Raw genomic sequence first — 144,179 nt, 5'->3', positions numbered from 1 at the left:
AATGGTAAGGTTCTCATGAGTACAGTGATGCCTCCGTTTTCGACCATAATCCGTTTCAGAAACCTGTTCGAAAACCGATTTTTTTCCAAAAACCGAAACAGCACTTTCCATTCAAATCAATGGAAAAAAATCTTAATCCGTTCAGTCTAGAAAACAACTTTTTAACTATTTCACAGCATAAACCGGATAAAAACTTAATAATAGAGCAGGGCATGTGTAAAATTCCCTAAAAATAAACTGTAATGTTTTATTTTGACCGATTTTTAACATCAACATAAAGATCTGCATAAAAAGCTCTCTATCTGCACCAATCCCAGCTGTCTTTGGGCAATCACAGGGCAAACTAACTTTTCAAACCATCCTCTGCTTGCTTTAAAATCATACTATTCAGGAGATCTTAACCAAATATGTCTGCATTTTTGCAAAAATATAACAACAACAATATTAATGCGTCGGTCAGGAAATGACGTGTAAGGAAGCGGAGGGTAGTCGAGTGATGCATTCAGATGCACTCAGTTTGGTTGAGAACCAATTGTATACCGGGGCATAAAAAATAGGACATTTTTGGTTGAAAACCGAATGGGATGAGACCCGAGACGTTCAAAAACCGAGGTTTGACTGTACTCCGTGAGACAGGGGCGAAGCCCCAAATATATCACTGCGAGGGTTATATATATACACTGAAGCACGGGCACCAATAATGACGCGCGCATGTACATTCATGGTGGTAATAATACTCAACAGTAATAATCCACAGTCAGTGTTTTAGGTCATCAAAATGCACACATTCAGACACTTACTCAACACACATAAAATATGCAGTCTATGTGAAAAGCAATGAACTTCATTTCTAGATACTCCACCTGATTGTGTATTTTGCTGTCATGCAATGATTTTCTGATTCAGAGCCAATCAAAGTGATCGAGACACATTTCACTCCTGGTTGAACCGGTGCACTAATGTATTGATATACATTTTCAGGGTGGAGTCAGACTGATGCAGTGAGAGCATCCAGACTTTACTACTGGCAACAGTGGACTCTGATCTCAGCCCCCGGAGACAATCAAAACATCAAGACAGTCCTCCCACCAGGACCATGTGTACCCTTGTCTGGAGAGTCAATGTATACAAACATATACACTATGAATGGATTGAATTATTTTGCAGAATTGTAGTGACTTGGTAGCTCACATATCTGCCTGATGAAGGCAGAGCAAGAAGTAGGTGGCAGAGAAGGACCCCCAGTTAACGGTAGTCATACTTGTCGTTCCCATGCGTACTCTTCTTTATGTGTTGCTGCTCCAAATATGTAAAATAAGCAGTGATGTGAACCCCCAAGGCGTTTAGTATATGTTATCATGTAGCTCTTGGAATTTGCTTAGAAGGTGAAAAACCTTTCCACATGAATGAAGAATGTGGATTTATCGCCTTGTTAGGTTGCTAAGTGCTCTTTCATCCATTGGTGGTTTGAGGGCTGCGATCCGAGACACGGGTAGTCACCAGCTGCTGGAGGTGAGTTGTTTACATGGTCCTCTCAGAGGATTTTGTTCATTGAACGAGGAATCTTTGAACGCTGTTTGCAATTTTGTAGATTTGGGACCATCACGGCCTGAGGAAATGCCTCAACCTGACTGCCCTCAACAAACATGGCAGCGTGTACGACGATGGTGAGACAAATGCTAACTACTGCTACAAATGCTAACTACTCCATCTAATTAGCTCTGGACCTTCAGTATCCTATAGCATGAACAGGGGTATCAAACCCATTTATTTTTGTCGCGGGCCACTTCTCTCGGTGGGCAGGGGCAAAATCTCAACGTTATTTATTACCCATGACAATTTGACATTTCGGTACAGATTTTAGCAAGAATTATTATACTTGCCGCATATGATTTGCTCCGAGGGCCATATAAAATGACATGGAGGGCCGGGTTTGGCCCCCGGGCCTTGACTTTGACACCGGTGACATTTCGTCAACTCGAATATGATCCCCCTTCCCTCGATTTTTTTCCTTTATTTGTGACTTGTCTTTCCACTCACGCTAGCGTAGCTGCTAATGAGAAGTAAAGAAAATAGATGGACATTTCTTGAAGCAATTTCTGTACAGTAAATCACATTAATATTGTTTCGTAAATCATTCCAATTTTAAGTCAGATCAAAGGGGGATTTACATTGAAAGTAAAACCAGTTTGAAATTAGTCTAGCGTCATGGAATGGTTTATATTCATACCTTTAGGGACTTGACTCTGGCGGCAACAAAACATCAAATGTGTTATTTTTCTTGTCTGTCCTAGCTCAGTTTGGTGCTCTGTCATGGTCAGAGTGTGAGAGCAAGATTCTCTACATAGCTGAAAAGATTAAAAACGCAGACGAGGAGTCTTCATGGGGCAAGGTCTCTGACATACAAAGATAGACCGTATACTGTAAAAATGAAACATTTCAATCCCACCTTCCTTGCGTGTTTACATATAGGACAGTAATGTATACTGTGAGGACTGGGGTGAAGCTCTAACCAGCAAAAGCACTCCAGTCATTTGTGTGGTTAGCCTACACAACGGATCCTTGGATGTCTTGCCGGGAATCCCAGTTGACATCTCACCAGGACAGGTGAACACAAAATAGTCTTTCCAGCTATCATGGCGCAGTTGTGCCTGCTTTTTTTTGTGTGTGTTGTGATGATATGTGTGTTTGTTTTTAATCTCCTCTAGGCTTGCTGGGCACCAGGAAGCCAGTCAGTGTTTTTTATCGGTTGGTACCATGAGCCCTTTAGATTGGGACTTAAATTCTGTTCGAATCGCAGGTTTGTGAAATGTTACATGTTAAAGGACAACCGACACCATTTTTTTTGTTTCCCAACTGACATCAGAAAAACGTTTTATAGCAACTATAATACCCAAAACTCGCAGGCTGATATTTTTATTCAAATGCAAAACACCAATAAAAATGACTTAAAGTGGGCTAAAACAGAAACAGTTAAAAAAACAGTTTAAAGAAACAGACTTTCTGTTTTAGCCCACTTAAAGTGGGCTAAAACAGAAAGTCCCGCCCCCAGTTCGTGACGTCACCCTTACCTTGCTCGAGAATCAAAACAATGGCTTCAGATTCGGAGAATATGCTTTCTTGTTACACATCCAGTTATGAATATGATTCAAATAGTTCTGAAGAGGAAAGCATACATGTTTGCAATCGATTAAAGAAGTTTTTCCGGGTCATTTTGAGGCATCAGGACTGATGTGTAGCGACCTAGAAAATGCAGAAGATGGCGCCCTAGCTCCGTTGGAAATGGGCTGATTTGTCTGCTGGGAATTTGTGTCAGCGAATATGAAATAGTTGTCTTGGTGCAACACACAACGATTCACCATTGCGTTATTTATGTGTTTTCCTTCTAATTTCGCCATCAACACGAAGTTTTCAGACCAAACAAAGTACCCCAAAATGCATTGTTTTTCGCTTTCTCGGTCAGGGGCGTTCCTGCCGTGACGTCACGTACGGAATCGTCACCAACTCAAAACAAGACTTCCTGAATATTCAGCGCGAGTCTTGAAAGGTAAAATATAACGATATGCGGTGGAATATTTGTAAAATACGCTCAGTAGAAGTCATTTGAAGTGATTTTACAAATTATGGACAGAACTTGTCCGGAGGCGTCGGTTGTCCTATAGGTTGTGTTCACATTCGTAATGACCAATAAACTGAAGATGGATGCATCCGTCAAATTTAAACTCTTGTAGGTCAGCTTTGTTCCAGCTCTACATGGATGGTCGTTGTGGTGAGTCACTTAAGTCGCCATTTTGTTCATATATTGCCAAACAAATATTGACAGAAGTCGACTCTTTCCATATTTGGTTGAGTTGACCGTCTTTCAAAATGTTGAAAGTGACTTTCTGTTATTGACACTATCGTTATGAATGGCTCAACAATTTGTTTTTAAAATGCGTATCTTCTAAAACAGAACGCTTGACGGGGGAAAACCTTTCAGTGTCCTGTCCCAGGTTGAGTCCAGATGGGTCCACGCTGATCTACCTGCAGGGCCAAGTTTTTGGGCCGCACAGTCAGTGCCTCAGTTTGCAGCAGGTACTTGTATCTGCGTATGTGCTGTACGTGCGTGCGTATCATATTGTATGTCTTTTCTAGTAGTTACCATGTATTTTATCTTCTATAGTTGGACCTAAAGAGTAGGACAACATCCACACTGTTGGATGTTGTCCATAGGCCTCAAAGTGGTATGTGGCTTTTTTTTCCCTGCATCACTGTATATTCTTTCCCGTTGATTCATTGAATTCTTCGGTATTTTGGCCTTTGAGATGTTCTCCGCATTCACATAAATTAGTGTATCAAACACATGTGGAAAATGTGCATTTGCTCCAGATGACTTTGCTGGTGTGTATGAAGCGTTGCCCTCCAGTTGTTGGTCTGCAGATGGTCAGAGAGTTGTGTTCAGTAGCGCCTGTCAAAATCGCAAGGTAAAGCTTTATTTTTAAGTTCGGACTGTAACATGAGCTTTTTTTCCCTTTGGTTTTAACCCTTGCTTATTTTCCGTATACTAGGAGTGTCACATTGTGTATATTGCATCTGAAAAAAATTGAGCTGCGAATTGGGCATTTTCAGAAAGTCCCGCCCCCAGTTCGTGACGTCACGGCAAGACGTCTTGCATTGCTGGAGAATCAAAACAATGGCTTCAGATTCGGAGAATATGCTTTCTTGTTACACCTCCAGTTATGAATATGATTCAAATAGTTCTGAAGAGGAAAGCATACATTTTTGCAATCGATTAAAGAATTTATTCCGTGTCATTTTGAGGCAACATTGAGGGGAAATGTCTCATCGAAAAAGAGGCACAAGATGGCGACCTCCTGTGGCCACCTCTGTTTCCACAGGCTGTTAAATTCCTTATATGGAGCTTGGACGTCCTCATCTGGCGGCTTTTGGGTGCAACACAAGGTCGCCAGATCAAACAAGTACAGCAAAATACTTTGATGTGATGGAAGGACCGCTACAATGCGTCTTTTTTTTTCGGTCAGGGGCGTTCCTTTCGTGACGTCATGTACGGACTCGTCACCAACTCAAAAACAAGACTTCCTGAATATTCAGCGCAAGTCTTAAAACGTAAAATATAGCTATATGCGGTGGAATCGCTCAGTAGAAGTCATTTGAAGCCATTTTACAAATTATAGGCACAACTTGTCCGGAGGCGTCGGTTGTCCTTTAAGTTTGGCTTTTAGATTTAGTGTCCTGACTGTTTTTGTCTTCTTGACATCTTTAAGGATCTCTTTGTGGTGGACAGAGAGTCAAAGAAAGTCGTCCCCCTCTCTCGTGGTAAAATACGTTCTTCTCGCCAAGGGTGAATAGACACTATTTGTTCACGTGGCATCTCGTCCCACAATCCTTTTTTTTCCCGATGCGTTTATTTTAGGCAAGTCTGATGCTATATATGGCAGCTGGAAGTTACTGACCATCCAGAATGACCTCATGGTGGTGTGTTGTTCCAGCCCTAACACCCCCCCAACTATGGTACGAATATGTGCGCACACTTGCATGTGCGTATACATTACATTTGACACATTATGAGTTCCAATAAAGTTGTTTGATCAATTCCGTGTGACTTGATGACGCTAACAATGTTTTGTTTTGCATGTGTCTGTGTAGCTGGTGGGTTTCCTCCCTTCTGTTGGTGACGTTGTCACCTGGCACAAACTTCAGGAGCCCATCCAGACTTTTGACTTCCTGTGGACTGTTCTGGAAGTTGAACCTCTTCCAGAAGAGGACAACAAAAATTATCGTGAGTTGACAAAAACACAAAAGTAACAAGTTTTGTTTTTTTAATGGGGCTGCTTAAAGTCAAATGCTTGTCCTGATCTTGTGTTTTTAGCTGGGTTAACGTTTGGGGCAGTCCTTGTAAAACCACATGTGCCTCCTTCTGGAACCAAGACACCGCTTGTAGTCTTCATCCATGGTAGGTCTCATCGGGATTCACTGAATTCCACCAATACTTGATTTTCTTGTGATTGATTTTGTTTGAAAAGCTGCTCCAAAAACGACTTTTGGCGGTTTTTGGCCCAATGTCTCCCGCAGGTGGGCCGCACTCCCAGTTTGCTGCAGAGTGGAACACCACCACTGCTGGTCTTGTCTCTCTTGGCTTTGCAGTGCTTATGGGTGGGACACACGTGTATCACCTTCACCATAGGAACTGTTCAAAACAATCTTTTTGTCTTGTAAATACGTATACTTTATATATATTTGAAAATGTTATCTTTTTGTATGAGAATTATTTAATCTAATGGATTGTCTGAAGGATGCCTCATCAATCATGATTGAAATCAAATGTAATAAAAAAAAGACGCTTTCCTGATATCTTCTGCTTCTTTATTTCAAGTAAACTACCGTGGCTCGACAGGCTTTGGACAGGATAGTATTCTGTCCCTCATTGGTCACATTGGAAGCCAAGATGTTCAAGATGTCCAGGTAGCTTCCTTCCTTCCTTGCTCCCTTGTTTCCTTCCTCCTTGGCGTACTTCCTTTCGTCCCTGCTTCCTCCCTACTTGCCTCCTCGCTCCTTCCCTCCCTCCCTCCCTCTCCCACTCACCGTATCTACTTGCCGTCTTTTTCCCAGAGGGCCGTGCTCACTGCGTTGCACAGCCACACGACTCTTGACGGCAGTCGCGTGGCTGCAATCGGGGGTTCCCACGGCGGTTTCCTGTCTTGTCACCTGGTAGCTCAGTACCCAGAGTTCTACAGGGTGTGTGCAGCCAGGAACCCCGTCATCAACGCTGCCACTTTGCTAGGCACCAGTGACATCGTAGACTGGTGAGATTGCTTGCTTACTTGACCTCCCTGACTTTCATCACTTGAACTGTTGAACCGTTCCCCCCACTTTCCGACCGCCCTCAGGCGTTACACCTCCGTAGGCTTACAGTACTCCTACAACCAGATACCCACTGCAGAAGCATTGGCTGCCATGTTGGAGAAGTCTCCTATCATGCATGCCGCACAGGTCAGATACACATTTATGTTATATAGAGATCAACAATTTGTTAAATGTGGAGTCGCCGCAACACCTCAATGCTAATGCCGCATGGGCTATATATCCTGTAAAGCTAACCTGGAAGCCCTGTACATTTATTTTATTGTAAACAACAAGCTACAGTGGGTTAGATGACCGACGACAAGTTAAAAACGACAGAATGTGTGGTGATTTGATGTAGATCAAGGCTCCGGTGCTTTTGATGCTGGGAGGCAAAGATAGACGAGTGTCTCCCTATCAAGGTCTGGAGCTCTATAAAGTACTCAAGAGTCGGGCGGCGCCTGTCAGGTACAACAATAAATGCATCCTATGTTCCCACATTGTGAACCATGTCACCCGGACTCATTCTTCAATGTTCTTTCAAGGCTTCAGTATCAACGGAGTGATCTTCAGTGGCAATCTTATTTGTCTTTGTAGGTTACTGTGGTTTGCAGAAGATGGACACTCCCTGTCCAGAGTGGACACGCAGGCCCAGTGTTTTATCAACGTCGCTCTATGGCTGCACCAATACCTCTAACAAGCAACCAGGGTCATGATCATCTTCAGTATTCTTCATATTATTTGAACTAAATAAATAATATAAATCGCACCAGTCACAAAAGTAGATCATGAAAAATATACAGAACTCGCTTCGGAGTATCAGTTGTGTCTTTGGGGAGTTTATTTTACAAAAAAACGACACTCCTTTTTGGGGGTCTTTGAAAAACAAAATGGTACATTTGAATGACGCAAACAGTTGGAGTGAAGCCGTGCTTGCTCGGAGTATATTTCCGAATGCATCCATGATTAGTCAACGGGGATTTTGTGCCCAAGGACAAGCTCTCATTTATATATACTGTACAAGTGGCACCTGACTATAAGTAGCAGGCAGGACAAGCAGCCAAACCATGAAAAATAAATGTGATTTATAGCCAAAATTATGGGAATTACTTTGTCAGCCATGATACCGCTGTTCCCCTCATTGTCACAATTTGTGGTGAGTTAGCTTATTGAAGAGGTTTTCATCAATGTCGAACAAATTTAAACGTGTTATTGAAATATATATTTTTTCCTTCTCGTCTTGACTTTTTTTTTTAATTCCGTTTACGGAGACTCAGGTTTGCCCACTTGAAATGTGAATTCCCTTTTTTTTTTCAATGCCACGAAAGTGTAGTTTCCCCAACGTCTAGCAGAGGGCAGCCTATCGCCATCTTGCTAGCTTTCCCCATCTCAGAGATCGTTAGCCATTCTTGACATTCTGGAATGTTATAAAATGAGATATTTACACCAATTCCCGTGAGTAGAAGTGGATATTCAGGTGACAAATCAGTACTTTGATGGCAAGACCTCAAATTCAATCGATTAACTGTTTCCTGAATTAAGAATTGGCGATAGTTGGTTAAAAAAAAGTAACGCGTAAAGCCCTCAATAAGGGACAACCGACACCATTTTTTTGTTTCCTGACATCAGAAAAACGTTTCATAGCATCTAAAATACACAAAAAAATGCAGGCTGAAATTGTTAGTCAAAGGCAAAACACCAATAAAAATGACTTAAAGTGGGCTAAAACTGCAAAAAAAATTGAGCTGTGAATTGGGCATTTTCAAAAAGTCCCGCCCCAGTTCGTAAGGTCACGCCGTTGGAAATGTGCTAATTTGTCTGCTGGGAATTTGTGCAAATGTTAAATAGTAGTTGTCTTGGTGCAACACACACCGATTCACCATCGCGTTATGTGTTTTCCTTCTAATTTCGCCATCAACACGAAGTTTTCAGACCAAACAAAGTACCCAAAATGCATTGTGTGTTGCTTTCTCGGTCAGGGGCGTTCCTTCCGTGACGTGACGTGACGTCAGGAATCGTCACCAACTCAAAAACAAGACTTCCTGAATATTCAGTGCGAGTCTTGAAAGGTAAAATATAGCTATATGCGGTAGAATCTTTGTCAAATACGCTCAGTATAAGTCATTTGAAGTAATTTTACAAATTATGGACGCAACTTGTCCGGAGGTGTCGGTTGTCCTTTAAGATTAAATCAATATTTAACCAATAGATGCTGGCTCTTGTTCTTTGACGACTACATTTAGGTGTCAAATAAGTAAGGTGATGACAATACGGGTCACACAATGCGGTCATGACTTTTGATTGTTAGTCTTGAACCATTCCCTTCAGCTTTCCATCCTCGGAGCTTCCTTTCCTGGAAACAAGAGAACTTGTCAACTGCTCAATGAAATTTGTTTTCCAGATATTCACTCTCGGACACACCGGCCGTGCTACTGACACCAAGTACAGTAATGCGGCCTGGACTGCAGCTGCGGCCTTATGAGGTCACCGTCACGTGGGTGTGGGTGATGTCACCGTTTTGAGAGACGCATAGGACGGGCGGGACGGAGACTGACGCAGAAGTCCGAGGAAAGGACAAGTGACTCAAGGGTGATTGGACTGAGGGAGACGTTTAGCACAGCCTTTCTGCGGTATTCCGATGTGTGGGTCGAGGCCCCAGAGGCCAAGCATTGCGCCCAACCCGAGACGAGGCGCACGTAGGAGGCGGACAAAGGCAGGAAAAACCGCATGTGTGATTTCGGGCATAAGGGGACAAAGGACCTCTTGGTGTCGGATTGTTTCTGCAGCTTCCTGTCTGTAAAGTGGCTGCGGAGGAAGACAAGTACAGAAGTAGTTCATATAATAGAGGGTGGAGGTGATGAGGTTTCCATTGTTTCAATAACATTGTGAATTAAAGGACAACCGACGTCTTCAGTCAAGTTGTGTCCATCATTTGTAAAATGGCTTCAAATGACTTCTACTGAGCGTATTTTACAAAGATTCCACCGCGTATAGCTATATTTGACCTTTTAAGACTCGCACTGAATATTCCGGAAGTCTTATTTTTGAGTTGGTGACGAGTCCTCACGTGACGTCACTGAAGGAACGCCCCTGACCGGAAAAAGGACACATTGTAGCAGTCCTTCCATCACGTCAATGCATTTTGCTGTACTTGTTTGGTCTGAAAACTTCGTGTTGCACCAAAAAGAGGCAGAAGAGGGCGACAAAGCTCCGTGTAAGGAATTAATCAGCCTGTGGAAACGGGCTGCTTAATTCCTCACACAGAGCTTCGTCTGAGTGGCAAACATGTATGCTTTCCTCTTCAGAACTATTTGAATCATATTCATAACTGGATGTGTAACAAGAAAGCATCTTCTCCGAATCTGAAGCCATTGTTTTGATTCTAGAGCAAGGCAAGGGTGACGTCACGAACTGGGGGCGGGACTTTCTGAAAATGCCCAATTCGCAGCTCAATTTTTTTGCAGACTTTGGACACTTAAAGTCATTTTTATTGGTGTTTTGCATTTGACTAAAAATATCATCCTGAGTGTTTTGGCTATTTTAGATGCTATAAAACGTTTTTCTGATGTCAGTTAGGAAAGGAAAAAGTGATGTCGGTTGTCCTTTAAAACGTTTTTTTTTTGCCTTTCATGGGAAATGTAACTGTTTCTTGGCCATTTTGCAGTCGGGAGACAGAATCCCAACGCGCGCGTCAGCAATTCAAACTACTGGGAGACACAAGTGTGCGGCTGTGATTTTTTTTTTTTTAATTTTTTTACTGGTCTGAGGTCATCATGATAAACGCTGTTTTGTAGAATTTAAATGGAATAAGCTTCCGTTTGAACTGAGGGTAGCACTTCACCATGAATATGTTTTTTTAAACCGGGTAACTTGTTTTGGTCATGCTACAGATGTCTTGAGATGATATTTTGTAATGTGCAATGTAATGCATCACTTTCAAATCCGTATCTGTTTTGCGCAATGTTTTGTCGGTCAAATTACATAAACATCAAAATGTATATGAGAAGATATTTCTGATGTCGTCGTGGCCACAATATCCTCACATCACTCCCACGTGGACCAAACATTGCTTACACGTTACATTAGGAAGAAAATTCACATTTTAGAGATGAAACAGGAAGCAAAATTATCATAGTATATTGAAGACAATTTCAATTTACACTCCAATATTGCCACCACATGCCCGTTTGCAGGTCCCGGTAGCTATTAAATGCTCATTTCTTGCACAGCCAATATAAAAAAAAGCAGTATTCACATAGTAGCTAAATAAAATTGTTAACCACAAAGTTCCAACATCTGGAACTTTCCAAGACTTACTTCCACCTGCCAAGCACTTTTTTCCTGAGTTGTTTAAGAAAAAAAAAATACACGAATAGGATTTTTAGGCCACAGGAAGTACAGTCTAAGAGAATCTGTTAAAATGAATGTTAAGCTTTACTGCCATGGTGTTTTTCCATGATCCACTTGAGACCCTTTTCCTGCCCCCAAGCATCGTTTCGTTGCAAGGCTAAGCTTTGTTAGTTTGCAATGGGATGGCTGTGATGAGAGGGTTGGGGGCTTGCTCTCTTCTATCATCTCCATTTTGATTTTTTGACTTTTGGTTTGGACACTGCGATGTCAACTCAGGATGGAACAGGGAGGTCCTAGTTACTTTGTTGTTGGATTCACCTTTTTTTCTCAATTTGGGAAAGGGAGAGGTTGTCATTCTCTCAGTGGAGTGATTCTTAACCGGCTGAGAGATCACCACAACTAGCAGTTACACATTCTACCACTAGATGGCAGAAGGTAAAAGTAGCCCATGTATTCACGTTAGCCTTCACACAACAGAACAAGTCATGAAACGCACAGACTTCATAGGTACGTTTGTGAATATATTAAGAAATGATCGTCACTATTTCACTACGTGTATATTTTTCTGTCACGATTGTTGATTACGGCATTTAACATGTTTTAAAGCTCGTAAGACAAATAGTCAAGGTTTGGTCGAGTGCACAATTTCCATCTGTGTTGTCAACCTTCCTCCAAAGTGTGAAGCACAGTGTTCAAAATGTGAAAATCATTCTTTTCTGCTTCTAGACCAGGTCGACTCTGTTTTTTTATTGATTTATTTTTAACGAGCCATAAATTACATTGCATAATTAAAAGTTAAAAAAATATTGTCTGGAATCTCCTGCCTCGAGTCACTGACTTGAAGCTGAGACAGAAAAGAATTATGCATCAAAACAATAAATCAAATCGTTTCAGTAAAACAACAAGGGAATAGGTTCAGAGACATAAGGCTTTATAATATTAAGCAGATTCTTTACTTACAGACTGTCTGTAAGTAAAGAATCTGCTTAATATTAGAAATCAAGTAGACAGGATGAACTTAGTACAGCGATAAGGCTTTATACTCTGGATTGGCACAATACTGTTCTTCCAACCAATTTTAAATATAGCAGAACTGAAGGAATTGGTTAAAAGTTGACCTCATTTGAACCACTTCACTGAGTTGTAAAATTGCAAGAAGGGGTTGAACAAAAATCCCCATCAAACGAAAGCAAGCGACTGGCTGCAAAAGGAGGTGTCACAAGTTACTAATCAAAGCAGTTTAGATGTGTAAAAGTGTCTGTTTGTGTGTGTGAGAGAGTGAAAGGAAATAAATAAACAAATAAAATAAGGAAAACAGGCTCTGATAATACAGTACATGGATTTTTTTTGTTTTTTTAAGGTGCCAAAGCTTAGCAGGAAAGTCACAAGGGCACACCCGAGTTTGTCTTGTCCCATTTATGAAGTTCAGTATTCAACCCTCATTTCCAGCCTGTGTCTAGTATCTTCTTAAAACCCCCAGAAGCAAGTCCTCCACTTCCATTTGTGTCAGCAGGAGAAACAAACTCAGGCTCAGGAGTTTAACTGGTTTATCATTCTTTGCTTGCAATTCCGTGCTCGGAGCTGAAAGTGTGAGTACATTCGCATCTCGTACCCTTGATTGGAATCTTGGCCTCAAACACATCGTGGGAATATGAACGTGACAACGACCGGATGGAGGCGAGCTAACTGGAGTGTATCGAGTGTGTGAACGGAGATGGTTCCCATTCTTGCTAAAGTCTTACGATCCTCGACATCTTCATACTGTTGTCTTAGGTGGTCACGATCCAGCATAAACATCACAGAGATTCAACTCGCCGATCTTATGCACTGAGAACTGCTTGGTCAAGGATTTGCTGATTTACGCCAGCATTGGGTGCGGCTGAGTGTTAGGATTAGAGTTGGGTTTAGGGTTATATGTTTTAATGACTCTTGTATGCTCTAATGCAAAATGGCTCCTTTTCAAATCACACCTAAACATTTTTTGACAGCTCTTACTCATAATAGGAAGAATATCCATCTTGTTGGCAAAATGTCTTCCCTTGAACCCAACCTGGTTTCATCACATGAAAATTGCTTCAAAAAGTTTCCCCTCGTCACTCATTAAACGAGTATCAACTGGTGTGCGTCGACCTTGCTGACGTAACGCTGCGTGCATCTTCACAGGGAACATTTGTCAACATGTCTTTCCCAAGACTTCAGACTTTCTTCAGAACTTTGTAGGAAACGTTCTGTTCTCAAATGAGTTTAAAACATTTTCTTTGATTTCATCAACAATATGTTTTTTTTTAATGCTGTACTTCACCTTCCAACTATTTTCCAGACCGCTTAAAGGACAACCGACGCCTCTGGACAAGTTGTGTCCATAATTGGTAAAATGTCTTCAAATGACTTCTACTGAGCGTAGTTTACAAAGATGCCACCGCATATAGCTATAGTTTACCTTTTAAGACTCGCGCTGAATATTCCGGAAGTCTTGTTTTTGAGATGGTGACGATTCCTGACGTCACGTGACGGAAGGAACGCCCCTGACCGAAAAAGGGACACATTGTTGCAATCCTTCCATCACGTCAATGCATTTTGCTGTACTTTGTTTGGTCTGAAAACTTCATGTTGCACCAAAAAGAGATAGAAGAGGGCGACAAAGCTCCGTGTAAGGAATTAATCAGTCTGTGGAAACGGGCTGATTAATTCCTTACACGGAGCTCTGTCGCCATTTTCAGCCTCTTTTTTTAGTGCTACATTTTCCCCCCAATGTTGCCTCAAAATGGCACGGAATAAATTCTTTAATCGATTGCAAACATGTATGCTTTCCTCTTCAGAAATATTTGAATCATATTCATAACTGTATGAGTAACAAGAAAGCATATTCTCCGAATCTGAAGCCATTGTTTTGATTCTCAAGCAAGGCAAGACGTCTTGGGGTGACGTCACGAAGTGGGGGCGGGACCTTATGAAACTGTCCACTTCCTGGTTCTTTTTTTTTTGCAGATTTTGGACACTTTATGTCATTTTTATTGGTGATTTGCATTTGACTAAAAATATCATTCTGCGTGTTTTGGGTATTTTAGATGCTATAAAACGTTTTTCTGATGTTAGTTAAGAAACAAAAAAAGTGACGTCGGTTGTCCTTCGGTCACTTCACCTTCCCTGGTAAACACAATCCATCCAATTTCCCCACATCAATCCCGTTACTGATTGCGTTTCTTCAACTGGAGTTTGGTGGAGTTTGTTTTTTAGTACTTTCCATAACATAAAGACACCCCTAATGGTAGCAAAATAAGAAAAATAATCCACAAAATTTAATGACTCAGTTTATGAGTATGCCGACTTGTCAGAGAAATGTGTCATATAAAAAGCAAAACAATCATACAATCTAATAAGTGCAAACAAGTTACACAATTTTTCCAAACGCTTCACTAGAGAGGAATTTATGAGCAATAAACCAACCCGCAGTGCTGAAATATGATTGACAAGTTAGTTTTCCGCCTCGGTGTGAAAGAGATGGTAAAACCGCCGCTGTAAAAATCGCCACTTAAATCTCAACGATCGAAATCTTTCAGTATTTCATGAGCGTTGGTTCCATAACTCATCGAAAAGTTGTCAGGTGAGCGACTGTCAATCAACTCGATAAATATGCTTCATAAAGCAAGCCTGGGCTAAGACTCCCGATACATGAAGTGAAATGTTCTTCTGAGCTCTTTTGTGATGTAACAAAACGTATAAATCTGTCACGGGCTTCATAAGCAACCATTTTTGAGTACCTACAAATTGCTGACGATGTGTTTTATACATGCATCGTTCTGTACTAGTACAAGAGCTCATCCCTGTGAACATCATATTTGAGATTTCACCTTTATTGCTTACTTTCAGGTTGTATCGACAGTATCCAAAACTGTCAACCTTTAGATTACACAAAACTACAATATGCTAATACATTAGCACATATACCTTATGGTCAAAGTTTCCGGCCAAATCTATCCTTGTGCGGCTATCCTTTTAATTAGGTCGCACCATTCCGTGTAGCGCACCCGACCTATTACGAGCTGATTTGAACTGAAAGTCAGAGTACACAGTTCAAAAACCGGAGGGAGTTGCAAGCCATGTTCCCTGTCGTTGTGTTGTTTGGCTTTGTCAGTATTTTGCTTCCATAGCACTTAATCCACATGGTGGAGTGTTTGGAAAACACTCTTCTTGGTTCGGGATGGGGGCGGGGGAGTAAAGAGCAAGAGGAGTGTGTGTGTGTTTTGTGTGTGTGTGTGTGTGTGTGTGTGTGTGTGTGTGGCTTAATTTTGGCTGGTGACATTGACCCATCCAGAGCATATATCAGACTGTGAAGCTGTGTTGTTTATAAAAGAATGTTTCTTTCTCAAAGACAAAACATAGATTGCTGCTACAGTGTGTGCACAAATGTGTCTATTGTGTTCTCGTAGGCAGATTGTATGATTTCCAGTGAAATGTCAAGGGTCAAACACAATCCTTACAAGGATGCTCAACTTTTGATTAATTTGATTCAGCTGGTTTTTTTCCTCCCAAAAGAATTAATGGAACTAGTTAGAATTTGTCACGTTGGTGCCATTTAAAAGTAACATGAAAGCGCTATGGATTGTATTTGTTGGGTTATAAGGCCCTTTTAAAATCCTTGATTTTTCTCAAAAACCGATAAAGTGCCTTCTAAGAAGCTAACAGATGCATATATGAAGCCTTTAGAATGATAAACTTGTGAGGACCGGCCAAAAGGTCCTCACTTGTCAAAAATGTCCTCTCTATGTATGGTATAAAATGTTAGTGGTCCTCGCAAGACTAGTCATACAAACACACACACACAAATATTAGAATGATTATGAATGAATATTAGAACAATTCAATGCGGTTGAGAAAATACTGCCAAGACCATACAATACGTAACTCATATGAATCGAATGCTATGGGGGACCAACCTGTGCAAAGGCAAGCTAGAACCTGCGTCCTGGCATGCAGCGCATAGTGACCACAAGTGGAGGGAGGGAGGGAGTGAGTGGGGAATTGGGGGCAGCAGTAGGAAACAGCGGAGTGATGGACAGAAAAAGAGCAGCTTCGGAATGAGACCCCTGGAGCTGTGATGGGATTGAATGATGGAGGGGCCACCACTTTTTTTTCCCCCCCACAAGAAGAGCGATTAACTCAGAAGTTAAGAGCTTCTTTTGCCCCCTAGCATTCTGCTGAAAAAGCCTTTTCAGATTTATGAGGCAGCAGCTCTGTTCACATATCCTTCTCACTCGAATTACCTGGACGTAAGTGTACCTTGACGTCCTTTTCGCATTGTCAACGTGTGGCTACCATTTCCTTTCAAGTACAATCCACGTGAGAGGAGATCATTCTTTAGATTTTAAATTGTAATTGGTAAGCGTTTTTTTTTTCTTCCAGGCTGGTGAAGTGAGCCATAACAACATGCGAATCAAACCTCTGAAGATGGAGGACACTGATTCGCTGTGGCGACCCCTTGAAGGGAAAAGCCCAAAGGAAAACAACAAGAAGAAGTGAAGTGAGCCATACTTGCGCCTTCTTTTTACAGGTATGAGACAATGACGTACGAAGAGAGACTCCTTCACTTAATTCTACAGTAAATAATAGTTTTAATAATAATACATTTCATTTATAAGCGCCTTTCAAAACTTTTATATACCGTATGTGACCTGCGGTTTGTAACCAGTTCAAGTTGTCCCCCACCTACTTGCCCAAAGACAACCAGGATGGGCTCCAGCACACCTTTGCCAAACTTGCAAGATCATAAGTTTGACATCACTGCTTTAAAGGACAACCGACGCCTCCGGACAAGTTGTGCCCATAATTTGTAAAATGGCTTCAAATGACTTCTACTGAGTGTATTTTACAAAGATTCCAGCGCATATAGCTGCTATATTTTACCTTTTAAGACTCGCGCTGAATATTCCGGAAGTCTTGTTTTTGAGTTGGTGACGATTCCTGACGTGACGTCACGGAAGGAACGCCCCTGACCAAGAAAGCGACACACAATGCATTTTGGGTACTTTGTTTGGTCTGAAAACTTCGTGTTGATCCGTATTGATGGCGAAATTAGAAGGAAAACACATAAATAACGCAATGGTGAATCGTTGTGTGTTGTACCAAGACTACTAGTAAAGTTGATATCGATAGATATTGACACAAATTCCCAGCAGACAAATCAGCCCATTTCCAATGGAGCTTGGGCGCCATCTTGTGCATTTTATGGGACGCTACATTAGAGTCCAGACGGCTCGAATTGATACAGAACTCGATTGCAAACATGTATGCTTTCCTCTTCAGAACTATTTGAATCCTATTCATAACTGGATGAGTAACAAAAAAGCATCTTCTCCGAATCTGAAGCCATTGTTTTGATTCTAGAGCAAGGCAAGGCGTCCTGACGTGATGTCACGAACAAGGGGGCGGGCCCTTCTGAAACTCGCCATCTCCGAGGTCATTTTGAAGTAGTTTTGGGACACTTACTGGTGTTTTGCATTTGACTAAAAATATCATCCTGCGTGTTTTGGCTATTTGAGATGCTATAAAACCTTTTTCTGATGTCAGTTAGGAAACAAAAAAATGGTGTCGGTTGTCCTTTAAAGGCTATATATACCCCCCCCCCCCCACACACACACACACAAAATAGGAAAACCCTCAATAGGAGGAAAACACATTGGGCCACCCCGAAGGGTAAAGACAAAGTGTCCAAAGGGTATGTGGCGAGCGAGATAAGGCAAACAGCTGTTGAAGTGAGTCATTACCTGTCCTTGGTGTGCGCTCACTCGCCCGAAGATATTCAGGTATAGAAACACCTGTCAGGTACTCATTCACATTGTGTGGATGCCTGTAGTGTCACGTCATTTTTTAGATGGATGTTCCAGGTAAAGTGATTGCAAGGGGAGAACAAGTCTTCGGCTGACAAATTGTCACCAGATCAAGTGTGTCCTTGGACGCCAGAGACGTTGAGATAAAGCACAAAGACACCTCTTTTAGCCATGTTGCATCCTATTATCAATCGTAGCGGGCGGGTCCAATCTGTTTGTCAGCCTTATGTTTTGCCGATAGAGTTTGAACTCATTCAACACAAACCCTATCGTCATCGTGAAGCTTTTTCCTTTCAGGTCAGCCACGTGTGACAAAATTGTGTTCTTTTTATAGTTGCTATCAGATTTAGAGTGCCTTGTGGTTTCGGTAATTATAAGGCAGTCTCATCATAGTCAAACAATGCAGTCGGCTGGCCCATAGAGTGTAATGTTTGGAAACCGCACGAAGCAAAAATGGCAAAGAAACAGTTTTATCAGTGGCAATGCAGAGTAAAAGAATAATCTCCTTCCTGCAGCTCAAAGATAACGGCATCCACCCAACAAAGAAATCATAATAACAAGACAATTTCCCAGCTCATTTGCTCGAAGCGCTTAAGAATCTGATTAGGCTACATTGCAGGAATTTGCAGATTCGGATTTTGTTTTTCCAAATTCGGAACAGGTTCCATTTCTCATTTCGTCTCTGATTGGATCAGACCACTCTGCTTAGATTACCACCGCATGTGCCATTGGTCCATTTCAGCACGTACGGTATGAAACCACCATGTGGGCTACATTAGGGCTCAGATCTACAGTAAGTACCTCTCCTTAAATATGTGGAGCCATACCAGACATTCCCCGGTCTTTTAAGAGGGTTTAGTAGACGTTTAAATAATTAGGATTAGTTGAGAAGGATTAATAACCAATAAATCCTTTTTCTGGCGTCGAGGGCTAATTACCAATCAGACTGTGAGGCAAAGGAGAAAGAGCCTGAAATATGAAGGACAGGGAAGGACAAGGATGTAAAAAATAAAACATAGAGGCATCAAAAACACACATTTTATTTTGTTTTGTTTTGCTATGCTATTTTATTTTATTTTATTTTATTTTATTTTATATTTTCACTGTGGCATATGTCACAGAATAAAGTCTGGTATTAATCGTAAAAATAGAAGGACCCCAAAATATGAAAGACAGGGAAAGACAAGGATGTCAAAAAAATAGAAGCATCAAAAACGCACATTTTATTTTTTATTTTATTCATGTTTTTATATTTCATTTTATTTTTTATTGAGTTTTATCGATGTATTTTTTAATTATGATTTTTTCATTTTCACTGTGCCTTATAATTTCTCCAAATAAAATGTGGTATTAATAAAAATGGGTGGCACCTTCCCCATTCAAAACCTGAAAATTCCAATTTTTTTGGGCAAAAAAAATGTTCAGTGACTACATTTTTTAGCGCATCCATCTATTTTAGTGTATGTAATTTCCAAATAAAGCCTTGCATGCTAAATTGTCTCGGCTCACTTAGCTTGTGCTTTTTGTTTACAAACATTGAGAAATATCTGCTTGTTTTTTTTAAAGTAGTCGGTCTATAATCCACCATGAAAATGACAGATGAAATAGCTTTGGAAAAAGCTTCACAAATTTATGTTGACCACCGTGCTCTAAAACAAATCCATATTTAATTAAGCGCGCCCTGATGTAGCTTTGTTTTCGGAAAATTGGAATCATGAGTATCCTGCAGGCTAATTATAAAAAAAAATACAAATAAACGTCAGAATTGTTGGCATCTTTGTGGACTACAATTGCTTCCAAATAAGAAGAAGTGCCCGTCTGAAAACCAGATCACATGAATTGCAGACAGAAATACAAATGACAGATTTCTGGGCTGTTTTTTTCCTGGATCCACTTTAATTGATTGTTATTTTATGCTCAGCCTGCCTAATTCCAATTACAGTCATAATACTGGTTTTCCTCTCTCAAGGGCGAATTCAACATCTGAATCAAATTCAAGGATACTGTGCAAAACAAAAACAAAAAAACGGTCACATGGTGAGCAACCAGGAGTCTGTTTTTCCTTGGTATCGTCCAATCTTGCCTTGGGGACCCGAAATGGCAAGAAAAGGCTAAAGAGAGTGTCAATGTATTTGAGGCGACCTGCTGCTCTCTTGTCCTTGTTTGCCTCGACTTCAAACAACTTACTTATGATCTCGCTGTCCTTTTTAAAGGCGAGATGCTGACCTGTGAGTGTTTCCACTGGGGATTTTCCCCTGTAGTCACATGATGAGCCGCAGTCTAAATTCTCAACTTGGCAGCGCTCAAGAGAAGTTCTCAGCTGGAGAACTCATCGTATACAGCATAAAACTTTAACACCGCCTTCAAATGAGAGCCGTCATATTCATGTTTTTTTTTTTTTTTTTTGTCGTCGTTTAAAGCGAATGAAAGACGAGACAAGGCAGGATGGGTCGAGGGCAGCGCGGCCAGTCAAATTCCAGCATCACGTCGGGCCCCTTGGGGTAGATAGAGGCCTATTTAGTTATTCCTTCCTCTCCGGCTCATCTGTCCGTGGCCTCTGACTTATGACCTTCGACATTTGGCCTCTCAACCGTAGATAAATATACATACATAAACTGAAAACCAACTAGCGGATCAAACCTGGGTGACTGGGCAGGTGAGTCAAAAAAAGACATATTTTCAGCATTCCTGTAACTGGGAAAATAAACTGCTCGATTTAAGTGCGGTTCGGCTTAGAGACAATCATTCCTATCCACGTGTCAAATGGAACCTTTATCTTTCACGTAGATACGTTTTCAACCTTTTTGTCAAAGTTGGACCCTTTATTTTTTTCTTTTCCTTGAATCTTGAGCACCCTGATCACAACCAAACACCCACACGATTTTCCTCTTGACACACACGAAATGAGTTTTGACCACAGCACGTCGGAAACGATGTAGCCACTTTTCCCTCCTCTGGCATCTTCCTACTTGTCCACTAGTCCATATTTCCATAATGGCTATTCTGGCTTTAAATGGATATACACATGGGCGTGGGGGTGTGGGATTCCTGAATAAACTAGTAACTCGTAATGTATGGAAGATGATCACATTAGACGTTCTCTGACTGTTTTACGATCTGCACAAGGTCATTTCATCATGGGGAAATATTGAAGCTGCAAAGAAATATGTTCCTGTCAAGGCAATGTAACAAAAAAATGACCCTACGCACCCTGCCCACCACCTTTTCCAGCTACTCTCCTCAGGCAGGCGCCACCGATCCATGCACACAAAATCCAGCAGACATTTAAACAGCTTCTTCCCCCGTCGTCATTAACTTCTTAAAGGACAACCGACGTCTCCGGACAAGTTGTGTCTATAATTTGAAAAATGTCTTCAAATGACTTCTACTGAGCGCATTTTACAAAGATTCCACCACAGATAGCTATATTTTACGTTTAAAGACTCGCGCTGAATATTCCGAAAGTCTTGTTTTTGAGTTGGTGACGAGTCCTCACCCTACGTCACTGAAGGAACGCCCCTGACCGAAAAAAGGACAGACTGTAGCAGTCCTTCCATCACGCCAATGGCCATTATTAATCAGAATTTAATCAGCCCGTTTCCACGGGCCTTTCCCATTTTATTTCTGTGTGAAATGGTGCCTTAGGAATATTTTAGATACAAAACCAAATATTCATGATCAATGTTTTTATGTGATGGCTCGCTGCCTCTACTGCAAAACATGACCTACCTCTAACCTGTAAAGAGACGTTTCTCTATGACACACACTCTTAATCCCATTGGGTAGTCAAATTTGAAAAATTAAATACATATGAAAGGATGATATTAAAATGGCCAGATTCCAAACCCAGGCTCTGAGGCTACCTCTGTAAACCCCCCCCCCCTGCTTTGTCATCCATGATCTGACCTCAGCAAGAGGTGCTTCAACAAAGAAAACACTGTTGTGCAATCAATTTATGCCTCTAACATAACTTTGCAAAATAAAATGAGGCGGCAATAGGTGGACCCAAATGCAGCAGATGCAAGGCAGGAAGGAGTGCAGGGTTTACTGAACAAAAAAAGACCAAAAACGCTTGCAAGGGTACTGGAAAAAAATCCAAGTACAAAAATCCCCAGGTAACACTCACCACGGCAAGTACCGTGACAAAACAACGGGTGTGTGACAGCAATAATAATCTGACAAATGCCGAAAAGAAAGCAGAGAACCAATGTTGCATTCAAGGAATGTGGGAAATACAAATATTTCCATACGGTTTGTCCCTATTCCAGCCACAATGTGAATAAAAACAACAAAAATGATTACGATGATATATTTTTTTTTGTTTTTCTGGTGGATCACAACACATTTTGAAGTAACCCCCCCAACAACCTGCTCACTTTTTTTTCCCCAGTGCATTTTTCCTTCCTCGGCTGTAGCATAACCACAAATAAATTAACGAAACAATAAGGTACACCTCTACATACCACGGGTAGTTGAAAGGAGCTGATTGATTAACATGAGGGACCTTACCCACTCTTGATGACTTGCACCAAGAAATCCTACTGAACCCCCCGCATCCTGCCCAATACCTTTTCCAGCAGACATTCAAAAAATGTCTTCTCGCTCGTCATCAACCCCAAATCTACTTGCATATTGGCTTGTTGCCATTTTTTCACGCCCGTGTGGAACAGAATTACTGCACACGTGAACCATTTCGATAAATACTGCGACGAGTCAGTTTAAAATGGTTTAATAGGAACTGCACAATTGTTATAGGATTGTATGCTACCACTGATCACGTTAGCTCTGCTTGATTCTTTGCACATCGTCTCATCGCTGCCATTGGGTGATACTACCGCACAACAGTACCCCGACATTATGAAATGTCTTTTCATACCTATTTGTTCTGTCCTTCTTCTTCTTCTTTTCCTTTTGGCTTTTCCCTTCGGGGGTCGCCACAGCGAATCAATGTCCTCCATCTAACCCTATTTGTTCTGTCCTTGATCATCTTAATTGCTTGATATTGATGTTACTAGGGTAGCGTGTACAACCGGAGACAAACTTTGTTTTCTACTAAAAGAAATAAATAATCTAAAAGTGTTAGTGCATACCGTGGTCAGCAAAAAGCACAACAATCATTAAATAAATAATTCCACAAAAGGGTGCGGTGCTTCTGTTAAAAAGAAAAACAACCAGAGTGGTTGTGTCACTTCGTTTTCCCCGCTGCCGTGTGACCCAAATGAATGCAGCAGGTGTCGACGGTCCGTCTTTTAATCGAACGCATTGTAAGCCACTTCAGGTTCACTGCTCTCCATCTATGTCGATCACGCAGACTGACTGAAAACAAGTTTTCTTTCAGAAAGTCAACAAAAAGAATTGTGGGGGAGGGTTTGGGTGGGGGGGACACACCGCTGTTTGCTTGGAAAGGAAACGAAGCAGAGCAGAATGCTCAGGCAAATAGCCGAGGAAAAAAAAGCAACAAAAAAAGGAAGAGCGTGGAGGTGAAAGCGCCACAGTAGGGAGACAATGAGTGATAAAGAGCAGGCAGGAGGTGTGCGATGTTAAGGTGAGATCTGGGGTCAAATAGTTCTTGAACAGAAGCGAGAAGACCACACAGGCGAAAAAAGGGGCACCTTGGAGCGTAGCTTACTATTTCAAGGACGGATGTATTGCTTCACTGTGTTTTTGGTGCACACCGTGCCAATAAAAACGTATATTTGGACAGTGTGGCTTGGGTCATGCCATTCTCTTTGCCCACACGGACATGTTGGGTCAGACAAGATATAATTGCTCTTGCATTCGGGACACCAAATGGGAAATGGCATGTACCATCGTGTTGAACATTTACATTACATTTAAAGGACAACCGACGCCTCCCGACAAGTTGTGTCCATAATTTGTAAAATGGCTTCAAATGACTTCTACTGAGCGTATTTTACAAAGATTCCACAACATATAGCTCTATTTTACATTTTAAGACTCGCGCTGAATATTCTGGAAGTCTTGTTTTTGAGTTGGTGATGATTCCTGACGTGACGTCACGGAAGGAACGCCCCTGACCAAGAAAGCGACACACACTGCATTTTGCGGTACTTAGTTTGGTCTGAAAACTTCGTGTTGATGGCGAAAGTAGAGGGAAAACACATAAATAACGCGATGGTGGATCGCTGTGTGTTGCACCAAGACTACTATTTGATATTCGCTGACACAAATTCCCATCAGACAAATCAGCCCATTTCCAACGGAGCTTGGGCGCCATCTTGTGCATTTTCTGGGTCGCTACATTGCTGTCATTGACGGCTCGATTTTGATACGGGAGGACTCCTTTAATCAATTGCAAACATTTATGTTTTCCTCTTCACAACTATTTGAATCATATTCATAACTGGATGAGTAACAAGAAAGCATCTTCTCCGAATCTGAAGTCATTGTTTTGATTCTCGAGCAAGGCAAGACGTCTTGGCGTGACGTCAATAACTGGGGGCGGGACTTTCTGAAAATGCCCAATTCGCAGCTCAATTTTTGGCAGATTCAGCACACTTTAAGTCATTTTTATTGGTGTTTTGCATTTGACTAAAAATATAATACTGCGTGTTTTGGGTATTTTAGATGCTATAAAACGTTTTTCTGATGTCAGTTAGGAAACCAAAAAAATGGCATCGGTTGTCCTTTAATGCTTTTGGGTGCGCCTTATACACTGTAAAATATGCTAATCGCTGTTCCCGAAAGGGTTAATAATGCGTCTTATAGTTTAAAGTGCATCGAGTGTGAAATTAATCTTGTGCAATGGCCACCAAGAGATAGCAGCGAGTAAATCAGAATGCGTTCCTTGATCACAAAGTTTTTTCGCTCCCTCTTTAGTACAATGTATTAATTTAAGGCTTTCGTTAAGATTCACAGCCTTTTTCTGTCTGCCTCTGCCTTACGTCTAATGCCAAGGTCACGGAAGGTATTGGCTGCTCAGGTGTGCTCAGCTGTGCTCCTTGGTGAAAAGTTCACTGAGGATGAAAAATGGCTGAGTTAGTGACTGTGTGGAGGGAAGGGGAGGAAATCCACAAAACCAATAAAACGTGCCAAAGCGTGTAACAGTGCAACAATGCGGTGGATTAGCTGGAGAGTTAAGGTCATCTCACACTGTCACGTACTTGACAGGAGCATCCCTTCCAATTTACTTCTTTTCACCGTTCATTTGTCTTTCACTACACATTTGAAGTGGCTACCAAATTGGGACCTAAAAACAAATCTGATGGATTTTCTCCAAAGTGATAGAAATATCTGTTTCTGTTATCGCTTTGTGTAAGAAAAGATGTACAGTGATATCTTGGCTTACGAACTTAATTGGTTCCCAGACATAGTGTGTAAGGCGAAAAATGTGTATCCCAAACATTAATTTCCCATAGGAAACAATTAAAACGAGAATAATCCATTCCCAGGTCCCCATTAAACATAATTTTCTAAGCCTAAAAACTACACAAAATATACCTTATTTTTTTGTATAATAAATGAGCTATGGTATTGTTATTAAAGAAATAAACTGTACTGTATAATAAAGTCGATTTAATTACCTTTCTGATGGTCATTGATAGCTTGATGGAATGGAGTGGCCATCTTGAGGAATGATTCCTTGTAAGCTTTGGCAGCTTTATCGTCAGAACTGGCTGCCTGACCATGACGAATGACACTATGAATCCCTGTACGACACTTAAAGTTCTCGAACCATCCATGGCTAGCCTTTGAATCATCAATGGATGACGAACTTCAAGGTTGCCTCTTGATGATATCCGAGTGAAGTTGCCGTGCTTTCTCTGCGATCATTTTACCTAGTTCCTCATCAATTGTGTTCTGTTTAGCTGGGTTGATAGCTTTTTGCCTTATATGTGAAGTAATATTGGCGGCTCGACAGGTCTCACAACTACTGTCAGCAGCCACCAACTCCATTTCCCGCCATAGAAGAAGTAGTGTGCGGTCCATGCTAGGATACATAAAATGGCGTTTCATATCAATAAACCCCAAAAATTTTTTGCAACGTACAATTTTTTTCTCGATTTCACAATAATTTTCAGTTTTTGGTATAATGATTACAAATTGATGGTTTTTTTTTAGCGTGTTTTTGTACTTAGTGTCCCAAGAAAACCACAATTGATTTATTTCTGAAAAATGTAAGGCCAAAATATTGCATGAAAACTTTGAAGCAACAGAAACGTTTTAAAGAAGGAAGACTGGTCTTCTCTGAAAATTATATTTATTATTGTATTATGATAAACTGTGATAAAACCCTGGAATATTTTTGAGTTACCTCATACCTCAGCCTTATAATGTGGTGTGCCATATACAGTACATTTGTATATGGAAAACGTTTTTAAACATGTCATTCATTGATGCTGCGCCTTATAACCCAGTGTGCCTTATGTGTATATGGAAAACGTTTGAAAATGAAATTGAAATTAGTATATTAGTCCTTATACACCGGACAATATGATATATTACAGTAAAGTCTCGTTATATCGATATCGGATATATCGATAGTCCCGGTTATATCGATACTATTTCTATGCACGCACGGAGAAAATTACATGCAAACAGGGTCGGATATATCGATAGTCCCGGTTATATCGATATTTTTGCGGACTCCCTTGAATATCGATATAACGAGACTTTACTGTATTTCAAAAATGATCTGAACAAACGGGGCAATATGGTCGACAGAGCATCCTCTCTCTCGCTTTTTGGCCTTTTTTTCACCTTTTCTCAACGTAAACGCACAAAATGCCTCAGTCAACTTTGGCAGCTGCTTGTCCCGCCTACTCGGCAGACCTGCGGCGATAAAATAAACCTTGACGAAAGCATATTTGATAATTGACGGGCTCTGACTTCAAATATCTTGATGAATTTAACATGTTGGGAGCGTAGTTTGCCTTAGTGTGACATTATTGTGAACTGGTGGTCTTTTGGTCGGGGCTCATTAAGTCGACGTAGCTGTGACTGGTTCTTGTTAAAGAGCACTATACCACAGCAATCGTATATTAGAATTAAATTGTTCTCGTGGCACCGTGGCATGGGTTTAATATGAGACACATGTATGAGAACGTGCACACTCTGGATTAGAAGCAGAACAGGAAACTTACATTCTGAACTGCGTCAAGAAATGACACTTCAATAAAAGGCAGGCTGAGAAGCGACATACAGCACTGTGCACTATGTACACTTATTTTTGTTTCTGGAATCATTTGGGGGGCGGACATTTAAACGTTCATGTATTTAGATCTGTTATCCTCAAACTTTTTACACACTTTAAGTCATTTTTATTGGTGTTTTGCATTTGAATAAAAATATCATACTGCGTGTTTTGGGTATTTTAGATGCTATAAAACGTTTTTCTGATGTCAGTTAGGAAACAAAAAAGTGACGTTGGTTGTCCTTTAATGCTAATTGTAAATCAATCCAGGGCACCACTAAAGTCCTAAAAGTGAGTGACGCTACATGTCCAGACTTGCTAAAGTGCAAAAACAATTGTCTCCTTCCAGCTATTGTCCCCGATCATCCCAAATGAACTTTAATGACACGTTTGAGGCCTAATTAAAACTTCCGCCTTCTTAATTTGACTTCCGCTCACTCAAACGTTCACTTATTCACAGTGTCATTTGTTTAGCGCAAGATGATATCAGCGGTGCAACGGCAGTTCACAGGAAAGATGAGCTCACTGACATGACAACACAAGTTCTGTTAGCCATTGTTGATATTCGTCTACTTCCCCTCCTCGGTGCATTTTTTTTCTCATTTCATTTTAAGGCAGCCCATGCAGTAATTCAGTGTGCGTGAGAGAGAACGACAGCGAAGTAAAGATAGAAAGTGAATGCGAATAAGAGTGATTGCTGCTTGCGGCGATCTCACTCAGATTATCATGAAAAGTCTTCTGCGTAGAATATGTAAAATGACATCATTCAGTTTGCTAAACGAGGCAATGGTACGGTGACCGCCAGCCTCCATAATTTATCACGCACGATTGCTGTTCATACAAGTTGCGACAGTAGCTACTATTTAAAACAGGACAACACGAACATCTGCCAAAGTTGAATCATTCTGAAAAGTCCAGTTGCATACTTGTTAAAGGACAACTGACGTCTCCGGACAACTTGTGTCCATAATTTGTAAAATGGCTTCTAATGGCTTCTACTGAGCGTATTTTAGAACGATTCCACTGCATATAGCTATATTTTACCTTTTAAGACTCGCGCTGAATATTCCGGAAGTCTTGTTCTTGAGTTGGTGACGAGTTCTCACCCTGCGACACTGAAGGAACGCTCCTAACCGAGAAAGGACATACCTTGCATCACCTCAATGCATCTTGCGGTACTTTGTTTGCTCTGAAAACTTCGTGTTGATGGCGAAATTAGAAGGAAAACACATAAATAACGCGATGGTGAATCCTTGTGTGTGGCACCGAGCATCTATTTGATATAAATTGTGAGGAATTAATCAGCCCGTTTCCACGGGGCTTTCCACGGAGCTTTGCGATGGTGAATCGTGTGTTGCGCCAAGACTTCTATTTGATAATCGCTGACAAAACTTCCCAAGAGACAATTTCCAATTTCTGTCTATTCTCGATCATTTTTTTAACATTTTATTTAGTTTCACCTTACAAACGAACTCTCTGTATTGTGTGAATAGTTGCTTTATAAAGTGAGGATTGTGAGTATTGTGGTCAAAATCGGGAGTCTCCCGACCAAACCGTGAGACTTAACATGTATGCATTTGGCGGAAAAAATGATGACCTAGAAAATCCTGAAAATATCAACACACTTTCAATGACAAAGATTTGAATCAATCCGTATTGAATCCATCCATGATGTGATACTGGCTCGTGGCATGAGCACACTTTGGTGACAACTTGAGGCTTTTTTGAGTAACTTTCACTCCCTTTCTAATGGCTTCGGTTTTCCCCTCTCATAATATATCAGCCTCTCGTCAGCAGGTGTGTTGGCTTTACGATAGAATTCAATGTTTTAACCCTCGTTCTTTTGCTTTCGGTACGTTGGTGTGAAACTGAGCAAGCTTGGTCAAGATCAAACAACCGCCTCTCGTAAACAGTCTGCCCAGGAAATGGCCACTTAATGGCCAATCGGCATTTATAGTCGCTTTAGTCCTAGAAAAATGATTATCAATGGTGGCCATAAAACCCAAATCTCTGTGTTTGATTGTGTGTGTGTGTGATTTCTGATATGAATTTATATAGACATGAAAGTATGACAGCATCTTGGGTTATGCATTTGGCGTATCTTCATCTAATTGTTCTTGTTTATTGCATGTTCACAAATGGGACATTGGCAAGAAAGCCCATTCAGCCCGTGTGTGTTTGTGTGTGTGTGTGTGTGTGTGTGTGTGTGTGTGTGTGTGTGTGTGTGTGTGTGTGTGTGTGTGTGTGTGTGTGTGTGTGTGTGTGTGTGTGTGTGTGTGTGTGTGTGTGTGTGTGTTTAGCCTCCCAAGGGGAATACTTACCTTCGTCTCCTCCATCATCCTTTGTGGCTCCTGAACCCCTTCCTTTCCCCACTGCCCTCAAGCCGCCCACTTGTCTATTTGGTGCACATGCTTTGGGGAGGGGTTCTCTGGATCCTATGTGGGCTTTTGGCAAAATTTCGGGAAGTATCTGGCACAAGTTCCCGGTCGTTAACAATTGCAATAAGCGGCGCTCACAATAGCAGAGCTTTCTTTGTGTTCGCCTCTTCTCCATCGCTTCAATCTCTCATCTGATTCTCTTGGCATCCGTTGTTGCCCCTTCAAGTTTTCTGTCTTATCCACTTAGCACACATTCACCCCCCCCACTCCCACCAATTCTCCACCAAGCATTCATCCTACCTTTGCCTCACTGCCTTCCTCCCACCCGTTATTCTCCCCCTCTTCTCACATTTTTTTTCGTCCAAATCTCACCATCCCTTTCTCCCCTGGGGGAACTCGCGAAGTTGCTCTCTTTCATGTTTTTTTTTGTCAACCCCCACAGCACACCCTAATATCTGCCAATCATCCCTCTGCCTTTAGGACGATTATACGGCTAAACACTCGCAAAACAAAGAAACAAAAAGAAAACAGTCAGGGATGTTTGGACCCTAAGTCAACTCCAACAGTGGATATTGTTTGAATGGGAAGAGACCAGAGCTGCGTAATATGACAGATTGTTCGAATTTTGTTATGGAAATGGCTAAATGTGAACTTTTATACCTGTAATGTTGAGTAGACCTGACATTTTAAAAATGTCTACGTACAACTTCAATATGCCCCCCTGTAGGATCACTAAATGTACGCAAGGTGGTGTTGGTGGTGGATCCCAAAAATCAGGCAGGAGGGAGCAGCAGGTTTTATTTGACAAATTGTATTAAAATAAAGTCAGCAGGAACATAATGTTCATGCTGCTACATAAAATAAGGTATATTTTGTGTAGTTTTAAGTCTTAGAAAATTATGTTTTATGGGGACCTGGGAACGGATTATTCTCATTTTAATTGTTTCCTATGGGAAATTATTTTTTGGGATAAACACTTTTCGCCTTACACACTCTGTCTGCGAACCAATTAAGTTTGTAAGCCAAGGTCCCACTGTATATGGAAAAAGTTTGAAAATACACCATTCATTGGGGGTGCGCCTTCTACGCCAGAAAATATGGCACCATTTCCACTGTCTCTTGACTTTTTTTGTTCTTATTTTCCTCACTTCCCCCACTAAATCATGTGACACATTCACATACTACCATCAGAGCCTCACATCCACTGCTTTTAGACCCTCAAATGACCACAAAGGTCTACCATTCCTGCCACGACGGACAAAAATGAAAACAGATGATAATGTGAGCAGACACAAAGGAGAGACAAAAGTCAAGGGCAGGATGCTGAGAGGAAAATAAAAAATGAGGACGGATAAGAGCGCCGGGAAAAGACGTACTTGGGAAAAACAAGAGAGGATCACTAAGGACAGGATAAAGAAAACGATGATGGCATGGAAGAATATAAAAGGCAAAGAATAACAGACAGATATCAGATAGCAGATATCGTTACCATATAGGCAACTTCTTCCACTATTCTTTTGTGCGTGCGTACAAAAGCCAGCGCTTATGCATGAGACATCTTCTCAGACTGCGCTCAAGTGTTTTTTTTTTTTGGAGGAGCTGGACTGTTGTGTCTGTACTTATCAACATTTAAGTGTCCTTGGTTCCCACTTGGGGGAAAAAAAAACACAACATCTGATGGAGATCACATGAGGAAATTTATTTCGGAGAAGAGAAATACATTTAGAAGTCAAATAACTGTTTTTTTTTTTGGGGGGGGATACATCCCTTACGTGCAGTATGACGACGCTTAGAAAAGAAAAGCACAACATCCTGCTGAAGTGAGCAAACATTGCTTTTTTTTTCACCAATTTTTAAATCAATTAATAATGTAAGCAAATCACTTTTTATGTTTGTTTGTGCGTATGATTTTATCAAGGTAAAAATATAATTATTTTTATTTCATTTTTTTCTTTCTCATATGGCACAGTGAACAGGACATTGTATTATGCGAAAGTGCAAGAATCGTAAAACGTCTTATCGTGATGGTTATCTGATGTATGTTCTGTTTTGATGTTCGGAAAAGATGATGTTCAATGTACTTAAACGTGTCCATGTTTTCCGTTTTCTAATACAGTAAAGTCTCGTTATATCGATATCGGATATATCGATAGTCCCGGTTATATCGATAGTCCCGGTTATATCGATATTTTTTCGGACTCCCTCGAATATCAATATAACGAGACTTTACTGTATTTTATAAAAAAATAATAATTGAAAAGTATAATAACAAAATAGATATACAGTGATGCATGCTTTAGCTCACAAATTTTTCGCCTCACGAACATTAAATTTGCAAGCATATAGTCTTGGCAGACGAACTAGTTTTCGGCGGACAAACCAAACCACACAGCGCCACGGTGGTTGGTGGCATAGTTTTCGTTACCCCCTTTCTTTGAGTGCAGACGCGGTTTGTTATCAAGTGGAGTACTTTTGCTATTATGGGACCGAAAAAGACCCTACCACAGGCTAGTGTTAAGCCGAAGAGGACACAAAAGAAAATTACGGTCGAGCAGAAGAAGGAGATCATCGAAAAACACGAACGAGGTGTGTGTTTGTGTGACTTGCGTCCCAGTACCAGTAAGAAGATCCTTAAGAACAAGGAAGCTATTAAGGGTGTGTGTGTGTGGCTAAGGGTATTTCCGTGTTGTCTCAGAAACGGTCTCAGGCAACAGAATAGGTTGAAAAGCTACCGAAAAGCGGGTAGCAAGGGACAATGTAAGTGAAGCTATTATCGCAGAGAAAGCACGGCAACTTCACTCGGATACGTCAACAAAACAACTTTATTATAAGTACAGGTTATTTCTTTCATTACAATACAATAGCTCATTTATTATACATAAGATAAGGTATATTTTGTTTCGTTTTAAGGGTTATTTCGTAAAGAATTTTGTTTTATGGGGACCCAGGAACGGATTATTCTCATTTTAATGGTTACTTCTGGGAAATAAATGTTTGGCAGACAAACTTTTCACCTTACACACACTTCGTGCGAACCAATTAAGTTTGTTAGCTGAGGTATCACGATATATATATATATATATATATATATATATATATATATATATATATATATATATATATATATATATATAAATTTGGGATCGACATGGAGGTTTCTGCCTCACGATGCTGATATGGAAATACGGTACGGCAAAGTAATGATGAAAAGTGAAACTGTAGAGATATTTTTATTGGAAAATGTGTCCTTTACTGACCTATTTTCCTTGATGGGAAGCAGGTTTTTCGTAGACCAAACAAATGAATAATGAAAATATACACTTTTGACCATGGAAATCCCGCAAAGTGTGCGAGGTCCCAAATTTAAATTGTATGGCTCAAAAAAAAAATCCTACTTGTCAGTAAACAATATAATCAGGAAAGATTTTTACCAATTTTCTCACTAAAACAAAACAATGAAATCCTGAACTTTATACATTGTATATCACATGTGTCAAAGTCAAGGCCCGGGGGCCAAATCTTGTACCATTTGTTGGCACCTCGTGTGAAATCATCCCATTGAGTGGCAAAAATAAAAAAAGCAAAAACACTCAAATTAAATCTTTGAATATTAGCTGGAATTTGGCCTTCTTATTTGCCTGACTTTGAACACAACAGCGCACTTAGCGTACCCACTGAAAAAAAAAAAAACACACAACACAAACTGCAACGTTGGTATCTCTGTTTTGCGATGTGACTCGCTCACAGTTGCGATGGTTTCCCACGGAGCGCTGCAAATGAATTTGGGCTGTAAATGCAGGGCTTATCTGCCTGTCATCTCAAAACAATCCCGAGCATGTGGAAATGCAAAAGCGGGATGTGTGGACAAGCCTGAAATCAACACACATTACATGTTGAACAATCTCAAACATGTTATACCCTATGTCAACATGCAGGTGTTATGGTCCCATAGCATCCTTTCATCCGCTTCCCGATGTGATTATACATGCCCCTGTGTTGAATTTGATTTATGTAGCGTGAGGTTAAGGTTATGCTTGGAATTTCTTTGTCTACGGTTCAGCATGATGACAACAACTACAAAATTGATTGCAGCCATTTATAAGGAACAGAAAATGTGATTTTTGCACTTATGTAATACAATTCCAGTAATACCCATTAGAGACAATATCAGAAAGATAAACAATTGAATAGTCCTACGATGGGGAAATTTGCAATCTAAAGCAGCAAAATTAGAGAGGAGGAGGGGGTGTCAAAGATAAAACAAAGTATTCTATGCACAATAAATTGTTCGGCGACTGAAATGACAACTTCACAAAAAACAAACTTTCATAAAAATAACTGTACATAGTGCAAAGTATAAAAATACAGTATTAAAAGCATATTTGATCGATGTAACACTATTGACTCGACATAAGATGGCTGTGCTATTTACAATGTGTGAGTCCAGGTTTATTTTTTTCACGTGTTTATTAAGCAGCCCGACAGCAGTCGGTAGGAACGAGCGGCGGTATATCTCCTTCTTGCAGTGCGGGTGTAACGGTCTCTGGCCAAAGGAGCTCCCCAGTGCTGTCAGGATGGGGTGGGAGGGGCTGTCCGTCATAGCTTTTTAGTTTAGCTAGCGTCTGTCTGTTGCCCACCTCCTCCAGAGTATGTACGTCAGCGCATGGAGCGAACAAGGTCATCTTTGCTTTTAACACGCTGCAGTTTCATTATCTGGAAGGTCGCAGTGGCAGACTCCGTGTCTTTGGGAGTACGTCTCAACATATGATTGTAACCACACATGAGAATAATCTTAATAGCGATGCAGACCACTTAATAGCAATGCCGACCGCTAATTTCACTGGCGCGTTCATCTAAACACAGACAATTGTTTTTATTAGACATCAGATTTTGGAGGTTAACCTCATCCGCAACAATTTGTGTCCAGTGACGGCTGATGGTAATACAAATTTTTGTCTAAGTATTTTGCGTTTTCTTCATTTTATGTCGTGATACATAAAGGGCTAGGTTTAAAAGCTTTATAACTCAAACCAAAAGTGCTGAAAAAGGTGGAATTATGTTTTTTTTTCATAGGGTGGCCTGTTGGTTGACTAGTTAGCACATCTACTGCACATTGCAGAGGTCACGTATTCAAATCCTGATTCTGATCTGCCTTTTGTGGAGTTTTCTCCCTGGAGGCCAGGTTTAAGGAACAATCCAAATTGTCCCTTGACGTGGCTCTGAGTGTAAGTCATTGTTCGTCTCGGTGTGCCCTGTGATTGGTTGGCAACCAGTTTGAGGTTTGCCTCGCCGGCTCCCCGATGACAACTGCTAATGGCTCCAGCGAGGATCAGCAGATTCGAAAATGGATGGATAAATACACATTAGGATATGATCATCACCTGAAAAGTAGATCCCGATAACGTTCAAACAGATTTATAGTCCTAATAATTCTGCATGCATTGCACTAAACTCATGGAAGTTGTTAGCTTATTTGTCTACTGTTCCGGCATCTTAAATTCCAGAGGGAAGAGGAGCTACGTGAAGTATTCCGCAGTCTCTTTCCCCTCACTGTTGATGATCATTCATCCCTGTGGTGTGGACCACTGGCTTGGTTCTGGTATCCAGTTGACCTCCAGGCCTGGGAGAGTGGCCCAGAACTGTCTGGCATTCATAGCTGAGCACAGGGAACACTTTGTCCTTCTCACTTCATTCTTTCCTTCTTTTGTTTCCATTTTCTGTCACTTTGTTTCTTGGCTTTTTGCGGATCACTGGCTCCTGTCTCAAGGAGAGTAACTGAAACCTTTGACATTTAACAAGCATTCCATAAGTTTCTTGTGAAAGTGATGCAAAAGTAGATGGCATTTCATAGAGCCCTCTGATTTTGGCACCTTCTCTCCTGCCCTGATACAATTTGGTCCAGAAATACCAACAATATTTGGACTGTGACTGGTAGTTTGTGGATTTTACTGCTGTACTCAAAATAGTTTAAAATTGCATCCGTAATATATGTCCAAAATTGTCCACAGTGGAAGTTGTATTATTGACAGTGATACAATAAAGTGATACATTATCATGCACCCAATATGTATATTACATGTAACTTTTGATGTGCATAGTGAGTACATAATAGGTGGTACAATAGAATAGGTTTTTATGTAAATAAAGCCTTCACAACAGCTGCAATTGAAAAAAAATGCTTTCGAGTTAACATAAAATAACAAAATATGGTGATATGACTATATGTAAGAAATACACAGCCACGCTATCGTAAGCAGTTACAGATGAAGGAGGAGAAAATCAAAGTGGCCTAATGGATCAGAAACGTCATGCTCAAAGCGTCCCACACATCTGCTACAAGTCGAGTTTGAAAATAAACAAGAAGCAAAAAATCGATTGCTTCACTTTGAGTGTCCCATGTAAATCCGTTTCAATTCCAAGCGGCGACCCTCTCTCTTCACCTGAGGCTTCACAAGCCATCCATCCCGCTGCACCAACGCAGACTGTCTATCAACGTCGACATCTCCTCTGAACAAAACAAGGCTGTGAAAAATGTTACAGGCACAAAAATGAACCAGCTGGCCGTCAAAATGAGCCAACATTACCCTCCATCAAAATTAGTGCTGGTACACACACGCTCTTAGTGTACTATTTTCTAAGTTGTTTAAAATGAAACAAGTACACCCTTGATGATTTAGAACACATGTGTCAAAGTCAAGGCCCGCGGGCCAAATCCGGCCCGCCACATCATTTTTTACGGCCCGCGAAAGCAAATCAAACTTGTTAAATTCCATGACGATTGCTAAAATCTGAGCCAAAATTTCATATTTTTGGATGTCAACCACAATAAAAGTCATTATTCTTGACTTCAGATTTGAAAACGAGTTATTCATTCATTGCTGTTTGCTCTATATGTAATATTTGAAGGGATTTATTTAAACATTCTAATGGGTTCCCCAAATTCATAACGGGCCACGAGAGGAAACCATAACTATAATGTGGCCCGCGGCAAAAAATGACTTTGACACCCCTGATTTAGAAGGTTTGCTCCAACATTTCACTGCCACACACGCCTACCAGTCCAATGCATTATGAAGCTTTGTGGTTGCACACACATGCTGATAGCCATGCGCACATGCAAACACGCGTTAGGTGGCTGACATCAGATGGTTTTGTAATCGATGCAGCTGTGTGCTCTGCTGGCCTGTAAATTTTTTTCAGTTTCATGAATGTAACATACGCGCGTACACACATGTTGTGCATTCGCATCATCTTACAAACACTACAGCAATTCACATGCACCTGTTCATGCTGTGTATGTGTGTGTATGTCTTTGTGTCCACCAAGGGACATATCTGAGATCTTCTTCATCCACTTTTCATTCTCACCGGCATTGTAGTGATGTACTACAAGTTTTTTTTATCAACCTTTGATTAGATCTAGTTGTAAACACAGGCTCTTTTTAATATTTATATAGAATATTACATACATGTCCTACAGTGTCAGTGTTTTTGGTCACGCAGAAGCAGAATCCCCATGACATAAATCATTAATGTGTGTGTGTGTGTGTGTGTGTGTGTGTGTGTGTGTGTGTGCGTGCGTGTGAGGGAATTCTTTGAAGTTTAGTTTAAGGCATGAATATTTATATGAATAAACAGATAATCCGTCCATTAACTTGGGATTTAAAGTATTCCAACTTATTTATTATTATTATTATTATTATTATTATTATTATTATTATTATTATTATTATTATTATTATTATGCCGATTATTATGTTTATTAGTATGGGTATTATTATGACTATGATGATGATGATTATTATTATTATTGTGCCGATGACCATTTTATATTTGAGTTAATGGTGTACACTTCCGGGTTGAGTGAACACTGGCCTGTCTGGCTGCCCGCTGCTCACCCGCAGAAAAAAAGCCCAAAAATTGTTTGTTTATTTATTTAGATATTTCAGTTTTTGAATCGCTTTTAAAGTCATTCATAAAAACACTTTTGCAGCCGCTTGAAAATTTACCATGATGTGGAAGTGTTCATTTTTCCGCCATTTGGTCCAAGGCTTTGCGAGTTCATGAAGGACACAAAGAATGATACAAATATTTGCTGGATGACAAGTACAGTAGTCCTCACAAACCGATGTGGATGGAGGATCGTGTGTGTGTGTGTGTGTGTGTGTGTGTGTGTGTGCGTGTAAGAGGCCAGATGTCAGCTTTGACAATAGCCTGCTGAGAATGGGGAGGGGGTCGGCCTCGTTAAAAGAGGCCTTGAGTCAACGGTGAATGGCTATAAAAGTAGTGAGGGAGAGATGAGTACGCAGGGCTTATTTGGCATAATGTTAAAGCAGGTGAGAAGAAATAACACAAACTATATTGCAGGTTTCAAAGTAAACGTAACTCAAGTAAATGTACATTTTTCTGAGACCCGTTTTGAGTTATGTGGTCCACCATTCTTGCTTTGGTGGACAGGTAGAATTCCTATCTTATAAAAAAACAACAAATGTTTAGGTTACAGAGTATTTATTTGAAAATGTGTTTTTTTTTTTCCATTTGCGTGGCCCCTATTCTCCTCTTTAAATTGTGTGTGTTCCCCCCTCAATGAATGTCAACATAAAGGGAGAATAAAGGTCACACAAAAGGGTTTTACAGCTTGGGCGGTGGTACAAAGGTGAACAAAATAAAGTTAAAAATAAGGAGCATGTAAATTGATGCTCAACTATTAAAGCCAGAGGGAAATTAGATTATTATTAGTGATATCGCCTCAAAAGGACCGATGGAAGGATTTAAAAGGAGTGAGTAATTTCAGATAATCAAGCGGAAGCAAAATGAAGAAAAGAAAACCACAGGCTCCATTGAGGAAAGGTTAGCAATGACGGAGGAGAGCGGGAAAAGGGTCAAATGAATTTGTGTGTGTGTCTCCCCTTGACAGCATGGTAGAGAAGCACAAAGAGACAAAGGCAGTCCCTTTTTTTTGTTTCATGAATAAAATGGCGGGAAAACATTGTTCCTGCATGCATTTGTGTGCATGTCATAGGATAGTAAGGGAGTAGCAAATCAATCGCTGATGAATTAATTATGAGCAAACACATTTCTAAATAGGCCGCAAAAGTCACTGAGTGATGAGCTTATAATGTGAGAAGTAGACGTGGTAGCTGAGTTGTTGCTATGCTATAAAATGTTTGTGTTTGCCATTTTTCTTTTGTTGAATTGCTATTTGTGGTCTAGGAGCGTTGTCTTAAAAATATATACGTACTGTCATTACCGTGTCTGCCTTATTGTAGTTTACAAAGAAACGTCAGTGTACTTTTGGACAAAACATCACGATATGAGGCTCCACAGTCATCAGAATCAGAATCAGAATCATCTTTATTGCCAAGTATGTAGAACACACAAGGAATTTGTTTCAGGGAAAATTTAATGGACGACGGAATGGTGACGAATCAGATTAAAATGGGGTTGAAGATTACCCACGTTGTGTTTGTTACACAAAAGGAGAGTGAAGAAGACAATTCACTTCTGGCCTGCGATGGCAGTGGAGTTGAGGTAGAAGAGGTGTGTGTCAATGTGTGTCTCACACCCAGTTCTCTTTTCATGCCTCATCGAGCGGTTGAGTCTCAAATATTGACATAAGCCCATTTTGATAGAAGCGACTGTTGCCTTTGGTTTGTTTGTTTGCACGGTAATAACAATGTGGCGCTTGTCGCCGCTTAATAACCCGATTTAGTTCAAAAATAATGTTGTCATCACACTATGTGAGTAAATAAATAGTAAATGGAAACACGTAACCAAAAAAAAGCACTCGACAGTAAAAAAAAATAAAAATAGTTGACATAGCAGCACAAAAACTGAACACTGAGTTTATTACGGTGCATTCATACTCCCAGAAAAATACCAAGAAGGAGGAACGGCAGTGCGAGGTTAGCTCAGATGTAAGCTAACACGATCAAGATCAACATCTAAGCTAGTGGTCGGCTTTTCTGATATCTGCATGATGTCGCTCATCTTTTGCCAAGTCGTCACATTATTGTTCCAAATGTCAAACAATTCTTCCAGAACGTGTTGTATTTGTAAACAATAGGCCCCGCGGTACTTTTGAGTTGTCACCTGGAAGAACTTGTCACGTCATGGTGACTTGTTACATTGGAAGAAATATTCACATTTTCAGGACCGACCCCTAAAACTGGGCAAAATAGGGCCTCTAAAATGATCTTAGATTTTGAGAAAAATGGAACTGTTGAAACTGGAAATGTTTCAAAATATGACTATTGTCATCTAATTATTTTGTTTCTTCACAACTATCAATGATAACTACTGGTTAGCCATCCAAATTATCATTTTATTATATATATATATATATATATTGGTCTTAATTAAAGGACAACCGACATCACTTTTTTGTTTCCTAACTGACATCAGAAAAATGTTTTATAGCATCTAAAATACCCAAAACACGCAGCATCATATTTTTAGTCAAATGCAAAACACCAATAAAAATGACTTAGAGTGTGCTGAAACTGCAAAAAAATGAAACCGGCAGTGGCCCGTTTCAGAAGGTCCCGCTCCCTTGTCCGGGTAAGGAATTAATCAGCCCGTGGAAACGCCATCACCATCTTCTGCCTCTTTTTGGTGCTACACGAAGTTTTCAGACCAAACAAAGTACAGCAAAATGCATTGACGTGGTGGATGCTCTGCTACAATGTGTCCTTTTTTCGGTCAGGGGCGTTCCTTCAGTGACGTAACGTGAGGACTCGTCACCAACTCAAAAACAAGACTTCCGGAATATTCAGCACGAGTCTTAAAACGTAAAATATAGCTATATGCGGTGGAATCTTTGTAAAATATGTTCAGTAGATGTCATTTGAAGCGATTTTTACAAATTATGGACACAACTTGTCCGCAGGCGTCGATTGTCCTTTAAGTCGATGTTGTTATTTTTCCCGCAAATAAAATCCTTCCATTGTTGTTGCGTACCCTTCCATAGGTATAATTCCCGCCATGTCAGTTGGAATGGGATTTTGGATGGCAGCAGGAAAACAAGAAAAGGTGGCGGAAGAAGAGAAAGAACTGGAATTGCTTCTGTGTGGCGTCCCACCCCCTCCTCTCTCCAAGAGGAAGGACAGAGAGGAGCGAAACCACACTTGCTCTCCCAGAACAGGACTCTGGGAATTCCGGGAGCCTTGGACTTGTGTCGTCTCATACACACAAAGGCAAATACTGCAAAAATCCCAGCAGGACCCGAAGTGAGGAGTACAGCAGTGATAAAAGATTGCGGATACAGCTCCCCTTTTTGCTGCCCATTTACCTCGTGGAGGAATTGGCACCTGCCAGGGCGCTGATGACACCAGCCAGAGGAGCTGAGCTGCTGGTGACAAAGGTGAGACACACCTTTATTGTCGGGCCTTTGCCCTCCGATATCAACTGGCTTGTGTGTTTTGTCATGCCGAGGTTTGCCCGTAATGAGTAACTGATGGAGGAAGTTTTGTGTGTGTGATTGTGTGAGAGAAAGAGTCTAGTTCAGGTGTGTTCAATATCTACATTGTATTGCTCTGATGAAATGGGTCAACGTGTTTAAAGTGTGGCAAAGTCACTTTAAACATAATTTGGACAAAAATGTTTTGTTGTTTTTGTGATGGATGTCAATTAACCTGATTCGTGATTTATACTTTCGTTGACTGAAAACAATGGCTCGGCTTAAAGGACAACCGACGTCACTTTTTTGTTTCCTAACTGACATCAGAAAAACGTTTTATCGCATTTAAAATACCCAAAACACACAGTATGATATTTTTAGTCAAATGAAAAACACCAATAAAAATGACTTAAAGTGTCCAAAATCTGCAAAAAAATGAACCCGGAAGTGGCCAGTTTCAGAAGGTCCCGCCCCCCTGTTCGTGATGTCACGCCAAGACGTCTTGCATTGCTGGAGAATCAAAACAATGGCTTCAGATTCGGAGAAGATGCTTTCTTGTTACTCGTCCAATTATGAATATGATTCAAATAGTTCTGAAGAGGAAAGCATACATGTTTGCAATCGATTAAAGAATTTATTCCATGCCATTTTGAGGTATCTCGGGGCGGGAAATGTAGCACAAAAAAGAGGCAGAAGAGGGCGACAAAGCTCCTGTAAGGAATTAATCAGCCGTTTCCACAGGCTGATTAATTCCTTACATGGAGCTTCTTCGCCCTCTTCTGCCTCTTTTTTGGTGCTACACGAAGTTTTCAGCCCCGCCAAGTACAGCCAAATGCATTGATGTGATGTAAGGACTGCTACAATGTGTCCTTTTTTCGGTCAGAGGCGTTCCTTCAGTGACGTAGGGTGAGGACTCGTCACCAACTCAAAAACAAGACTTCCGGAATATTCAGCGCTGGCACTGGAGTGGACACATTTTTGCACATTGTCTGGCAGTGAATGAGTTATTGCTGTTTACTAAGTCAGTTGAGAAACGTTTCTTTGTATCACTGTCTGTTATACACGTTCTACGCCTTGTGGTGCAAACAAAAACTTGGGATCGTGTCATTACTCTGAAACAAACTCAATTTCTATCTCAAGGCAAGACTGTACCGGCTTTTCATTGGTTAGCATTCATATATTTTTTTTGTGGGGCTGTCTTGGTGTTGTGACTGTGACTTGTTCACTTGTCCATCAGCCCCTTTTCTGTCATTTTACTGCTGTATATCTCCCAAATCCACATTTCAAAATGACAGGCCACAGCCTTCTTCATAAAGTTTCCAACTTGTATTTTTTTCTCCTGTGGTTTATTTTTTTTAATGCGAGGCAGAGCGTTCGCATCTTTTCCCAGACTTAGTTGATGTTATTCCCCCGTGGGAGGGCTTGCAGGTGTGTGTTTTGTCTGTCATCTCATCTATTCACTCCTGTAATCCCAGGTCTTGCTGGTCTTTGGAACATTCCCTTCCCGGCGCCACTTTGACCTGCAGTGTAACCCTTCCATTATCAGACCTCACAACCCCGCATTAGCAACATAGTTACTGTACATTTTGAGGTCGTCACACTTGTGTGAAGTCAAGCTCTTTGTTGAACAGAAAAATCATACTGTACACCACATTTGTGGTGTCTCAGTGGGTCGTGTCTTTGAGACATCAGCCATCCTCCAAAAAATGGATTGTAAAATTGTCCTTTAGGAAAAATTAGCAGTCAGTAGAGATAGAATTTCAAATGTTTTGTGTTGTCTTCAGACTGGAAACAAAAATATTCAGCAATGGTCGTTTGTAACGTCGTCAAATTATTTTGTTGTCTTTTGAAAATCAGTGGGGACGGTGGAGAGGGTTTTGTCTCAAGTTATGCGCCATGTGGAAGGCTTTATACGCGGCTTTCAAGACTAGCACAAAACAAACGAAGATCGCTCGACTTTACCTGGTCTGACCTCAAAGCACCGCAATCGAATTAAACAAACAAAAAAACCTCGATAAGATAGTATTTGTTTTGCGGACAATTGACACAGTTCTGCCCGCAAAGATTATCTGTTTTGTTAAAGGACAACCAACATCACTTTTTTGTTTCCTAGCTGACATCAGAAAAGCGTTTTATAGCATCTTAAATACCCAAAACACGCAGGATGATATTTTTAGTCAAATGCAAAACACCAATAAAAATGACTTAAAGTGTCCCAAAACTACTTCAAATTGAACCCGGAAGTGGCCAGTTTCAGAAGGTCCCGCCCCCTTGTTCGTGACGTCACGCAAGACGTCTTGCCTTCCTCGAGAATCAAAACAATGGCTTCAGATTCGAAGATGCTTTCTTGTTACTCATCCAGTTATGAATATGATTCAAATAGTTCTGAAGAGGAAAGCATACATGTTTGCAATTGATTAAATAATTTATTTCGTGTCATTTTGAGGCATCTGGAGAGAAACGTAGCACCCACAAGATAGCGACAAAGCTCCGTGGAAAGAGGCTGATTTTTCTCCTTGGCATTTTTGTCAGCGAATATCAAATAGTTGTTCGGTGTAACACACAACGATTCACCATCGCGTTATTCATGTGTTTTCCTTCGAATTTCGCCATCAACACGTAGTTTTCAGACCAAACAAAGTACCGCAAAATGCATTGAGGTGATGAAAGGACTGCGACAGTATGTCTTTTCTCCGTCAGGAGCGTTCCTTTGGTGACGTGACTCCAGGACTCGTCACCAACTCAAAAACAAGACTTCCCGAATATTCAGCGCGAGTATTAAAACGTAAAATATAGCTATATGCGGTGGAATCTTATTAAAATACGCTCAGTAGGAGTCATTTGAAGCGATTTTACAAATTATGGACACAACTTGTCCGGAGACGTCGGTTGTCCTTTAATTAGCGGTGATCTCTCCACACAGAGATGGTATTGATTGTAAATTGTGATAGCCAGTATATTAGTAACTCAAAGTGAAAGTGGTATTCCAATATATTTGTTGAAGTTGACAGGCACTAATTTGAAACTCTCATGTGTTTTGGAAAGGAGAAGTCTGAGTGACAAAGTTAAAATAGAAAAAAATAGTTTTGTCCATGTAAAGACGTTATAAGGAAAAGCGTCAAAATATCTTTGTAGTATGTAACCGGAAGGACGTATGTATGTGACATTACCTGTCAAAATAAAAGACTGGCGTAATCTCTGCAGTACAGGCCTCATTGTGCACCTGCTCACATGATGCATTGGCCTTTGTATTCACACCATGGCCGCAAAGCAGACATTTATTTAACCCGCTGGGTCAATTCAAGGTGCCTCTGCTGATTACTCGCCGAGACTGCCGAGGTAACTTGATGTTTGAGTTCATGACGGTCAGTGATCCTCCGCCACACCCTAAAAGCCATTAACCCTCATCTCAACCCCTTACTCGCTGTGAAAACCCATTAACCTTCTTCTCAAACTCTCCCCTGCCAAACATAACTGGCCACGCACGTTTTGGATCACAAAGCCGGCGCTTTTATGTGCAGTATATTACTATTACATATTTTTACATGTATTATTACAGACTGTATATATTAATAGAGAGAGCGGGAGAGGAGAGGGGGAGAGAGAGAGAAGGAGACGGAGGGAGAGGTAGAGGCAGCTCGAGCAAGATGGAGATGGGGGAGGGAGAGACAGTGTGAGAGAGATACGGAGAGAGGCAGAAAGAGAGAGAGTAGAAAGTGAGGGAGGGAACAAGGGAGAGAAAGAGATAAAGAAGAAGATGGGGGGAAAGAGAAGGAGGGAGAGAAAGGGAGGGAGGGAGGAATAGAACGCAGGGAGAGATGATGAGAAACAGAGAGAGAGACACAGAGACAGATTTGAAATATTTACCAAGTGTGGCTGCTGTCTTGAAATATTGACTTTTTTTTTCCTATGCAGCCAACGGGGGACAGATGAGAGTCGAGGTTGTTCTCTGGGTCCAATAAAAAGCAAAAGGCTGTTCGTGCATCAAACTTTCATTGGGCTCTTTTATTTATTCTTCCACTGTTTTTGTCTTTTAATCCATTGTGTGGAACATAAATTTGGCAAATATATTATTGTTTTTTTATTATATTCAATCTTATCACATATACCAAATATGTACTGTATTGCAATATGTTTTTTTTTTTTATGTGGCAATTGTCGACCATGTGTTCTATCCCTTTAAGAGATTCCTAAATCTGAATAGCAGTTATATACTGAATATGAATTATATTCATATTCATATTATCTAATACAGTACATATTGAAATATTCAATATGTACTGGTGTACATATTGAATATGTACACCAGTGGTTCTTAACCTGTGGGGAATTCCCCTTAGACTCTATGGCCACTGATGTCAACTGCAAAATTTACAACATCATGTCTAGGCGGCGGACAACCCCAGCCAATCGCAGGACACACAGAGACGAACAACCATGGAAACGCTTACAGAGTCACTATTTAGAGTGTTCAATCAGCCTGCCGTGCACGTACTTGGAATGTGGGCGGAAACCGGAGAACCCGGAGAAAACCCACAGAGGCATGAGAAGAACATGAAAAGTCCATAAAGCGAGATCATGGGTGTCATGTTTTAACAGTGTCGTTTTATATGTGCCAACACCATTCACACCTGGCATGTTATGATAACGTGAGTTGAACCTGAGGTCACAGAAAGGGACATTGGGGAAGCATATTTTTGGATCACGTTTGTTGATAACCCTCTAATTAATATGGAAAAAAAACCTCTTTATGAGAGATGCACTAGCATTCAGGGCGGTGCGAAAGAAAAACAATGTGAAAGTTCACAACTGCGTAAAGATATTTAGCTTGATTCGAAATTCCTAAAAGATGTCATGAATGTCACCCATCCCATCTGGAGTTTCACCACGCAAACATATTCAATGGGAAATTTGGTGACACGGCTATCTTAAAGGACAACCGACACCATTTTTTTGCTTCCTAACTGACATAATTCATAAAATGAATTCATAAATGAAAACATTCTGTCTCGAAAAAAAGAAACATATTTTCATTTTTATACCAACCAAGCACATGCTTCAATCACAAAACATATCGTGTCCAATCTTTTTTTTTTTTTTTTTTTAAGAAATGATAATTAATTTTTTTATGCGTGTGCGTGTGCGTGTGTGTGTGTGTGTGTGTGTGTGTGTGTGTGTGTGTGTGTGTGTGTGTGTGTGTGTGTGTGTGTATGTGCGTGTGTGTGTAATAGAGAAGGGGGGAGGGAGCTGTCCTGTCAGATCACCTTGAGTAGTCATGTACTGTTGAAGGTGAGGAGGAATTAGGAAGCTCTACACAGTGATGGGGAAAGTAACAAGATTCTCACTCTCCCTGTCAGAAAAGCACACACACACACACACACACACACACACACACACACACACACACACATTCACACACATGAACACGATGTCCCATAGGCGGGCTCAAGGGGCTTATGCAAGTGATTTTGCTGCTCTGCAGTGCGCCTGTCAGATAAGATGGGACGCTCCTCTGCCTCCATATCTACCTCACTCCCAACTAGTCTGTCACTCAAGTTACCTGCCATCCTTTCGCAACCATGAGCCCCGCTACCTCCACCAAACCACACACACACACACACACACACACACACACACAAAGACTCTGCTGAGTGCTCAGTACCCCTGACTCCAAAACAAAGACATTGCCGCTAATGATTGGGAGGGTGCATAACATGAGACTACAGTGTCTATTGTGTTGACCTTTGGCCCTCAATCCCTTCTTAATATATACGTCCCAAAATCAGACTTCATGCGGGCACTCAGATCTTTTATGTGACTATTGGCATTCAAAAAAAAATGCAGATAGATTGCAAATTGCACAATTTGCTCATTTAAGAAGTATACAAACATCAATGGAAGTAAACCCGAATGGACACTTCATCATCAATCATCAATATGTGTTTATTACAAACTACACAGCAGGAATGGCGTATTAGCAGATTCTCAGCATGCAAATACGTATAATGTCATTACAATATTTGCACTAGTCTGACCATTGAGGTGGCATTTAACAGTTTATTATTTTTCACTATTATGACCCAACGTCTGCCTGTCCTCTGCTTCAGATTTATGTTACTTTTCACTTGATACGCCTAAAATGCACCTATTGTATTTCTCCTTTTTCTCTCATTTTTTTTGTATGGTTGTGAGTGAAATTGAGATGGTCGACCTAGCTAGCAGGCTAGCTATTTGGCTTGTTGGCTAGAGGGATAGCTAACTGGCTCGTTAGCTGGCCGGTTGGCTAGCTGGCTGGCTTGCTGTTTAGCTAGCTGGATAGCTAACTGGCTCATTAGCTGGCTGGCTTGCTAGCTGTGCTGCTCACCACTTTAACATTCGAGGCAGACAGATGGAAAAAAATAATAATATTGCATTTGCAATGATGACCAAATGGCCTTCATGCTTTACTTTGGTGGTGCCCATTGGTGATTTGTCCATTAGTGTAACCTGTCCATTGTCCTTTCAGATTCTCTCTGACTGGGATCACATTCATTAGGATTACATTTCACTGAGGTTTTCACTTGAGCTGTCTGCAGAGGAGAATGTCAGATCGTTTGCTCAGCAGATAGCTCTCTCTTTGTCAATGTTTAATTTTCTGCCTCACAAGGCTTAAAAATGGACATCTGACATATCCGAGGGTAAAAACACCCCTCGGTAGGTGCACTTTTTGAGGTACAAGTCGTGGCTAGGAATTCGGGTGACCAATTTAAACAGTGTTGGGAGTGTTTTTCTGTGTTGATATTCCTGCTGGATCACTGTAGTTGGTGGATATGAAGTCCCCTATCATTTTTTTATCTGGGCACCATAACCCATCTAAACGTTTGGCATGTATACTTGACTTCATTGAATTATTTTCACTCAGGTTCTGAAAAAAATGACGTGAAAATGAATTGCTTTTAAATTGTTGAAATGATTTTTAAAAAATGAAGATTTAATTTTTTCTCTTCGTGATGCCTTTTCAGTGACGAAGACCACTATCGTTACCAGCACCCCCCACACCCTGACCCCCGAGCTTCTTTTCCCCGCTACTCATCCTCTTGGCAGCTCCACCGGGCAGGCTAATTGACTCAGGCGTCCCAGGAGGGGGTGGGATCATACACCCTTTCCAATTTGGCTTCCCCTCCTTTGAATAAAAGCTACACCCATCCTTCTTTTCAATTTCCTTCTCAGTGTCTCACAAACATTAAATCAATCCAGTGGGGGAAAAAAAAAACACATTTAGAATATAGTTTGTGGAAATGACTCTCATTAAAATGAGTAGCTTTCTAAGTATGCTACTTTTTGTTTTTGCAGCCAGTTGGCAAGATTCTCACTCAAATAAGGATTTGAAAGGAGAGACATACATAAAGCAATTCCTTCGGGGTTCACCTTCAGAGAGCCTCCTCCTCCTCCACAAACTGCACTTTGGGATGGGGATGGGCGTGCCTCACTTTGTATGTGTATATTTTATTTTTTTTTGTCTCACATCCATCGGCTATGTGTATTGTCCCACAAAATAGCATACGGACAAAGAAAAATGATGGTTTTTAATTCATGGTGTGTCAAAAATGTGAGTGGCTTCATTTGCAATCGTAGTGGTAAAGCATTTTGCCGGCTAACGCACACTGCAAAGTTGCTCCAGGGCTTTAGTTCCATGGCAGGAAGCATGTGCGGTACTTTATGTATGAGCAGCAGCTTTAGTGGTCATTAGCAAGATGACATTTTCAGATGCATAGATAAAGAATTTGGGCCTGGTCTTGTGGAAAAGACATTTGGCTCTTTACTCATGATACACAGTATTGGGGTTTGGTCTTTAGGAAAGAGTCAATTTATACCTTTTCAACTTGAATTGCACACTTTGAAGAAAAAACAAATCACCAATATCAGTTGTCAATTCGTTACTTTTAACATTTAGCTAGTTGTTGTGTTTGGCTGTTGACTGAAAATGACCCTTCCCCCCCTGAGTTTGGTTTTGTGATGTTCGCAAGGTGAAAACACTCATTCATTGTCATTTTCAGTTGCAATGGGGTAAATGGACCACATCCCCAAGATAGATAATAACAGCGGATTTTGCTACATAAATCATATCCCGCAAACACAATATAAATCAGAAAACCGTAGGTGGGTAGTGCCTCAGAGGACGTCTAAGAACATTTTGACCTGGCTTCTGGCTTTTAATATGAATCAAAACATTAACAGGCCAAATCGATCATCTTGTTGATTTGTTTCCCAACTTGTATTGCAATACTGCATTTCCTTTCTTCAGCTGTGATGCACAACAAAAACGGCAATGTGTTTTTAATTGCCAAATGTAGAGATGGCAGTCTTTCATGTGAGAACTGACTATGAAGTGGAAAAGAGCATTGGATCTTGTCTCATGTGGGTGAGGGGCCAAGCCCATATGTTTATGTACGCTCCATCACAAGATCCAACGTCAGGATATTTCTTAAAGGGGACGTTTTGAAGCATAACAATTTCATTTTAAATAATCTACTTGCTACCCAGGAGTCGTAATTTGCTCCATGGTCAAACCATCTCCATCACAAAACCTTGATCAAGCGAACATGAAGGGAGGGCCCTATTTTCATTCCAGGTGAAAGTCTTTGGCTCAGTGTCCCCTCTATCCGAGGTTCAAGATTCATGTACATCTATTGTTGATCAGCTGATCAACATGCACCTCATCCACGTTGACTAGGGGAATCGTTTGTGTGTGTGTAGGTGGTTGAGTGCTTGCGTCAGCACATAGAGCACAAGCCTAACAATCATCCCCATTGTGATCATGTTTGTACTTTATTCTATGCACCGGATCCCCTCCCACATTAGGACCCCGAGACTCAATGACAGTATCACTTTACGGCTAGAAAAGAGTATACTAGGCTACTGTTCCATAGAAATGATGGAAGCGATTTTTTTTTTCATTGAGATCAGAAGAGTGCCTGATAACTTGTTATGACATCCGCCTGGCGGTACAGAAGTCAAAAGTTCGGAATCTGAGCTCCTATGTGGAGTCTACAGCACTTCCGCGACCCTCGTGAAGATAAGCGGTTCAGGAAATGGATCGATAATCATCGATCGTTTCGTGGTATCCAACTTTTATCCGAATGCTGAATCTCATTTAAATTTGAAAAGAAAGAATCCAAACCATTACTGGCACACCTGTGATTAGTTTGAGATTTTCTTTTTTCATATATCAATCATTGGAATATAATAATCACAAGACCTAGAACTCATTCACTGCCATTCCCGAATGTATTCGTGAATTGAAAATATGATGTGTCGCGCCATTCCCGAATTTGTTCGGGTTTTGATTTTTCTTGCAGATAAAGCGCTGGTCAGACCTCTGGAAATGTTTTTCCCCCTGTACAACCGCCCCCACTTGCACCTAATATTACTCCAGACTCATATAACTTAGAAATTAACTCTTTTTTCTGATGAAAAAAGAGTGTTAGGGTCGTGATTAATGAAGCCGGAATCACAAGTAAAAACAAAAAGATTCTTTAATCATTGGGACGGCATAAAATGGAACTGCCTCAAGGGAGAAGAGGAAGAAGAGCTGTTTGGCAGAGCCTTTGCATAAACCAAGGACACCGAGAGGACAAAAGTGAGGGGGGGGGGGGGGGGGATTCTTCCATGTACTGTATTTAGTTGCTGACCTCTCTTCCTCCGCTCTCCTTTTTCTCTTCTCTTGACATGAAATAGTCATTAGGTGTCGTGGTAATTCAGCCCAGATGTCTTTCCACATTAACTAATGCGCAATTGGAAATGTCAGGACTGTGCGCATGTGGCCAGCATGTTCATAGAAGTACACGGCACCACGGATGTGCGTCAGCATCTCTTAGTATGCAGCTACGACTTCCAGCTTGTATTTGTGTTTGCGTCAGACAGTTTGCACGACAGGTTTTTCTCTTCTAAACTCGTCAGGTGCTAAATAATAAAAGCATCGAACAAGCAAGAAGCGGGAGGGACGAAAAAAGAAGTGCATGAGGACAAAACTGAAGAAGGGGAGGAATAGAGTGAGGCGGCCGGAATCAAACCGTTGTGCTTTATCACAGCAGCTGATGGCAAGCAAGGCCAAATAGGCACATAATAACACTTTTAATTACTGGCAGCGGACAGAAGGCGGGTTTGTGGTGTGAGAAGGACTTGAAGGCAAAGTGACAATTTTGATTGTGTCTTGTGCACATCATGTCTTTTGAAATACACAAAATCCCAGCAGACAGACTGGAGTCTCAAGAATAAAAGCGGCAAGGAGGCAGACATGCTTAGATATATCAAAACACAGTAGTCGGTGTTCGGAATGTATATGTCTGAGTTCCTTCCTGTGTCTGTATTTTTTAATGCATATAACGGTGGAGGGGGATTATGGGTTGGGGGGCAACTTCTCAGCTTGTGAACTGTATAGCGGGGTTGTCCAATACGTTGATCTGAAATGGCAGAGTGGTCCAAAGTCAATCGCAAGGGTTTTCAGCGGAAAAAAAAAACATTGGTGCGTCTGTGTGTGTGTTTTATTAATATTGTATATTTTAATGTAAGTTCACAGTGCAGCCATGGCATTCTATCAGTTTGTATTAAAAAAAAAACATCTGCGTCACCGGATGCGATCAGTGGTCTGCAATTGCATCTTACTCAGAGCAATTCCGATATACCTTTTATTTATTTTTTAAATAATGACGGTTCTCATTCAACATTTTTGATGGACAATTCACAAATGGCACTGGCAATGAATGGTGTCTGGTAAAACCATAGACCCTCGCTGTGTTGTGGAGCGATCGGCGCGGCTATGCGCTAATCTTCAATCAATAACGTGCCTAATAATGACCTGCAATGTTACTAACAAGGCACATGCTTTGAATGACATGTTTAGAATTAACAGACCCCCTTTATGTGACAGAGACTTAGCAACACCACTGAACCACTTCACCAACCAGTTGATGAGCTTGGATGCTTTCTTTACTTTTGAATCCCAACTTGCCAAATTGGGCTTTAAAAACCAGTCTCCCGTGGTCTTTATCTATTTTTCTCCTGGAGGCCCAAGCATGATTTTATCTGACTTCCACCATAAAACTGGTCACACTTCTGCTGAAGATAAACAAAGAAAATGGAATATTGAGATTTTAAACAGTATGTGCAATCTGACAGTCGTGTAGTTGTCCATGACCATTTTTTCTTGCACGGTTGTTCAATCCAACTTCTTTCATTTTAGGCATCTGGCTAAAATAAGCACCTTGAAGTAGTAATTCATGCCTTAGTCATGTCTCGGCTTGATTACTGTAATGCGCTTTACTTAATCAGCCTCCATGAAGCGCCTCCAGCTGTTCTAGAATGCTGCTGCTTGCCTCTTGACTGGTACTCGTAAGAGGGAGCGCAGAAATCCTACATTGGCATCCCTTCACTGGCTCCCTATACATTTTAGAGTTCTTTTCAAGGTCTTCAAATCTTCAAATGGCCACGCTTCTTCTTACTTCTAAAACTAAACGGAGGCTCAGAGGGGATAAAACCTTTTCCGTTGCTGGTCCCAACAACATTTTTTTTTTTCGGCCTTCACCAAAACCGCTTGGATTAGCCCTGAAGCCATCTAGAATGAAGCCTACTGCAAAGAAAATATCCAACAGCCCATGTTTGTGCCACCAACCAATTATTTGTTACTCACACCGGACTGTGTCACTTCTCAACACATTGGCAAAGTAACTTGACCTCGAACATGATCTTTGAACTGCAATGAATGTTTTACTTTTGTGTCGATTACCGGGGCCTCTCGGCTTTAATGTCGTCAGGTCCATTGTGCGTACACTTACGGGATGAAAGCGCTCCGCTTAACATTACACCAGCGTGTATAATAGCAATGTGTCTATGCAACGGATTAGCAATCGGCCAGTGTGGCGTATCGTCCATTTAAATCAGATGAGAGACAGCTGTACGCTGAGGGCTGTCTGTAACTCTATACACATGCAGAAAACAAGCCACGTAAACACACACACACACACCTGGACACAGGGAATCCTACCCCAAGGGCGTTTTTGAGCGGCGCAGCTGGGGAATAGAAAAAGAAAAAAAGTCGAACGGAGAGCTGGATGTCATCAAGAAACGTAGCGGATTCCCCCGACGCTGCCCTAATGCAAAGTGACCGATCAGTAACAGCTGAGTTTGACTGACTCTGTGACCATATCAAAGACATTGAGTTCGTTAACGTAACTCCTGAAGTGATTATTATTTCCCCCCCCTGTAGGTCCCGTTTAGTTTCTCATAGAACTACCCCATTGGACATTCTGGTGAAGACAAATGTTCAAAATTTCTGTCGGAAAGACATGATCAGCGGGAAGGCTGCTAAAAAAAACAACCCTGCTATGATATAATGTCTCAAAAATAAACATTGTCTCATCATGTCCGTATGTTTGTAGCAAAACTGCACAGGCACATAACTGAATGAAGGCATTTTAGCACCAACATTTGCACGAACACACCATGAGAAGTATCCCGGCAGCTTGGCTGACATTGTCCACCACTCGAACTGGCGATCCAGTATCACCATGGCAACCTGAAATTTCTCTTTATCCAAGCAAGTGTCCCATCCAAATATCATCAACTATGAAGTGAGTCCGCTTCATCTGGTTAACTGGCTTGGTTAAACATTTTTAAGATCTCCAAAATGGAGATCTTAAAAATGGAGATTTTGTGAAATGGCAAATGACGTGTTATTTAGTCTTGCTTGCTTTCAAAGCCCTCATGGTGTTACGTAGTAGCAAAGTTTTGACAACTGCTCTCCACTTACTTTAGGGAATCAACTGATCTTGCCGATGAAAAGCTTTGGAGCATTATTAAATCATTTTTTAAATCAAAAATATGCCTCGAGTGCTTGCAAAGACAGCGAGCCGATGAGAGATTGGCAATGACTGGTATGTGCATAGGTGTGTGTGCATATGTTTGTGTGTGTGTGTGTTAATGGGGCTGTGTGGATGGCTCAGCAGGCTGAGTGTTAGAGTGGACTTTGGACAATAACAAGAATTCTTCTGTGCATTCTTTCTGCCATGAGAATCTCTCTCTCTCTCTCTCTCTCTCTCTCTCTCTCTCTCTCTCTCTCTCTCTCTCTCTCTCTCTCTCTCTCTCTCTCTCTCTCTCTCTCTCTCTCTCTCTCTCTCTCTCTCTCTCTCTCTCTCTCACATACCCCAATACACAGCCAGAGTTGACAATGCCCTGTCTCTAAATCCTTCTTTTCAAATTCACTTTGTTTACATCTTTATTTACATCATGATTACAGAGTGATGATATCAGCGCTTGCGGCGTACAGCCGTTTGCTGTTTGGTGGCTTGTTTCTATTATTATTGATCACATCCAGGTATACTTGACTTTTGTTGGAGACACAAGTTCAATTACCACTCAGCGATAGTGTTAGTGTAGGTGTGCATGGCTGTCCAGTAAATAGCACTGTAACACTCCCATGGTTGTCCCGTCCTCAGCATCCCCAAATACCTTCCTTTTGGGGTACCCATACAGAATCTTCGTCAATGACCAATTTGGGAATACAATGTCATTCGTGATAAGGCTGCAAAAGCGGTCTGGGTTATGTGAAAAATGCAACACAATGATGCCAATATTCGGTTTTCTCTGGCCGGATTGAAATACACTACACTGCAGCAATTCCTTTTATTTCGATCAATTTATGAGACATATGAGACGTAAAATTTCTACCTGAAAATGCTTCCACCCTGTTGTACAGTGAGACCTCAACTTACGAACTTAATTGGTTCCCAGACAGAGTGTGTAAGGCGAAAAGTATGTATCTCAAAAAAATAATTCCCATAGGAAACCATTAAAATGGGAATAATCCGTTCCCGGGTTTCCATAAAATATACTTTTCAACTAAATAAGCCTTAAAACTACACACAACATACCTTATTCTATGTATAATAAATGTGCTATTGTATTGTAATGAAAGAAACACACTGCATTGTATCATAAAGTCACGAGGTCGAGGTCGAAGGTCAAAGGGAATTGCTGTTTGGAAAGAGAGACGCATTACATGACGACTGTAATTAAAGAAATAAACTGTGCTGTAAAATAAAGTTTTATTTACCTTTTTGATGGTCGTTGATGGCTTATGGAAGGAGAGTCACCTTCCATAAGGACTGTTGGTAACTAAACCTCTGGTGCTGTTCGGTCGTGTGCTTCCGCCGAAGATCACTCCGCCAGCCGTGGTGGGTGTGTATTATGAAAATAGTGCTTATGATAAGGTTTAATTTTCATGAATTTGATGTTTGGAAGACAAAAAGTTTGTAAATTGAGGTGTTTGAGGTCTCACTGTAATATGCTTATCATTTTCCAAGGATATCACTTTAATCCAACCATGCAAGCTAACATAGGAGACCACTTAGGAAGATGACAGATGGGATTTGTGAAAAATCCACTTATCCTCAGCTCACTTCATTTCCAAAAGTGTCAACAGGCCTTAAGTCTTGTGAGAAAATAAGATGGCTCAAAGAGCGAATACTTTCAGCTGGATTAAATATTTGCGAACAGCAAAATTACATTTCAAAACAACAAAGAACTGAAATCAAAGCATAAACTTCCATCAGGCTTGCTGAATTCTGCAGCAAAATTTCAAATGCTCATATAGAATGAAAAATAACATTGACATATTACAAGCATTTTCTTGTTACATTGTTCCAATAACATTAAAACGAATTCAATCGTGAGTTCTCATTTCAAAGCAGGTAATTCATCAATTGGTTGTGTACTAATATGAGTTTCAACGTTTATATGATTTCATGACGACCCTCGGAGGGAAACTGCAATTGCAATGTGGCCCACGCCCAAAAAAAATGAATGTGACACCCTTGGGTTTGAGGATTTATGCGGAACAAAGAGAATTTCTTTTTTTCTCTTCTCCAAATGGTGTCATGCCTCGGTGCTTTGTGGACTCATGCCAAGTTCTACACACGTGGGTGTATGTGTGTAGTCACTTTGGCTAGTATACAAGTAATTCACCGCATACTCCCCGCCCCCTTCGCTTTTCTCCTCAAATGCAGTATCATGCAACCACATATTTACAATGGCAAAAGAAACCATCAATATCAAGAACGTTTCTCTTCCATATGGCAAGGCAAGCACTTGGTGGCCACATGCTTCTTCTGACTGATCCGCTTTTTCACATGTTGGATTTTTTTTTTTTTTTTGCAGATTTACACTTAGACAAGAAACTGTGCCGTACTGAATTTCAATCATAGCCCACAAGTGACATTTTTCTTTCACGTGCTATGGCCAACCGCCATCCCTTCAAACTTGTTTCCAAAAGAGCCACTCAAGCTGGTTTTCAAACGATACTACATTCCCGCTTGCAGACGTGATCTCCTCCATCCCGTTTGCATACGCCGCTCGCACAAACGCACACGCACATATGCACCACTTGCAAGCTAATAAAAAGCTGCTAAAACCATTGGAAGTATGTGAAAATCCCAAGAATTAAAGAGGAAGGTAAAAATTAACTGAAGAAAGCAGAGAGAAATGCCGCTAATGATCAACAGATGTATGAGAAGAGATGTAGACACATGCGAACCCCAAATTCACTTCAAGTTAAGATATCATGATCGGTGTTTTTTTTATTCATTTATTTATTTATTTATTTATTGTTCCGGAGTTCTATTTATGTATTTATGTGTTTATTTATTTATGTACTTATTCCTTTATATGTTTATCAATTCTTCAATTTTCTATTTATTTATTTATTTATTTATTTATTTATTTATTTATTTATTTATTTATTTATTTATTTATTTTTGTTCCAGTGTTCTATTTATGTGTTTATTTATTCATGTATTTATTTTTTATGTTTATCAAATTTTCTATTTTCTATTTTCTATTTTCTGTTTTCTATTTTCTATTTATTTATTTTATTTGTTTGTTTGTTTATTTATTTATATAGGTATTTATTTATATTCTAATATATTTATTTTTCTATGTTGCTGTGTTTCTATGTTTCTATTTATTTATTGATGTATTTATCTATCTATTCATATTTTTATCTACTTATGTATATATTCTTTCTATTTTTATATATTTTTCTATTTATTTATTTGTACATTTATTCATGTATCTATATTTTTATCTATTTTTCTATATATGTATTTATCTATTTGTGTATTTATTTATGAAAAATAATCTTGCACCACCAATCCTTTAATTAGGCTTTAAATTCTTTCCTCTTAACATCAGGCCTGCGTAGCCACAAGTCTTGAGGCACAATCCTGTAGGTATCATGGTTATATTGTCCCATTATTTTTTGTTTTGTCTCTGTGTAGCTGATTTTTTTCTATAAGCAGTTACAAGACAAAAGACATAATTGTTCAAAACTGGGGCCATAAAAATAGAATGCAAGTTATTTTTATAGGTGCGTAGTAATAGTTGCGTATTTTCTTTGCACCTTTTGATTTTTGTCTCTGCACTCCATTTATAACCCAACAAGTCATTCAGCCGACAGCCGTGTTGAAGAAGTCACGCTGAGAAAGTGGCCTGTGGTATCTTGTGTTTTAACGGCCTGGCGGTTTCATTTAAACAACGGGAAGGCCAACAAACCATCGATTGGACGAACATCAGCACAGCAGTGGTGATATCACGCCGTGTGGTTTAAACCAGGTGTCTGACAACGCCGTGCCTGATGTATTACTCACGCCCTGGGAAGCGTGAGGTGAACGTTAAGATTATAATTTAAAGGACAACCGACGTCTCTGGACAAATTGTGTCCATAATTTGTAAAATGGCTTCAAATGACTTCTACTGAGCGTATTTTACAAAGATTCCACCGCATATAGCTATATTTTACCTTTTAAGACTCGCACTGAATATTCAGGAAGTCTTGTTTTTGAGTTGGTGACGAGTCCGTACGTGACGTCACTGAAGGAACGCCACTGACCGAAAAAAAAAAGACACATTATAGCAGTCCTTCTATCACGTCAATGTATTTTGCTGTACTTCTTTGGTCTGAAAACCCCGTGTTGCACCAAAAAGAGGCAGAAGAGGGTGACAAAGCTCCATGTAAGGAATTAATCAGCCTGTGGAAACGGGCTGATTAATTCCTTACACGGCTTTGTCGCCATTTTCTGCCTTTTTGGGTGCGACATTTCCCACCCCTGATGCCTCAAAATGACACGGAATAAATTCTTTAATCTATTGCAAACATGTATGCTTTCTTATTCAGAACTATTTGAATAATATTCATAACTGGATGAGTAACAAGAAAGCATATTCTCCAAATCTGAAGCCATTGTTTTGATTCTCCAGCAATGCAAGACGTCTTGGTGTGACATCACGAAAAACGGGGCGGGACCTTCTGAAACTGGCCACTTCCGGGTTCATTTTTTTTGCAGATTTTGGACACTTTATGTCATTTTTATTGGTGTTTTGCATTTGACTAAAAATATCATACTGCTTGTTGTGGATTTTTTAGATGCTATAAAACGTTTTTCTGAAACAAAAAAGTGACGTCGGTTGTCCTTTAAAAGGAAACATCACTGCACACTACTGCTGGTTAAAGATTAGGGTTCTCGACATGATTATTTCCACTGTTTGGATGCCAGACTAATATAATCTATTCACGTTCTAATTTGAAAGTGTCTCAAGATACAGACCAGAAAGTAGATCCCAGAAAATGCTAAACAAATATGTGCTCCTAATAATACCATATTAATAAGTCACATAATATTTGATATGCCACTTCAATGGTTTAAGAGCATGAATATCTACAGTTAAGAGACAATAAATAAACATACACTCAACACAGGGGCCTTTTTTTTCTTTAGACATTTTGGATTCAATGCAATGTGCATTTCGCATTGACTCAGCGGTGTTGACAAAGTAAGAGCCAAATCAAAGAGGGTTGCTGTATTTGTCGTGGAAGCCGTTCGACAGCACGCCAGGCTTCTGTTTGCATTTTGGACGCCGTCGACAATAAATTAGAGTAGCTCTCAAGTTGCATGCGTTTGAAGATGAAGTTGCAATATCTACACAGTGAATCTTCATTATGAGCTGATGAGAATGCGTGGTGAACGCTCATGGGGTTCATGCTCTTTATGTGTTGAGGCAATCGTGCGGCCCGATGTTGCTTATACCATATCCTCATTGTCTTTGCCGTCTTGACTTGATTATTTGCCATCTGGATGTCAAAATATTGCTCTGCTCACATGCGAAAAAGCTGTTTGTCGTTGCGGAAGCAATACTTAAGAACGTAGCGGTGACTGGAAACATTCATACAGTATTCCAGACGCTTCTTCGGGCAAAGATTGGAAACCAAAAACTTGTTTTTTTTTTCACAAGAATGTAAAAAATGTTTGGTTGGGCTGTCCTTAATTTGAGCGAAACATCATGGCTAGCTTGCAAACTTAAAGGACAACCGACGCCGTTTTTTTGTTTCCTAACTGACATCAGAAAAACGTTTTATAGCATCTAAAATACCCAAAACACGCAGGCTGATATTTTTAGTCAAATGCAAAACACCAATAAAAATGATGTAAAGTGTCCAAAATCTGCAAAAAAAAAAAAAAAAACGGAAGTGGCCAGTTTCAGAAGGTCGTGGTGTCACGCCAAGACGTCTTGCCTTGCTGGAGAATCAAAACAATGGCTTCAGATTCGAAGAATATGCTTTCTTGTTACTCATCCAGTTATGAATATGATTCAAATAGTTCTGAAGAGGAAAGCATACATGTTTGCAATCGATTAAAGAGTTTATTCCGTGCCATTTTGAGGCCATAGAGGGGGGAAAGTAGCACCAAAAAAAGAGGCAGAAAATGGCGACACAGCTCGGTGTAAGGAATTAATCAGCCCATTTCCACAGGCTGATTAATTCCTTACACGGAGCTTTGTCGCCCTCTTCTGCCTCTTTTTTGTGCAACACGAAGTTTTCAGACCAAACAAGTACAGCAAAATGCATTGACGTGATGGAAGGACTGCTACAATGTGTCCTTTTTTCGGTCAGGGGCGATCCTTCAGTGACGTAACGTGAGGCCTTCTCACCAACTCAAAAACAAGACTTCCGGAATATTCAGCACGAGTCTTAAAAGGTAAAATATAGCTATATGCGGTGGAATCTTTGTAAAATACGCTCAGTAGAAGTCATTTGAAGCCATTTTACAAATTATGGACACAACTTGTCCGGCGTCGGTTGTCCCTTAATTAAAGCTAACTACAGTTGTGATAGGAACATTCAGTAGATCTACTTTCCTCATGCCGCTAAGTTTTTTTTTTTCTTTTTTTCCCTCCTTGACACGTGGACTCAGGGATAGGGGGGAGAATGCCTGGGGAGGTTTGAAGAGGCAATCCAAAACAGAGGGAAATGACAGTTTGTTTGGCCAGGACGGTCTAATACTGAAAGCGTTCTAATCCTGTTCCACTTGGCCGCCAACCTGGAACCTCAAGGCGGATGGACGGAGGAAGCCAGGGAACAGAGGCTCTGGTGGAGAAAATTATTTCATCATGTACAGTATGTGGGCTCCACTGCTTTAACCCAATTCAACACCCGAAATCAAATAAAGCAAGTTCTACTCTGTGTGTGTGTGTTCCTGTCTGCACTGTGTTTGGAAGCTCTTGTATGGTAATCACAGATGTTGCTTCCGTGATAACAAGGCGCGTTGCCATGTTTCCGTGGTTACCCCAAACCATCGGATTTCTTTGTGTATGTGATGGGTGTGTTTATTTGTGTCTTTTTTTTTTTTTTTTTGACCAGACACGGTCTCTGTAATAGATCAAGATGAAAACCGCTAATTTTCTCTTGAAAACATTTGAATGTGACACTATATTTTACAGGAAGATTCATGACTGGTAATTATGAGCATTTGTCAACTTCAGTATTCTTCTGCATGAAAGACATATTCGCATTTCAAGTTTAAAAATTTATTTGTTTATTATTATTCCTGTGAGAGGGCGATGGGAAAAGTCAAAAATGAAAAACAATTAAGGAGCAGGCACACGATCGTGACAATCGTCTACATTTTACCTCCCTCTTGTGATTAACCCTTTCAGGGATAGCGCTAACTACAGTCGACATGTTATCAGGTTCCAGGGTGCATGAAAGGGTTAAAGTCCACAAAAGCCCAATCCTGGTGTGTCATTGAGAGATGATGATAAGTGATTATCCCACGGTGTGAAGGCATGTTTTTTTTTTCCCTATCTGCTTGAAAGCCATCAAACGTGAACATCGTAAATGTTAACCGTTCAATATTTACGATCACAACTCTTAAAGGACAACTGACTAATATGCAGGTGCGCCTTAAAAGTCATATTGAGCCTCGCAATGACTGTCTGCGACCACCGTCTCCATTTATTGGGGTCGCGCCTTATACTCCGATGCACCTTATACAATGGAAAATGCGCTATTCAACGCAGTTAAGATGGCAACTGCACAATTGTTTTTCAGACAGTATAAACACACAGCGGCACCATGTCATTCTTGTTACTTGGACTGACATCTGGTTTTGGTGGTACACAGCACACTAAAGCACACACGAGTCATATTTTCCTCTTCGTATTTGGTGTATCATTAAAAAAAAGTGGCTTTTAACCCTTTTGGGGACGGCGGTGAGTAGCGTGGTGAGCAGGTTATCATTTTTTAGTGGGTGCAAGGGTTTCCTATAACATAAAATCAGTGCCTGTGCACATTTGAAATATTTTCTTTTTTTTTTTTTGGGGTGCGTAGGGGGTTGCTTTTGCACAGTGGTCTTTCATTTCCTGCTGTTATGAACACTGTATCGTGTTCCTTTCCAATTTTTCCATCCTCCTCTTCAGCCCAAGCTTTTCTGTCGGTGAATGGTGGGGATTGGTTCAAGTCGTACGGTATCCCGCTGATTTTGCTCGCTCACTCGGCAGGGAAATCATCCACTTGTGTGTCTGTGTTACAATAAAATCCGCGTGGATGGTAAAGTATGAAAGATTTTCCGTCGACTCGTGCATTCTGCACTCTGCTGAAGCGCTTTGGGTTTCAAATCCTGGCACCAGAGTCAACCTATTCTCCTCACCGACCCTACACCCTTTGCACTCCACATCCCCCCCCCCCCCCCTTTCCCGCCCCACCTGTCAACTGCCTCCTTTCAGTTGGGTGGAATCACATCAAAGACCAAGAGGGAGGATTACAGGTTCCTGTGCCCCAGAGTGTTCCCTCGAAGAAAAAAAAGAGCCTCCTTTTCTCTCTTTCTACCTGTGACACCCTTTGCTCCTTTTTGTCTTTGCTTCCCTTCTTGGTTGGGGCCCCAATAATCCCTGAGATGTTAGGGGGGCCAGGGGATCATGTCGTGGACTACCTGCCAACACATACACCAGAAAGTTGTGAGGATCTTGTATGCTCGGTTTCAAGACAAAGATGGATGCCCGGATGCGATATCGCATTAACTCCTTAGGACTGCTGCAATGACAATCTAGTTGCATTTTATGCACAATAAAAAGAAAAAAAAGCAGTGGATGATTTTAGGCATATTTTGAAGATGACTCCAAATGAACCTGCTCTGGAAAATCGTCAGCTTTCTCAAGTAGCTCCAAAAATGACATCATCTCCCGTTTGAGCTCCCGCATTTGTTGACAAACTTTCCCCAGACTTAACCAGCAGACATTTGGGGTGGTATATTGCTTTATATTTAACAACAGCTGAAGGTGGAACAAAGCACTAACATGGGAAAAAGTGAAATGCTGCCCCCTTGTGGAAAAGAAAAAAAACATTGCCAGAGACCGTGGACAGCGCTTTATCATCACCCAAGCATGACAAATAAACAAAACCCGAACAATTTGCTCTCGACGTTATATTTTCAATTCCCGAATAAATTCGTAAATCAGTAGATTTGATATCAATAAAAACTTTTTGGGCACAACAAGGTTACACATCAGGGGCGTCGTGACTCATTAATTGTCGGGGTGTTTGGCAGTGGGGGCGGCACCATGCTGCCCCTTACAGGCATTTCTTGGTACTGCAACAGGCTTGCAATTGTCGGTGTCTAAATGTACAAGATCAGCCTCCACCACCGATATCTTTAAACAGTATATTTTTAGTGTATAGGAAAGGAAAATGTGAACACAAACCTCAGTGTGCCGCTGCACTCGGGTCAGTATTACCATAGCTGTTGAGACGATTATAATAATATCCTTACAAAAATGTTTGAGTCTTTAACTCCTCTGGAACATTTGCTGTGCTGTGAAATAAGCAATTGTATAGTTGTAGGACACGCCTTACATAGTCACAGAACGCAGTCAGTACGTGCTTAAGAGGCCAATAGTCTTACATGGCCGACAGTATTGGAATCTATTTTTCTTCATTGCTTTGTTTTGTAATGTCCTCAATCTTCATACGCTACCATAGATGGACACAATGTGCGCATGAATTTGAACTGTGTGATCTGTCCCAAATACCAGATTTGCGTGGATGATAGTGGAGACTGGGAAGTATCAAGATATTCAATGAACAAAGTAAAAAAAACAACAACATTGTTTTTAGAGTAACACAATAAACCGCAACTAAAAGCTTCATACATGAAATTAACAAGGTCATGATAGCAAACTCACAGAACAACAAGGTACTCCTGGAGTGTCTGGTGAAAGCTGAATGTTTGACGCAGGGGACAATCAGTTGGAACCAAGTAAGACAATACATGAAAAGGGATCCAGCGAAAACATGAAATACATCAAAATCTCATCAAAACAAAGTCAACAAAAGCACAGAACATGACATCCTCGTGCTTGTATTCGTATTGTGCGGTTTCCTCCCACGGTCTGTGATTTGTGATTGACTGGCGAGCGGCCAAGGGGTGTATTCGTCAGCTGGGCGAGGCTCCGGATCACCCACGACCATAAATGATGGCAAGCGCTAAAGAAAATGGATGAATGAAAGACAAGATAGAGACACATAAACACATTTCTCCCGCCGCTATTTATTGATTGCGCCATCCCAGTAATCAAATGAATTGTCCCGTTTGCATGACTTTGGGACACCATGATGGTGTCAATGTGACTATGAATGTTTGTCTTTCTCTATTTGCATTTTGCCACTGATTGGAACCCGGTGATGTGGTGCAATCTACCTTGAACCAAAAGTCATCTGGGATTGGTTCCAGCTCCCCATAATCCTGGACAGGCTCAGCGGTATAAGAACTGGATGGACGGAATTCATTGACTGTGCTTCAATGAACTGTGGAAGGTCTCGTCTTCCCATTAAGTGATAATAATCTCCCTCACTCTCTACATTTAAATACAGTGGCCACCTCTATTTACGAACATCTCTTCATAAAATGAAAAGATTTCTTCAGCTGTCATCTGTACCTCTTTGAAGGTGTCGGATGTTTCGCTCCTCATCCGAAAAGCTTCATCAGAGAGCTAAAATGTTTTTCAATTTGGATCGTGCTTACAACAGACTTCTTAAATCGTTACCGCGTAGGCTTAGTCATACTGATGAGGTGATACCAGGGCGAAGGGGGCAATCGGGTCTTGTCATAGAACATAATCAGTCAGGACAAAAGACAAAAAGTAATCAGATTGGATTCAGGGAGTAGTCCTCTGCTCCCCCCAACCTTAAAGCAGGGACCTATCAAAGCAGAGGTCTCTCACCGCCACTTCTGAACATTAGGGATATATATATATATATGGCCAGAGTTACCAGCAAAATTTGTGTACGCTGACGAAGCCTTTCGGATGAAGAGCGAAACGTCCGACACCTTCAAAGAAGTATAAATGACGGCTGAAGAAACCTTTTCATCGATGGACCACTCCTGTACGACTGAGAGCTTACACAGGCGTATCTCTTCATATGAAATTTTCCAGTTATGAAACACCTCAACAAGAAAAATTGGCCTCTTGTTATGAAATAAATCTCAAGATACAAAAGGCTGCAAACTGAAGCTCCGATTTTCCATATTTATAGCTGCTTTGCCATTGGCTATTATTTAGCATCTTCCTGGCATCTCATTGGCTGAGAGTATCCGACCGAATCTGAAGATGTGTGTATATAGACAAATAGTGTCTACGTATATACAAACCGGCAGGCATTAACCACTACCGAGAGAGAACATGAACTAAAGAGGGAAACAAAATGAGTGAGGACGCAGTTAAGAGTTAAACTTCCATCATTTTTATTCTTTGTTACACATTTTTATGCTTTAGAAAACTTTTATGCCTTAATTTTGGGGACCTTGGAACGGATTAGAGCATTTACATGGAAAAGGCGTCTGAATGGATTTCATACAGAACCAATTAATTTCCATAAATAGAGGTCACACTGTTTGTTCATGCCACATTCCATCCAATCATGTGGTGTACGATAACATATCCGCAACAAGGATGGTTGAAAAATGAAGGCATAAGAATTTGAAAGAACATTTTAGACTGGACTTGTCCCTCAAGCCAAGTCATTCTATTTCTAATCACCAAAGTATTTTGAGAAGGGCACTCTGGATAAAGATCCACGCAAACAGGACGTTGTAGCCGTAAGGCTAAGGGAAAGATTTTCAGATAGGAAGAAACGACACATGCTGGTGTTGATAGCTTGTTACCTGATAAGCTACCTTGCTCTGTGGAAGGCGAGCGGGGGGGGGGGGGGGGGGGGGGGGGGGGGGCTTAATTGGCATTTGTATCATATGAGGGATGACATCACCCTACGTACGAAATAGGCGTCGGGTGATTTCTGTCATCAGGCTGTCAAAACCAATCAAGCGCGTGTTCATTCTGGTGACTCAGTTCTGTGCTGTGAGAATTGTCAATGAGTCCATTTTTGCACTTTTTAGCTGCTGATTCACAATGTGGAATGACACCCTTAAAAATGGCCATACTGGATTTTTATAGCTATGCGGAAACATTCATTTCATGCCCAAATATATCTTCAATCTTTCATGTGCAGTAGCAATTTTTTTTTTACAGATTAACAGACCTGGGACTGCCACATACAGTATCTGGCACTGGTCAACTGCCCATTTTATCTGGTTTTGTCTCCATTTTTCTCATAGGTTGATATGTATCTGGGTCAAAATTTAAGGATCACAAAACCGTAAGAAAATTATTAAAGGAGAACCGACATCACTTTTTTGTTTCTTAACTGACATCAGAAAAACATTTTATAGCATCTAAAAGATGATATTTTTATTCAAATGCAAAACACCAATAAAAATGACTTAAAGTATCCAGAATCTGCAAAAAATTGATCTGCGAATTGGGCATTTTCAGAAAGTCACGTCAATACGTCTTGCATTGCTAGTGAATCAAAACAATGGCTTCAGATTCGGAGAATATGCTTTCTTGTGACACATCCAGTTATGAATATGATTAAAATAGTTCTGAAGAGGAAAGCATACATGTTTGCAATCGATTCAAGAATTTATTTGTGCCATTTTGAGGCAACATTGGGGAAAAATCTCTCACGCAAAAAAAGAGGCACAAAATGGCGAACTCCTGTGGCCACCTCCATTTCCACAGGCTGATAAATTCCTTATATGGCGTTTGGACACCCTCTTCTGGCCTCCCGGCGGCTTTTGGGTGCAACACGAGGTCCCCAGACCAAACAGGTACAGCAAAATACATTGACGTGATGGAAGGACCGCTACAATGCATCTTTTTTTACGGTGAAGGGCGGTCCTTTAGTGACGTCATGTACAGACTCATCCCCAACTCAAAAACAAGACTTCCTGAATATTCAACGCGAGTCTTAAAACGTAAAATATAGCTATATGCGGTGGAATCTTTGTCAAATACGCTCAGTAGAAGTCATTTGAAGACATTTTTCAAATTATGGACACAATTTGTCCGGAGACGTCGGTTGTCCTTTAAGATGCTGTCACTTTGGTACAGCACAGCAGACGGACACATTCATTCAAACTTTGCCCAGCAATGATTTAAGAATGAACAAATGTGACAGCTGGTTAGAATGCAAACATACAGTAGCGCACACAGATGCACACGAATATGTGAGAAAACACACACACACACACACACACACACACACACACACACACACACACACACACACACACACACACACACACACACACACACACACACACACACACACACACAGACAAACACGCCCCTTTCCACTCCCCTTTCTCTTTCATCCCACCTTTCCCTCCTCCCTCTATCGCTGCATCCCTCCCTTCCTCTCCCCTCTTGAATTAAATCCATTATTCCTGCCTGCGCTCCCTCTGAGCACTTGAGCGCCGCTCAACTCCCGTTTGCGTGCGTGCGTGTACGCGTGACCCTCCCCACTCACATGTGCATGCTAAGAAGACTTTTGTGTGGTTTTCCAAGTGGAGTGCCGCTGCTCATCAGGAAAAGTGACTGGAATATCGGGGAGTACCTACCTGTGATTGTATTTTGAGATAAAAACGGAACCTTTTTTTGCACTTAGCTGTTCTGTTTTTTTTCACCTTCCAGGTAGTGTTAACATCACAGGATTCCTTTTTTTTTTTTTTTTCAACAAATCATTGGATTTTTTTTGGTTGAATATCATTTAAAGGAATTGCCGGCATCAAACCACTTTGCGGTGTAAAAACCGGCATCGTTTTGATTGCTTTTCATGGACAAGGTGTGGAAAATTTAAGAGGCAAATATTTGCCGACGTTTTTAACAATGGATTTGCGAGGCTCAAGTGGTCACTGACCCCAATCTTGGAAGTACTGGAACTTTTTGGTGGTTGGTTTCCAGAAGCAAATGGACAGGTGAGTTGGCAAACTCAAAGACACGAGAACGGAAGGTCCCCCTGCGGTGTATTCACGGTAGCTCGGCGAAAGGGCCATTCAGGGATCTTGTCTTGAGATTTCTCTTGGGTTTATTCCAGTTGGAAGCTGTACCGAGTTCAATTCTGCTTCTGGGCTTAATAGACATGGTGGTCCTGCGCTAATTTATTTCTACATTACAATATAAAATACATATTTATTTAGATCGCACTTTTACAGCTGTAGCAACACTCCATCAATCTGGCAGTTACATTACTTAGGATTTATTCCAAGTATTTTAAGTAACCCCCCAATCACCGCCAATGGCTGCTGCACTTGGAACAGCTTCCAAGATTCTTCTGGCCAGATTTTGGACAAACTAGACATTGGCGTGTTTATAAGATCTGTTTTGACATGATGGCAAAGGTTACCTGAGAAAAGGTTTTCTGTTTTAAAGGACAATCGACGTCTCCGGACAAGTTGTGCATAATTTGTAAAATGGCTTCAAATGACTTCTACTGAGCGTATTTTACAAAGATTCCACCGCATATAGCTATATTTAATGTTTTAAGACTAACGCTGAATATTCCGGAAGTCTTGTTTTTGAGTTGGTGACGAGTCCTCACGTTACGTCACTGAAGGAACGCCCCTGACCGAAAAAAGGACACATTGTAGCAGTCCTTCCATCACGTCAATGCATTTTGCTGTACTTTGTTTGGTCTGAAAACTTCGTGTAGCACCAAAAAGAGGCAGAAAAGGGCGACAAAGACATGATTTTTCTTCCAGTCGTGAAGCAGATCAAAAGGTTGCACAGGACAGTCATATCTGCTTGACAAAAATGATTTGCTCGATTGCGTAATGAAACTTGGCATTCGTGCTTTTTATCAGGAGACCCACAAAAACAAGCATGGATCAAAAGTCGGATACTAAGTGACGACAACTTTTGAGAGGATTTAAGCCGGGGGAAAGATGAGCAAGTGAGATGTAAAGAGGCAGTAAGGCCAGCCAGTTCTTGAAAGAGCCACATAGGAGAACATTAGCGTCTTCTGCTACTTGCTGGTCAAGAGCCATCTGGATGACAATACTTGATGGAAACTTTCCCAGACTACAAATCAGCGATTTACATTTGTCAAATCAAGTTGGCTGAAACAGAAACAAAAGTCTTGACATGACTGACAAATCTTGACTTTCATCTATCTGTCTTTCCAAAGTTAAAACAATAGAAGCTGTTCTTGTCCCAAAACAGTTTTCCATCTGCTCTTTTGTGGGTTTTTTTTAATGTTCCTCCTCCCATAACTCGGTCAGCATATTTTAGCCTTGATATTGATTTGCGGCTTATTTTCTCATTTCTTATTCAAGCAGACATCCCAAAATGACAAGATTTAAGAGACCGCCCGTCAAGATGCGACTGGAGTCAGCCTTTACTTGAAACTGGATTGAAGGTGCTATTGCACACCCTCTAGTGGCCACACGGCCTGCCTACAAGCAGTGGCTTTTAAAATAATAAGAATAAGAAGAATAGTTATAATAATAGTTATAATCATAATATCATAATAATCATAATCATCATACTCATAATCATAACCATAATCATAATAATCATAATTGTAATCCTAATCTTAATAGTAGTCGTAGTAACCATAACCACAATCATAATAATCATAATAATGACCATAACTATAATAATAATAATAATAATAATCATCATCATCATCATCATCATCATCATCAGCAGCAGCAGCAGCATAATTATCATCGTAATTTTCATCATAATAATCATAATCATCATCATAATCGTAATACTACTACTACTACTACTGTTACTACTACTACTACTACTCCTACTTCTTCTTTTCCTTTCGGCTTTTCCCTTCGTGTCCTCCATCTTAATAATAATAATAATAATAATAATAATAATAGCCCCATACTTCCACTTTATATATTGATTATGGTGTTTTTGTGTGTGTGTGTTTTTTTGCAGTAGTGTGTTATGGAAAACAGGTGAAAATGTATTGTAATACGACGTAATAACTTGTGTTTCCACTTTCATGCTAATCATCATATAATTGAATTAATTATTGTCAATAAGAATAATAAGAACAGCAACATTCGTTATTATCAATCTCATAACACAATTATATTAGCATTTGTTTCTATTTTCCTTTTAAATCCAGTTCGTGTTTTTTTTTCTTCCTCCTTGTGCCTTTGTCTTTGGATTGCACACAAGGAGGCTACAAGACATGCTATGCTGCCTTGCAGGCTGGCTGGGAAACTCGTTTTCTCCCATCAAGCTAAACAATTGGCTCTTTTCTCTCGGTTACCTTTTGTCTCAACTCCCGCGCTGTCTCTCTGTTGGTCCCTCCAATTGCGCATACGGATAGACTGCAGGGCTCAAATAGGCGGATTGTTTTTTTTTTTTTTAAAGAGCATCGGCATTGTCTAAATATCATTCCATTCCATACTTGACATGGAATTTCGATGCAGAATGGCAACATTGCTCTGACTAGAGCCGATTGTTGTGACGGAGTGATAGCAAACTTAGGCGCCATTGTTGTCAACTGGTTAGCACATACCCTCATAGTGCAGAGGTGCAGCGTTCGATTCCAGTTCTGGCTTTCCTGCGTGTGCATGTTCTCCACGGGCCTGGGTGGGTTTTCTTCCGGGTACTCCGGTTTCCTCCCACATTCCAAAAAACATGCATGATAGGCTGATTGAACACTCTAATTTGTCCCTATGTGTGACTATGAGCATGGCTGGTTGTTCGTCTATGTGTCACGGTTTGCAAGGTGGTGATGGCGGTTGTGGAACAGGGAGCAGGAGGTTGTGTTTGACAAATTGTATTAAAATAAAGTCAGCAGGAACCAAATCTAAAACATCAAAATCATCTGAGCAGAAAAAATACAAAGTATCAAAAGAAAACCAAGAGAAAAAGTTCGCCAATATGAAACAAACACAAGCACAGCATACAATGCATACACAATTCACAATTGCATACAAAGCATACAATGACCCGACAACGAATGGTCGTGACGGGAGTCCTTTTGACTGCCACTGATTGGAACGTCCAGCACCCGCGAGGCCGCGGGCAGGGCTGACAGCGCCACCCGTTGGTCGCCAACCAGATCATGACACTATGTGTGCCCATATTGGCTGTCATCCAGTTTAGGATGTACCCTACCTACTGGGCTTGGATAGGTGACAGCACCCCCACAACACTTCTGAGCATAAGCGGATTAGAAAATGGATGGATGGAAGGATGGATTGATGGATACCTTAGTTAATGAATGGTAGTGGGCACATTTGGGGTCCAGCCCAAGTATAGCACACATTGCAATTCAATTGTGTGCCAATGGTGGAATTAGAAAGGGGTATTTGCATAATTGAGGGAGTGCGCACAGCTGACTTGATCAATCAAAGTCCTCCTCTCATTTCCTTTGTATTCAGCGCAGTGGAGAAGCACTTGTCTTGAGAATTGCGGAAGCAAAATGCGACATATATCAGCGGAGCGGAAAATCTGTCTGTGTGTTCCGAGATCAAATCTGACAAATCATGTTATAGCACATATGTCACAATTTAGGACTACTCTTACCTGGCACTTGTACTTGAATTATGCATTTGCTGATAGGCACCGCATCAGATTCGAGGATAATGTCGCTCATTTCTACTAATTCCCGAATTAGTAGATTCAAAAATTAAAGATTTAAAAAAAGAAAACACATTTTATACGTAGCCTACACAACCGGTGCTCAGGTTGTGAAATGGAAAGCTGTCACACAGAATAATAATAATAATAATAATAATAATAATAATAATAATATCATAATTTAATCATAATATAATAATAATAAAATCATTAATAATTATAACAGACACAGACATAATTATAATAATAATGTATTTTATTTATAATAATGATTATAATTATAATTATAACGACACTGTATTGAATGTTTATGTCGTCCTAAAACTCAATACTATTCTGTGGGTTCTGGAATTTGAATGAAAATGACAAAAACCCTGGCACTGCAGTGGAAACGTTTTTGCACATCGTCTGGCAGTGAATGAGTTAATTTGTCCTAGTCTTCCAACACCAGCCTCCAACTTTCGCTCATGCCTCTCTTTTATGTTCTCTAACTTTACAAGTAGTGTTCAGAGAGGACTGTGTGTTAAATGCCAATAGCCATTCATTATATTGTGCTTTACATCAGCTTGCTCTCTAACCTCGCTCTCAAAAGCTTATCACACCCAGAAGGCCGCACTTGCTTTGTCTAGCGTTGCTATTTCGCCTTTTTTTTGACCCCCACCTACTCGCAAGGAATCTGGCCTTCTCCTTTTCTTTTTTTTTTTTTGATTCTCAGTCCACTCCCTCTTGGCATGCTGCTGCTGTGTCTGTTGGAGCCGAACTGAATAAAAGTGTCAGCGGCTCCAATGTTTTTTTTTTCTTTTTTTTATTAAGATGCATTAAGGAGCTAGCAGGGAGTTTGTGCAATTGTCAGGGAGTGTGTGTGTGTGTGTGTGTGCGTGTGTTTTTGCACAGCTAAGTGCAGAGTGAGAACCTGCGTTTGTGTTTGAGTGTGTGTATGCATGGCTGAGAGAGAGTCTTGAGTGGACTCACATCTATACACAAACACACAATGAGACGTGTCGCTCTTTTAATAGCAATGGACAAGAGAGTCAGACTCCCAGGGACCATGACGTGAAAGTATACCCACTGTATGTTGTGTCATTGTGCCACACAACTCCACACAAAACCCCCAAGTGCTCACACGCGCGTACAAAAACGCACACACACACGCACACACAAACAGTCACCACAGAACGATACAGTTCACACTTTATGAATGCATTTTACACATGCACCATAATCATTTCCTTTGTGTTGGGAAATGTAAAGCTTTAATTTTTTTTAAAGGACAACCGACGTCTCCGGACAAGTTGTGTCCATAATTTGTATAATGGCTTCAAATGACTTCTACTGAGCGTATTTTACAAGGATTCCACCGCATCTAGCTATATTTTACGTTTTAAGACACGCGCTGAATATTCCGGAAGTCTTGTTTTTGAGTTGGTGAGTCCTTCCATCACGTTACAGAACGTCACGTGCTGTACTTGTTTGGTCTGAAAACTTCGTGTTGCACCAAAAAGAGGCAGAAGAGGTTGACAAAGCTCCGTGTAAACAATTAATCAGCCTGTGGAAACTGTCTGATTAATTCCTTACACGGAGTTTTGTCGCCATTTTCTGCCTCTTTTTTTGTGCTACATTTCCCCCCTGTTGCCTCAAAATGGCACGGAATAAATTATTTAATCGATCGCAAACATGTATGCTTTCCTCTTCAGAACTATTTGAATCATATCCATAACTGGATGAGTAACAAGAAAGCATATTCTCCGAATCTGAAGCCATTGTTTTGATTCTCCAGCAAGGCAAGACGTCTTGGGGTGACGCCACGAACAAGGGGGCGGGACCTTCAGATACTGGCCACTTCCGGGTTCATTTTTTTTTGCAGATTTTGGACACTTTAAGTCATTTTTATTGGTGTTTTGCATTTGACTAAAAATATCATACTACATGTTTTGGGTATTTTAGATGCTATAAAACGTTTTTCTGATGTCAGTTAGGAAACAAAAAAAGTTTGTCATTTAAGCAATCGTGACATGAAGACTGAGCAGACTAAAAAATTTTAAAAGTAAACGAAAAAAGGAAAAAAAGACAACACTTCTTTTGTTCAACTCAACAGCAGGGCAATGTGGAACAGGAAGCCAAGACGTGTGCTCTTTCAAAAGCTTGCATGTGCACCTTTGTCCATTCACGTGTGGGAGTGTGTGCATATGTGTGCGTGTACATATATACATACCGCTAGGTATGGGAGTTTTATGTTCCTGTCCTGTTGTGTTGGAGAGACTAGACATCTGTGTGAGTTTATAAGAGCTTGCTTGTCCCTGTGCCTCAATAGCTTCATTATTTATAAAAAATGTGTGCCAGCAGCCCAGTCGTGAGCGTGCATAGCCACAACAGATGCATTAAAAAATGTGTGTATACGTACAATATTATGGGAAAAGTCTCACGCCAGTCACGCGGTCATTTTGACGTCGTCAAAGAGAAAATTTATACAATAACAACAAAACTGTGCAGATGGTATTAAAATAAGCCTGTGTCCCGCAGAATCATAAGTCGTCTGTTCACAATGGTTCATAAATCAGAAAGTAGTCCGTAAGATAGCACCGAGATAGACATGAAGACAACACGAGGTTGTTGTTTTCACACTTTGGACTTTGTGGATGCTCACACTACTGGGTGACATGATACAGTAAATATACGATATATTGTCTGAATAGACTCACAAAAATAGTGACTTACCCAATTTTGCAGAGTCCTGTAGGGACAGTGAACCGCTCATGGACAATGTTTACGTGTTGAATGTGTGGATTATGGTTGAAAATGACTTTGTGAAAAGCAAGTAGTTAAAGTACGGAGGGGATGGAATTGACTACTTGGAAGTGGACAGTCTAAAGCGGCATTGTATCAAATGTGAGTGACATCTATGAGGTGTAATGTGATAAATTCAACTCGTTCTCCTGAAAGACGTCATTGTGGTCAGCAGACTGCCTTGTGTGCGTGTGTCTGTATGATGCATCACAGGCCCTGCTCACTTTCATCAATAGAACAGTTACTTGTTTAACTTTATAACACATCAACGACATATTCAGTGAATAAGATCACTTTTGATCCCAAAATGCCCCCCCCCCCCCAAAAAAAAAAAAAAAAAAACAACTAACACAAAGACAGCACTTACACAGGCAATCAACCCCTAAACAAAGAACAACTAGCTTGACATTGAATCATTTGACAAATTGGCAAAACCAGTGTTTGAAATAACATCTGCCCAGAGGCCCGGGGCGTACAACTATTATGTCGGGCGTACAACTTTCAAAACATCTCGGCCCGGGTGGCCGACATCTTCTTCAAAGACAAAAAAAAAAAAAAAAAAAAAGATTTTTTTCAAATCAAAGGTTTTTTGTTTGTTTTATTCAAAAAAAGCAAAAGCTACAAGCAAACCGCTACAAGCCATGTGGACTCCTCTTTCTAAGCGCCTTTCAAAGCTCTCAAGTACACTTTACAGTCACGGTATAGTCCGAAGCATGAAACAGGCTTGTGATTGGCTGCCGTGCCGAGTATGCAAATTGCTTAACAAACATTCGTTTGGCAATTTGCATACTCCAATATAGCCAATCAGATAGCCAATCAGAAGCCTGTTTCGTGCTTCGGACTATACCATGACTGTAAAGTGTACTTGAGAGTTTTGAAAGGCGCTTAGAAAGAGGAGTCCACGTGGCTTTTAACAGACAACATAACGCAAACATTGCATTGTGCACCATGACGACAGCTGGAGTAAACAAGGGATATTTACCATAAATTAAGCAAGCGAGCATTTGTGGTAAGTACTTTCTTAATTAAAAAAACAAATCCTTCATACTTAAAAACAATGTTTTTTTGTTTTTCGCGATTAGTCGTCTTATTGTGTTTCGAGTTGTGAAAAATGGAGCAGGCAACTTTATGGCCGGGCAGGCAACTTTTCAGAGTTGTCTGCCCTGGTGTCCGCTAACTTTTTGTCATGAATTTCAGACACTGGCAAAACTGATAAAAATTAGAATGTTGGCAATCGATTTTGAAATGTTTGTCTTGAGTTTTATGAAAATAAAAATGAATTCATAAATACATAGAAAATAGAAAAAAATCTGCATAAGTGTCTGCTTCTTGTCAAACTTTTTCCTTCCGTTTTCAATTCCTATATATGAGGACCAGTTGTGTAAGAATAGCCAATCTGTTGCTGTCCATCTCTGAATCTTGACTCTGATTTTCTTTTTTTAGATCTGGATTTGGCCCGTGTGTGACATTTTCATCACATCTCGGAGGTGACGGCAGGTCCCAAAAAAAAAATTACTGGACCTATGGCGCGATAAGCCGATACTTGGACTCAACCAATGGACTCCAATTGACTATCTGACCTGAAGTCGAGTGCTGACATCTCCTTGCGGACTTGAAAAGAAGCCACGTACCAGAATGATGACCATGATGATGATGATGGTGGCCACGATGGTCACCTGCAGCTCCCTGTTCCTTTTGGAACTGGCCGCCGCTCATGTTTCCTCTTCCAGCACTGTGACACGTTCATCTCCGTCTTCCTCCTCGTCTTCGTCCTCGCCACGTATGAAGCTCTCGTACAAAGGTAAAAACGGCAAGCTGTGAAGAATCCTCCATGTGACGTGAATAAGTCATGCAAAGTCGTCTTAATTGCAGCATTTTCCGTTACTGCAGTATACCAATACGGTAGGAAGAGTCTGATGGTTGATTTCATGACATAAGTGATGCCCAAGGCGCCAACGATGTCAATCAGTGACGTGATCTTTTATTTCAGTCAAGCGCCCACTCCCCACCCTTACCATCCTAGAACACGATGTTCATCTCCCCACACATAAACTCATCAGACTATCTCATCCCAAGGAGATGAGCAACATTTGTGGGCTAAAGCCAAGGGCCCAAAACTGATTATAACTGAAAGCAGATGAGTTTAAAAAAAAGGCTGTTTTGGTCAGTTGTTAACACCACAGTTTCATTTTTAAGACAGAAAATGAAATGCAAGCTGGTCTTATAGTGATGGTTGCGAGACCGTCACTGGAATGTAGGTAGTATTGTTTCTCTTCTCACGCCCATATGTCATAAAACGTCATCCATACATCCATCTTCTATAGCACTTTGCATCACACCTACTCCATGCTTATTTTGGGCGGGGGTGTCGGTAACACCCTGGCATGAAAGCTACCCAATGACCAGTCACATACAGACAATCATTCTTACCAACGGAAATATAAAGTCTTACTATGTACTTTTCTTGGGGAAAACCTTCGCAAACAAGGGAGATATAAGCAAACTGTATGACAGATCTTCAAGCCACTTTACGGTCCTCCCCCGACAAGTTAAGAATCGATGCCCCAAAGTCTACCATGCCGTCAACTGACGTCCAATTTTGCCCATTAAATTTCTCTCCCACGTCACCCCCTTAGATCTTTCAAAACCAATCTAAAATCCATCACTCCCACAAAATGTTGTTGAATGGAAACTCCCAAAAGCTACATGTTGCTTAAAAGCGCACGTGTCGAGCAATTGTTGACTCTTTAGCCTTAGGCTGCAGCCAAAATAACATGCAAATCAAATGGATGAACCTCGTGACTTGAAGCCCCCAACAACACCCAATATCACAATTAAAACATGTGCTTGGAAAACGTCTTTAAAAATTACAGTTAGGTTGGATACAGTCAATCCAACCTGAACAATAAAGCCCTTCACATTTCATTGTGAAGGTGTCAATTCCTGATGCAGTCCCATACATTTCCGCTCGCAGACTTGCAGCAGTTCAATGGAGTGAGGCGTTATGAGCTGGAGCGCTCTTGCTGCTTCAGCGCTCTGCTGCTGGACGAGGAGCGGGGTCGACTCTTTGTTGGGGCCAAGAACTTCCTGCTGTCACTCTCGCTGGATAACATCGGCAAACAGGAACACAAGGTTGGACAATATTCCATCCCACCCACTATATACCAACTGTATAGGAACCGGTTCGATATCCGCAAAAGTTAATGAAACTTTGTCAAGGTGATTGCATTAAACGAAACCAGCAGACGAATTAAGATTCAACCCATTGGGTTTTAGATCCACTGGCCTGCCCCCGTTGAGTGGAGAGAGGAATGCAACTGGGCCGGCAAGGATATCACAGTAAGTCAATTCACATTGTTTTAAAGTGCGTCGCTTTCAACTTTTGCCATTTCTTAAATTGCTGATTGTCCTTATTGATGTGCATATGTGTCTGCGGCGTCACACGTGCGCACCGCGGCGCTGATGTGTGTAAGCCGCCTTTCAAGTGCACCTTTCAAGTCTGCACCTTGAATGTCTTTCAAGTGCGTCTCAGCCTGACATGCAAATGCGTATATAAGTAGCCTTTGCGGGACGGAGAGGGGGGAATCACTCGGACTCGGTCAGAATCACACGGACTCCCAGAGGCTCACACGGACTCGGACTCACAGAGACTCACATAGACTCAAAGAGACTCGCCGAGCGTCGGACGAAGATCACAGCACGGCAAAATGACTTGCTGGACTCCACGCCATGATCCAGCTCTTAGACACATTACGTCTACGTGTCACTTGCCTGGGAGATCTGACAACTAACCAACTTGCGATTAAAGAGAAACATCAAACTGTTGGCGTCAACCACCAAGGATACAAACGCAGCGTACAAGGAGACTCGTTATAGTTCCCAGTTGTCTTAACAACAGGACGGCGACACGGTTTTGCCAACATATTCAAAGGATCATGAATTCAGGAGTGAATAATGCGAGCGCTGCAACTCTGCCTATCGTTCAGCTTTGAAGTCAGTCTTTCACTCTGGAATTTTGGCCAGTTTAGCTGCCAAGTCATTGGTGGAGGGACTCAGTGTGTGGCTTCGCCATGGGCAAAGAACAAAAAGATTAACTTTGTTGTTCAATTTTACACTTGATGAGTGAGCTGGCACCAGGCAATGCGATGCCATCGGAATTTCACTTTGAATAGTTTATCATGTACAGTACTGTACATTGTTGAGGCAATTAACTCTCCACTCTAGTGCCAGGGCCCACAGTTTATTGAGTTTTAGGACTATATAAACATTCATTGCTGCATAATAAACTTAGCCTCTCTTCTTTCATCAGAAAAAAAGTGTTAATTCCGAAATTATCTGGGTTTGGAGTTTTATGATCTTAAAATGAGAGTGTCTGGCCAAATATAATGCAATACATACATATTGATTTAGACAGCGCTTTAACAACAGATGAAGATGTAACTAAGCGCTAACATGGAAAAAAGAGAAATGCTGCCCCATGTGGAAAAAAAAAACATGGCCAGCGCTTTATTGGCACCCATGCATGAAAAAACAAAACCTGAACAAATTCAGGAATGGCGCTTTACGTCATATTTTCAATTCCCAAATAAATTTGTAAATCGCAGTCAATGAGTTAAACTCTCCATTTGAAGTTAACATTTGTGCCGTATGTTGCATGACAGCCATTACTTTTCCCCTAAAACTGAAACATGTCAATATTCTCTTTGTGATCTTTGACTTCAGAGAAGCCTCTACGCATTCAAATGTTTGAAAAGTCAAAAACATGGGAAATAAAAACAACCGTAATCCGATAATAAACTGAACTAATAACACTCAGAGGGGGGATTGGCTTCCAAATGTTGATTGAACAAAGCTACTGGTTATCCCATATTTCTACTCGTGTTGGAAACATTGGTCCGTCGGTTTTCATGCATGTAAACGTTCGTGTGAGTGTGTGATGTGTGTGTGTGTTGCACAAAGCCTCTATCAGCATGATTACACAGCTGTAGACGACACAATGAGCTCCATTCATTGACGACTACAAGCGTCCATTCTCACCTTGGCAAGCGTTTTGCACGCGTGTGCGTGCATGGCGTGTGTGTGTGTGTGTGTGTGTGTCAAATATTCAAAGAAAAATCTGACCTGTTTCGTGTCTGTCTTGCTTTTCAATGTGTTTTAATCAATGGTCAGCGGCTGTGGTTTCTTTAGGCCTTTTGTTTTTCCAGCGACACATGAAGAACTAACTGAGCTGACCTTACCTTGTTGACCCTAATTACCGGAACGCGTGCTTTCTCTTTTGGAAGAGGTCAAACCCCCCACCCAGTCCCCCTTTTGGGTCTGGGCTGCCACTCACTTTGTTCACACTCAATGTTTCATCTTGTTAGTTTTGTCTAAAGGTGCCTTGACTGGAAGAGCACCTTTTGAGCATGGTGAAGTCTGATGTGTATCTCAAAACACAAATGTGCAACAATAAAAGTGACTTGTTTTTAAACGCATAAATACATCACTGATTAAAACTTACTGTTATATCAACACTTTGCGAAAGTGCACAAATATTCTTAGCAAAATATATCCGACAAATATCCAAAGAGTTAAATTGTCCTAGTCGGGATAAGCCGTCAAAAGCATTCCTCAGTTGCGTTGTGTATCTAAATCCAAAGTTTGCCCACTGGATGAGTGCCACTGTATGTTCAGTCAGATGTTCTCAGGCATCAAATATGTTTCCTGGATCACTGGGAACTCCATTTTCACAGCGCCAAACCCCTTCACACACAGTCAAAACACAAGAGGAAGATAAACATGACAGTCATTTCTATTCAAGCTTTTTGTGTTGCTGCAAATCGACCAGAAGTGTTGGCTTAGATGTACGGCTCTGCCTTAAACTAAAGCATATCATTGAATGTCTACCAACCTGCGATTAGCCACTTTTTGAGGCCAATAAAACAGCATGAATTTGTCACGATCTGGTTGGCGACCAACGGGTGGCGCTGTCGGCTCCGCCTGCACCTGCACAGGTGCTGGTCGTTCCAATCAGTGGCAGTTAAAAGGACTCCCGGCACGACCATTCGGTGTCGGGTCATTTGTGTTTGGTTCACCCGGTCAGGTTTGTTTTTACTCATGGTTTTCTTTGATACTTTGTACTTTTCTGTTCGGATGACTTTGATGTTTTAGATTTTGTTCCTGCTGACATTATTTTACTACAATTTGTCAAATACAACCTGCTGCTCCCTCCTGCCTGCTGTTTGGGATCCACCACCTCGCAAACCGTGTCAGAATTTGTACCACTGTCTCAACTAATGACTCAATCGGAGGTCATAGGTCAATGGCTATGAACCCTTTCAACACCCCACATTCACAAACGTGCGCTTGATCTTGAGTGACAGTTTGGAACTAGACAGAAGGATGTAACTGAAATAGATTTTTTTTGTTTACAAGAACCTAGGTGACATCCACCTCACTCACTGTAAGATCAGACGTGCTGATGTGCGCCCATGTTGATGGCTAGGCAAGCAAAAGTAGGAACAACACACGCGTAAAAAAAGTGGCCAATCAATCATTATGATCGTGTCCATGTTTCTTCACCAAGCATTTAATTGAGTATCTTCTTCCTCCAGTGAGATTTTGACAATTATTCTCATTTTAAGCCATTTTTTTCTGCATTTCGGTATGAGAAGCGCACCCGCTATCATGCTAACCACGTTGCGCCGTTCAGCTAGCAAAATAAATAGATTTACAAGCACGCATTGGGTTGAGTTGTCAGGACACAAAGACTGTCAGAGCAGTGTGGCAGCGGCGGAGCTGATGACTGACATGGAGAGAGCGTTGGGAATGTTCTACATTCCAATCCAAGCCAGATGCTTTTGTTAGTGGGGTCATTCGGGGTTTATTCTGTGGTCATTTTTTTTATATTGAATGCATTGCCAAAGTATGGAGGAAAAAAGACATGGCAATTCTTTGTCCTCATGCATTTCACCAATAAACAAGTAGACAAAAACAAGATGAGAGCATGCTACTTAATCGATTAGCAAATTCGATCTCTCATAATGAAGCTTTAAAGGACAACCGATGTCTCCCGACAAGTTGTGTCCATAATTTGTAAAATGGCTTCAAATGACTTCTACTGAGCGTATTTTACAAAGATGCCACCGCATATAGCTATATTTTACGTTTTAAGACTCGCGCTGAATATTCCGGAAGTCTTGTTTTTGAGTTGGTGACAAGTCCTCACGTTACGTCACTGAAGGAACGCCCCTGACCGAAAAAAGGACACATTGTAGCAGTCCTTCCATCACGTCAATGCATTTTGCTGTACTTCTTTGGTCTGAAAACTTCGTGTTGCACCAAGAAGAGGGCGACAAAGCTCCGTGTAAGGAATTAATCAGCCTGTGGAAACGGGCTGATTAATTCCTTACACGGAGCTTTGTCGCCATTTTCTGCCTCTTTGTTGGTGCTACATTTCCCTCCTCTATTGCCTCAAAATGGCACGGAATAAATTCTTTAATCGATTGCAAACATGTATGCTTTCCTCTTCAGAACTATTTGAATCCTATTCATAACTGGATGAGTAACAAGAAAGCATATTCTCCGAATCTGAGGCCATTGTTTTGATTCTCCAGCAAGGCAAGACGTCTCGGGGTGACACCACAAACAAGGGGGCGGGACTTTCTGAAACTAGCCACTTCCGGGTTCTTTTTTTTTTGTGCAGATTTTGGACACTAAGTCATTTTTATTGGTGTTTTGCATTTGACTAAAAATATCATACTGCGTGTTTTGCGTATTTTAGATGCTATAAAACGTTTTTCTGATGTCAGTTAGGAAACAAAAAAGTGATGTCGGTTGTCCTTTAATGATACGGTAATTCATTGACAATATTTCCATTTCTGTGTATCTGTTTTTCAGTCCGACTGTGTAAACTATGTGAAGATTGTCCACCACTATAATCGCACCCACCTGTACGCCTGTGGAACCGGAGCCTTCCATCCCACATGTGCCTTTGTGGAGGTGGGGCACAAGATGGAGGTGACTACATCCAAAAACATTTTTCCATTGAGCTTGCTTGTCCTTATGAGTCACATATGAGAGATGAGTCAGACCTGAAACCAATTGACGTTGGGCAGGAGGCAAAGGGCACACCCTTACTGAAAAATAAAACATGTTTGTTGAATTTACTCAGTTTAATTCTTGCACGCGGGTGCATGAAAACACAATCACCTGGAGCCAAATGATTTTCTTTTGAGCAGTCGCTTGCCAAAGTCAAATCGAGTGACACGCTTTTCAATACCGGACCAGTGAACTGGTCGGGCATATCGACAAAAGCCATTCATACTTGTGGATGATTAGCCTAACAAGTGTATTTTTGGTATGTAGAAAGAAAGAGGAGAACACGCAGTAAATCCAGGAGAAACATTCCAACAATGATTCAAAATGGTGTCTTGAATTTGTCTTGAATGGTGTTTGTATTTGAGATTGTCCACAATAAAATCACATGGATCCAAATAAAATGTTTTAAAGTGAGTATGTCGACTACTCATTTGGATCCATATGATTTTATTTGATAGAACCACATGATGAAATAAAATGGAAAAAAAATCAAACTCTTTTACCAGTTTGAAACTAATCTTCTCACTATGAGGCCAAATGAGACGCTCTGCTGCACCAAAACAACAGAGATTATATTCAAATTAGTTATATAAGGATCATACAGCAACGTAGTTCGTAGTAGTAATATAGTAGCATGGAAGAAGAAAAATAATACATCTCAACAAAACAGAAATGGAAACATGATATTTGTGCGTGTACAGGTAGTTCTTACCACCATATCAACAAAAAGCAGTCCAGTAATTAGTATGTGCTACGTATACATAAGTAAGGGGTATATTCCGCATTGGTAGCAAAGGAAAAAGAAAGGGTGTATACTGTTTGTGTTGAAGACCGTTTCTTTGTGTCCGGCCTGCCAGGACCACGTCTTCAAGATCAACCCATCGAGCATGGAAGACGGCAAAGGAAAGAGTCCATATGATCCTCGCCATAATGCCGCATCTGTACTCATTGGTAAATGTTATATATTTCACTCACACTTTATATTTTCAAGGCTAATTCCTACTTACTTTGTCCTTTATATTAATGGGTCGCAAACCCCCCTTCAAAACGCCACAAATACAAAGTGCATGAAAAGTATGAATTACTATCACCGCATATTATGCAGCATGCGGTTGATAAGTAGAATCTTGTGTTGCAATAAATTTGTATTTTATGTCGGAAATCCTTATAGAGTACTAAATGTAGCCTTGTTTTCTTGAAAGTTGTCTCTTCACTGGGCCTTTTTTCGCCTTCCTGAACAGAGTGGAAAGAGTGATACATTGTGAACGAATGTAATAGATTATCCGGTGATTTTTCAAAATAAAACATCAGATTCCAAAAATAAATAAAACGCCAAGTCATGTAAATTCTTTATTCTTTCTGTGCGGCCTGATACCAAATATCTGCTTTGATTGTTGACCACTGCTCCATATGTTTTATCTTTAATGTTTATAATATAAAAATACGTAAAAGTCCATAAGGTCATACTGGATTATACATTGTTGTTACAAAGAAATGTCTTCATTGTGTTTCCAAGGTGATGAGCTGTACGCAGGCGTAGCTACGGATTTAATGGGGCGGGACTTCACCATCTTTCGAAGTCTGGGCAGACGTCCCTCCATCCGAACGGAGCAGCATGACTCACGTTGGCTCAATGGTGTGTTTTCACTCTAACGTGACACTTATTTCACGATAGATACGAATAAACGTTGACTGACGTTGCTTTTTTTTCTACTTGATTTGCGCACCAGAGCCCAAATTTATCGGTTCCTTTTGGGTCCCAGAAAGTGAAAACCCCGATGATGATAAAGTATTTTTCTTCTTCCGCGAGACGGCGGTGGAGGCCCAAGGATTGGGGAGGTCAACTTATTCCCGCATTGGACAACTCTGCAGGGTAAAAGATTGGCTTGTTTGTAAATCAGGAATTTCTTTTTACGATTCTGTTGCCCTTATGCTTTTATGGTACAATCCCATCCCAGCTTCTTTTCCCTCCCGGCAAAAAAATCATACAAAATCAAAAATGATGCCAACTACCATTTGACATTTGATTCGACAGTTTACTCAATTGAATAAAGACGAAACAATGTTCATTTCCTGATGTCTAAAGAGTTTTTTTTTAGGATATTTTCCCGATAAGTGAAAATAATGACGCCGAATTTCATTGAAACAGAATGACATGGGTGGTCAGAGAAGTCTGGTGAATAAGTGGACCACATTCCTGAAAACCCGGCTGATCTGCTCGGTACCGGGAGCCGATGGCAGCGATACTTACTTTGACGAGCTGCGTGAGTATCTTTCAAACAATTTGTCTGCTGTATTCACAAAGCATTGACCATGTAACATTATAAACAGGATGCGTTGAAAACCGGTTCGACTGTAGTCTGGTTTTAGTTTACAGTTTGTCTCTTTTAGTGACTTACAGTTGTAAAACTATTGGTTTTGAGGTGTTCAAGGTGCACCCAAAAGCCTTGATTGAGCCTGTGTATGATACTCTGGTGCACCTGAGACACCAGAAAATACTGTATACATTCACCGATTAATTTTGCGGTGCCTTTTTCAGTACCTATTGCCATTGATGAGTATTGTTTTGAAAGGATTTCAGGTAGCGGCCGTCGTCATTTGGAGCCTGATAGTTGTGCCAATATAATGCCGTTAATGGCAAACCCTCCGTTTGAGATCATATGGATTTGGTCCAGATAGATAAAGAGATGAATGAATGCCTTGGGTCACAGTGCTGACTCAATTGTCCGCGGAAGTTAGCCAGACGCAGCCACGGGGCGTGTATCTTCCTTTTAACCCTTGACCCCGGAGCCACTTTTAAATCAATACCCGTTCATCCTCAGGCGATGTATTCCTGCTGCAAACGAGGGACAGAAAGAATCCTCTGGTCTACACCGTCTTCTCCACTTCCAGGTCAGAAGACTCCTTTTGATGGACGGATGGTATTTGTGTCGGCTTGCGTGTCGAGGCATCTAACCCACCTCTCTCCCCCGTCCCCCCAACAGCAGTGTATTTAAAGGCTCAGCTGTGTGTCTTTACTCCATGAATGACATCCGGAGGGCCTTCCTGGGGCCGTTTGCTCACAAAGAGGGGCCCAACTACCAGTGGGTGCCCTTCCAGGGAAAAGTGCCTTATCCACGCCCAGGAATGGTATGTCAAACACATGAAAGACCGACCAATAGAACTAAGTGTGCAGTGCCTATAGTTCTTCTTTGCAATTTGATCAATCTCTTCAAATTACCTCTGCAAAGTTTAACTCATTCACTGCCAAAATTTAAAAAAAAAAAATTATTTGGGAATTGAAAATATGATGTGGTGCGCCATTCCCGAATTTGATTTTTCTTGCGGGGGTGGGGGAGAATTTGCAGTTTCCCACAAAGCAGTTCAATTTACATAAAAGAACTCAAACCTCCGTAACCAAGCGATGGAGATGTAAATCCATAAAGACTTTGCAGCGCTACTTTAGTCGACATCTTTTGATTCCGCGGTGGTTGCAAGCCATGCAGTGCCAGCAGCTTTCGTTCTGCCCCCCCCCCCCCTCTCCCAGCTTTCCTCCGGATTGTCGTGGTATTCGACTTACAGTCCTAACCTTCTCATCTCATAATGAATCCACCATGTCAGACAATTGGCTTTTTATTGTTTGCAGCTGGAGTCCCTGATAGTGCCGCGTGTTCCAATTGCCTGTCATTGAATTCCCACCCAGTAATGGTTCAAATATGAGTAGCGTTCGTCTTCCGTCTCTGGATTGAATGTGCCTTAAAATTGATTCCTCATCATGCCTGTCACGGTTTACAAAGTGGTGATGGTGGTTGTGGATCCCAAAAAGCAGGCAGGAGGGAGCAGCAGGATGCATTTGACAAATTGTATTAAAATAAGGTCAGCAGGAACAAAATCTAAAAGACCAAAGTCATCTGAACAGAAAAGTACAAAGTATCAAAGAAAACCAAGAGTAAAAGTCTGCCAAGATGAAACAAACCTGACAGGGTGCAGCAAACACAAACAATGACCCGACACAGAATGGTTGTGCCGGGAGTCCTTTTAACTGCCACTGATGAGGACGACCTGTGCAACTGAGGGCGGGGCCGGCAGCGGTACCCGTTGATCGCCAACCAGATCGTGACAATGCCAGGACAGATGTAGTTCGCCCTTTTCTAAGTAGCGGTTGACTTCAGCTCATACATGACCCTGAATGAGATGAGCAAGAAGTGGATGGATGTGCCATACGATCGAAAGCCCCTTTCACACCAACACCATTTTCACCGAGTCGCTGCTTTTTCAAAATGGAACTGACACAAAATAAAGGACAGTAATGCTGACGACTCAGCAATTATACTGACTGGGGATCGTCATAGCAAACTGAAAAAAAAAGATAAAAATGTCATTCTTTTGACTTTTACTTCCAATAGTGTCCCAGCAAGACCTTTGGCAGTTTTGAGTCGACCAAAGGTTTCCCGGATGACGTGATTCAGTTTGCGCGTCATCATCCTCTGATGTACAATCCGGTGTACGCCATGACCAGACGGCCAGTTTTCGTCAGAACCAATGTGGAGTACAGCTTCACCCAGATCACTGTGGACAGAGTCAACGCTGCTGACGGCCAATATGATGTCATGTTTATTGGCACAGGTAAAATCGTTGAATTAAAAAAAAGATCTGTTAACATATGCATGGTAACCCAAAAACGAACCCACACAAACACGCATGAAAGAACAACAAGTCACATCACTTTGAATGTATTGTTATTTTTGTTTCATTGTTTTAGACAAAGGGACAGTACTCAAGGTTATCAATGTGCCCAAGGAAAGTTGGAACAATATGGAAGAGCTTCTATTGGAAGAGCTGGAGGTCTTCAAAGTAAGAAAAGAAGATGATCAATAAACTTTTGCTGATTGTTAAGTATTGAAATTGTCATCATTTTTCAATTTCTTCTTCTCCTTAGGACGCCTCATCCATCATCAACATGCAGATCTCCTCAAAACGGGTACGTCCACCTAAGTCTTGGCCTCAAAACGTTGCCGCTGTGAAATGTAAATTTCTCCACCGCGAGACTAATAAAGGCAAATCCCATCCAATCCAAAACAAAACATATGTTGTCTCTAATGTTTCTATGTTCTCGGTCACCACAGCAACAACTCTATGTGGGCTCCAACACGGGCATCGCCCAGGTGCCCCTCCATCGATGTAGCGTGTACGGGAAAGCCTGCGCTGAATGCTGCCTGGCCCGAGACCCTTACTGCGCTTGGGATGGAACATCCTGCACTCGCTATCTTCCCAACACTAAAAGGTCCTTTTTTTTTAATTAGAGACAAAAAATGGCATAATAATGATTTCTTACAAAATTTTACTTCTAATAGAATCAATATGCATGTATTTTTAATTATTGAATCAAATTATTTTTTTTACAGGCGCTTCCGTCGCCAGGATGTGAGAAATGGCGATCCCAACACTCTTTGCTCAGGAGGTAAACATTGGATTGAATTGGATTAGCTTTTATTCGTCTCACAGTGGAGATATTTACATTTCACAGCAGCACAATTTTGAAAGCGGAAAGGAAAGGAAGAAGTTGATAAACAAAATACAGGAGCTGCCGTAAAGGCAGCCACTCTCGCGGTACCATCTTGTCGTCAAAATAACAACAACAAAAACTAAATAAGAAATAACGTGACACAACGCAAAAGACACAGATTAAGCAACTTTCTGGACCCTCTTTGTTGTATGAAGCAGTTCTAGATGAAAGAGGAGAGGATCAAAGCCTCCTTTTCACCAGTGAATCAGGGACGTTATGGTGAAATGTGCACGTCTGCTACAAGCTAAATGTTGAAGGCAAACTCGAAGCTGTAGATTCCATTGATGAAAAGACATTGTTTCACATCTGCTGTCCCACGTAAATCCGCTTCAATTCCAAGCCGCGACACACAGTTCCGCATACACATCGGCGCTCTGCGCTGACGCTCCTTCCTTCTTATCGCGGGCTCCTCAAGCCATGGACCCAGCCAGCAGCAGACTGTCCAACAGCACCGACCTTTCCGCTGAACAAAGCAAAGGGGCTGTGAAAATTCTGCCAATTACAGCCGCAAAAAAAGCACAATGGCGCCAGAGCTGTCCAGCGATGACAGTCAAATGGCACTGACATGCCTCCCAAATCAAAAACAGTGCTGGCACATTCGTACTGCTGAAAAGGCGCAACGGCTCAGCAGAGTCTCCTCCTTGATGAATGTCGTGGCCAAAAATGCTGAAAAACAATCCGTATCCGTTCCACGTGACGCACAACAACTCAAAGTGACAATAGAAAACCCCAAAAGAACAAAAAAAAAAGCAAGGCTTTGTGAGAGCACTTGCTGATGGCTGCCTACTCGGGCGCCATCTTGGACTTCATGTACAGTAACGTAAAATAATAACGAACCAACAATTTGTAGTCATCTTGGAACAATGATTAGAATGTTTCCCCCTGTCTCCATCACGGATAATGACGTATAATATTTGTCTTTGCACTTTAGACCACCACAAGCACCACGTGGCCGAGAAGAAGCTATACGGAGTGGAAGGAAGCAGCACCTTTTTGGAATGCATCCCCAAGTCCCTCCAGGCCCGGGTCACCTGGACCTTTCAGAAACAACGAGACAAGCCGAGAGAAGAGGTAACAATGTCCAATTGGATCAAATAAACACACACCGTATTAAGATAGTGGGAATGTATCGTATTTTCCGGTGTATAAGGCGCACCCAAAAGCCTTCATTTTCTTGAAAAGATGACCCTGCGCCTTATACGCAGGTGCGTTTTATATGTGAAGTCATATTGAGCCACAACAGGTCTCGCAACTACTGTCGGCCGCCACCAACTCCATTTCCCCCTGTAGAAGAAGTAGTGAGCAGTGCATGCTTGGAGAAGAAGTCCAGTGCGCTTTATATACTGTGCAAAAGACGGTACATGGAAAATGAAGAAAAGAAAAATATAAAAGAGAAATAGAAGGAACTGTGTTTAAAGGACAACCGACACCATTTTTTTGGTTTCCTAACTGACATCAGAAAATACGTTTCATAGCATCTAAAATACCCATGAAGGCTGATAGTTTTCGTCAAATGCAAAACACCAATAAAAATTGCTAAATCTGCAAAAAAATGAGCTGCGAATTGGGCATTTTCAGAAAGTCCCGCCCCCAGTTCGTGACGTCACGCCAAAACGTCTTGCCTTGCTGGAGAATCAAAACAATGGCTTCTGATTCGGAGAAGATGCTTTCTTGTTACACATCCAGTTATGAATATGATTCAAATAGTTCTGAAGAGGAAAGCATACATGTTTGCAATCGATTAAAGGAGTCCTCCCATATCAATTCGAGCCGTCAAGGTGAGCATGTAGTGTCCCAGAACATGCAAAAGATGGCGCCAAAGCTCCGTTGGAAATGGGCTGATTTGTCTGCTGGGAATTTGTGTCAGCGAATATCAAATAGAAGTCTTGGTTCAAGTGAAAAGAATTCACAAAATATTCTCCCTCATCAAATTTTACCTGCCCTCCCATTTCAAGGTGCGTCTGGACGATCGGATCTTGCAGACAGACCGAGGGCTCCTGATACGCCGTGTCCAGAGGAGGGACATGGGGGTGTACCAATGTCACGCCATGGAACACGGCTTCACCCAAACCTTGCTGGGCATCACTTTAGACGTCATCCAGTCCACTTCGTCAAACATGCCTTCCGAGGCCCCTTCCCGGGCAGAGCCTCGCAGCGGCGGAGGCCCTCTGGTGACCAACCCCAAGCTTTGGTATCGGGACTTTATGCAGCTGGTGGACCATCCAAACCTGAACACGGTGGACCAGATTTGCGAACAAGTTTGGGCCCGCCGGAATCCCGCCGGTGATCTCATGGAGAAGAAAGTTCCCGCCGCGGGGAGAGACTCAATCCCTCCTGGTCCGTCTGTCCGGCCCGCTAATAAAAAGTGGAAGCATCTCCAGGAGCTGAGGAAGGGGAGGAACCGCCGGACCCACGAAGGAAAACAAAACCCTCGGGCGCCGCGGAGCGCCGGGGAGTAACGGCGACGAGAAGAACCAGTGGGCTCGATAGAACTGATTTCAAGTAGATTTTTAGAAAGGGACCCCGTCGAGTTTTGGAGGACTTTACACCCACAAAGGCGCACATACGCAGCCCCCCCCCCCCTAAAAGCTCCTCCTCCAACGTGTATATTTATCTGTGGAGATCCTTGCATGTGTTGAATTACGTCCCACGTTCCTCCTGCACGATCCCATCACAATGTGCCATTCTTGTAGTCGAGTATACGAGCAGGTACGTAAAGCATACCTATTTGAGAGCTGCTGTATGAATCCACATACGTACACTGGTTTCTCGTAGATTGGACCACGTCTTTGGACAAACTCCATGTTTTTGACCGTTTCTAGACGATAGTGTGAACTCTATGCCGTTAAAGGATCCCAGAAAAGTTGGAGATGAACTCACAGCTTTATTCACCCCTTAAAGACTTTGGGTGTCGAGTGTAAAGTGGACATGACGGCTGTTCGGAGACACAACTGGAATTTACTTCTACAACTGGAAACGCATGCATGCATGCAGAAAGATGGACTACTTTGTGTGATGTTTTTACAATACGCCACATTTCTTTTTGTTTGGTCACTCAAGTCGTCATGACATTGCGGTAGTGAAAGAAGAAGGGGACAGAATGTGGCGGCACACAGAGGCACATTGAAGCCATAGTGAAACACGCGGCATATACGTGTGTTGAGTTCGGATGTGTTGCCAGTTTACCAGATGAAACCACTGCAGAGTTGAGGAGAAAGGCGGGAAAACTACTGGCTTTTCAATAATTTGAGCGGAAAATTAGGTGTTTCTGGATGAAAAGGTTTCTTCAGCCGTCATCTGTCCTTCTTTGAAGGTGTCGGACGTTTCGCTTCTTATCCAAGAAGCTTCGTCGGCAAACTAAAGTCTTACTGGTAGTTTCGGCCCGATATATATATATCCCTACTGTCCAGACGAGGCGGTGCCGGACTCTGCTATGATTGGTCCCTGCTCTCAGGTTGGGGGGAGCAGAGGACTAATCCAAATTGCCTGATTGCCCAATTTGGATTAGTCCTCTGCTCCTCCCAACCTGAGAGCAGGGACCAATCATAGCAGAGTCCGGCACCGCCTCGTCTGGACAGTAGGGATATATATATATATATATATATATATATATATATATATATATATATATATATATAGGGCTGAAACTACCAGTCAGACTTTAGTTTGATGACGAAGCTTCTTGGATAAGAAGCGAAACGTACAGATGACGGCTGAAGAAACCTTTTCATCGATGAACCATTCCTGTACGACTGAGAGCTTACACAGACATTAGATGTTTCTGCTACATATAAAATGGTCGATTGAAGGAGTATATGGGCCACACTCGGAAAAAAAAATAATATAACAGAGGGCTCATGGTGAACATGTCTGGGGTGTAGACTGCCTCGCACCCATCCTCAGATAGAACATCAAGCCGTTTTCCGTACAGCAGTTTATCCTGTTGAGGGAGCTCAAGTCAGCTGATTTTCGGTGAGAACCAGACTTGGTTGCTAGTCAATCTCCAGGGAACATACTGAGACCGTTTTTTTTAAGCTATCAAAAATGCCACTACTGCTGGTGAAAGCCAAGGTCGCTCACATTGGACCCGGGACAAAGATGGGGTTGTTCCACCACACCAAACTCATCCATGCATGACATTTGTTAGCATACCATAGCACAGTCATGCTAGAATAGAAAAAAGTTCTTTCCCACTAAGATAGAAAGAGACAATTTTCCAAAATGGAAACAAATATAATTAATATTCAGGGTAATTAGAGGTGTGTCTCAGTATGTTTTGTCGAAATAGTTTATGACTTATAGTAACAACATTGTGAACCTCACTCTAATATGATCTTAATTCCGTGTGTTTTATTTCTTCAATGGAAACTGATAACCACGATGACAACTCATGATTGTGGGCACACTACCTACATTAACCTTGGTATTATTATTATTATTATTATTATTATTATTATTATTATTATTATTATTATTATATTTATGAGCGTGACTATAATTGTATTTTTATTCCAAGCGGTACTTCACGGCCTCTTTTTTTTCAGATGTCGTTGCATATGTTAATTGTGAATAAAATTGCAATTCTTTGAAAGGAGGGTTTCTCCCTTTGCTTTGGCACGACCACTCCTGGGAAAATCTTACATTTTTTGTTTCTAATCTCCTCAATTGACGTCACTTTCGCTCTATGGCAGAGCGAGGAAGTCAATGACATGTTGTCCCACACTGCCCTCTGGTGGTCAATACGGGATGACTCAGATTCAGTCTCGTGCTACAAACTTCTGAAATAACAATAAATATGACAATAGTTTTGAATAATTACTACACGTGTATGAATTAATTCATTATCGATTCTTAAGCTTATGATAATAATAATAATAATACATTTAATTTCTAAGCACCTTTCAAAACTCTCAAGGACACTACAGTCACGGGATTTGTTTGTGCGGGTGAGCAGCGGCCGCCATTCGCGCCAGCGTTCACTCTACCCGGAAGTTACACAGCAGCAAAGTTATGAAAGGACATTAATAACCATTATTATCAATAATAATAATAATTGTGAATAAATAAATGATAGTAATACAAACAACAATACTAATAATAATACTAATAATAATGATAATGATTATTACTATTCTTCTTCTTCTTCTTATTATTATTATTATTATTATTATTATTATTATTATTATTATTATTATTATTATTATTTATGTATTTATTATCATTTCTATATAATAATAATATATTTATTGTCCTATAATAAATCTTATAATAATGAGTATATTATTATTATTAATTTATTGATTATCAATTCTTAACTTTATAATCATAATAACAATAATAATAATGTCAATATATTTATTGTCTTATAATAAATATTATAATGCTGAGCTTTTTATTTTTATTATTATTATTATTATTATTTATTTTATAATAATAATAATAAATGTATTGTCTCATAATAATTAATCTTATAATAATGAGTATATTATAAATATTAATTTATTGATTATCAATTCTTCAGCTTATAATAATAATAGTAATATATTTATTGTCTTATAATAAATCTTATAATAATGAGCTTATTATTATTATTATTATTATTATCATTTTTAATTAGTATTATTATTAAGAAGCGAAACGTCCGACACCTTCAAAGAAGTACAGATGACGGCTGAAGAAACCTTTTCATCAATCCACATCGTAGTTTAAACTGACACCTAAAGACACTTCCTGCTTATGATACGACATATATTATTCCATCACGTGTAGCCCATAACAACGATTCGTTTGACCTCAAGAAAAATAGGAGCCTTTTGCTGTCGTAAAATGTTTCTGAAATCTCGTGCATTTTGGTCAGCTCTCCCCCATATGTTGATTAATCATCATTTGTCTTTAGGGAGCCTGGAAATATGTGACTGGCTCCCTGAGGAGTAACTTGGTATTACTTGGTTTTACACCGTCAAACATAAAACTCTGATTTCCTCCCTGAATTTTGTGTGTTCAGCGATTGAAACCAAAGCACAGTGGAATCCTACAGCCTTACATGGGCAGTGTGTTCAAGAAAGCCTTATCTGAAGATATACAGTATGTTAAAACGGTCCAGTCCAATTTGTGGTCATTCACTTGAAGGACAACAGCCTTGGGACATACACTTTAATCATCCCGTTAACCAGTCAAGGGTTGGACAAACGCCCTTGGTTGTCCCTGAATCATATTTCTTCATCTTATCAAGACGCATGGATACTTTTACACTTCAAATTTTATGGGAACAATTCCATTTTCACTCCCAGAATCACTTTAGAGGCCTGGTGGACAAAGAAAAGTTTTTAAAGGCACGCTTTGATGAATATCGTATGGAAAGGTCGGAGACAATTGTTTTGTTGTACAGATGCTACAGGTATCACAAAAAAATGAAAAAAAAAAACAATTGGGCAGTGCTTTTTGGAAATGCTACTTCAATTTTTATCACTGCTTGATTCTCATTTTAGTCATTAATTAATGTCATTAATTAGATTAATGATATACAGTGTATATGTATGTAATAACTTGTTTCAGACTCCATAAGTCACCATCATAAAAAGCTTTATTTCTTTTAGAGATAATGCTTTTAAGTTTTACATTATCAACCAACATACAAGTAAAACAGAAGTAGATTTTTTCAGACAACTATAAAATATTCTTTTAATACACTTAGCATTGAGCTGGGGTAAAATTTCAATATTTGTTTAGTTATTATAGTTATTTTTAAACATCAACTATGACAAAAATGGCAATTAAACAGGCAATAGCCACTTAGCTAGCAGTTAGCACAAGAAGCTAATCTATCTTGTTGTCTATCAAGGTACCCTTGTATTTCTTCAGTATTCGTGTAAAATATATTGAACCAGTCTCACAAATAATACACACAAAAAAATCGACATTTCATGCTTTTAGATAGCATATTATGTGACATGCTAAGCGAAATGGTACTTGAATAGGAAGTGGGCCCTGAAATAGGACAAGACAACATTGTAAAAACTCACTATAATTGATTTATGAATGTAAAATCGTTGCTGTTTGCTTATAATGATACAATAGAATGTTCCATTTTCAGTTAATTAACAAAACATTGAGAAAGTGAGCTAAACATACCACAAATTGGGTGCTTGAGAAATGGTACATGGACTCAACATGTTCTTCACCAATACCTAAAGGTCTGACATTATATTACACAAATACTGTACTCGCAAAAATGCAAACTATTAATTATTGTAGCGATATGCAATTAAGAATATTCATTCTTTAGCAACTGTGTTGCATCTTAGTCAGCTCATGCTTCTATTTAAAATATGAGTAACAGACATTTTGTAGCACTTTCTATTACATAAATACGACCGTTAGCTTCTTTCAATAGCCACATTTTTTTAGATCTGGCTTTTTTTTCGTGGATCGTGAATACAATGGCTTGTTTGCTTTTTGTTTTCTGTTCTAATTATTTTTAATATTTTTAATTCTGTTTAATATTTTCTCCCATTGCCATTTTGACTTTTTTTCCAGGGTTCTAATTGGCTAAAAGTCTGACCATCCTACAACACCACCTGTGGCACTTGACAGCCTGAAAAGCTGCCCAGTAAAAAAAAAAATAAGTACCATTATTCAGTGCTTATAAAACAACAAAAGCTTCAAATGCACCGCTGGACGAAGACTAATCTAAAGGATGGAAAATGCATACAACTCAACAAATAAACCACCATAAATTGTAAGTTGAGCTGTATAGATGCACCTGGTATAATTTACCAACTGGAACCCAATTGTGAAACATTATCAGGTGAAATAATTTTGGCCCTTTGGCTGCTTTCGGAACATCACATTTCATCTTTCACCATCCTGTCAAGCAGCCCCCGTGAAGGAGCAATATTTGGAGAGAAAACACCCTAATTGGAGTCTAATAGTCAGCATCACCATATCCCAGACAAGGAAAACAAACACTGCAAGCGGCAACCGTGCTTTAGTGTGCTGGGATCACGGTGAAAACAGAGCGCGCCTTAAAATGAAAAATTGTGTGAATGACAGAAATGTTAAATAAAGCAATGCTTCTATTGTTTTTATTTTACAATTTCTGATTGAAGTCTTTCATTTACAGAATAAAATGTTCCACTTCTGAAGACGGGAGAGAGCTTCGAGATTTGAGCATTTGTCTATAAATACACACTGAAACTTACGTTAGCATTAACTATCGCTATGAATGTATATGAGGGCGCTACATTTGGCATTTCAGACGTCATGTGGACTTGTCCATGAAAGAAACGATACATATGAATACTTCTATTAAACAATAACAATTCTGGCAACTAGTTAAACATATTTCACCGATGGATCAATTAATGGATTATTATGACAACGTCCAACGTTGATGACAAAGAATAAAGATGGTTCCACAAGTCACATTTTAAAAGTTAGTTTAATGGATGGAAAATCAGTCATGGAAAGTAAGACAATGGAGTGTATTTGTTCCGTTAGTCGTTGTTTGGCTTTGAATTGTCTTGTCATGGTCTGTCATCCTGTCACCTCGCGTACCGTATTGAACCGAATAAGATGAAGCGGATCTTTCTCTCTCTCTCTCTCTCTCTCTCTCTCTCTCTCTCTCTCTCTCTCTCTCTCTCTCTCTCTCTCTCTCTCTCTCTCTCTCAGCATGAATGAAGGATAGGTGAAAAAGGATTTCCATTTCTGGCACCATCTCTGGAAAGTTCAGTGCTCACAGTGAAAACAAAGCAATGTGCTCATAATCTGTTGAACCATCAACAAGTCCTTTCCGTGTAGCTTTCTGTATTAGCTAGTTGAGCTAACGGTGTCAGTGTTTAAAGTGGAGACGGCACTGATGTTCAACAGAATTGAACCGGCATGTGATAAAACAACAAAGGTCCTAAATAAAGAAATCCAACGCTATATGTTGACAATGGCTTTTGCCCATTTTAACATCTGTTACATGCTCAATTCACAGACACTGCAAAAGTGTATTTAAAACATTGTCTCCACATTGTCATCATGTTCAAGTGGGGTCATTCCTCTGGACCGCGACATCCGTTTGGGGAGTGATCACCACAACCAAGCATCTACACTCTATTGTCGATGTTCTCATCCAAGCGAACCTCAGCTATCCTGGTCTAACTGTCCCCGAATTGTCTTTCTTTACTGACAGTTCACCTTCTTAAATGTTCTCTGGATCACTCCTGCCGTGCACTCAGATCCCGCGGTGTCCTATTCCGCTCACTGGAACTCTTACTGCGGGCCTTCCTGGCGCTCTCCTGGGCCTGCCGATACTTCTCCACCATGCTCTTATGCTTCCTCCTCAGCTTCTCGTTACACCACATCCTCTCGCAGTACTCCTCCACATGGGGCAGATTGGACGGACCGATCGTCTGCATGATGTCCTTGAACCACATACGCGACTGACCGATCGGACTCAACCTGTTGTACGTGCTACACGGCATCCAGTTCCGGTAGCTTCCAGTCGATCTGTCTTTAAGTAGATCGGAAAGGCCAGTGTTGTCCCGTGCCGTTAACTCATCCAAGGTGTCGCCCTGGAGGACTTCAAGGCTAAGTCGGGCGAGTGTTTGGGTGAAACCGTGTTCTCTGGAGCGGCAGATGTAAATGCCGGCGTCTTGATTGAGGAGGCGACGGAAGAGCAGGCCTTGCTCTGTAGATATGACCCGATCGTCCATCTTGACCTTAGTGTGGCAGAAAGAGAGAATCAGTAAGTATTCTTGCGCTGTTCTGAGCCATGGAGTTCGGTCTCGTCATCGACTGGCTCTTCAGTCACCATCGTTGACAATCACTGGCTAGTCTTCACACACAATCACACAATTTTCTGACGATAACAACGGATCGAAGAGTCAAATTTCAACGCACGCCAGACCAAGATGACAATGGTTCTCAGTTTGAATCTCCCATTGAATCTTTCAGTGTTTGTATTCCCCTTTTTAATCCTCACATCCTCCGTACCTCAACACCAAGTCACTCTTGTCATTCTCTTCATTCATACCTCATCCTTCTCTGCTGTGTCCTCCCTTCACTTGTATTCCACACTTTTGCTCCGGTGACTGTCGTGGGGAGCCAACACAAATACAGCAGCCTTGTCAGCAAGCCCAGTGTTTATTTGCAGGGACATTTAGAAGGGTGCTAATGCCTCATACAGCTGACCTAGGTGCTCCGTTTTGAATGATCACTGTGGGGCGTGGCCATATCAGGTTCTAAGGCGGTGCGTCATGTGCCGGCATCATCACGGTGAACTTAATTCTTCTTGGCATGTGGTCGATTGTCTCAAACGGGACATTGTTTATTAAAAGAGAATTGTGCTTTCAAATATAATTGCTCAATTTCACCCAGATGTCAAAACACTGCTGAATGAGTCACGCGCGTGGCAAGGTTGCACACCCATCTCAGATTTTCAAGCAACCGTTTGCCAGGAATGACACAGCAGTCCAAATCGTTGCACCCCCTTAGGCCTCTTCCTTTCTGCCATCATATGATGTTAACTATAATGGTACTTAGTCAAAGGTTGACATCTCCCTCCACGTTGAAGTTGATTTAAATCAGGGGTGTTAAACTCGGGCCACATTTTAGTTACAGTTTCCTCTCGGAGGAAGAATTTGGGCAAGTCATTAGAATGTTTAATCCGTTCACATATTACAGAGAGTACACAACAAATTAACGAATATCTAGTTTTCAAATTTGATGTAAAAAAATAATGACTGTTATTGTGGTTTACATACAACAATTTGAAATTTTGGTTCAGACTTGAGCAAGCATTTGACATGCTTGATTTGCTTTCGCGGGCCGAACAAAATGATGTGGTGGGCCACATTTTGCCCCCGGGCCTTGACTTTGACGCCTGTGGTTTAAATGCTGAATATTAGCATATTGGTTGCCCAATTTTGAATAGTCGAGCAGTCTTTATCCAGTTAAAAGCCATGAAGAAATCCGTTCCATGACTGAAAAATAATGCTAGCTCCTCACAGGCCTCACAGACAACTGAGCAAAGTTGGTATATTAGAAAATACATTGGACATATACCGTCGTACCAGAAAGCCAGAAAACACAGCTCACCTCTTCCTTGCGGTCATCACGCTGAACCAGCCAGATGACAGAAGCTTGTGGGGAGCGAGGAATGCATTCCAGAAAAGTGCTGTTGTTCTCAGCGCCGTACACCACCCGGTCTTCCATGTCCTCCAGTTCCTCTGATTCCAAGCATAAACATTGGAAGTGTTCACGAAAGAAAATATGCATTGAAGGCGTAGTCCTATGTAGCTATGTGTAATGCTCCGGGTTCCCCAATAGTGTGCAATCTTTGACATGATTTTCATCTAAAACAGTTCACTGATGTCACAAAAATGAATGCTTGTAGTCGAAGTCGCATTTACCACTAAAATTCTGGTCCAAACATTGCAGCACAGGATTTCCGTGCCTGATGTCCTGCCTTCGGAAGCGCCGTTTACTGTTGAGGATGTATCGAGCGCAGGACGAACCATCCCAGGCGCAGTAAGGGTCTCTGGCCAGACAGCACTCGGCGCAAGCCTTTCCGTAGGTCTCACAGCGGTGAAGCTTCACCTGAGCCACGCCGGCTAGGGAGCCCACGTACAGGGATTGCTAACGAGCAAAAAGAAGAGAGGGACAGCGTTAGGAAGGACTTGACGATGGAATGGATCCGTTTTGACATCAGACCCGAGAGGTTTGCAAATCGATTCAAAGTTGAGAAGACTTGATGAAATACAGACGTGAACGTACCCTTTTGACGGAGATATCCATTGATGTAATTGAGGTTGGCACCTGCAACAATGACAGCAATGAACGCTTCAATGTGGCTCGACAGGAAGATAAGAAGAAAAATAACATTGAAACTAAACATACTTTGAAAACTTGAAGCTCCTCCAATGTGACCTCTTCCGTTTCCAAGCTGTGTACTCCGTGAAGGGCGATGACCTTCAACACCGTACCAATATCTTCAACAGAATCACACACAACATTCAATATCTGGGCCTCATTCTCTGCCAGTCCAGTTTCTCTATTCATTAAAACAGTGATTGATAGGCGGCTGGAAAGGAGAAACAAGTTTTACCCGTGCTGATGAACATAACGTCATACTGCCCGTCCTCTGCTTCAACACGGTCCACCACGATTTGCTTGAGCTTGTAAGGAACGTTTGCCTTGGCGAGCACCGGGCGGCGTAAGGCGGGTTGCACCGGTCGCCACATCAGTGGGTGGCTGCGGGTAAACTGGAGTACGTAGTCGGGGAAATCTTTGGTGCTGGCAAACTCCTTGCCCGGCTGGTTGGTGATTTTACTGGGACACTAAGCAAACACAAGAGGAGGCAAAATAATACGTACTGTATATGTACCACAATTTAAGCTCTTCGATGATAGATATATCTAACTGGCTGCTCTTATTAGGTTTTCCTCATCTGCGTTAGCTGCAAATATTAAATTCCCCACTTAGTTCCTCACTTATTTGTGATTGTATTTTATTTATTATAGTACTTATGCTTGTCTGTGACTGTAAAGTGTCCTTGAGAGCTTTAAAAGGCGCTTTAAATGCAATGTATTATTATTAGTAGTAGTAGTAATTACCGTTATTTTCCCGTGTATAAGGTGCAGCGGAGTACAAGGCTAACCCCCTCATGAATGGTGAATTTTCAAACTTTTGCCATAAATAAGGCGCACCGGACCATAAGGTGCACTGTCGATAAATGACGTGTTTCAAAACGTTTTCCATATACAGCACGTTTTTTATATCACTGTGCATTACTTCTTCTACAGAGGGAAATGGAGGTGGTGGCTGCTGACAGTCGTTGCGAGACCTGCTATGGCTCAAGATTATTTCACATTTAAGGCGCACCGGCCTATAAGGCGCAGGGTCATTTTTCAAAAATCAAGGCTTTTGGGTGCCCCTTATACACCGGAAAATATGATACCGTGATTTTGAAGTCTTCATTTTTACTGATGTCAGCTGTTGTAGTCTAGGTTTTAGCTCTACCCAACCTAGTATAGAAAATGGATGGAAAGATGGATGCATTTTCCATCAAAGTGTAAATTGTGTCCAAACCAAAACATAGTATGTCAGCAAAAGTACTTTTATTTTTGTTTGACGGCCATGACTGAAATTCCATTGGCTTATTCCATGGCAAAACAAAAAAAAAATGCACTATTTGCCTTTGTTTGATCCGAAAAGATTTGGGCTGGAGGCTGTTGCACGTCCATCAGAGCTCCTTACTGAGTCGTCAAAAGCCAGCAGGAATGAAAAACAGACGGCCCGCATTCCGTTTTCATTTTCATTCCAGAAAACTTTGATTAAGGCTCCCTGTTTATTTTGGATACGGTGGCCTTTTTCAGCGCCCATTGAACATGTTGTGGCGAACTGGCATTTATGATTCAACAGAACTTTCACATTACACTTCATTATGACCTAATTTGATCAAATTCAGCAGCCTCTGTCTGTCGTGGCTAATAATTGTCAGATCATTTTCATAAAGATGAATTTACTTTTCTTTCTTGACCAAGATACTTTTGACTACGCTGACATCCACAAATTCCATCAAGCCTTAAAACTTTGGTATGCTTCCGCACGTCTTAATCAAATCATCTCATTTATATAATTTATTTAATGTAAATTTCTCCACTGCGAGACTGATAAAGGCAAATCCAATCGAATCCAATACTTAAATTTTATTTTATTTTTTTCCTTTAATTTTATATGAAATGGTTGGAGTTCCAGTCCTCATGTTATGTTTTTGAGTTGGTGACGTGTCCTCACGTTACGTCACTGAAGGAACGCCCCTGACCGAAAAACACACACATTGTAGCAGTCAATCAGCCCGTTTCCACAGGCTGATTAATTCCTTTAAATGGATCTTTTGTGATTTTCTTTGTTCTCTCGTCAGTCCTTGGACACTTTGTTTATCTGCAAAGTAAATACAGTACACTGGGGTATCCCAAGCTATGTCTTATAATTCGGCGGCGAGTTCAACTCACTCTGCAAATGAGATGGAACGTGCGCTATGTGATTGTGAGTAGATGTGTTTATAGGTTTGAACTGAAACTACAGCGATGTGGTTGAAAGGCTCTGGAGTGTACACCGTGAAGTCATCACAGCAGCATGAGGTCAGTTTACTTTACTGATATCAAACTTTTCTACACCTCATTTTCAATGTTGCATAACCACCTACCACCCACTCCGCACTTCCCCACAGTGGCCATGAGTGAGCGGCCGTCATATAAATCATACGCTTACACAAGATGAATTGCTCAATTGCTAAATGCATTGTGAGTTACAGTGTGAGGAAATGTGTGGAAAGAAAATATTTTTTGGACGAGATTATTCACTGACTGACTGAAGTAATAAATGACTACTTCTTGTATTTACATTCTGTTGTCCAAGTGTGACATCCAGGTTGCTAAATTGGCTCATTTAAAACAGGTTATCAACGACAGAAGGGAACATTTGCTATGTTTGGCAATCACGTTGAGTCAAAACATATGACTGAGCTACTTACCACTCCTGGTCTGGGGTAAGGCACCCGGCCTTCGTAGGCACCCCACTGGTAATCTGGTCCCTCTTTATGAGCAAATGGTCCATTGAAGGCCTCTCTGATATCAGCCATGCGATATACGCAGACAGCAAAACCCTGAAACACGTTGCTGGCGAGTAGAGTTGGAGAAACAGCGTCACAGAAAAAAAAAATGTTCCCCTCATGATTGAAAACAGATATTTGGAAATGAATCGTGTCGCGGTAATTAAATATATGAGGGACAATATAACAAAGAGAGCCTGTTGAAACGTCAATATTTTTGACATTTAATGTCATGTACCTGATTGTACTAAAAATGGCATATATATCCGGGTTCCTCTCATCTTTTTCTCTTAGCAAGAAAACATCCTCTGTTTGGATTGAAAGAAAGGTGGAAGTTAGTGATGGACTGCGAAAGGTCATTTGGTCGCTTGATTGTGAGGTAATGTTTATCTCACCCAGTTGGTTGAAGTGTGTATCGATGCCATGAGGTCCCGGGACAGAACAAACCAGTCTGGCTTTGATAAAGGTGCTCCATTTATTCACCAGCACCCTCTGGCCTCCGACGTCATTCTGCCATGAAAAAAAAAAACAAAAACAAAAAATAACCCACACACGAAATCTATGAATGAATAAAAGAAAATTGGATTTGTGAAGCTACAACAACAACAAGAATGAGAAACGACTCAAACAAGACTGAACTTTAAAGAGGGAGTCATTATAATGATGACTAGGCGAGGTATTTCCAGTTGTTCACAATATCACAATACATCACAATATGAACCTCAACTAAAATCACACCACATTTGTGCATTAAACTGGGTGTCAGATCCTATGGATGACATTACGTGAGATCTCAACAGACCAAAATCTGATTCTGATACAGATTGTGTTCAACCTTTGGGGTTCCGCCATATTGACGGCATTTCTCCGTTCGAATTTGAGAGCAAATGACTTCACAAGAAGGAACTTCTGATCATGTACGCTGGACTCAAAAGGTTACCATGGTTCTTCTTGCCCAGTCTCCAAGGTATTGCGACCACTGTGTGAGTATATTTTCATTTATTCTGGTTTGCTAAATATTTTTGTGCGCGTGGCACGAAATCCGAATGAATGTAAAATATCATGCGGAGCGTTTTGGGATTGTGGATGCCAATTGTGACAGCTGTGTCTACTTTGGAAGTGGAACGGCTTCATTTTGTTATAAATATTTTAGAGGATTTTATATCCCTTTAGGGAAATGTCAACATTTGAAAGCTCACAAGAGAGTTTGGGGTTCTGGCCTTCTAGACAAATGCTCTCTCTGGAGTTCTCTTGATCATCATGTGTCTGTTTCTATATCGTCCTGCATGAGCATGAAACTACACCGTATATCACAAGGGTGGTTTTGGCTCACGGTGGAAAATTTGAGACCCATGAGAGATTCACCAGGAAATAAGAAACCGCCCCCACCAAAAAGAACCTGGCTTTAACTTTACAATTGGAGAATCACTTCCTTTGCAGATGTTTTGTTCCTTAGGGTGATAGGAAGCGATTAGGTTGGATCCACCTGACCACAGGGTCTTCTTGACTTTACCCTGAACGTGCAAGACAGATTAAAGGTTTATTTTTGGAATCGTCCAGTAATTATATAAGACTTGGAAATTTAAGTGTGATGGTTTCTTGTTCAAAGGAAATATGGGTGGTTCAATCACAGCCGGAACAAAATATTCCTCCTCTAGTCACGCTCAATGTGGCATTTCCTTGTCTAAATGAGGAAGAAGACTGCACTTAACAGTTTGGGTAAAAATGCTACTGTAATTGTGGCTTTTTCTACAATGAAACCTCATCTTAAACACAGGACCTCCATTTTTTTAATAGAGGATTGCCATCCCTGTGTCTGTTCACTTTGGATCGTTTGTCACCGTTCCCAATTACTGTCACTGATGGGATTTGGACCCGCAATGCATGGAAGTCAGGCGAGTGAACCACTACATCACAGGTGTCAAAGTCAAGGCCTGGGGGCCCAATCTAGTCCGGGAGATCATTTTATTCAGCCCGCAAAAGCAAATCAAACTTGTGAAATTCCGTGATACTTTCTAAAGTCCCAACCAAAAAGTAAAATTGCCCCATGTAAACCACAATAACAGTCGTTATTTTATATGTAATATGTGGAGGGGATTGAACATTCTAATGACTTCCCCAAATTCATAACGCCCCCCCGAGAGGAAACCGTCACTACAATGTGGCCCGCGCCCAAAAAATGACTTTGACTCTTGCACTACATCATCGAAGACGATACAACAAATAATCCCGTTTTAATTGAACTCACCGCACACATTCGTCCAACGCGTGTGTGAATGGCCTCCTCCCTGTCTCCTGCCTCTGTGGCCTTCTCGGTGAAAAAGAAATACACTTTGTCATCATCTCGATCGTCGTTGTCCGGAATCAGGTGCGCGGCCACGAATTTGGGATCTTGAGAAAGCGTTACAAAGAAGAATGTGTTTGTTAAAATGAAGATCATGGGAGGGGGTGCATTCATTTTTTTGGTTTGCTCATGTGATTTGTGATGCAACACACGTTAACCTTTATAAAGGCGGTCAGAGCCTTTGTGTATTCAACACGCAGTGTAAAAAATGACTGTTGCCCATCAACTAATGAATTATTCATGTGGTGATGCAAGACATTGTTCAATACGAGCCGCTGTGTTGTAAAATTAAAGAAGAAAAAGCTATCACCGGTATACAATGCGTTAAGTCGAGTAATTTACCCAATTATTTGTGCATACGTTACAAAATGTTGCTGATCGTAGATTATTTATCATTATGGTCAGTTTTTCCACGAATGACAGGGCAGTCTTCTTTCACACGTAATCTTTCATTATTTTAATCAACGTACGTAGCTGAGAAAGATGGAAAAAACACATACAGTAAAGTCTCGTTATATCGATATTCAAGGGAGTCCGAAAAAATATCGATATAACCGGGACTATCGATATATCCAACCCTGTTTGCATGTAATTTTCTCCGTGCGTGCATAGAAATAGTATCGATATAACCGGGACTATCGATATATCCGATATCGATATAACGAGACTTTACTGTATTGATATAACAGCATCAGATCCGATTCTTATTTCTACTTAGCTGTGTTGATTCATTTATTTTGCTGACGACTGTTTCAAGCCCAGAGTCTCCCCTTGCTCCAATAAAAGTTTGACTGATAAAATATTACCATGAAGGATTTTATGGTCAGTCTCTGTCCTCATGGTAGAGCGACCTCCCATACTTCTGAAGATCACAGAGTCTCTCCCCAAGAAATCCGCCGTCAGTCCTGTAAATAACTCCCCACCTACGATGAGAGGGGAAAGAGGAGAGTGAGTGAAACGAAAGCAACGAATAAGAGAAGAGGAAGAAGTCGACCGCATTGAGGAAATCGTCGGTGACCCTTTAATATTGTGGTCCGGACATATGACATCGAGCTTTGGAAGGAAAGAGGAAACTCAGCAGATCCGATATGGAACTCAGGGCGAGAATACTCCCATGCCCACCCTGTAACTCACTTTTTAAGTGTGCATCCGCTATTTAGACCGTGAGAGGCAGACATTATACAACTCAGGGGGAAACGCAAAATAAAATATAGAAGATATCTAAAGCAGCCAAGTCTGGAGAATCCAAAACCGCTGGTAACATAACATGATACTCAGCTCTGTTTGTATGTCACTATAGCTCCAAAATAATGAAAACCCAGAAGGAAAGACAAAATGGGTTTACAGACTTAAATGTGTGTATAACTGAAGAGACTGTAAAATAAATTCATAAAGTTGGTTATAATGTGGTTGCTCTGGTACGAATTCAGGTCAAAATGACTGCAGAGACTAAGGTGTCAAAGTTTTACATTTAAAAGGCTTCTACTGCAGAGTAAAGAGATTTCAAAAATTCTAAAATTGGATATTGCCCAGCTAAAGATAGAAATACGTTGTAAATTTGTCAGCTGAGTGTAAACCGGACTTCAAGGATTGGAATTTGGCCCAACAGAAGCCAACAGGTTGATTGTTGGATTTCGAAAAGACATCTGGGTCAAAGGCTCGTCGTTGGAGAATCAGACTAGGGCTGAGCCACTTTAAAAAAAAATCAGTGAGTGATTACCCTCAGGGAGAAATCCACTACACGAGCCTCATTTACAATGCAAAGAATCCCGGCTAGAATGAATAAATGGTCCAAGAAGATAAATCCTGTTTCTAAAATCAAGCATATCACTGCAGACAATATGGCCCTAATAAATCACAGTCAACCCGGAAATATACACACGTGTATAGCTCTGGTTGTCCACATCCAGCACAAAGAGAGACTCACAATATCCACAACTGCAAAAGGAGCCCGGATTGCAAGAGTCCTGTGGTCATGTCAAACGTATTTTTGTGCTGAGTAAGGCCCCTTAACCCCCCTTCTTGAGCTCCAAAAACCAACGTCTTCATCTAACAATGGCTCTCATTCACCAAGGGTTCTTGCAAATGTTTTCTAACTTGGACACTTTCACTCCCAGGGCTGGAATGGGGCTCGTTTTCAACTGTTGACTAAATTAGTTAGCGCGTTGTATTGTCTTTCCTTTCGTGCAACTCCATCTAGTGAATGCCTTGGACAATCATAGCCACTATCGTACCTTCAATTCTAGGTGCCTTATAAATGTAGGGTGTCCTAAAATTTAAAAATTCTACAATAGGCCATTCTTTGAAAGTGCGCTTTGTAATCCAAAGCGCCATAAAACACGGTAATCACTCCAGGTCTGTTTGCTTCACTTGAAGAATGCAGCATATATTGGACATCAATGACTGTCAATCGGAATCAAGTGAAATGTTGCCAGTCAAGTTAGTACAAGAGAGAATGAGACCAGATATGTTCAAGACAACACATCTCTAAAACCACACAAAAAAATCCCTGTCTAACTCATTGCTTTGGGTGATATCGTGTCTATACGATGGCACTTGAGGCCGGTGAGTGAAAAAAACATGCACATACCACTGAAGGTGCTTGAAAAAGGAAGGCTGGGGTCATGTGGGACCCTCCCTCGTCCATTCTCCACATTTTTAGGGTCTATCGTGAAGACATGCTGTGGGAGAGACACAAAGACAATTTTGAACCGGTCAGCTTTGACAGGTCTTTAGGTCATCGTGTCACAGCAAAGCACTGCATGTGGTATGCATATAATAATAGAGTGTGAAAAGAAAAGTGAAACATGTATGCCATTTCATTGTTTGCTATATGGTTGTAGTTTCGGGTTTTATTCAGCAAAGGTCAATGGGTAGATGATTGTTATGCATGGAAACAAAACCGTTTATCAAACTTAATCTCCTCAGAAGAATACATTCCCATTTCTTTGTGTTGATCTGTGAACACAAAAACAGGATTGGCCTTTATTTGTTTCCACTCTTTTGGGTCTTTCTGCCCCTTCTCTGAACTCTGTATGTCTGAGAAGGAAAGATGGCGTCTGAGAAATAAGGAAGTGTGGGATCAGTAATAGCTGCCAGAGTTCTGATGAGTTTCCCACCCGTTTCCCAAACGGAGATCCGTCTTGAGCTTAACTTTTTACAAAGGAGCCGACAAGGTCACGGAAGAAAAAAAGTAAATAAATACAGCATCCACCCAAAGCAACAGCTGATAATGTATGAAAAACTTGATTTCATCAAGGCCATCAATTAATATTCTGTCAATCTGTTTTCACAGAAAACCAATCCCAAAAATATGCCCGTCTGAACTGTGCAAACTATAATTTAATTGTGATTGAACCAGCTGTAAAATACCGCACAAAGCAAAGCACATCTCTAGTTTCAGACTGCCACCATGAAAAAACATCAGTCATTATGCATACTTGATATTGCTTTTTTTCTATTACTCTCCACACAGTTGCACAAAGAGGTTAACCGCCATTAAAACTAAAACACAACAATATTAAATGGACTTTGATCGCAATGTATACAGTGAATCTGGAGCCTGACTGCTTTCATGTGATCCTCTACTTCGTTTAACAAATGCCCTTCGTACAGTCTCTTTGTCACATGATTATTTTAACTTTCACAAATAGCCACTCGCAGCGGCGGGCAGCATTCTGCACCACCGCACGACTGAAGTTGTTAAATTATGGTTTCCACTATCCTCTCCAACTTCGACATTGTGTTTGTTCTTCAGCCATTATCACTTGTCATTTGTGCTGCCTAGGCGTGACCGATTTCAAGTCCAATGAATTCACGTTGTCGAGGAAGAGAAGAAAAAGGATGGTGACAGGACATACGGCCTTGCTCTCATGTTTGATACAAGCCCACGTTATTGATTGAAGTGTCCTTCGAATGAACTGTGAGTGTCTCACCCTCTGTTCATTAGACAGACAATGGACTATTGTTAATGGAAGGGTGGGTCCTCCACTCCGGACTATTCACAGACCACATGATGACATCGAAGTCTGCTCTATAAAAATAATGGAAATTTACCAATTGAAGTACATTTACTTTATACAGTGTATAATATAGGTAACAGACCACATATTATTACATTTTGGCAAAGTTGGAGTCCACTGATTTGTCCCTTACAACAGCATGACAAAACACATTGCCAAGTCGCGGTGCTAACCTCAGTTTTCTGGAATGCCTCAAGCAGCCACATTTCAACCAGTTCACTTCACCAGAGTACGTTTTGGATGGCTTGTGTTGACAGCCTAAATTATGTAAATCGTATTGTGGTGTCGATGTAAATAGCATGACATTAATGTGTAGCAATGCAGTGGAATTTTTCAATGAATTCAATACAGAAAAAGGAGATCAGAGCGTCAACTAGTGATGCCAACGAAAGACCAAAAAAATTTAGGATTAACCGCCCATTCCTTCTTACACTCTCTATTCATTATTCAACTGTGTCTTTCGCTCCGCCAATCAACTTGCATGGATTTAGGAACATGGGAGAAAATCTGAGAAAAGCCACCCAAGTGTGGAATAACAAAAATTCTGACACCAACTTCTCTCCTCATAACATTTATTCTCAGGTTCCCAAAAATTCACGTTAGTGTGTGAGTGTTATAACGCATCATATGACTTTCACACAGAGAAATGGTGCAGCTGATTGCATTTGAGTTAACCCCGCCAATACAAACACTTTCAAGTGCTGAGGGGCTAAAAAAATTGACGTTTACTTCTTTGCCAAGCACAGCATATCTCGGACCACCACTATCATTTAAACAAGTGATTGCTGACGTCCACATACGCACACACACACACACACACACACACACACACACACACACACACACACACACACACACACACACACACACACGCACACACACACTAGTTGTTATATGATGCCCTCAGGTGGAACTGAGTCCAATTTTAGAAGCCCTACACCTGATTTTAAAAAACATGACGGTTAAAGTCAAACATTTGGATCAGATGACAGTGACATTGCGTTGAATTCTGACGGCCCAGTCAAACAATGGTACACTGTCTGCCTTCTTAACTAAAGTAAAAGTACTGGAGGCTATTTCTCCAATTTAACCTTTAAATGCTTGTATAAACATTGCTGTCTTTTCCAATAAAAGACAGAGTACAGAATTTTTTTTAAAGCAAAACTTCAAAGGAAAACGTGAAGGTAGATCGAGTGTTTCGACTACCTGAAGAAAATAAAATCAGGCAAAGTCGACATGGAATTGTAAACTATATCAGACTATTTACAAAATGAAATGGTAAATACTATTTACACAATACATTATTTAGACTGCGCCTGTGTCTGTGTCTACTTCATATATTCCTGCAGCAGTTTATTTTCACGTAAACCATATTGCTTTGGACACTAAGTCACTATCTTCAATCTTTAAGATTTTAAATACAGATTTATTGTTTTAATTATTATGTTTAAAAAAGCAGTATAACCAATTAAAATGGAGCCATAGTAAAGCTCGCCCGTAGCCAGTCACCACTGACAAGCTAACGTCAGAACAGTGCCTCAGCATCTAAGGAGAAAACGCCGGCTCACCACAAAGAGAAAGATTCCATGAGAAAGACAAAACATGTACATGTAAGTCTGACCCGAACAGAGATGAAACACCTTGGGAGGCTAAAGTTCATCCCACCCAGGATCCAGTTGGATCGCTGCTAGCTTCAGTTCTCTTCAGAGAGGTCAGGCAAACATTCTGGTGTGTATTTTACACCAGTTAACGACTGGTTAAATAAACGAACCCGCTCCCCATGGGAGGGTGTGATCAGACCGACTACTCGATGCTGAGCTAAACTGTTATTTGGCTAATGGATATTTCTTGCGTTTCTTGGCGCAAACAAAATCTGTGTCAATACAGAATGCCTTTGGCACTTTTTGCAGTCAATTTAAGAAAAACCCAAGGATACGTGAAACACAAAAACAGCATAATCTAATAATTGGCCAACGAAGCACCGAACTAAATAACCAACTAGCTAGCTAACGAGTTAGTTAATGGACCAGCTGACTAACCAGCTAACCAACTAACTAATTACAAATTACATTACATAACTAATTAATTGATTAACATCTTACTTAGTAACTAACCAGTTAACAAACTAACTAATCAAATAAATAAACAAACAAAGAACACATCAGCGTAAAAAGAATCGCATGAAATGAATTATACTGATTTACACTGGACAAATGCGGCCATTTTGAGAAAGCAAAATCATACATGTAATTTATGCAGCATAATGTGTTAAGACACACCAAAAAACGTTTTTCTTTTGTGTTTTTAATAAAAGAAAACAGGACAGTGGTCTATAAAGACTTAAGAATATGAATAAATAAAAGAACTGTATGTTGTGACAAGTCACAAAAACGAAAAGAGGTAGTGTTGTATGCGTAAATCGAATGAGTGTGAGTGATCCCGGCCCAACTTGGCTGGTTTGTCCTTGTGTCAGCATCCCAGCATGAGTTTGGCAACACTCACAGCAGATTGTACTTTAATGTAAGCAATCAGAGGAGGACTTTGAATGGCTGGAGGTGACATCGTACTTGGATGGAGTGAGAAAGACATGTTGAGAGTAGGGCCGAATATATGGCACCGATGAGAACACACACAGTGAGCGTAGCAACGAAATCCACACGCTCTACTGGAAACCCACACCACTAAAAGTTGGGCACTTTCCCACCACAAAGTTATGTTTCTACTTTGTGGACGTTTAGCCATTTTCCACTGTCCTCGTGCCCACTTTGACTGCCTCCCGCTGGGCCACATTAGACTGTCATGGCAAAGTCCACAACTATCTTAATGGCTCTCATTCATCCATTCTTGTCTTTTGTTTGGCATTGAGGGGGAGGATAGTTCCAGATTCCCATCAAGCTGAATTGTTAGCGCAAGGGACAAAAGAAAAGTAAAAAAGTTTTGAATCCGTCTGTGTAGGCTCTCAGTCGTACATGAATGGTCCATCGATGAAACGGTTTCTTCAGCCGTCATCTGTACTTCTTTGAAGGTGTCGGACGTTTAGTCTCTTATCCAAGAAGCTTCGTCAGAAAACTGACATGTTGGTGTATGCGCGCGTGTGTGTTTGTGTGTGTGTGTGTGTGTGTGTGTGTGTGTGTGCGTGTTGCTTACCTCTCCTCTGTGGCCCACATAGATGAAACTGCACATAGGATGGAATGCACCAGTGCCACAAGCCAGGAGGTGAGTACGGTTGTATGGCTGCAAGAGGCGCACAAAGTTGGCACACTCCGTCTGCAAAATACAGAAAAAAAACATTGACTGAGATTGTCTGCATACTTTTTCTGCTCTTGAGTTTTCTCGCTCTCACAAATTACATACGTACATTATTATATTGCATCAATCAAGCACAGCGAGAAATGGGGTTGCTATCGTCCAAATGTCATGTCTACTGCCCTAAACAGTAAACATCCAGTTATGAATATGATTCAAATAGTTCTGAAGAGGAAAGCATACATGTTTGCAATCGATTAAAGAAGTCCTTCCGTGTCATTTTGAGGCGTCTGGACTCCAATGTAGCTCCCGGAAAATGCACAAGATGGCACCCGAGCTCCGTTGGAAATGGGCTGTGTCAATGTTGTGTCAACTAGTATCAAATAGTCGTCTTGGTGCAACACACAACGATTCACCATCGCGTTATTCATGTGTTTCCTTCTAATTTCGCCATCAACACGATGTTTTCAGACCAAACAAAGTACCCAGAATGCATTGTGTGTGGTTTTCTTGGTCAGGGGTGTTCCTGACGTGACGTCACGTCAGGAATCGTCACCAACTTGAAAACAAGACTTCCTGAATATTCAGCGCGAGTCTTAAAACGTAAAATATAGCTATATGCGGTGGAATCTTTGTAAAATACGATCAGTAGAAGTCATTTGAAGTGATTTTACAAATTATGGACACAACTTGTCCGGAGGCGTCGGTTGTCCTTTCAATACATAACTTAATGGCACAAATAAAACCTGTTGACCTCAAAACAATAACTTTTTAAAATCTTCCATCCTTATTGTAAAGTGTTTCCATATCTATGACAAATTTTGTCCATTTAAGATTTTCCTTTTCTTCCTAATCAAGTCTTAACCAAGTATACATTTTCAATCAGTAGTTAGTTGCCATTTATGATTGTTGTTATTTTTACTAGTCTAGTCGAGGGTTATATCAAGAGAGACAACTGAGCTACTTTTCACTTATTCAACAATATACTTGAGAAACACAGACAAAACAAATCATACAAAAGGCACCGAGCTCTGTGTGGCCTCCAGTGGGATAAAATGTTGAAAATAAAATAGGCCAACGCTCAATGCTTTGGTTTGCGGGTTTTTATATCTGGGTGGCCTTTATTGAGGTCATAAAGAAAGTTAAAAAGATTTCTTTTTCCTCAGTATTTTTATTTCACAGCGACAGTAGCCTTAACACGAATGTTTCCAGAATTGGAAAATAGGCATAAATTAATTTGATGTGGAACGGGGCTGAAGAAGGTCTCAAACTCTGGACATTTCCGTGTCAATTTTCACATAATGAAATAAATTTAAGAGAAAATCACTGACATTAGGGTCATGTGTGTCTCACATGCAAGGAAGAAACGCCATTTACAGAAAACATGATCTGCATGCCACATCTTACATATCAAATATCTCCTGGCCTTATCAATACCACGTAACATGACACATTGGTGATAATCTAAAACTTCCGCTTCAACTGATGCATAGCTTTTCAATCGCAAACACACCTCTTAACTAAATCCGCTGTGAGACAAATAGTTAGGCTTCAACACCAACATAATGAAAATATCAAACGAAGAAACACGTAGAATGACAACAATCTACGAAAGATTCAAATAAAAACAGACTTTTCACATCATTCGTCAACATTTTTAAATATTCATTGACATGTGTTGTAAACAAGTTTTCCCGGCTGGATGGACGGCTCGTTGCTAACAGCTGTTAGCAGTTAGCGGGAGCTCTGTTGAGACCAACTTAACTTAATATAGGCACAAATCATTTGTACTCCCAGGTCTGTGGTTTTCCCCCTCGTGCGGACTGACATCAGTCAAGAGCGCATACACACACATGCACGCACGCACCATGTGACAGCCAAACGGTCACAACGGATGAACATGATCAAAGACGAATGTGGAAGCACTTCCACAGCTGCATGGGCTTACCAGGTCTACTCTCTGCTCCAGGTCCTTGACCAGTCAAACCATTTAGTAATGATACTAAATGAAGCAGAAGAGATCATTTTTTTCCCTCCAAATGTACTAAAAACAGCCAGGAAAGTACTCAAAAGGTTTGAACTGGGTCTTATACACTGTACATGTCAGGCGTTCCTGGTCTCTCGTAATTCAAACCAATTATTTTATCGCTTCATCCTTACTGTTCTTTCAAGTACAGCTTTGACATTTGAGGACGGCGAGAAATCACAGTCTAGAGTTGGACATGATTTTGGATAAGAGGTTCAACGCCATGAACAAAAGTTCATCGTTGGCAGAAGTGGGTATGGTGTGCTTCCTCTTATCTCATGCCAGCATTTGTGGCTTAAGATGGTGAAAAGCAGCATTGGGTGAATGAAGATGAGAATTATTATTGTCTTCAGTCACTGCCTAGTTGAAGATAAATCTTTGTTTAAAGGACAACCGACGCCTCCAACAAGTTGTGTCCATAATTTATAAAATCACTTCAAATGATTTCTACTGAGCGTATTTTAAAAAGATTCCATCGCATATAGCTATGGTTTACGTTTTAAGACACGCGCTGAATATTCAGGAAGTCTTGTTTTCGAGTTGATGACGATCCCCACGTGACGTCATGTTTGGAACGCCGTTGACCGAGAAAGCGACACACAATGCATCTCGTGGTACTTTGTTTGGTCGGAAAACTTTGTGTTGATCCGTGTTGATGGCGAAATTAGAAGGACAACACATAAATAACGTTGTGTGTTGCACCAAGACTACTATTTGATACTAGTTAACACAAATTCCCAGCAGACAAATCAGCCCATTTCCAACGTAGCTTGGGCACCATCTTCTGCATTTTCTGGGTGCTACATTGCTGTCATTGACGGCTCGAATTGATATGGGAGGACTCCTTTGATCGATTGCAAACATTTATGCTTTCCTCTTCAGAAGTATTTGAATCATATTTATAACTGGATGAGTAACAAGAAAGCAACTTCTCCTAATCTGAAGCCATTGTTTTGATTCTCGAGCAAGGCAAGACGTCTTGGCGTGACGTCACGAACAAGGGGGCGTGACCTTCTGAAACAGGCCATTTCCGGTCTCATTTTGAAGTCGTTTTTGGACACTTTTAGTCATTTTTATTGGTGTTTTGGGTCTTTTAAATGCTATAAAACGTTTTTCTGATGTCAGGTAGGAAACAATAAATAGGGGTCTGTTGTCCTTTAAGCTTGAATTGATTAATATGAAGGTCGACCGGCTCATGGGCGGGAGAATATCATTAAAATGTTTGTGGACAACTGTCTCTAGAAGGAAGGTTGTCAATGATTGGCAAGAACATAGACCACCCTCCATGCTCTCCAATTTTTTCACCAAGTGAGTCAAAGGCATGTTTTTGTTTTTCCCAACAGAATGATTGAAACTAAACATTGTCTACATGTCAGCGAGGCATTTGTTTTCCACACATAGAAACAATGTGAAGACCTCTAACCTTATCCACCATTTTCCCTTTTTGTCAAAGTCAAGTTAGGTTCAACACAAGCAGATAGCAAGTAAATGAGATTAAAGGTGTGTGGAAGTTAGGGTCCTTGCTGTCTTTCTCTTCGTCGAAAGACCGCAATCATCCATCAGCTTTGACAAAGAAACTCAACACACAGCGAGGAGACGAAGGACAGCATCTGCGCAGTCATACATCTCTGCCAAACATATATGGACTTTGTATAATAAACAGAAATTATCATGAGAATTTAGTAGGAACTTCTACTAAAAGTTTCGCCCTAGGTAATGAAACCTCGAGGGTCGAACATATGTTAATGTTGGATGCTGTTCGACAACCAATTTGTTCACGTTTGGAACAAACTGACACCACGATTTGCTTTTTAATGTATTGAACAGTACGGATGTGAACGTATACTGTACATGTCACCATGGTAATAAACAATCCACAAATTCAACGGTAGCCATAATTTACGTAGTCAATTAATCAATGAATACAATCTCCACTCAGCAGATAGTGTTTCTTTTCAATGTCACGTGTTCACACCGTTAGCCCGCGACGACAGACATTATGAAACGGTAATGACATACCTGCGGCTCCTTCCCCCTTTGAATGCAGTCTTCTCGGTTACCTGGCAATGGGGGCCAATAGATCTGTGAGGAGACATGACACAAGGACAATGGGTCTTATTCAATTGGTTACGTTGACTTTGGACCATGTGATCATAATTGAGGGGGAAAAGATCAACATGTGTTAAGACTAGAAATTCATAAATGGATCATTCTGTCTTTATTTTCTTGTATGCGCCACATCAATTATGGAACAGTGCTCGAGTGATAATAGCACAAGTCAGTTTTCCTCTATGAACCAGAAAGTTGCCTCCCTCATTGACTATGCACCCTTTGGGGGTTGTACATTAAATATGGAAATATTATCACTGCTATGATATTGCTTTCATGGCAAGGGTTACATTAGCTTCCAACACTGCCTCATTAGTGAAAACCTAAAACCACACAAATGTGAATCTCACATTAATCTCACAGGTAACATTTGGACGCAAAATACTTTCTGACTATGATAATAAAAAACATCGGATTTCAGATTTTCCCCAAAGATGAAAGCTGTCTCAATATTGACCTTTACTGGGCTGTGAAATCCTGCAGTTTCTTCTAACTGGCTTTGTTTTTACGAACAGACACATAAGAACCCGGGGGAAGACCATAAACAGTCTTGATCCGCACGACAAGACGATTGTGTTGGTTTGGAGGGTGTCAGGCAAATGATTTTTTTTTGTTTTTCAAAATGCTCAAATGGGGTCATTAATGGGTGAGAAGTCCAGTTTCAGTGTGTCTTGAGAACTTCGACATGATGGTATTACGTGTTTGTTTGTAAATCTATAAGTGCTGATACTGTATTATACATCATAATTGGCTGACATTTTATTGGTTAAGGTTTCAACGAACTACCGTCAGACTGTCCAAATTCGTGATGTCCCTCGACCCTTTTTAATGAGGTTCGACCGTACATATATGTATACCACTGCCTACAAGCTGAATTTTCCTTGTATTTCTGAGTTCATAAATTTACACAGTGAGTAACTGGGTTTCATCATGTCATTTCCAATCTTTCTCGTAGTTTTACGAAAGGTTTAAAATAGTGGCAATTTGACCCCGGAACTCAACATTTGTCATTCTATTATTTTTCATGGAGACAATTTTGGACAAATAGGAGATGCAGTCTTTAAATGTGAGTTGGACTAGTTCAGATCTGGCACAGTTCCTTTGGCTTCTTGCTGTTGTCAGAGATCTCCACCCTGTGAGATATATGGCTGACCTCCACCAGTCATTCAAGGTCCTTCCTGTTTAGCTCTCAAAATGTCACCACAAGGTCTCTCAATGCGAATCCATCCTCCGACATCCGTTCCAAGTGTCTGTCCTTTGATCGCAGTTATTGTGTTGAATCTGTCGAGAGCTTAAAACAGTTGAGCAGCGAAGGACAGTCAAACACTTCTCCTTTTGCTCTTTTCAACCTTATCCTGATATTTGGCAACCAAAACCATCTCTTTGAGCCAAAACCATTAAGAGCCACAATCTTTGTTCTTGAGCCAGATGCTGAAATAACGTGGAGTTTTAACAAAAAGCACCAGTGCACTCAATCAAGTTGTTCAACAGAGGAACTTGGATAAGCCGTGCTTGTATTTCATGACATTCACTCTTCTGACACAAACCATTGCTTAAATGCTAGCTGTTTTATCCGTGGTCTTGGATCAGTTGACTTTCCTTATCCATAATCCATCCAACACACTTTCCGCAGTGTAGACCACACCTAAAAGCATTCAATTCTAAGCATTCAAAAGCTTACATATAGATCAATATTCTGATTTCTTGAACGTAGTATTTTAAATGTTCTGTTATGCACTTTGTTACAGCTGCAGCAGTTTGAAAAGCTCTAATTAAATAAAGGTGAATTGCGTTGTATTCCCTCTAGCATAGCTTCATCTAGTGGATGCACAACGCAACTGCAGTCACTACTATAGCTGTTATTGTGTGTTATTCAGATTTTTGGAATATGGGAAAAAAATGCAAAGCCCAAACCGGACGATGTCAGCCCAAATTTGAACCCCAAAACGCTTGATTGCGAGTCAGACATTCTCCATCCCTGACGTGGTGCCCACTTTTTCTCTGTCTAATTACGGAATGACTCATCTCACTTCAACTTGCAAACATCCACCCATTACGGTTGTCGGAAACTGGAGCCTAGTCTAGCTAATCTTTGGGAAGGAGCTCAAGTACAACATGGAACATTGACACTCACATTCACACTTATGGGAAATGTATTTTCTCAAATTTGGGGATGAGAGAGGAAGCAAGAAACATCGAAACTCAACACAGAAAAGGTCAGAGCCGAGATCCAAGCTCAGAAATGTTGACCGTGAGGAACCACAGATTTAAGTGTGTCGCTTTAATATAAAACATGCAGTCATGATATATATGGTCTCCAAACCAACATTTATTTTTTCAAACGGTAAAGACAGCTCAATTGATGTTTATTTTACTTATTGCTGTAATTATGAATGGAAACCAAGGACTTGCGGTCGACGCACTACCTCTTTCCAAACATTGGTGATTTGATCCATGGGGAAAATTGTTTTTTTTTTTTTTACACAAAACAGATTAGTTTCGTTTGTGCAAGCACACTTTGCGTTATTGACCCAATGAGATGAATTGACGAAATAAAAAGATAAAAATTTGAATGTGTCTAAAGTGAAAGAAAAGTTGTCGTATTGTTCTGCTCAAATAAGTGTTTACGTCAATGTATACATCATAGTTCAGTCAAGTACCATGTTGCATTGTGTCTTATATTGATTTCATGATCGTAACGTTATCCTACAAATGCTTTTTCTTTGGCAAAGATACCGAAAACCACTGTTTTCAGAAATGCCACACTATACTGTACAGGTGACATAAACTTCTTCTGGTGGTCGTCTGGTTGGTTGAGCAAATAAGTCATTTCCATGCGGTTGTATTTTTTTTTTTCATTCATTGTTGTTTCGCATCACTCGTCGACCATTGCGTTCAAAATATTGCAGGGATTTATGGACTCGAGTGGATAAACAAGTAGAGAAAGTTGAACTTTAGAGTTCAACTCTTCCATCCCCACTAAGATGTGAAATACGCCACATGCAGTAAAGCACAGGTGTAAGAACTCTTCTACATTTTGAGGACTGATAACAATACGAGGCCTTCCCAACTTCAAATGAAACCAAGATGTGTAATATATCTTGTTTCGAAAGAGTGTCCCACTGACACAAGAATCAAGATAAAGATCTTGGTCTCAATGTACTATTTCCTAATAATTGTTGAGGACATGCCTGTCTGTATATTGGGCCATTGGAATTAGGAATTAAATTTGCAAATTCCCCCCTCCCCTGCCCCCAATGTGCCCTTGCGGTGACATAAACACGGCAGTTGATCCCAAGATGAATATTGAAGAATTTGAGTTTCAAAATTAAACATTTTTTGTACGTTAATTGATTCCACATTGGAGAAGGCCAAGCATAGAGAAATGCCAAAATTGGGATGGGGATGGCGTCTGGAAAAAGAAACCCAGCCGTTCCATTTAACGTAATCATCATCTTTTTTGGGTTGGGTTTCGTTTTCATCGTAGATCTGTTAGCACAAACTCATGTATCATGTTTCAAATCTCGGCATGATATTGATCAAAGATAAACTGACCAAATAATGAAGCGGTTGTTATTGCCTAATAAAAGAGCTCCAATCCATTCAATGGTTTCACAAGGGAAGTCATAATACGGCTGGCGTGTATTTTACTTTATTATCAAGTGTGTAATCGAGTAATTGGAAGGTTACCTCTTTAGACTCACTCCTGCCTGGTCCCAGGAGGAGAGAGTACATGACATCTTTGCCCCCCAGGAAGAGACGGTCGCGGTACTCATCCAGATAGACAGTTGAGAGCGAGAGTTGGCCATGATGTCCATTGAAGATGGAAGACCGGTTGGTTGAAAGTAGATCTGCATAAGCAAGAAAAATCAGTCAGATGACCACATTGTAAAGTACCAGATTACAATTGCCTTTTTTTTACAGTAGTAATGAACATGTCACAAATCGGTACTAACATGTGCTAGCTAACGTCACTCAATAGCCAACAGTTCTTAAACAACTGTAAACCATAAAAGTAAACTCAATCGAAAAAGTGAAATGAAAATAAATGAAAATATCAACAAAATTCTAAACTTCCACTTTTTGTAATTTTGGCCTGTTTAGTTAAATATATATACAACAATAAAACAATAAATTAGGAATAAAGACAATTGAAAGCACATAATAATAACACTAAGATTGAGTCTGAGTCATGCTCAATCAAAGAGTTTGGACACCCTCTTCTGGCTTTTTCTGGTGCAACACGAGGTTTTCAGACCAAACAAGCATTGACGTGATGGAAGGACTGCTACGATGTGTCCTTTTTTTTTCGGTCAGGGGCGTTCCTTCAGTGACGTCAAGTACGGACTCGTCACCAACTCAAAAACAAGACTTCCGGAATATTCAGCACGAGTCTTAAAAGGTAAAATCTAGCTATATGCGATGGAATCTTTGTAAAATACGCTCAGTAGAAGTCATTTGAAGCCATTTTACAAATTATGGACACAACTTGTCCGGTTGTCCTCTAAATTAATAACATTGAATTGACCAAATTTGGTTCCTTGCCCTGCAGTAAATCCTCCCCCCCTCCCTCCCAAAAACAGGGGGGGAGCCACTGAACCAAGACCAGGAAACATAACTCCCACTGTAGGAATAACATCGAGCTTGCACTTTACATCCAATAATACTAAATCATGCTGGGTAAAGTGAAAGAAAAAAATGTACATGACACCCAATACAGATTAGAGGCTCCCACATATTCACTTATCTATTGGAGGGGTTGCAGAAGAGTTTACGCACCTGGTTACCCTTGACCCAATCTGGCAGCAGATTTAAAGTCTAAAAGGTTGTTGCAAAAACTCAGCAGGAGTGGCAGATTGCAAGTTGAACTCAAGTTCAACTAGACTTGGGCGTTTCCTCTGAATCGTACTCCCACGATATGCGTACGCACACACACACATACACACACCCGCTAAAATATCCCAATTTATTTCTTTGACTAAAATTTAAAAGAATCCCATGCAACCAACATTTAATGTATTGCAAACATCCCACTGTGTCCCCATTAAATTGTGGGAAAAACTGTCACTGGGGTCATATTTGGAAAAATAAGTGATTGCAGAACTCACCTCTATTGCATTGTAATCATGGAATACAGAAGTGATGAATAGAGAAAACAAATCAATCCAAACAAGCCGATCCATAATTGATCCATTCATACCATAAAATGCAATCTGCATAGTGCAATGGTACCAAACCACAAAAATACATTATAGTAGAGCACTCCATTGACTGATCATTGATTCATGCATTTTTACACGTCTAATACATTTGTTTGTATAATCCAACGTGATCCAAACTACTGCCTTCGCAAAGAAAGCAACATAGAGCTTTATTGACACTCTCACGCACGCAGCACAAAGAGAGAAGCTGTCATTGGAATGCAAAATCCTCAGAGTCTTTGGACTGATCAGCTTTCCAACGATCTCTCATCACTCGGATGATACACATACACACAAAACTCACTTTGAACAAGTCGTCCCTCGCCACTCAGTGGAGGACTGACTGATTGAACCATAGGGGCCAAATATCTTCTTTGACACCATGTCTATCAGTGGAGCTTTGCAGACAAAAAAAGCAAAACAAATCCCTTTCCATTTTCTTTGCCACCTATTCTGCTCTGGATCACTGAAAGGATGACTTTGGGAACAACCTGGGAGTGATCACCTGTCAATCACAGGACTGAATTTAATGGACATTTCTGCTTTTATTTGTCCCATCTCAAAGCAGTTTAATGGTCAAATATGTCTTGGGTTTCGTCCCTTGGCTCTCCCCATCTGTCAATTTCAACGTTGCCACTGGTGTAGTCATTCCTGTGATATTCTTTGGCCTGTATGCAGGGTTCCTCAAAGAATCTGAGGGAGAACTCTACATCTGTCTTCAATGTTCCTCAGTTGCCCGCCGAATACCGCGACAAAGCAAAAGTGACATATAAGAGTGCCTGGTTTCTGAGGATGTGTCAAAGCTCGACTTGGCCACTTCAAAGGTCAGTCAAGGATTTGTTTTCAGTGGTCCTCATAGTCAACGTAAGACCTGCATGTGCTGGGTTGTGTCAAATCCAAATAACACGTGACTTTTTGCCTTCTATTCACGACCGCCCTCCCATTTTGGTTTCTTAGTTTGGAACAATAATGTGAACAGTTGAAAGATGACTTACTGGAGTATGATAAGAATGCATTTTACTGCTCACTTTTGCCACCGCATTTTAAAGTATAGATTCTTTGCCTCTCTAGATTTTCTTGGACAGTTTGAAAATTCATAGATCTGGTGATTGTCAACTACACATGCATGTGTTGGTCTCTTTGTTCCTTTTTTGAGTGACTGTGGATTGCAGAACTGTCAACATGTTACTGTATTTGACCTTCTAATAAGAGCTTCAAAGGAATGCTGATGCGAGTCTTGCATGGTCCCGCAGAAAACAGTCTCGCCAAAATGTTTGAGACGTTTATTTTCAGACATATGGAAGTGTTCTGATTTACTGGGAAATCTGGTGGCATAAACCTGACTACTGCACATTTGTTCTGCAGAAGTGTATTTGGTTTTTTGTTTTTAATGAACTGTCTTCTTTTGTAACTCACCCTAGCAGGTTGATCCTTAAATAGATTTTTTTCATTGATCCACTAACTAGCATCACGCAGTGGACCTCAAAAGAAGGCTTGTGATCTGGGGTTAATGTCCATCCTTCCATCCCTTTTGTATCCGTTTTACCCTCACTAGGGTCTCCGAGCATGCTGAAGAATATCCCAGCTGTTTTCGGGCAGTAAGCAAAGGACACCTTGAACTGGTTTCCAGCTAATCACAGGGCGCACAGAGACGAACAAGCACACAAATGGACAATTTTGAGTGTTCAAAAAGCCTACCATGGATGATTTTGGAATGTGAGAGAAAACCGGAGTGCCCAGAGATAACCCCCACGGAGGTGGGCAGAATATGCAAACTCAGGAAACAAAGGAAAGCCAGAGCTAGAATCGAACCCGCTACCTCTGGACTGTGAAGTCCACACGCTAAGCACTGGTCCACCAGGATAATAGTATTAATAATAATAATAATAATAATACAGTAAAGTGTCGTTATATCGATATTCAAGGGAGTCCGAAAAAATATCGATATAACCGGGACTATCGATATATCTGACCCTGTTTGCATGTAATTTTCTCCGTGCGTGCATAGAAATAGTATCGATATAACCGGGGCTATCGATATATCCGATATCTATATAACGAGACTTTACTGTAATAATAATAATAATAATAATAATAATAATAATAATAATAATAATAATAACAATAATAATTTTTCCTTTCTTCTTTTCGCTTCAAGGGTTCGCGCCACAGCGAATCAGTGTCCTCCGTCTTCAGAGGACTGATTCGTATGTTTGTTTTGGCCAAACTTACTACTCTCTTATACTTATACTTATACTTATTATTATTATTATTATTATTATTATTATTATTATTATTGGTGTTGTTGAAATAATAATTATGTTGTTTCTAATAATAGTTGTTATTATTATTATTATTATATTATTATTATTATTATTATTATTATTACTGTATAATAGGCCTTTTTTATTATTATTATTATTATTGATTATTTATTATTGCTATTGTTATTATTTTGCCTTGAAATAAACACATGCACACGAGCGCATACACATACACACGCACACACATACACGTTGCTCAATGTTTAAATCTTGGTGGTTGTCTGAAATCTCTCAATGCTCTTGTATTTTTTTTCCAGCGTCATTAACTCTGATTAGACATAAGGAAAACATTTCTACTGGTTGGGAGTATCATCTCATGGAAACCGGATTAATTCCCTGGCTATAGGTTTCCACAAAATGATACAAAGCAGATGCTTGTCAGAAATGCACTTTTTTTTGGGGGGGATTTGCTGCGGGAGTGAAAAGGTTCATTTTTCAAATCTCATGCTGACATCTGCCGTGTACAAATTGGCCATTGGCACGATCCTAAAGTGTGTGAAGCTGCAGAGCAAAATATACACGCGCACATGTGAAGGCTAAAGTGAAGGGGAAGCACATGTGAATTTTATGCAAACCTGCATGACGGTAAAATATAAAATGCATGCAAATCGCTCACACACATCCACGTCTTCTTTAAGTCACATCAGTTGTCAGCCTGCAAACTTGAAATTTCTTTCGATTATTTTCCCCTTCACATTTGATTTGCACATATGCACATGGACAACGAAATGTGCGCTTCCTGCTGGCAAACCAAGCGTTCATTGACGAAGAGGAAAAAAAAGTGAAAGGCTGATGAAAAAGAATAGTGAAAGTAAGAAAACAATAAAAGGGCTCAAGGACAAAAATGGCTGCCACAATATAGTCAGTTCCGGCAAGCTCTCACACCCGCTGGGTTAAGAACAAACAACTCTCCACTTTGTATCGGTTTGTGGGCCATGCCAATAGAGCAAACACGTTAATTCATTCACAGGCGGGGGAGACAAAACTAACAGAACTCTTGACTCTCACAACTAATGCGATCTGCTTCCAAAAAAGGACGATGGTGAGAGCGCTTCTGTTTTCAAGTGACCCCCTGCTTTGCTGAAAACAAAGTGAATATTGTATAAGACAGACTGTGTGTGTGCGTGTGTGTGTGTGTGTGTGTGTGTGTGTGTGTGTGTGTGTGTGTGTGTGTGTGTGTGTGTGTGTGTGTGTGTGTATGTGCGTGCGTGCGTGTGTGTATGTGTACGCGTGTGTTTGTATGACTAGTCTTGTGAGGACCACTAACATTTTATACCATACATAGTGAGGACATTTTTGACAAGTGAGGACCTTTAGGCCGCTCATCACAAGTTTTTCATTCTAAAGGCTTCTAGAGAGTCTATATATGCATCTGTTAAAGTTTCAGAAAGGTCTTCACAAATTCACCCAAAATGATTCTTTGGTGTGTATTTTCATTTCACTTGGATACACACACTTTTTACTCACTGTGTGTGTAAAGTTCATACGACAAAAGATAAAATGATATTTTAACCAAATTCATTACAAGGGTGAGGACTGTGAATGTAGCCATTCAGAAAACACACTCCTGCTGTTATTTCAGTTTCAAGTCCACTTTTTATTGCTTTGTTTTTAAAGAAGTTAAAGTGGGAAATGGGGTGACATTTAGTGTTCAAATGTAACGCTAGTTCGTCTCTAAACTTATTAGCAACGGTGGTCCTCACTCCTTATTTGGGGTTGTCAGGACCTCACAAAACCATTGAAACAGGAATGTGTGTGTGTGCGTGTGCATGCGTGCGTGTGTGTGTGTGTGTGTGTGTGTGTGTGTGTGTGTGTGTGTGTGTGTGTGTGTGTGTGTGTGTGTGTGTGTGTGTGTGTGTGTGTGTGTGTGTGTGTGTGTCTTCAAATAGACAGAGGAGAAATGAATAAAAGAAGTTGGCAGGTTGTCCGGAGAGGAAAGACAAATAATGGACACAAAGAGCAGCATGATGTGAGATTGCCACGGCGCCTTTGCTAGATTTCCCTGGAGGATTATAAACACATCCAGAATTAAAGCAAGGTCCACGAATTGTTGTTAAGATTGCTAACTATTTTGTACACTTGTGGGAAAACGAAGCATCTGAATAAGGCGGTATATAAGTCACGTTCACATTACTCCCTCGTGAGACAGTGCGCTCTAGAATTGAAGAGGTTGCGCTCACGCATTAAAGCTACCATATCCTAATTTCCATGCCAACGCGAGCCTCGTGTGCCTCTTGAGGAATTTGCTTCAATTTGGGTTTGGGGTTTTGACAGTGTTTCCTTTGACGTGCGCTACCGAGCGTATTGGATAATTTAGTGGCTGAAATTAGACTAAAGTTTAAACCCGTTGGAATTAATTGTGCTGGAGCAGCGAGTCATCTGATTTGAATTTGGACACGTTGCAGGCAAACAGATTCTGAGCTCAGAATTAGAATCAGAAAGCCTTTAATGGGGAATTGTTCAATCTATAGCAGAAAAATTGAAGGGGGGGTGAAAAGATAAAAACAAAGTATTGTATGCATGTGGAAATTATCAGAAGACTGAAACGTTTAACTGTGCCAAAAGGTTTCATGAAAACAACTGCACATAGTGGAATTAAAAAATGGTGGATGTGATCATACATGTACAGTGAGACCTCAACTTACAAACACCTTATCTTACACACTTTTCATCTTACAAACTTCAAATTTCTGAAAATTAAACCTTATAATAAGCACTATTTTCATAATACACACCCACCACGGCTAGCCGAGTGATCTTCGGCGGAACAGCACCAGAGGTTAAGTTACCAACAGTCCTTCTGGAAGGTGACTCTCCTTCCATAAGCCATCAACGACCATCAAAAAGGTAAATAAAACTTTATTTTACAGCAGAGTTTATTTCTTTAATTACAGTCCTCATGTAATGTGCCTCTCTTTCCAAACAGCAATTCCGTTTGACCTTCGACCTCCGCCATTCCATCAAGCCATTAATGACCATCACAAATGCAAATAACGTGACTTTATGATACAATGCAGTGTATTTCTTTCATCACAATACAATAGCACATTTATTATACAGAGAATAAGGTATGTTGTGTGTAGTTTTAAGGCTTATTTAGTTGAAAAGTATATTTTATGGAAACCCGGGAATGGATTATTCCCATTTTAATGGTTTCCTATGGGAACGTTTTTTTTTAGATACACACTTTTCGCCTTACACACTCTGTCTGGGAACCAATTAAGTTCGTAAGTTGAGGTCTCACTGTACTTCATTCGTGAATTTGAGATAAGCATGCGGAAATCAAATCCTTGAATATATTAACAATAATAATCTCATCTTTATTTTGTATTTAGGAAATTATCTGGCTGGCCAGGTCAAAGGAGGGCAATCGAGTGGGTTGCAAGGCGGTCTCAAAGTTTCCATTTCACGGACGTGTGATTTGAAGAGCCAACCCGTTGGAAGTCTGCCTGCAGGTTCTTATATGTTTACTTTGTATGCCTTGACATGCTTTAGGAGTCAAATATCTCACTATCTTCTTCTACGATCACTATCAGCACACCTTTTGCATGAAGGATTCACTGTAAAGTGAATGACGGGAGTGATTGGCAGTGAAACCAATCAGCTGTGTTCACACCCGCAATAGCACGAAACAGCCTGTTTTTCTCTTCTTTTTTTTTGTTTCCCTATTGCTTTGGCCGCTAAGTGCTAGAAATGACATTCCATGTGAATTTAAATGTCTTTGTGACTCTGGATTTGGATGACAAACTCTAAAGACTGCAGGTTTACTGCAGCATAACTCTTTTCTTCCTGTTTCAACCCCCTCTGTACGCTAATTGATAGAAATGAGATAATGACACCTTTTCCTGTCGCTAAATTACTTCCTAATCCTCCCGGGAATACAAACACCCTGTGGGCTATTCCTGGTTGTCATGAGAATGAGGAAGAGGGTAGGAGGTAGAGGGGGCTTTGAGGGACGGACTCCTTCCTCTAGAGGTGAGGAAAGAAAAAGGATTGAACAGACGTATGTGATTCAAGAAGGTCTCACTGACCCCAACAGACTCCAGTTGGACGGAAATTATTAAAAGTGCCTAACCTGCGGTGTTAAAGGTCAAAACCCAAGGAAGCATTTATCTAGTAATAACAATGTTATAAGCGGGAAGTTCTTCATGATTCTGCAAGAACCTTGCGAGGAAAAAAAGGATTTTCCGATGTTTAAGGCGCACCGGAGTATTTGGCGCACCCTCAATGAATGCAAACAGTTTCCCAAATATAATATATAAATATATAAAGGCTTTCCAAATACTATAAGGCACGAGAGACTTAGAATGTAGAGACTGATGTGGCACACTACTTTTAAATGATTGCTCCCGACAGTAGTAGCGCGACCTGTTGTGGCTAAAAATTAATTCACATATGAAGCGCACCTGCGTATAAGGCGCAGGGTCATCTTGTGAAGAAAATCAAGTCTTTTTGGTGTGCCTGATACACCAGAAAATACGGTAAATAAAATTCCAGAATGCAGGAAAAAGCTGTTCATGCCCAATTGAAAGCGAGAGTCCCCCCCCCCCCCCCCCCCCCAAAAAAAAAAAAATAATAACCTTAGCCACATTTTTTTTTCCTATGCCCTCAAAGTTAATGTCAAAACACATTACTTCTACGATGAGTTATTTATTATTTGTGAACCGGAAGCATGCAAAGTTATTTGACACCCCGGGCAATAATTTAAAGACTCCCAAGTGAAGGCCTAGTTATTTACAATCCCCCCCCCCCCCCGCCCCGTTTCCACAGGCTGATTAATTCCTTACACCGAGCTTTGTTGCCCTCTTCTGCCTCTTTTTGGTGCTACACGAAATTTTCAGACCAAATAAAGTACAGCAAAATGCATTGATGTGATGGAAGGACTGCTACAATGTGTCCTTTTTTTCGGTCCGGGGCGTTCCTTCAGTGACGTAGGGTGAGGACTCGTCACCAACTCAAAAACAAGACTTCCTGAATATTCAGTGCGAGTCTTAAAAGGTAAAATATAGCTTTAATATGCGGTGGAATCTTTGTAAAATACGCTCAGTAGAAGTCATTTGAAGCCATTTTACAAATGATGGACACAACTTGTCCGGAGACGTGGGTTGTCCTTTAAATATGCTGGCAATCAATTACCGCTTGGCTGCCAAGGTGACTAACACGAGACTCAAGTCACCAAATTCAGCCCTGGTCTGGGTAATGCAACAGAACTAATAGTGAATAGGTAATGTCATGTTTTCAAGAAAGTGACAGAAATGCTCATGTCTGTCCTGAACTGCTTTCATTCTAGTCATCCCCGAAAAAATATATAATATTTATGAATAAAATCCACGGGCAAGTTATTTCCTCTATATTCCTTCAACAGGAAGGCGACGTGACTGTTCTCCCAAAATCATGGCATGGAACGAAAGGAAATCCTGCACGATATGTATCGCAGATCAAAACTTTACACGCCCACTCTGTCCTGACTGGAAGCAAACAATGAGTTCAGCTTGGCAACAACAGAGTCAACAGCCCTTGAAAACAAACAAGCACACACATGCACCATCGTTTGCGAGCTTATCATGAGACAGATAAAATGAGTCAGGGCCAAAAAGCGAGTTCAGATTAGATGCAAAAAACAGGACAAAGTGATTCATAGGTTGCATACAATGCATGGACAGCTGGCCATTATACCAAACAGGAAGTGAAAAGTGAGCTACACGTGGAATGTGTGTGTGAAATCATGTCCATTAGGGAGGTCAGCACATGTTGCACCTGCGAGGCCTTTTCTCGCTCAACTTCAATCACTGTTCTGCCACGCCAAACTTGTCCAAGCTTTATGAAAAGGGGCTGCGAAATGTCAAACTAAAAAGTCCTGACTGCAAAAAAATGTCACATGATAGATAGATGATGATGATGTGATTTTGAAACTTCAATTTGAGGATTCAGACAACAAACCTAAAAAGGTTCAGAACGGCACAGTGAAAATACTTGATTCTGACCAAAGGCCACATAATGGCCTTTGGTCAATGTAAAAAAAATCAGAATCAGAATCATCTTTATTGCCAAGTATGTAGAACACACAAGGAATTTGTTTCCGGTAGAACACGCTGCACTAGTATCGTCGTCAAAAAAACTGCTAAGTGGCACTATACAGTTCCATTTTGGCTACTGTTGAAAGAGTTCAAAATGTTTGCTCTCTGGTATTTCCAACAACAGCGCTATGAATGCTTTATCCATATTTTTGCTGCACCACAGAAATGTTTGTTATCTTGGAGCATTCACATGAATTTGTGGAACAAAAACACCACATGCTCAACATTCAAACAAAAATGTACCCGAAAAAAGTATAGCTGTTCAGGAATGAGACCTTTTGACTAGAGCCCAACCGATTAATCGCTTGAGCTATTTTAAAATTGGGCAAATCTGCAATTGTGTTTTTTTTTCGGATTGCCCTTTTCTTTTAAAACATGAACATTACTTCACAATACGATGAAAATGACATTCAAATAACCCCCCACCCTCCGAAGTTTGCCCAAAATGTGATTATTTTTATGCTGGACGGGACAAATGTATACAATTTGTAAAGTTTATAGAAATACCGGAAAAATAATCATCATCAATTTCATTTATAAGCGTCTTTCAAAACTCTCAAGGACAGAACATTGAACATAAAATAATCAATATCCAATACAACACGTAATATAAAAACACAGACAATAATAGAGTATGTGTTACTTCCGGGTTGAGTGACCATTCAAATATTCTGCCTGTAATTGCTGTCGTAAGAGTTCAGTAACTTAAAAAAAACATTTAATGTATTACTTTTTTTTTTATTCAAGAAATTAATCGGTTACCAAATTTTACTCTGTCAAATACCAGAATTGCATTCGCCAAAACAATTCCCATTTGTTGGAACTGAATATTGATATCGAGACGTTGAACGCTTAATACTCAGCAGACACACAAGTCGGCCTACTAAATCTCAGCATTGACTCGCACTTTTGCACGCGTAAAATTGCATTTGAGCATTTGCAGCAAAATCATATTTGACTCAGTGAACTTCCATTAAGACAACAAGACTGGAAAATAGTCGCTAACATGGAAGACATGCGCTTGGTAGCTGATTTTACAGTCCCTGATCACACTTCATTAATCTAGCCAACATCCTCCATGGGTGTTTGCGCACCGCTGTGAATAAATTCTAATCATGACATAATCCCATCACGCAGTTGTGCAAACCTGCGCCAAATCACCTCCGGCTCTCATCCCACAAGAACGCAGCCCCCTTTTTAACCTGTACAGTAAAGGCACCGCTGCAGGAAGCCCTCAAAACAGAAGCCAAAAATGCACATTAAAAGTTTTCCCAACCCTTTATTTAGGGAAGGCACATATTTAACAGGACATTAACAGGACCCTACTATTTAGCGGAACAGCAGTTAAATATTCTGCCATACATTGTTGTCTTTAGACATATGAAAAAAACACACATTATCTGGAGTCAATAAATCATTTCCAAACTAACTGAATCAAATTGGATAATTTCTCACAGAAGGCCTGATTATCCCTGATGGTGCAATGGTTGGGAATGACCGCATTGAATCATAACATATGCAAACACACCATTCAACAGCCCCTCAAATTGACCTTAAAATCCTCAATTTTCATGCAATAAAGATTATAATTTGTAATACTGACAGTAGCGCAGCACGACGGACGGACGGACGGACGGATGGATGTACCTTTATAGGAGAGTCTGAGGCGCGGCACATTTGACTTGCTGCTGGATGAGATGCAAGTGGCAAAGAGTGCCAAGAGAATAAAAATGGGAGTAAATCCCGCCATTCTTGCCAATGAAACCTCCGTCTTAAGGCGAGACTGACTCCTTAATTTTAACCTGCCCTCTACAGCATCAGACTGAAAATCCCAAGAATGTAAAGCAGGGAATGTTCGTTCCTTGTATCCTGAAGAATCCACATGAGGAGTTTTAGTGTCCCAAAATAAAGGCTGTTGATGCAGCAGATGCTGGATTTGAGCAGTTGGTGCGTGCGTCTCTGTGGGCGCACTGATGGACTGACTCGCTTGGGTCAGGACGACTCTGCACTTCCTCAATGCTTCCAACACATGTGCACCAGAAGAGAGGAGAAGTATGTTAGGAGCCAAGAAAGAAGCACCACGCCTCTCTCCCTACCCCCTTTTCGCACTCTCCGTCTCTCTCTCTTCCTCTCTCTCGCCCTCTCTCTCTCTTTCTCTGCACAACTGCAGAGTGGACTCAACTCTTGAATGAAAGCAGCATTCCAATTCCCAAACAGTATGTGTGCTTGTGTTTGTTTGTTGCAAAAACAATTTCAGTGCAATGCAGTGTTTTCGTTCATGGTGGCCATCCGAGCATTCATTTTCTACACCACAGATGTCGAACTGAAGCCCCCAGGACCAGATCTGGCCCGCCACATCATTTTATATGGCCCGAGGATACAAATCAAGCATGTGAACATGCATGTTGCTTGTAAAAATCACTCCCAACGTGTAAAATGTTCTTATGTCATAAATAACAGACTTTTTCTTGTAACAAACCTGTCATTCCAGTAATTTCAACAATAGTCAAATAAACTGTTTTTATTAGCGGTAAATGTTTAAAAAATAGTTAGAGTCATAACGGCCCTCTAAGGGAAATGGTAACTGGTGGCAGACAAAAATGAGTTTGACACCCCTGTTATACACAATCAAGGTCAAGATTTCAAGGAGATGAGTTCTTCTGAGTTTGGGCAAAAGACAGACTGCACCTTCAAAATCAGCTCATCTCCACTCCGATCCCAGTGGGCCATGATGAACATGGCCATTGGTATCCAAAATGCAGTGATGGAAAATTGAACCCCCAAATAATTTACAGAAGAATAACGAGGCAAAAATTAATTATATTTGGGATTTTGCTGCTCATGGTCTGTAAAGCGCACATGAATCAAAAGAAAATCAACAACAATTGATGTCAGCAAAATGAGTCACCAAGACGTTTCTTTCTTCGTCATACTGTGTCACATCTGATACCACTTTTACTCTTCACATCAACACTTATAACTCCGTTTTTATAGATGCCGAACATACCTTGATTTTTAGAACAGTAGAAGTAATCAGATTGGCTAATGAGGTGAATGCAGAACCAGGGATAGAACAATACAAGTAATCAGATTGGCTTCAGAGTGTTTCATTGCGCCCTGAACCTGAGAGCAGGGATCTGTCACAGCAGAAGTCTGGCACGGCCACCTCTGTCCACTATGGGTATAGGGTCAGAGTTATCGGCACAACTTTAGTTCGCTGACGAAGGTCTTTGAATGAGGAGCGAAACATCTGACACCAGTACAGATGACGGCTGAAGAAACCTTTTACTCGATGGACTACTCATGTACGACTGAGAGCCTACACAGATGCTTGATTTTTCTATTGCCGCAAGGCTCGTTGTTCATGTTGGCCAATTTGGTAGAGCCATCTACACCAAACTCGTCGTTCCAGCATAGCGAGAGAATGTCTTTGGAGATGAACATTTGCCAGCAGAAGGTCAGTCTTAGGTTTTGCTATAATTTTTACTGTGCGGCATTTTCCTTCAAAATCAAACAGCAGACAGCCAATGGATTCAGTAGGCCCATGTTTGGTATATCTGAGATGCTCATGAGCCTATCGACTACAGCAAATCTCAAACTGCACACTGGCTGTCTGGCTCAGTACTTGTGGTGTTTCCACAAGTAGGATAGATTTATCAGTTTCCAACGAATCACAAGGAGAAATCAAGATAAACATTTACGAGCAATTTAGGACCTTCGATGGACTTAACGTCTGTTTTTGCAATGCGAGAGGAAGCCGGAGTCCTTGGAGAAAACCCACGCAAGCACAGAGACATCATGCAAACTTCACACAGTGAGGCCAGAGCAGATATTTTGAACCCTAAACTTTCGAACTCTGAGACACACATACTAACAACGGTGACATTGTGCTTCTTTTGTAAAGCATTTCAATTTCTGACCATTTTTCAATATTCCAATTTGAGACAATGCAGACAAAGGCAACACTCGCAGATTTCTCTCTCTCTCTCTCTCTCGATCGGACGTGTTTAGTAGTTGAATGAAGTTGTGTTGTACGTCCGCAACACCCCCCACTCTCTTGTGCATCTATTCATACTCAAGTACAAGCGAACACGGGGGTCGTGGCAGGGTAGGGGGAAGCCATTCAAGGTGACAGTGTCACCACAACCATGAGTCTTGGGAACTTGGGAAGCTGGGAAGAGGCTCCCCTTCGTTTCATTCTGCTTGGGGAAGGTGGAAGATGAGTGGGATGTCAAAGTTCTGGGTGTTAGAGAAGACTCATGTGTCTCATAGTATTGTGGAAGACTCAGTTGAAAGACCTCTTACTTATACTTTAGCAACGTTTCATACCGGCTCGCATCAAATACTCCCTTTAGGCAACCACAAATAAAACCCCATCTCTGCTTCGATCCCATTGTCTCTCCCAATCTTGTGTCTCAGTGCGATTCAGGAAATGATTTCCATGAACAAATCCCAGTGTTTAAAGTGGGAAATCTGGTCTAATTCCACTGTTATTGTTCTTAAATTTCAAGTAAACACAGACAGACTGACTTAGAGAAAGATGCTGCCACTTGACTTCATGACCACTTATTTGTTTCTTTTCACTGTAGAACAACAGCAAATGTTGTTCGAGCTCCCATGATTTTGGATGATTCCAATGAATATGAAATTGCTTCCATTCCCTGTTGTATTACATATTCATAAATCTCCGACTTATCCCATTTCTAGAGTGTAGCATTTCAATAATCAGGAGTGACAGTAGAACTAAAAGGATGCTTAGACGTCCATTAAGATCGGGATAAAATGTGAACATCATAAGGATTCCAGGCAATTGAGTCGCGGTAACAGTGACAAACATCAAAATAGCTTCAACTGAAGTGATCATAGATCCTGATTGGACAACACTTCACACCATAGACTGAAGGACAATGTGACATGGGAATGCAATCAGGGAGTACAAGCAATTTATAGAATGACTTCATGAAACTGCGCAAACGGCAGCCTTTGCTCCTTTCATTAGATTGCTCCCATAATTCATCAGAGGAAGTGGCTGAAGGAAAAGAAAAATGACACTTTCCTCTCGAAATGTGTGTGTGAATGTCGAAAGAGAGAGTGGCGCTGCATGAAAAGCAAACCCAGACAAGCTCGACCGTATGTCCTTTTATTTCCCTGGACACCTCCACTTGATGGGGACTCACAAAAAGCACAACTCTGGCCAAGTTTACCATTTACTTAATTTCCCCTCGGATCAATAAAGTGTCCAGGTCTCTCTCTCTCTGGCTCTCTCTCTCGCTCTCTCAGTTAAGTTTGACCTATATGACTAAGTCCTTTCGTTACATAGTCAAGCTATACTTTCATTGACCACCTTTTTAGTCATTATTCATCCAATCTCTCTGAAACCAGAATGTCATATTATAGAGAAGCAGCATCAGGAATCATTTTTATTGCCAGCGTGTGTTTTGTGTTAATATTCATGTCACATCCAGATCTGTGTCTACACAATTTGGCCGAAGAAAAAGTGGAGAGAATCATGCCACTTGGACAAAGTAGGTTTTTTTGAAACATTTCGGTGTAACGGAAAAATAAATGTCGTTGAATTACAAGCTTGAGTGTTTAAAAGAGACCTGTGGGAGGGACTATTGGGATGGAAGAGCTTTCCCCAATTACATGTAAACTCTCGAATGTTTTGGAAAGTCCATCCGTTTCCCAAATATTTTAAAAAGGATTTTCAGTCAGAGTGGATGAAAAAAAATGGACTGTGAATGGAAATAATGAGAAAAAAAATATTCAAATTGAATGGAGTCATTTTTCTTTTAATTTGTTTGGCTTATTTTTTCTTCACGTCCAGCTTGTATAAGTTGAAACATGATTCTTACTCTAGGGAAAACTGAGTAGATATTATACTGTTTCACTGTAATAAAAAAATCACACAATGTAATTGACTTTGACAGAAACAACCGTTGACTGAATTAGACTTTGTTGAAGCGTTGCGCTCAATTGTCTGATTGAATTCTTCTGTCTGAGATTCACAGAATCCTCCAGGGAAGGATAAGACTCTTTCAATCATCTGTGGAAATCAAACTCAAGACTCCTTCCCAGTAACTTGCCATTGTGTCACTTTGACCAATCAGATTCAGGTCCATGAGTGCAAAACCGGGAATGGAATGGCATACACTGAATCCCAGAAAGAGTAGACAGAGAGTCCTCTTCGTCTTAAGTTTCATAAGTGTTTCACCTTTCTTGGCAGAATGGAGGTGCACTGATTCAGAACAAAGTGTCTCTAATTTACAGAAGAAGATTCAATAAAAGCACAGCTTTTGAGAACATTCTAAACACTTGAAATGTGAAAACTAATTTTTCATGATAGGCCCCAACAGACCATCAAGTCTGGCAATGAAAGTTAGGAGTAGTGACGTCTGCGTAGCTTCAGCCAAGAAATTGAGTAAGAAATGAAAGGAACTGGACATTTCTTGTATTGCTGACTTTTCATTTTCAGCACAGAGGCTTGCTCGAAAATGTACTAGTCTAGTAGGTTTGCTTGGTATCTCTGCTTGATTCACTCTTACTCTTGCCAATTTCAGCTTTTAAATTCAGCATTTAGCAGACAGAGACCCGTCACGTGCTTCCAGGTTGCTCATCATCAAACAAACTGAGAGATGGCTAGCAGGCTGAAAAATGCACTGATGTGGCAGCCATGTGAATGCAGCTTACAGTCCAATCAAAAGTCCTTAGTATGATGCATATTAGCAGCTTTAAGGGAAATAGTCAGATGCTAGTTGTGTGCATGTCAGTGTTGAAGAAAGTCGTCAGCGGTTGTAAAAAGTCCATTCAGCGAAAATACGAATGCTATTAAAATGTAATTGTGGTCAGGTATTTTACTCCGTGATAGCTAAGACGTACTGAAGGTAGTTAAACATCTTCGTCAGGAAGTCAAATTTCACCTGTTCTTTTCAGAAATATTGCCAATGACAGAATTGCAGTTCATGACTGTACACGTCAAAGGGTTGATCTTTTGCTAAATGTCAGCAAAGGCGCTCAGAGGGAAATCAATATGTGGCGTATACACTTCCTGTTTGCCTGCGCTCGTATCTGGAGTTTCAATGCTCTTGCCAAACCATATCATTTATGTTCATATTAAGAACTGGATTTGACCCAAATCATCATACACATTAGAGAAACTTCTATGACGAATACATTCTCCTTGGCAGAGACTATAATGTTGAGTGATTGAAAAAGTGAAATGAAACGGAACTTAATGATTTCAATCATAACCACAAAATCTTTTTAAGACTTTAACATCACACCAGAGAAACTTTTATAGATATTTAAGAGGTCAAAGTGTTGTTGTTGTACGAGGCACTTTCAGCTGTCTTAACACTATGTCCCATTGATGAAGAACAAAGGGCTTTACAATGACTTCCTTATGCAGTTTGCTTGCTAAGTGAGTATTTTTGAAATTATACAGGACCTTATGTGGTGACCTCCCCCCAAAGTGGCAGCTGAGTTGCGATCTGGTCTGGTAGTGTTTAGCATCCAGTGGTCAGTGGTGAGTTCTCAGTTTAATCTGGACGGGCGAGAGTCCCCCGCGTGTAAGAGTTCACCGCTAAGGTCGGTGTGTAATCACTCATAATTGAGGATGGGGGGGCCCACACTCCCACAAGGGGACCATATGGATGTGTTTGTGTGTGTGTTGGATCACATAATAAGGCAGGCAGTCTTTATGTTTGTCTCGCCTTCATGAGGATATTATCTATTTATCTGCTGTGGATTCTCACACAATGTCGACCCAGTGTTCAGATGGTTGGGTTACCTTATGCTTGGCCCATTTTATAGATGTACTTTCCTTTTAATCTCAATTTCTTGTGGGTAATGTACAACAACAAATTGCCCACCTCCCACCCCAAGACAAAATCTTGGTATATTTGGTAATTGGTCTATTTAAAACAATCATAAAGATGCTGAGACAATAATATGCTGACATTATCGATAGATACAAAATGGGAATTCTGCATTTTATAAAATGGGTAGCACACAGAGGTCTTGTCAACACCGGGATATTTGAGCCAATCACAAGCTTGAAGGCACTGCCAAATATTAACTCATTCACTGCCACAAGTGTAAAAAAAATTGTCCACTCTAGTGCCAGGTTTTTTTGTCATTGTGACTCGAATTCTAAGACCCACAGAATATTGAGCTTTAGGACTACGTAAACATTCAATGCAGCATAAGAAACCTTAAACTCTCTTCTTTCATCAGAAAAAAAATAGTTACTTAAATTAAATGTGTCTGGAGTTTTATGAGGTTGAAATGGGGGCAGCTGTCCGAAATACAATGTTATACATACATATTGGTTTATTTCGGGCTTTAACAACAGCTGAAGCTGGAACAAAGCACTAACATGGAAAAAAGAGAAATGCTGCCCCTTGTGGAAGGGAAAAAAACATTGCCAAAAGTCTGGCCAGCGCTTTATCGGCACCCCAGCAAGAAAAAACAAAACCCGAACTAATTCTGGAATGACGCTTGGCTTCATATTTTCAATTCCTGAATACATTCGTGAATGGCAATGAATGAGTTAAAAACAAGATGGAAAAGTGTCAATCAAGACAACATTTGTTTTCCAAAAGGTAAGATCTTTTTTTGAGTCGACATACCGACTTACAATTGAAAGAATATGACACAGAAAAAAGATGGGAATTATTTTATGTTCTCATAATATACTTTTTTTATTGATGTAGATATTTTAGTGTGTTTGTGAATGTGTGTCTGCACGTATATCTCTGTCTATCCTACTGTGTTTCTGTGCTTCTCGAACATTTCCTGCGCGCTGTTGTTGTCTTTCCTGCCAGGCATGTCCTGTTTACCGTCCACTAAAGCAAGAAGTGATATCCAAACAATAATCAAGGGATGGAAAGCAAGTGTGGTCGTGTGTGTCCACTCAAGGAGGACAAGGTGATGATGGCTACGTGGTTCCTACAACATGCCGAGGTCAGCGGTCTGCCCTGCAGGTTACCGATCTCATGCACCCTCGATTACTTTGTGCTCAAAATAATGTGCTCACACGCACACACACCGGCTGTCGTCTATCACCTCTTGACCTGTAGATCATGGTCCCTAATGTTTATTTTCTGATTAGCACCACCCTTAAGGACATCTATCATCGCTGTCAGAACATAGGGAGAGGCTGTTTGTGTGTCTTTGTATTACGACAGGACCTTAAAGGACAACCGACGCCTTTGGACAAGTTGTGTCCATAATTTGTAAAATGGCTTCAAATGACTTCTACTTAGCGTATTTTACAAAGATTCCACCGCATATATTTTAAGACTGCCGCTGAATATTCCGGAAGTCTTGTTTTTGAGTTGGTGACGAGTCCGTATGTGACGTCACTGAAGGAACACACCTGACCGAAAAAAAAGGACACATTGTAGCAGTCCTTCCATCACGTCAATGCTTGTTTGGTCGGAAAACCTCGTGTTGCACCAGAAAGAGCCAGAAGAGGGCGTCCAAGCTCCATGTAAGAAATTTATCAGCCTGTGGAAACGTGCTGATTAATTCCTCACAGGAGCTCGGTGGCCATTTTGTGCCTCTTTTTGGGTGAGATATTTCCCCCCAATGTTGCCTCAAAATAGCATGGAATAAATTCTTTAATCGATTGCAAACATGTATGCTTTCCTCTTCAGAACTATTTGAATCATATTCATAACTGGATGTGTAACAAGTAAGCATATTCGTCACGAAATGGGGGCGGGACTTTCTGAAAATGCCCAATTCGCAGCTCAATTTTTTTGCAGATTTTGGACACTTTGAGTCATTTTTATCTGTGTTTTGCATTTGAATAAAAATATCATACTGCGTGTTTTGGGTATTTTAGATGCTATAAAACGTTTTTCTGATGTCAGTTAGGAAACAAAAAAGTGACGTCGGTTGTCCTTTAAGAAAATGTCCTGATCGTCACCCCTAAATTGAAGTATGAGGAATGGACACCATATATTGCATATAAAATGTACATTCTCTGTCTCTATTTTTTTTACCCCATTCTCATTTCTGATTCCTCGCAGTCTATGTTTTTGCACTCACACTTTTTTTATGTTCCCCTTCTCGGGCCCGTTGACCTTCTGAGTACTCTGTCCCACTTGACTTCCGACCGTAAACCTCATGACCTGGCTTTCTCAGGTGCATTAATAAGAGCAGTAAAGATTGTGGTTGGGTGTGCGTAAATGTGCGCGTTCACAAGAGAGTGAATATCCAAGCAGAAACTTGGCTAGGGGGTTTTAAAAAGGGGAATTTGACTGGACATCGATTGTAAATCAGCTGTGGTTTAAGTTCCCGTTGTGGGGTAAGATTTGTGTGTCATAGTCTGCTAGTGTGACACACATAAACACACTGGTACTGTATATCTAATTATTTTAGTAATTGTTTGCATGCAGGCATAAACCGGAAAAATATTTAGGATTTTTGTGGATGAATTACTGTCTTTTAGTTTATAAGGCACACCGGAGTATAAAACGCACCACCAATGAATGCTGTATTTTCAAACTTTTTTCCATATATGAGGCACACCAGACTATAAGGCACACCATCATTGATTGACAAAGTTTTTCAAGTATAATATATAAATACAGTAAAGTCTCGTTATATCGATATCGGATATATCGATAGTCCCGGTTATATCGATACTATTTCTATGCACGCACGGAGAAAATTACATGCAAACAGGGTCGGATATATCGATAGTCCCGGTTATATCGATATTCTTTCGGACTCCCTTGAATATCGATATAACGAGACTTTACTGTATATAAAAACCAAACATTGTCCAAACATAAGGCACACCACATTATAAGGTGAAGTAGAGCCGTTTTCTTCTTCTTCTTCATTTTCTTCTTCTTTTTCTTCTTCTTTTTCTTTACCTTATTATTATTATTATTATTATTACTGTTGTTTTTTTTATTATTATTATTATTATCTCACCAAAGAGAGTTCTACACTTTGAGTCATTCTCAAATTAAATTTCGTGGAAAGATACTGCGCAAGAAGTGCATCAAGGCTTTGAGATTTACACGTCTTTTTGGCTCCTCGCGAACCTGTAATCATGATCTTTGATGCGCTGCAGCATTCCCCATTGGCGAATATCAACACGAAGCTGAAACCTGGCTTTGAGGGGGGTTGTGGCATTTGACCGTGAGTCATTCAAGCATGAAGACCCGTGCCCAGAATGGATAAAAGCATCAAGTCGAAGACCAGATGGGAGTGTTAATTGTGACGGACAACGTTATATCCACTTTTCTAAATGTTTTTGGGGTCACCAGAAGATTGATGTCAAGGAGAGTACATTCACGTTTGTTGTTGCCTCAGGCACTTTTCATACAGCGAGGGTTGTTTTAAAGTGCTCTATAAATACAGTTGAGTTGAATTGAAAGTGCATTTGACTGCGGTGGAAGTACTTCAAAAGAAAAAAGCTTTTCTGGCACACCTTGCATTTTTAAATCTAAAACGGCCCTACTATCGATGTGCATGTAACGCTGTTTTTCATCCATTTTTGAAGTTCTGTAAGAAAGTGGATCATTTTGACAACGTTGTCTGTAAACAAATATTTTCCAAAAGTCCATAGAGGTTATATTTGTGGTCTGTTTTACTTTATCTATAGCCAACCACTACGGGGCCAGCCAAAATATTAAGCGCTTACGTGCACATTCACATGTGAGTTACACATCATTTGTCTTATCGTCTCCGTCTCCTGAGGGAACGTGTTGAACTATTTGGGCATGTGGTAAAGAGAGATTCAAGTACCGGTCTGTTCTTCATCTGCACTGGAGGTGTTCGATCCCGGAGAGATAAAAAAAACAAATCCTTCAGTTTCTTTGTGCAACACTGTTTTTACTTCACTCGATGTTGCGTGGGTGCATCATTAAAGGACAACCGACGTCACTTTTTTTACGGTTGACATTTTTATTTTGTTATGCTTAGAATATCTTGTTTTCTATCCTTTCATCCCCACCCCCACCCCATCCCTTTTCAATTGCTGCTGTGGACTGCAAATTTCCCCATTGTGGGACGAATAAAGGTTTTTTCTGATTCTGATTGATTCTGATTGTTTCCTAACTGACATCAGAAAAATGTATTATAGCATCTAAAATACCCAAAACACACAGTATGATATTTTTATTCAAATGCAAAACACCAATAAAAATGAAGTCATTTTTAGTGTCCAAAATCTGCTTGAGAATCAAAACAATGGCTCCAGATTCGGAGAAGATACTTCCTTGTTACTCATCCAGTTATGAATATGATTCAAATAGTTCTGAAGAGGAAAGCATACATGTTTGCAATCGATTAAAGACGTTATTCCCTGTTATTTTGAGGTATCTGAGGGGGGAAATGTACCACTGAAAAGAGGCAGAAAGAGGCGACCTCTTGTAGACATGACAGTGTATTGCGTTTCCACAGGCTGATAAATTCCTTATATGGAGCTTGGACGCCCTCTTCTGGCGCAACACGAGGTTTTCAGACCAAACAAGCATTGACGTGATGGAAGGACTGCTACGATGTGTCATTTTTTTTTTCATTCAGGGGCGTTCCTTCAGTGACGTCACGTACGGACTCGTCACCAACTCAAAAACAAGACTTCCGGAATATTCAGCACGAGTCTTAAAACGTAAAATATCGCTATATGCAGTGGAATCTTTGTAAAATACGCTCAGTAGAAGTCATTTGAAGTGATTTTACAAATTCTGGAGACAACTTGTCCGGAGATGTCGGTTGTCCTTTAAATATGATAGAGACGCAGCCACGACCAGCAAAAAAGTTGGATCATAAAATATTTTAATCTTCACTGCAATTATATTCTATAAAATGAAGAGTTCTTGACATACTCATACATAGTACATGAGAAAAAGGCGCTCAATACAAAATCTAATTTACAGCATCTCTGTTTGAACATTTTTCGACATACTCGAATGTTTGAAAATTGGGGAGCGTCTGCACAATGTTTGAAAACAAAAAAAAAATCCAACGGCATGATCAAAATATTGGTAATCTGTATTGTATGTACATTTGTTCGCTCTTACAAATTGTATTGGTTGGTAATGGCCTTTTACCAGGCTTTACCTCGGACCTGAATGTGGTCAAGCAGTATAAAAAATAGATGGATTGCGCTCTTTTGAGTGGCAGTCAACATTCTTTTTTTTCCAAGTCTCATTTCTTTGAAGTGCAGCCATTCTTCTTGTGATACATGCAGACTGAACCACGCTGATGTGTGGTGGGTTGCACTCGCCTCAATGGAGGAATCGGAGGGGCAGACTGCAAAGACATAGGTCAACCACACCCACATACATGTCTGCACACGCAAAGACACACAGCCTATTGTGTCACTTAATTCCACAAAGTCAGTCTACCGGTGGGTCCCTCAGACTCCCCGGGGACTTGCAGATTAGCTTTGGTCACTAAGCCCCCCACAAACAGACCCGCCCGAACATCCACTGTCAAAGTTCTGCCTTGCGCTGACAAAATGCATCCTCATTCAGATGAGTCGGTGAACAGTGATGGGGTTCCGTGTTGTCTATGCACACTTGCACGTGCACATGCACACACAAGCTAGCACACAAAGAAAGAAAGAAAAAGAGGTCGTGGCAGTGATGGAGATCGTGAACCCTGATCTCCATCACAAGTTTCACAAGTTTACTGGCACCACTCTGCTTTACATTGGAGGACCTTAACTCATTCACTGCCAGACGTGCAAAAATGTGTCCAATCCAGTGCCAGGGTTTTTGTCATTTTCACTCAAATTCCAGGACCCAAAGAATATTGAGTTTTAGGACTAAAAAAAGAAGATCATTCCTAAATTATATGGATCTGGAGTTATCTGACCTTAAAATGGGGGCGGCTTTACAAAAAGCAAATGCTGCCCCGTCATGAAAGGGAAAAAAACATTGCCGGAGGTCTGACCAGGGCTTTATCGGCGCCTCCTGCGCAAGAAAAACCAAAACCCAAACAATTAATATGAAATAAAATAGTATTTATTTTGATCTTGTGGACGCTTCTTTTGCCTAGTTATCACTAATTAGCCATTGAGCGGTTAAAAAAAGCTAAACTTGCCAATACTAAATGTCTTTGGTCACATGAATATTTTATTTCATGGAGTCAAAAGACCAGAATGTAGAATTAAAATCCACTCAAAACACAACCCAAAAGATTCTAAAGGAGAAGTAGAACTAAAGCAATCAAATAATAAGTGAAAGTAATAGGAGATGACTGTGGATGAGAAGAAAAGCCCTTGGATTTCAAAATATGTGAAGAAATGATTCAAGTTAAACAGAACTGGAATGCCACAGAAACACCCGCACAAACCATACAGGATATTAAGTTCGTGGTCAGCAGACGAGATTGACACAACTACGCACGCACACATCTAAACGTTGACCTTAAGAAAAGTAATCTCCCAGCAGAAGCCAATGTGGTTTTAACCTCTGACCCCATGACATCTCGTCTTGGTTACCACGCTGTTAACTTAACCGCTGAAATAACGCTTTGTGATTCTTGTGGTCAACTTGTAACCGGCCACTCATTTTTTTTTTTGCG

General features: G+C 40.7%; 3 protein-coding genes across 7 annotated transcripts in view; 2 read left to right on the top strand and 1 right to left on the bottom strand.

The window, feature by feature from the left end:
* The window catches only part of apeh2 (acylaminoacyl-peptide hydrolase 2), an 11,487-nt gene extending 702 nt beyond the window's left edge, over positions 1 to 10,785 (top strand). The window contains exons 2-21 of one of the 2 annotated variants that reach the window (XM_089014102.1): positions 982 to 1,123; positions 1,437 to 1,512; positions 1,592 to 1,667; positions 2,295 to 2,392; positions 2,473 to 2,607; positions 2,709 to 2,800; positions 3,732 to 3,769; positions 3,953 to 4,074; positions 4,163 to 4,223; positions 4,369 to 4,463; positions 5,265 to 5,316; positions 5,414 to 5,511; positions 5,647 to 5,779; positions 5,870 to 5,953; positions 6,073 to 6,153; positions 6,374 to 6,462; positions 6,610 to 6,803; positions 6,888 to 6,990; positions 7,202 to 7,308; positions 7,438 to 10,785. In XM_089014102.1, coding sequence (XP_088870228.1) covers positions 982 to 1,123; positions 1,437 to 1,512; positions 1,592 to 1,667; positions 2,295 to 2,392; positions 2,473 to 2,607; positions 2,709 to 2,800; positions 3,732 to 3,769; positions 3,953 to 4,074; positions 4,163 to 4,223; positions 4,369 to 4,463; positions 5,265 to 5,316; positions 5,414 to 5,511; positions 5,647 to 5,779; positions 5,870 to 5,953; positions 6,073 to 6,153; positions 6,374 to 6,462; positions 6,610 to 6,803; positions 6,888 to 6,990; positions 7,202 to 7,308; positions 7,438 to 7,537 — 1,976 coding nt within the window. In that variant the 3' untranslated portion in view covers positions 7,538 to 10,785. Of the gene's footprint in view, positions 1 to 981; positions 1,124 to 1,430; positions 1,513 to 1,591; positions 1,668 to 2,294; positions 2,393 to 2,472; positions 2,608 to 2,708; positions 2,801 to 3,731; positions 3,770 to 3,952; positions 4,075 to 4,162; positions 4,224 to 4,368; positions 4,464 to 5,264; positions 5,317 to 5,413; positions 5,512 to 5,646; positions 5,780 to 5,869; positions 5,954 to 6,072; positions 6,154 to 6,373; positions 6,463 to 6,609; positions 6,804 to 6,887; positions 6,991 to 7,201; positions 7,309 to 7,437 lie in introns of those variants that run through there. The other variant, XM_089014110.1, reaches the window with a different exon arrangement.
* A 56,337-nt stretch (positions 10,786 to 67,122) lies between these two features.
* Positions 67,123 to 91,102, top strand: sema3b (sema domain, immunoglobulin domain (Ig), short basic domain, secreted, (semaphorin) 3B). 2 transcript variants are annotated; one of them, XM_089014089.1, is made up of 18 exons: positions 67,123 to 67,624; positions 75,492 to 75,849; positions 77,023 to 77,180; positions 77,325 to 77,387; positions 81,927 to 82,046; positions 82,985 to 83,078; positions 83,644 to 83,763; positions 83,858 to 84,000; positions 84,277 to 84,391; positions 84,950 to 85,019; positions 85,115 to 85,256; positions 86,513 to 86,732; positions 86,869 to 86,960; positions 87,046 to 87,087; positions 87,233 to 87,390; positions 87,512 to 87,567; positions 88,604 to 88,743; positions 89,628 to 91,102. In XM_089014089.1, the coding sequence occupies exons 2-18, from the start codon at positions 75,684 to 75,686 to the stop codon at positions 90,129 to 90,131; spliced, it is 2,403 nt and encodes an 800-aa protein (XP_088870215.1). In that variant the 5' UTR covers positions 67,123 to 67,624; positions 75,492 to 75,683; the 3' UTR covers positions 90,132 to 91,102. The 2 variants fall into 2 exon arrangements, with proteins under 2 accessions (XP_088870215.1, XP_088870206.1); XM_089014080.1 differs by having other exon boundaries at positions 67,124 to 67,624; positions 85,112 to 85,256.
* A 3,028-nt stretch (positions 91,103 to 94,130) lies between these two features.
* sema3g (semaphorin 3G) lies at positions 94,131 to 131,665 on the bottom strand. 3 transcript variants are annotated; one of them, XM_089014068.1, is made up of 16 exons: positions 131,271 to 131,664; positions 119,712 to 119,872; positions 115,932 to 115,994; positions 111,788 to 111,907; positions 107,209 to 107,299; positions 105,425 to 105,541; positions 104,523 to 104,665; positions 102,670 to 102,784; positions 102,513 to 102,582; positions 102,197 to 102,341; positions 99,767 to 99,998; positions 99,559 to 99,650; positions 99,436 to 99,477; positions 99,072 to 99,297; positions 98,758 to 98,888; positions 94,141 to 97,379 (listed from the first exon to the last, which is right to left on the bottom strand). In XM_089014068.1, exons 1-16 carry the CDS (start codon positions 131,371 to 131,373, stop codon positions 96,876 to 96,878), a joined length of 2,355 nt encoding a protein of 784 aa, XP_088870194.1. In that variant the 5' UTR covers positions 131,374 to 131,664; the 3' UTR covers positions 94,141 to 96,875. The 3 variants fall into 3 exon arrangements, with proteins under 3 accessions (XP_088870176.1, XP_088870186.1, XP_088870194.1); XM_089014050.1 differs by having other exon boundaries at positions 94,131 to 97,379; positions 102,197 to 102,582; positions 131,271 to 131,665; XM_089014060.1 differs by having other exon boundaries at positions 94,134 to 97,379; positions 102,513 to 102,784; positions 131,271 to 131,665.
* Between the last annotated feature and the right edge of the window lie 12,514 nt (positions 131,666 to 144,179).

The sequence above is a fragment of the Hippocampus bargibanti genome, linkage group LG01 (assembly GCF_051943395.1).
Source record: "Hippocampus bargibanti isolate YZ-2025 linkage group LG01, ASM5194339v1, whole genome shotgun sequence".
In the NCBI taxonomy this organism is placed as follows: domain Eukaryota; kingdom Metazoa; phylum Chordata; class Actinopteri; order Syngnathiformes; family Syngnathidae; genus Hippocampus; species Hippocampus bargibanti.
This window is presented reverse-complemented; position numbering and strand designations above follow the sequence as displayed.

What these genes read in the sequence shown, in the direction of transcription:
- sema3b (XM_089014080.1), top strand. Translation starts at nt 75,684, where the DNA reads ATGATGACCATGATGATGATGATGGTGGCCACGATGGTCACCTGCAGC. An exon ending in TGACTCACGTTGGCTCAATG is followed by an intron (nt 83,764 to 83,857) that starts GTGTGTTTTCAC and finishes TTTGCGCACCAG; the next exon opens with AGCCCAAATTTATCGGTTCC. An exon ending in TATCTTCCCAACACTAAAAG is followed by an intron (nt 87,391 to 87,511) that starts GTCCTTTTTTTT and finishes TTTTTTTTACAG; the next exon opens with GCGCTTCCGTCGCCAGGATG.
- sema3g (XM_089014050.1), bottom strand. Translation starts at nt 131,373, where the DNA reads ATGGCGGGATTTACTCCCATTTTTATTCTCTTGGCACTCTTTGCCACT. An exon ending in ATGTGGGCCACAGAGGAGAG is followed by an intron (nt 107,300 to 111,787) that starts GTAAGCAACACG and finishes TCTCTCCCACAG; the next exon opens with CATGTCTTCACGATAGACCC. An exon ending in CTTACCCCAGACCAGGAGTG is followed by an intron (nt 99,999 to 102,196) that starts GTAAGTAGCTCA and finishes GTGTTTGCTTAG; the next exon opens with TGTCCCAGTAAAATCACCAA.